At 41.5% G+C, this 111495-nt stretch overlaps 4 protein-coding genes and 10 non-coding genes across 17 annotated transcripts; 12 read left to right on the plus strand and 2 right to left on the minus strand.

Moving 5' to 3' along the window:
- Window positions 1-10096: 10096 nt before the first annotated feature.
- LOC146962802 (amphoterin-induced protein 2-like) lies at window positions 10097-12640 on the minus strand. The gene has a single exon (XM_085769505.1). It carries the CDS (start codon window positions 12546-12548, stop codon window positions 11034-11036), a length of 1515 nt encoding a protein of 504 aa, XP_085625631.1. The 5' UTR covers window positions 12549-12640; the 3' UTR covers window positions 10097-11033.
- A 26167-nt stretch (window positions 12641-38807) lies between these two features.
- On the plus strand, window positions 38808-70398 carry slc38a4 (solute carrier family 38 member 4). 4 transcript variants are annotated; one of them, XM_085769621.1, is made up of 16 exons: window positions 38808-39085; window positions 51734-51957; window positions 52066-52162; window positions 52744-52859; window positions 53750-53823; window positions 54680-54772; window positions 54867-54948; window positions 55039-55121; window positions 55707-55765; window positions 56399-56659; window positions 57586-57665; window positions 58493-58593; window positions 59162-59286; window positions 65904-66048; window positions 67044-67141; window positions 67333-70398. In XM_085769621.1, the coding sequence occupies exons 2-16, from the start codon at window positions 51833-51835 to the stop codon at window positions 67435-67437; spliced, it is 1644 nt and encodes a 547-aa protein (XP_085625747.1). In that variant the 5' UTR covers window positions 38808-39085; window positions 51734-51832; the 3' UTR covers window positions 67438-70398. The 4 variants fall into 4 exon arrangements, with proteins under 4 accessions (XP_085625747.1, XP_085625748.1, XP_085625746.1 ...); XM_085769622.1 differs by having other exon boundaries at window positions 38954-39085; window positions 51742-51957; XM_085769620.1 differs by lacking the exon at window positions 38808-39085 and adding an exon at window positions 48041-48194 and having other exon boundaries at window positions 51742-51957.
- Window positions 70399-82369: 11971 nt separating this feature from the next.
- LOC146962804 (uncharacterized) lies at window positions 82370-83666 on the plus strand. The gene is made up of 3 exons (XM_085769529.1): window positions 82370-82976; window positions 83161-83265; window positions 83470-83666. The coding sequence occupies exons 1-3, from the start codon at window positions 82586-82588 to the stop codon at window positions 83655-83657; spliced, it is 684 nt and encodes a 227-aa protein (XP_085625655.1). The 5' UTR covers window positions 82370-82585; the 3' UTR covers window positions 83658-83666.
- A 987-nt stretch (window positions 83667-84653) lies between these two features.
- LOC146962805 (uncharacterized) lies at window positions 84654-85709 on the minus strand. The gene has a single exon (XM_085769955.1). The coding sequence runs from the start codon at window positions 85707-85709 to the stop codon at window positions 84654-84656; it is 1056 nt and encodes a 351-aa protein (XP_085626081.1).
- A 2292-nt stretch (window positions 85710-88001) lies between these two features.
- Window positions 88002-88073, plus strand: trnaq-uug (transfer RNA glutamine (anticodon UUG)). The gene has a single exon. It is a non-coding gene; the product is annotated as a tRNA-Gln (tRNA).
- An 875-nt stretch (window positions 88074-88948) lies between these two features.
- On the plus strand, window positions 88949-89020 carry trnaq-uug (transfer RNA glutamine (anticodon UUG)). Its single transcript has one exon. It is a non-coding gene; the product is annotated as a tRNA-Gln (tRNA).
- Window positions 89021-89712: 692 nt separating this feature from the next.
- trnaq-uug (transfer RNA glutamine (anticodon UUG)) lies at window positions 89713-89784 on the plus strand. The gene has a single exon. It is a non-coding gene; the product is annotated as a tRNA-Gln (tRNA).
- A 726-nt stretch (window positions 89785-90510) lies between these two features.
- trnaq-uug (transfer RNA glutamine (anticodon UUG)) lies at window positions 90511-90582 on the plus strand. Its single transcript has one exon. It is a non-coding gene; the product is annotated as a tRNA-Gln (tRNA).
- Window positions 90583-91308: 726 nt separating this feature from the next.
- Window positions 91309-91380, plus strand: trnaq-uug (transfer RNA glutamine (anticodon UUG)). Its single transcript has one exon. It is a non-coding gene; the product is annotated as a tRNA-Gln (tRNA).
- Window positions 91381-92034: 654 nt separating this feature from the next.
- On the plus strand, window positions 92035-92106 carry trnaq-uug (transfer RNA glutamine (anticodon UUG)). The gene has a single exon. It is a non-coding gene; the product is annotated as a tRNA-Gln (tRNA).
- Window positions 92107-92826: 720 nt separating this feature from the next.
- Window positions 92827-92898, plus strand: trnaq-uug (transfer RNA glutamine (anticodon UUG)). Its single transcript has one exon. It is a non-coding gene; the product is annotated as a tRNA-Gln (tRNA).
- Window positions 92899-93624: 726 nt separating this feature from the next.
- On the plus strand, window positions 93625-93696 carry trnaq-uug (transfer RNA glutamine (anticodon UUG)). Its single transcript has one exon. It is a non-coding gene; the product is annotated as a tRNA-Gln (tRNA).
- Window positions 93697-94350: 654 nt separating this feature from the next.
- Window positions 94351-94422, plus strand: trnaq-uug (transfer RNA glutamine (anticodon UUG)). Its single transcript has one exon. It is a non-coding gene; the product is annotated as a tRNA-Gln (tRNA).
- Window positions 94423-95076: 654 nt separating this feature from the next.
- On the plus strand, window positions 95077-95148 carry trnaq-uug (transfer RNA glutamine (anticodon UUG)). Its single transcript has one exon. It is a non-coding gene; the product is annotated as a tRNA-Gln (tRNA).
- The last annotated feature ends 16347 nt before the right edge of the window (window positions 95149-111495 follow it).

Consider the following 111495-nt stretch of genomic DNA (forward strand, 5'->3'; position numbering starts at 1 on the left):
TAGACACTGCTCAACGGATTGCCTTCTCCGTCATTTTAAACACATCATGATTCCTTTCATTTGTGCGTTTAAATTCCATCATGTTGGTGAATTTGAACATTTATCATAGAGTAAATATTATTACATGAACTAAACTGAATTAGTCTTGCTAAACCTGTTAATTTTATTACATAACAGATGGGTTGGAATAGTCTTTGCATGGATTATAGCTTGTCATAAAAGTCTGGCAACAGACAGCATAAGACAAACATACAAAACAAATGGATCCTGTGTTTATAGCTTGTGCAATTCTTTTTTTCCCAACAGAAATAGCAAACCATTTTTTCCAAGTATCCTTGACTACACTCTTGGTATTTCCTTTCACTGCTGAACATTTTGAAGAGCCACACGTGATGTTTCTTCAGCCTTGATGGTGTTTTGTCAAAAAAGATCTGAAGATGACACTATCTGTCAACTTGACTGAGACTGCCACGCAATCGACTGCAATAATCTGCTGCCTCCATGGCCCGACAATATGTGTCTGTGTGTGTGTTGGGGGTGCGGGGGGGTTCAACCAGGAAGCCTGTGGTGAAATGAACCTACATTAATCGTGTCCTTGCAAGGCTTCATCTTACAATCTGTTAAATTCCTTTCTACCTCATTATTCTGCCATCATTAACCTTTGATTGCAAATTATTTAGCTTCGTTCATTAGCTCCAGTATGACCCTCTTCTTTTCCTCTTATAATTTCCTGGTTGTGTAATATCACCTCTTTGGAAAGAACACACACCTCATGAGATCCTCAAATTATCAATTAAATGTCACCTTTAAAAATCAATGCTCTGGAACATGAGAGAAAAAGACATCTGTAAATATCATCAAGTCTTCCTCACATGGCAGAGTCGATTGCTTTCTCTTCCCACTTCAGCTGCACAGATGTTTGTTCCTTTGATACTGGCACTCACAGGTAATGTGTTGTGTTTATCCTGCGATTCCCACTGAATTATCTCACACTGCTCTGTTTGCACCTCACAGCATCAAAATGGCACCAGATGCAAGCTGCAAATTCTTGTGCTTGCTATTGCACATTTCAATCATGCCACATAGTGCTAACTGCTTGCTTTGCTTTGAAAAGCTTGTCATCCATATAGACAATATCAGCTTATTCTGGCTCTGATCTACAGTCATAACATTAGAATTCCTCCCTAACGTATTGTGGGCTGAACACTCACCCCTCCACATCGCTCTCAACGCTGAATCACATCAACTCCTCTGTCTGCTTCCTCCACTCGCTCTGATAGTTGTTAGTTGATGAAACGTCCATTCCGCAGAGGCTGTCCTCTAAACTCCTGTTGGTCTCAAGCACTTTCTTCATTTTCACTGATCACTGACTTATGCGCAAGTGATTTGATTTGATTATGACCTTTATGCTCCTTAAAGAACATTGCTTACCTCACTGGCTCCATATTCTGGTATGTGTGTAGTATATACTGCAGAATAATGTGAAGGATAAGCATTCTGGAACCAATACTGTTCCATTAGAGACTGACCTCTAAATAAAAAACAAGCCCATAAGTTGTTTGCTCGCTCAGAGGCTTATAATAAACCATAGTTGAGTTTTGTTTTTTTGTTTTTTTGGATTTACATCAAGTGGTCACAGTAATTATGACAGCCGAGGGGGAAATGTGACATAGTATAAAGAGTGCAAAGGTTGCGACCCAAGACTTTGATGCAGGAAGAGTAAGGTTTGGTTCTCACGTGGTGTATAAGTCTGTTCATTCTGGACACAACAACTTACATTTTCCTGCATATTTCTGGTCCTCTTTTCTTCCACTGTTAGTATTCTCAGGTTGAACTGTAGCAGTAAAATCAAGTTGTAAGACTTGAAAACATGAGAACCCCCCCCCCCTCCCAAGGATGTAATAAACTCTCATATTGTACAAGTGTAACATGTTCCCCACCTCAGTGAGTCCAGCAGAAGCTTTTCACTGTTATTATAGAACTCATACGCTTGATTATATATTAGATTTTCAATTTAGCAAGAAATTGAATTTCTGACTGTAATTATTTTTCCTCTGTATTCTATAGCACATGCTATTTCATACCTCTCATAAACCTGCTGTGTTTCAGTTATAAATATACAGCATGTGTTGAATTTTTTATAACGTCAAGACTATTTCTTCACTCCAAATGGGTTTACCGTATTTTTCATGAACATTAAACAAATGCAAATGCAAATGGTGCCTTTTTAATGTATTTCTTCATGCATGTCACCGGCTTTACTCTCTGGAACCCATTACAGTGAGTCCACAGTATGGAAAAGGTGCAGCACAGGAGCTCCCATGCGTTAACAGGATAAAATTCCACTGGGGGTTGCACACGCTGCAAATGTCTCTACTCTGTAATGTGCTGTACACTGAGCTCTCCATCATATGACATTAATTTTTGATGCATGTTGTTTAACAGGATTTTACATCATTTTTACAGTATGTGCTGACACCTGAGTTTTGGTTCCACTAAGACAGCTAATAGCGTGAGAGGAGTTGGACCAGCTCTTAAAGGTAGTGCTAACTGAAGAATGGAAAGGTAGCCTATTTGTTACTGTCTGTGAGCTTTGCTTAAATGAGTCTGTGATGCAAACTGCCAGCTCATTGTGGATCCACTTAAGAGGCCGTCATTAATAAAATCATGTTAATTAAACAGTGGGAACAATTTGCTAAATGGTGCCATTGTCTTGAATGTGTTCACATTAATGTTTCTATTTAAACTACAACCCACACATCCATTACACTCCTCCAGCATTTGAATTATGGATAGGCAGGAAATGACTACATTTATATTGGGCACAGAGGAGATTAAATGCTGCTGTAGTTTTGAAACTCACTTCATATCAAGCCTTTGTAGGATTGAGGAGAATTTTACAACTTACATTATTATATTAGCTAAACTAGGGATACATCCTGCTGCTCTATCGCCTCTACTGTTATTACAAGAGGAGACTGGGAACAGACCCGGCTGCAGAAACAAATTAAAGGGGAGGCATTCAATTTTTTTCAGGGGGGCACACTTTTTTAAACTGTCTAATGTAGTCTCTCTCTCTCTCTCTCTCTCTCTCTCTCTCTCTCTCTCTCTCTCTCTCTCTCTCTCTCTATCTCTCTCACTCACTCTTTCACTCACTCACTCACTCACAGGACGGGGGCAGGACGGCTGTTTAAAGGGGCATTGCTGGAACTGTCACTATATTCTGATACATGAAATGGTCTGTGCATGAAGTATAATTCAAATGCGTTGTTCACATACCATGAAAAATGCCATTTTTAGGTGTATGTCCTATTTCATTGATGTAAGATGTACAATGCAATTCAGCGCACCAAAGTGCCCACTTGTTCCTTTCTCCAACCTGTACAATTAAAATTAAAAAAGGAAGTCGAGAGCCGGAATCAGGCTTCAAAGTAAAAGCTTCGCATTTTGAATCATGTTGGCTACAGCGCTGGTTAATTTAAAAAGAGTGAAACAAATTAAATACAAATTACTGTGTTGCTGGAAGGACCAAAACTATGTTGTTGTTGTTTTTGTTTTTTGTTTTTTTTAATTCAATAATGTTTTAAAGGTGTGCTCCAGAAATGTTGTGAATATGTAGTAGTAGTAAACCTTTATTTTACCAGGCAAGAATTGCTAAGAATACATTCTTATTAAGGCAATGGCCTGGTAGGAGGTGAAAGACCTCCTAAGGGCAAGGGAGAGGGGGAGTATACTGTAAATATACATATGAGGACAGGGACCTACAAAAGGTTAAATTGAAACAGCAGTTTAAGCAGCATTACATTTTCCTGACATTTAGTCCCCAGTGGAAATCAAGTTCAAACACCACATCCCACTCAATGGCATCTTTGAGCAAGCTGCTAGTGCTCCATCAGAACAGCCATCCCCTAATCCAAAAATGGACAAAGAATAGGGTTGTGTGTGTGTGTGGAGCTACGACTTTGTTTTATGTCGACCTGTGGTAAACATATGGTCACCCACCTGTCACTCAATGAGGCCACCCTCAATTCTAATTGTAATTCAAACTAGAAGCCTTACTAAAATGTAAACAGGTGAGTTAACACTCTTGGCTGAAAACCAGAGATCAGATCAGAGCCTACAACCCGGTGTCCCCGCTCTCGTCTCTGCGGCACTGCAGCACAAACGCGTCCAGTAACCCGACATATTTTGTTAATGACAGACGGTGTTGGCAAGCTACTTGGAAAATGTAATGAACTAAGCTACAAGTTACTCTACATAAAATTAAGCTTCAATATACTGAAGCTAATGTAGCAAGCTAAGCTACAATAAAATGACAAAAGCTTAACTACATCAAAGCTTACAAATCTTACTGCCTAAATGCCCTTCACACACACACACACACACACACACACACACACACACACACACACACACACACACACACACACACACACACACACACACACACACCTGAATGTGTCATTTTTGGGTTGCAGAGTAAGCGTCCGAACGTGTAATGGTTCTCTGAGGACTCCATTAGAAACATAAACTGGTATGGCCATGCCCATCTGCTGTGCCCCGCTGCAGCAGAGGGCATCAGCAGAAGGATACGTATGTGACGTCACATGGAAGCGCTGCATTTAAGGTTTAGAAATTTTATTTATTTATTTTTTATTTAGCCTTTATTTAACCAGGTAAAAGATCGAGATCTCATTTTCAAGGGTGACCTGGCCAAGAGGGCAGCAGCACACGTCGTCAACATTATAAAATACAAAATACATTACAATATTACATTATAATAAATAGGGCCATGTAACAGTAGAGGTTAAAACAAAAAGTGCAGGGAGCAAGGAGGTCAAGGTGACAAGGTTGGTCAGCAAAGGCACCGCTCAAATGATTTTTGTTGTCGGACCTTTAAGAAGTGACGAAATACACCAAGAGATACAAGTTCAGACAATTTCAGTTCAGCCTGGAGGTTGTTCCATGTTAATGGAGCGGCATAACTAAACGCTTTTTTCCCTAATTCAGTCCGCACTCTAGAAATGTTCAAACAATAGATATCACTGGACCAAGGCATATCGATTTTCTGTTCGACGGAGGAGTGAACAGAGGTAGGAAGGAACCATACCAAGGAGAGCCTTATAGATCATAAGCAACCAGTGAGTTTCTCTCCGGGTGCTCAGAGATGGCCACCCGGACTTCAAGTAGAGCTGACAGTGATGAGTGAGACGACCACAGCCAGTGAAAAACCTTAATGCACTGTGATATACAGTGTCCAAAGCTGCTAGGCTTTCGGACGAAGCACACATGTACAACACATCTCCATAGTCAACTACCGGTAGGAAAGTTGACGACACAAGCAATTTACGCACTCGCAGAGAGAAACACACGCGATTTCTATAAAAGAAGCCAAGCTTTAGCCTGAGTTTTTTTTACCAGGTTTTCAATGTGCAATTTAAACGAAAGCTCTGTATCTAAAAGGAAACCTAAGTATTTATACTTAGTAACAACCTCGAATGGGTTTCCTTGGGCAGTTATTACAGAGGGTAAATTTTCAGTTGAGTAAGGAGCTTTTGAGAAAACCATTATTTTTGTTTAAAACCAGTTTGAGACATTGTAGTCGGGCCTGTACAACGTTAAAAGCAGACTGTAACAGCTCAAATGCATGCACAACAGAGGACGCACAACAATAAATGACAGTGTTGTCAGCATTAAAGTGATAAGCAGCATTTGACATATTGACACAGAGATCATTTATATAAATAGAAAATAAAATAGGTCCTAGGACCGAGCCCTGGGGCACACCTTTAGTGATCTCGAGTGAAGATGATGTGACATTGGCTAACTGGACTGCCTGAGTCCTGTTAGACAGGTAATCAGCAAACCAGGTGGAAGCCTGGTTAGAAATGCCAATTTTTCTCAAGATTGTGATCAATATCTTGTGATCAACTGTGTCGAAAGCTTTAGAGAGATCGATAAAAAGGGCAACACATACTTTTTTGAGATCAAGTGCTTCAATTAAATCATTAAAAACTTTCAGGGCAGCCGTGACCGTGCTGTGTTGCTTCCTGAAGCCAGATTGGAAGTTATTTAAAGGGACAACGAGGAGTTTTGGAAAAGCGAAGCGTTTTCACACTACATTTATGAGCCTCCGCGCGCACCGTAAAATTCTTTGACCGGCACAAGACGGACTCATGTTTTCATTCATCAATAATTCAAGTCAGAGGTTCAAAGAGGTTCACATACCGTCGTAGTTCCGACCATAAACGGCGATTTGGCGGCGTTATTCTCATGACTCGCCACGAAGGAAACGCTGGTCGGCTCGCCCAGCATTTCCGCCACCACTAATAATAACAAAATAACGATAGAGACAGAACGATATAATTATCGAAAATGGGCCCATTAACAAGTGTGGGTAGCAGAGATTCATCCACATTAACGTGAGACTTTTTTATAACCGAATAGAAACTCCTCGTTGTCCCTTTAAAATACTATTAGAGTCTAAAAAATCTTTTAGTTGTTCGCTGATTATTCTTTCCAATATTTTTGCAACAATGCATAATTTTGAAATAGGCCTGTAGTTATTCACATCAGAAGGGTCACCCCCTTTTAACAGGGGAAGGACAAAGGCAGATTTCCAAACTTTTGGGAGTGTATTGGTGCTGAGACTAAGATTAAAAATGTGAGTCAAGGGCTCAGCTATATAATTTGCAGCCACCTTTAGGAAGATAGGGTCCAATTTATCAGGACCAGCTGATTTTTTAGCATCCAAGCCAGTTAGGGCTCTAGACACCTCAGAAGCTGACACAGGTTCAAAGTAAAAGGAGTTCTCTGGGGGGCTATTTACAGCCTCATCCAAAGACTCCTTCGCCACGTCAGGTTCTATTTGACTGGAATATTCCTTATCGAATTGATGACCCACAGAGACAAAATGCTCATTAAAGAAATTTAGCTTAGACAAATTATCGGTTAAATTGACAGAGCCATGGACCAAAAAATTTGGTAGTTCATTTTGCTGAACAACACCAGATGTTGACTTCACCACCTTCCAAAATTTCTTTGGGTCATTTAAGTTATTTGTAGTTTCTGTTAGATAAAACTCAGCTTTTGCCTTCTTAATTGATGCCGTACATTTATTTCGTAACTGTCGGAAGCAAAGCCAATCATTTTCAGATTTTGATTTCCGAGCTCTGGCCCATGCAGCATCGCACAGGTAATGGGTGTGGCCTGAAATTTCTTTTTGATATAAATGGCGACACCTCCTCCTTTCCTGGGCCGATCACAACGAAAAACATTATAACCACTGATAGTGATGTCCTTATCTGGAACATTTTTATTCAGCCAGGTTTCTGAGAGTACAAGAATATCAGTATCGGTTGTCTGTATCCAGATTTTAATTAAGTCCATTTTAGAGAGTAAACTCCTGACATTTATGTGGATAATCCCAAGTCCAGACCGTGCCCTGAATTCATTAGGAGTATCAAGATAATTGGGCCTGGGTTTGGCTGTATGTTACCTGACAATAAGAGCAAGAGTAAAATAAAACACTTCCTTTTAACAACTGACGTTTTAACAATAGCCTCATTATCTGGATTGGTGAGGTTAATAATTAAGGATTCTGTGAGCCTAAAATTATTTTCCAGAACTGAAAGGCACAACAGACGAATGGGACAGTTGTCATTTAAAACAGGCACATTTTGGGGCTTCAATATTTGACTGGCCGGGTCAGCCAATGACCAGCTGAGTGTTACTGTACTGAGGGGACCCAGAGGGGGGCGTGGCACATCACTGTGTACATCGCCAGAGTTATGGGGTAACGCCGCAGGTCCCCACAACCAGTGCAACAATGTCGAGAGTAAAGCAGGAAGAAGCCTCATTTTCGCCGCTGCCGCATACAAAGTTCAAGTTCGTAAAAGAGGTTTAAGAAATGCCTGGGGAAATGTAGCTTCTGTGGATGCTACCATGCCACTGATCAGTAAAGTAGCTTAACTACTGAAAAGCTATTTGATGTTGAAAACAGCAACGTTACGATCACGCTACTGAGAAATGTAGTAAAATTACTAACGCCTCTACTTGTAACATAGCTACTGCCCAACACTGATGACAGATAAGACAACACAAATATACACACCATTAAATGTATGTGATAAACACTACTCAATGGATTGCTTTCTTGCCAGCTTTGTTGAAAACAAACGCACATGCCCAGAGGAGGGTTAGCAAAACAGAGGAGAAGAGACCAGACTTGCACAGTTCCCCTTACACTGTTGGAGACTCACTCTAGTGGTCAGTGGAGGAGCTGCAGTCTTTGATTCATTCTTCAGGAATGAGAAGAAGGTTGCTCCTTCCAGTGAGGCCATTTGAGAAACACTGTACACTGTAAACTACTCCAGTTTGAACACAACACTGTGTTAAAGCCTGGTCAGTGTCCTCATCTTTGACACTGCACACATTCAGTTTGTTCAGATCACAAATGTAAAGTATCCAAGTCAACATTCTAAGGAAACTTTGTGTAATAATGGTCGACTATCCATTCCAAAAAAGAAAAAAGAAATGAATTAAATGAGGCAACAACTGGAACAATAATTACCGTCATTAAAATGTTATGATTCAATGAAGTGACCACTTGCTCTAATTTGCTAACTGGACCAGGAAAACGAGTCATTAGTTTTCTCAGCAGTGCTCAGGACAACCTGCAACACTCTGCAAATGTCAGTGTGTTGACCTGTGAAAAGCCCCTTGCTGCGGTGAGGACAGAGGGATGCTTAAATGAGTCCCAGTGGGATCCATCACCACCTGGAGTCTCTATTTAACACCTGCCAGTGGCCTGTCGCCTCTCAGAACATGAAGGTGCTGTAAAAGACTCCTTGTGTCCTCAGCTGGAAAAATACTGACCAACAAGTGTGCAAAGAAAAAAGAGCTTTTAGACAGTTTTGCTCTTTTTTTTTTTGTAACCACTGAAAAGGCTTGTAAGAGGATTTTTGAAAATGCGATTTATTGACTCACGAAGAGGTTATTCATCATCCTTAAATCCTACTGATGTAACACTAATTTTCATTTTTCAGCCTAAAAGTCTCTGTTCATTTCAGGACACAGCTATGCCTAAAAGATTTTAGCCAAACATGATGGAAATAGGAACTGAACAAGTTGAACATGATTATTAACAGTTGCTGATAAAGGAACACAGTCAGCCTCCAAAATTGAAATATTTTATTTCATACCTACAAATATCATAGGTCAGAAGTGTTAGTTTCACTGCCTCTACTTATAATGTACCCTGCATCTATCAGAACAGAAGAAATAGAAAAAGGTTGGTATTCACAGTGGTGTCATGGACATGTACAGCCAAGGAAATGATAACAAGCATCTTGGCACCCACAAAATGATTCCACACACCTATATAAATCAGACAGAGGACACAGGAATGTAGGTCGCGGTGGGCTTGGGGGAAGCTGGCATACCTCCTCCCTCTCATTTCTGTGACACTGAACCACACTGACAGGGGCTTCATCACCGAGCCCAAACTCCACTCCTGTCTGATGGTTAATTCCTCCGTGCATTAGAGCTTTGAAAGGCGGTGGGTCTGAGTGACAAGGTGGAGGGGGAGCAGGATGGCCAGTTTTAACAGGAAGAGCAGATAGACAAGTGTCCAACCTGCCCATTCCAAGTGGGCTAGTATGGACGTGAGCTCAGACTGATATCTTTATTGTTATACTGTCATTTTCTAGCATGTGTCAAATTAGGACAGTCATAAAGTAGATAGCTGCTGCCAAAAAAACTCATACCTTTGTATATTTTAAATTTAAGATATAATTTCCATGCTTTTCTACGATATAATTTTCATCAAGGGGGTCAGTCCACAGAAATTGTGAGAATCAAACATATTTCCTCGTTTACTTGTTGGGAAAGAAAATAAAAAATAACACTGTAGTATTCTTGTGTGGTTTCTAACTGGTGGCGGCGATGGTTTTCTCTCAACAAACTTTCGACCATTGTTGAGTTTACAAGACACGGTTCTGAACGGATACGTCTTTCGGGCTTTTTGGAGACTGGAGAGCTGATTAGCATACTAACTTCAGTAGAGGAAAAGACATGAGAGACAAGAGCTCTTTGTTTCCACCTGTGGAGACTGTTGGTGGGTAAATGACTGTCTGGTCTCACAACATTTCTTCCAGACTGGTAAGTAAACAGCAATTAATACTAATGTTAGCTACGAAGCAGAGCAAAACCTACAAATAGCTCCTTTAATTGTCTTGAGGTGGAGACAGAAATCTAAGAGAGATCTAAAAATCTGAGAAAATAAAGCTGAATCTATTTGAATAGATAGATACCATGACAATAAGGAAGTGAGAAATGTATGTTTGGTGTACTTTCAGTGAACTACCCTTTTAAGAGAATTCCTCCTAGGTATTTTTGTCCTACTAAACACACTAAACACAACATGGGCTACATTTGTTTATATCTCACTGTGTATTATTTTTTTTACGCTTTATAAAGGAACTTTCAAAGGGTCATATCTAAGCATCATCATCTGAGGGTAGTGTGTAGCAAACACAGTCCGATCTGGTAAACAGCAAAGTTCAAAAGCTTTAGTATATATGACTGCTGTGTTTTGATTATGATGTGCTTCTCAGTAGGAGACAGCTGGTTAAAAATAACAAGGGATGCTGCGATGGCTGTGTCCATAATGCAAATACTGTACATTAACCGTCGTTGCCTGTAGCAGCTTACCAAATCAGGTGTGAATATTCCTCTCGGCTCAATTTAAAAAGCCACCCACATTTCTATCATCTTTGTGATCTTTTGCTGTGGTAATTTCTCTACAGTGCTGATATTTCCATAACATAGAAAACAGACACCACTTTATACAGTGAAGACATAATTGAAATTTTGTCCTATGACAACCCAGGTCCTACAGTGTACAAGTACCTCACAAGAATCAGAAACAGTACACAATTTCACATCAAATGGGTTTTTTCATTATGTACTTAAGACAGTTGAAAGAAAACACTGCCTCAGACTGTACGAATGTGTAAAAGTTAATTTTCTTGCTATGCCATGTGAGCAGCATCTGTGAGGGTCTGTCCCACTGTCCTACTTCCATTCTTGAGAATTCCCTCAGTAGTAATGTGTCCTGTGTTCCTCGCTGGTGATTTTGGGCTGCCAATGTCTGAGTCCTCCGCCTGAGGCTCTAAGAAAGCCACCCTCTTTCCATTTGACCTCCGCTGTCCCGACTCCACCTCTCTGGGGTCTGAACAGAGAATGAGGGCTCGTCCTCCGCACCCTCTTGCTCCACCCCGGCTTTCTCTGCAGCTACAGGGGGTGAGGTAGAGGTACAGCAGCACCAGTATGATGCTGACCACACAGGAGGCGAGGGTGGTGAATGCAGTGTTGAAATGCTCTGCGCCACTGCGATGTGCCAAGTCACTGGCGGGGGCAGAACTCAAGTTTCCAATCACCACGTTGACCTCCACAGTCTCATAGGGTTTGTAGAGTCGCTGGCGGGCTGCTACGCACCCGTACGCACCAGAATCCTCCTGGAGTGCTCCTCTGATTTCAAGGGTACCATTGGGGAGGACTATTAAGTGATCACTGGGATCATTGGTTGATGAATTGACTACAGTCCTTGGGGTAATCCAGAACACCACCTGCCCCTCATCGGTCGACAAAGCCAATCCTGGGCAGGGTACTCTCAGCCTTTTACCAGGCTCCTCTTGGTAAGTCTGTCGCTCAAGGGGCATGTTCGATACCCTCTGCTGGGTACAGTTAAGCTCTGGTCCTGAATCACCACCACATGGGTATTCACCTCTGAAGTCCACCAGAGGACGATACTGTTTCCACATCCAGTACTCAAGCAAGGCAACTAAAGCACAGTCACAGACTAAAGGGTTTTCCTGCAAATAAACTCCACCTTGCGGGGTGACGGAGAGCAGACTCTGGACAGGCACCTCAGACAGCCTGTTGTAGGACAGATCAAGAAAGGTCAGGTTACGAGGCCCTCCAGGTTCCCCGTAAATCCCCAGGGGAAAAATTGTCAGTTTGTTCCGGGAGAGATAGAGCTTCTGCAGGCTGTGGAGATCACTGAAGGCCCCTGGATTAATCTGGATGATCTGGTTGTCAAACAGCAGCAGCTCTTTCAGTACCTCCAACCCAGAGAAGATCGAGAAGTTCAGCATTGTAAATTGGTTGGATGACAGGTCCAGGTGGAGGAGATGAGGCGTGACACTGAAGGCATTCACCTCAATTCGGCTTATGGAGTTCCGACTGAGAACCAGCGTGGTGAGTCGCTCAAACTGTTGGGGATACCAATCCGTGGGCAGGGCAGAGAGAGCATTGTGGCTCAGGTCCAGCCGTGTGGCATAGCCGGGGAGATCAAAGGGCAGCGTGGACAGATTGCGGCCACTGCAGGAAATGATATCACTGGCACAAAGGCAGTAGGGTGGGCAAGCGGCCACGTAGGGAAGGAAGCCTAGACACAAGAGGAGCAGTAAGGCTGCAGGGGCAGGGTCACAGCGGCTGCCTCCAACATGGGTCTCGCCTGAACACTGTGATGCAATGGGATGCATCCTGGTTTTCCCTTGAGGTGGGATCTCAGGTCACTGTTTCACCTGGTGTACACATGTCAGGTTTACAAGTTTCTGATGATGGAGTGATTCTATCATCTGAGGAAAAGAAACAAAGAAGACACAGGGAACATGTAAATAAATCTCCTTATGTTTTACTTATAGTATTACTTGTACAGTTAATTATTATACTAAAGAATCTCCATGTTATAAATCTACATTATGCTTGGCAATCACAGAGCTATTATACACATTTAAAACTATAAACAGTGAGAACACACAGTGACAGTATGAGTAAAACAACAATACAGAGAAAGGCATAACATGCATGCAACTAAAAATAAATAATGATCCATATTTAAATGCAACAGCAATAGCTACTGATATCATCTGCACATGACAACTGTTAGTAACGTCTGGAACAAGTGTAACTTAATCCATACATGTTAGTAATCCATACCCCCGCCCCCCCCTATTTCCCACCAATTACCGTAGGTCTGCTTTAGCTTCAGCTCATAGCACAAACTATTTTCATTCAGTTTGACCCATTTACTATCTATCTATCTATCTATCTATCTATCTATCGATCTATCTAGTGTGTAGTGAAAACTGTTCTCATAATAATTCAAAAGTGTTTAACACAGAAAAGGAAACAATAAACAATAAGCTAATATACAGTATCAGCAGACAATTTATGATTTTTGTTGATAGTAAATGTTTGAGACATTAATTAGAGCATTGTGAAATTATTAGGCTATTCAATGTGAAGATTTACTGTTGTTCAATATCAATGCGCATTTTTCGCTTTTCAGACGCTTTTCTTTGTGCAAACAAGAACGTTGCATAATACGGGAGGGGAATTGTTCGCACCTTGTGAAGTTTACAGAAGTGAAAACAGTGTAGGCTACATAATGAAATTTAAAAAAGAAAGAAAAAAAGTCAAAAACCGGTGAGTGTGGACAGATATGCTGTTGCTTCCCTCCTCTGCTCCCGCACGTTATCTGGCTGAGTCCAGAGAGCGCTGCCCGGAACCAAAACAAACCAAGCAGAGTGAAAACACACAAACACACACTCACCTCACACCCTCACCGTCCAGACCTTCGGCTCCTCCGGCTCCTCGTGCAGGCGCGGGATCGCGTCCCGTGTGTGAATCCTAAAAATCCAACAGGCAACTTCGCTCATTTGGGAGAGAAGCGCATCGCTGCCACCCCCGCGCATAATCCGCTGACAGGGAAGCCGCTGCTGATTTACTGTTCACCTGCAGGCTCGGGTTACACGGCGCGGTGGGAGGGGTCGTCCTGAGAGTACGGACCTGACCAGAAGCCACACAGCCAGTAATGTGAGTGGATGCTGCCAGAAAGGAGGAGAGGAGAGGGGGTGTAAAGAAGAGGAGGAGAGGAGGCAGCATCAGCACCACACACTCTGATCACCTGAAGTATTTTGTGATTTCCATTAATGGATTTTTTTAATCTTTCAGTTGAGATGAGTCCGAGTCCTCCACCAGAGCCGAATAAATGTACGACTACACTTTACACGTGAAAGCAAAATGATCACTACGCCTACAGCTGTTGTTTCTGTTACTTATGAAACAGCTGTGTGGCAGATGGTTTTCTTTTACTCATCTATTCATTAAAATTCTGTAGAGACATTGATCTGTGAGTGTGGGTCAACAATGCATCAGATGACAACAATGTATAAAAGCTGAGCCCTGTGGTGACAAACCTACAGGGAATTATCACCCACTCTGTTGAACTGAGTTAGATCATTTCACTATAGCTCATTATGGTTCACTCTCATCACTTACATGTTGGTGATGATGTTTTGGACTTTTTTTGGCTGTTTATGAGCACTTTTTAATTAATTTTTCATATGCTACATTTTCTAGACCCATACACATGCCTTGACCTAGTCTTGTGTAGTTAGTCCTTCTTTCACCTTATGTTCATGAGGCACTGTATGTTGTGTGATAGTGTGTTGTACTGCTCAGCCTGATGGTGAATTTTGACCCACAGGGACTAGGGCTGCACAATCAATCAAAAATATAACCAAAAATCACAATATGACCAAGTAAACTATCCAAATCACTGGAGCTACAGTTATGATAGCCAAACTGTGTCACATTATGTTGTGCACTTTTAGCACCATAAGTGTTGTGGTGCTACAGAGAGCCTACAAATGATGATGATGTTGAGATATAAAGGGATGTATAATTTAGAAATTTGATACTTTTTGGAGTATCTTTCAGCCTAATAGGGGCTAAAAGTCATGCTATCTGTGTTTCTGCTGCTTCCAGTTTGACCATTCTGTTTTTAATTGGCCCTTTGCAAGTTCCTCCAACTTTATGAAAATGCAACACTAAATCACTGCAGTGCCTCTCTCCCTTTAAGATTAAATCTTAAAGCCAGTTTTGAGCTGTCTTTACTGCGCTAAACCACAGACATCGATCACCTGACACAGAGAAACAGGGCGTTGTAATCCAGTGTTGAAGTGATATCTTGTGATAATCTTCAAATGGTCCTGTAGGTCTCACGCTGAAAGAAACACTGTGTGTGTCTGTGTGCAGAACAGTCTGTATCAATGGGTGAGTGAAAGGTTTAGATGTTGTTCTTGCTGCAAACTGAGGGCTCATCACCCCTGCAGTGATGGCCGCCCCTCGGCTTTGTGCTGTTAATAGTGGCTTTGCGAGGACGTTTTGGTTCATTAGAGATAACATCATTATAATTAAACATCTGTAACCTTCAAGACAGCTTTTTCATCTCCTCTAGTGGAGCCACAGCTTCGTTGCTCTGTTCTGTTAAGAGCTAAAATCATGTGCCAGAGAAAAGTCAACAAGACCTGATGTAGCTTACACCCCCCCCCCCCCCACTTTTTTTTTTGTAATAGAAGTGAAGCATTTTAGGATTTGCCTGTTGAGGCAGAATGCTTCCGATGGAATTAAAGCTTTGCAAAAGGTTTACATAATCCCCATTATCCCTGTGGTGTTAGAATACAAAATTTTGTCTGCTGCCTCATTTATTCACTTCAGGTCTCCACGTTTGGTGTTAATGCTCCCCATTACAATGACATGAAACTTTATTTCCTGAGACGCTCCTGTCTGAGCTTCAGAGGCTGTTAAATGCTGTGTGTGTGTGTATATGTGTATGTGTGTGGGTGTGTGGGTGTATGTGTGTGTGTTAGTTTGCAGCAGATGGTGTCTTTTAAACCACATGAAAGTATTCTCCCACCTAATCAGTTTGTCAAGGTTGTAAGCTGTGCGCTCGGAGCTCCATCAGCTGTTTTCTTTTTTTTCTTCTTTTCCACTCTTGTTGGAAGTCGTGGCTCGACACATGCGCAGCCAATTCAATACCTGGCAAATAAAGAGGAGAAAAGAAAATCAATCGAGGTCTCATTTCTAAAGATGAGTCAGTTCCATCAGCTGAAAGAGATGTGAGAATGAGGCACATTGTCTTATAATCCAGACTTCAGTCTAATCACAATGCTCTCATAATTATGAGCTTTCCACCAGGGACACTGTGACAGACAAATCGCCGTATGTTTCCATGGTGCCGACCATCAAAGGGGATGGCCTCCGGGGATTTTGCCAGAGTGTCCATCCTCGCTCCAGGATCACACAGTCACATCATTAATATGCAAGGGAAGGAATGGAGGGTCCAACATTTTCCAGTTCCCTCTTCATTTTAGATAACTTAACAATGAGCAGCAGTAATGATCAGTGCAGAATATCACATGCATGTTGCTGTTCGGAAGCTTCAGCAATCCAGCGGTGCCTGCTGGTCTTGGCAGTTCAATGAATGTAACCTTCTCCTGCATCTAATGCATCATTTAAAAGAAAACAGACACTGATTACATTAGATTAAAGGTCAGCAGGGTTCAGAGAGCAGATTTTCAGTTGACCTGGCCTTCAACAACCCAGCCCTCTGTCCTACACCAGCTCGGAGCATTTCGTTTTTTTGCAGAATGAGGAGACACCATCACCTCAGGGTGCAGTAAGCATATCCCTCAACTTTAGTTTTTATAGTTTCCGATGTTTTGGAAGTTACCTGGGGGCATAAAAGACAACTTGGTGATTCCCCACGGGTGATTTTATCATTTCATCTCCCAACTTAAAGGGATGTTTGACATCTCTCTCAGCAAGAAGGTAGCAAATATAGTTCCTTAAATGTCAGATTCTTTAGTTTTAAAAGCAGATACTGAATATCTTTCTGACATGTGTTTAAAGACGACAGTATTTTGCAATTACTCTTTTTAGCATCTCTGCCTTATTTCTGCAGTGACAGTGGAGAGAGACAGGAAAGTCAGAGGAGAGACAGGGACCAAACCAGACTCAAACTCAGCAGGGGCTCAGCATTAGTACATGGCCCTCACTACCAGGTGAGCCACTGGGAAGCCGCAGTTTTCAATGTAAGTCAAATCACAAAGACACACATCTTTTCACATGAAGTGGGATAAGAGGACAAGGTCAAAAGAAAGAGAAACACACACCACCAACTCAAATTGGGGTAACTGGGTCAAGGACTAAACGTTCAGGTGAGCTACATGTTCTAAACCTGATTGTATTTCTTCTTACATCTGGGATGTAAAACAGTGTTGCTTTTATTTACTTTATGAGGGGGTGGTCATACCATATCATCACAATCATTAGTATGAAGCCTAATTTCAGATGACATCTCTCTCTCCCTCTTGCCTGCTTTCTCTGCTCAGTGTGTCTTATTTTTAATTATTCTGTGCCTCTTTCAGTAATAACGATAGATGTAATGAAAGTCGTTTATTTGCTTTAATGGGGGTGAGGACCACTGTATTGGAAACGCTCTTCTTCTGCAGCTGAGTGGACCGTGGCTCTACTGTCTAATATAATATACCAGTATGTATGACAATTAATGAGAGAATAAATGTGAGAATGACCAAACTCACTGATGCAGAGGGATATATCATCCGAGTGCAAGAGGATTTTAACATTAAACCATTAAGCAGATCATCTTGTGTTACTTGATGACATTTCCCCTTCAAAGCTTGACACCAGCTGTGCACCGTTGTTGCTAAACCTGGGAGGAACATGGTTTCTGGCAAAATTTTAACACACACATAGATTGTAAAACTTGCATTACACACAAGCCCTGTTCGTACATTGTTTTATCTCATCCTTCTCCATCCAGCGGCTGTTCCAGTGACCCTTCAACACACTGCAATGGCGACAGAGCTGAGGAGCCACAAGGGTGGTTTTAATGGAGGGACCTGCCATAGCCTACTTGATTGAGTGCAGACATAAGCCATAATTACCACAAGAGCATACTCTAGATAGTGGGTGTGAGAGGGTGATGGGGAGGGAGATATTAGTATATTTAATGGTATGGATCCTGGGAGATCTTAAAATGACTACACCTGCTTTCACTGGTTCCTAACTTCTACATGCAACTTTAATATGTTAAAGGTCCCATAGAGTAAAGGTAGATCTATGTAGTTTGATTGAATTGGGTATTACAAAGTTCCAATGCCTCAGTCCACAGAGAAATACACACAGTTTGTATTCAGAAACTAAGCCTTAAAATCAGCTGCAAGGACTTCTGTGACTTTGTGATGTCACAACAAAGCAGTCACCACCTTCAACCATGCCACAAGCCTTGCCCACCCAGACCTGCCTATAGACCCTGCAAGATTTAGTTTCTAGAGTGTCTACCTCGAATCTGCTTTGTTTTTAATGGTTCAGTCACAACAATCACTGAACTGCTGTTACTAGAGCTCCAAAGAGAAGCCTGAGGAGATGTATAACTACACTGTGATGGTTTTGGTCCTCAAAGTACAAATATATCTTCTTATTGATCAACACTTTAAAAAAATGTCATCACAACCCTTATGAAGACCAAAACAATTTTAAAATATCATTATCATAATTGAATAATGTCCATTGCAAATAAATATCCAGAAGCCACTTAACCATAGAGATATTCTTATCTTATAACTCCAGAGGTCACCATGTTGTCAAGTTTATTTAAGATATAGTGACATTTGTCTATAAATCAATGGGTACACTGCAAAACGGGACCAGCTAATAGGTAATTCATCTCAGGGGGAAACTTCTGTTTCCAAAAATGGGCAACAAATTGGGTCAGACATTAAAAACACCTGACCTACAAGACCTGAAATCCTCGCCAACCTGACCACATGGTTAGTGACACCATAATAATAATAGGAGCAGAACAAGTGGAGCGCCTGTGCTAACTAGTTGAGTGCATTCGGGTAACGCCCACATCCTTTTCTCATTGTCATTTACAGCATGTTTTGGCTTTGCTGTCAGGTGACTGCGGCTATGGAGGTGGTGCAGGTCATACGCTATTCAATTCCCAGCTCCTCCAATCCGCATTTCCAAGTGTCCCTCGGCAACATAGCGAACCTAATTCCCCTCGATATGTTATTAGTGTGTGAGTGTCAACATGGTTTCCCCAATAAAGCGCCTTGAGTTGTCGATGACACTTGAAACTTGCACTTCCAGATTCCTTTGTGACCGCGCAAAACTGTATTCATTTTGCATTAAGTCACATTTGAATACATGTGTATATGTGTGTATGTGTGTGCGGAGTGATCATATTGAGTCCATCCTAGAACAGGCTGCTTATCTCTGGTTCAGAAAAGCAATCACACATTATCTATTGTCCATTTTTATCAGCAGTCTCTTTTTTATAGCACTTTAGCTGACACACAGTAAACACATGGATGATGTAATACCCCTTGCATATTTCCACTCTTCCACTCCAGCTGCTTACTGCCGACAGATCCTCTATGTTATGTCTGTGTTCATACACGAAACACTCCACTGATGTTCACACCAGGAGCTGCCTACCACCTCCTCTTTGTGAGTGTGTGTAAGATAATGTGTGGGTTTTAATAATGCATGTAGTACCTTGCAGGACCCTGGTGACATTAAACAACTTTTTTTGTGTTTTGAGTGTCCGAGCCCACTGCAAATGATAGATGAAACGTAATTTCCACTGCAGCACTTAAGATTTTTTTCATAATCTAACATTCAAAATACTTCACTGTATTTTTTTCACTCGTCAAAACCCTGCAAGGACACGGCTTCTTGTCTTACAAGTGACCGTTGACCCTTTTTCAGGTTAAAGGGGATGCATCATCTGAGTGAAACCTGAAGCCAGCATGTCAAACATGACCGAGACCGACCTGCCCCCCACCCATAGCCTTACTTACTGTTTGAGCCTGTGTTGACAGCGGTGACAGCAACGCATCGCGTGTCGGCTCAAAGTGAGATTTTGATAATCTGTTAGATTTCATATTCTGTACATACAGTACATAGCAAATGTTGCGGCAGTCCTGTGCTACTACGACATGCACATTATGTACAACATGTTGGTGATTGTTTTGTTTGCCACATGGAATTATTACATTTGTAGTCAAGTCTTCAATATGAACTTTGCCATTTCTTCAAGTTCAGAAGTAGTGCTTTGTGGTGACGCTTTCTTGGGGAAAGTCTTTTTGATACATAAGAAGTGAGATTATAATGAGCACTGATAATATGACTGAATGGATAGAAGAAAAGAAGAGACATCTATATGAAAATACAAAATATGTAAAAATAAAACACATTTTTAAAAAACGATGATTTCCATGTATGAAATATATACGTGTAGATAAAAACATATTGGCCTTTGTTAACATTATGTATGACACCTATTGGAAATTCGAAAAATATCATATATTGAAACATACATCTACCCCATATGTATATATGTATTCTTATGTGTGTTTGCTTCTATTGTAGGCATCCATCAATCCAAAAGTCTGAGACCACTCTCACAGAATGTGAAGACAGAAATGTTTTTTAAAATGTATATTTTTTAATAGACTGGCATATATAATTCAAATACATATTGTTGACATTTACAGTTGCAACATGACAAAACTGAATCCTAAATATTCTTATAAATATCCATTTACAAATTCTACCATGAACTTGATTTGCTTTGATGTGACAATGATATATCACCTTATAGATGACATATAACTTGTATGTATTACATTTCTGTAGGGACAAAAAGAATGCAAGAAGAAGGGCAAGAACATTACAACATTAACATTTTTTCTCGGTGACACATACACATTTTTGGACACATGTTCCACTTCTTTCTCGTCCACTGTGATTTACAGGGACTATAAAAACCCTCCACCTCACCAGACTGCTGCAGTGAAAATAACTAAATATTCCCTCGATCTTCTGGGTTAATGAAGCAGGAAAAGCAGCTGAAGAACATAATGATGTGTCTCTCTATTAGTAATTCTCGTGTCTTTGGATAAAAGTATCCAATCCTTCTGGCTGCTGGTGTGTATGTTAATATGTGGCAGATTTAGGTCTGTGTGATGGCAGATAACACTGACAGCCTCTCTCTATTTGCTGTGTGCAGTATTTCCCAGGGAATACCACACAGTGCTGGCCCTCCTGTCCAGCTCCAATTAAAGCTGAAGAAGAAGGAAAAAATCAATCTCAAGCCCCTTGTCCCTGTTTCTCATTTAAATCACCTCTTTTACATCAGCAGCTAAAAAATCCAAGAGCTTTGCTTTGAAGACCTAACCCAGCATCTTTATGCAGTGTATTAGGGAGAGGTTTTAAAGAGGTTTAATGCTTTATGTATATTATTTCTATCAGAAACATCCTTTAATACCAGAGAAACCATTAAAACTAGCACAACAGAAAAGCCTTTAAGAGTGTGAGAGAGTGAGATACAGTGGATTAATTAACTCATCACTGATCAAATGTGCAATTAAGCTTCTTCCCTTTTTTCTTCTTCTGAAGTTAAACCTCTTATAGTAAGACAGAGCCTGGGGGACGAGTGGGTGTCAGTTTCTGCACCACATTCTGTCACTACAGTGGAGAAACAGCACCCTCAGGTGGTCGTATGGGGTGTTTCTGCTCAGGCAACACTCATCTCAACATCTACACACAGCGAGCAGATGTGTCCTCATGTTTGGTGTCTTGTAAAAATGAATAATGTGCAGTTTGTTTGTTTTTTGTCATGGTCACCAGTTTTGGGATCACTCTAGTATTGTATGACTAAGAGTATGAAGCTACAGGCAGTGTTGTAAAAGGTCACATTTGACAAACCTGCTTCAAAGTTCACTTCATAAAGGTCAAAATAAAGTGATGCACATTCTTTCTTTCTTTCTTTTTTTTCTTCAGTAGAAACTCTTGCTGTCATCCACCCTGAGGCTCAGAGCAATGCCACATCTCAGATTACTTGAATTTACAACAATAAAGTCACACAGACTTTATGACAAAAGAAAAACCAATGAGTTTTATGTTTAATGTGTATGCTGTGGATTTGACTCAGCAGTCGGTTCTTGGTCTGACTCTTTTCTTCATGATTTCCTGTGATCATCATTCACCCAGATATCTCTATAGACATCTGACCAGGAAGCTTCAACTGTGTCATTTCAGTTATTGTCATTTATATAGTTATTGTTTTTCAGGCAGTGATGAAGTTTGGTTGTACTAAACACAGCGGTAATGAATCTTTTTTTTCCTGAACCTTTAAACACTGACCTCAGACATGACTGACAGTGGAGGATGTGGCTATGGTTAATTTTGTCCACTCTGATGATCAGGGTATATAGCCTATAAAAATGTTCAAAATAAAAGACTGTTCATTCATCTAACTCAAAGCTCTGCTTCAGTGTAAGTGTAAGTGTCTTCAGATCTCAAGTTAAAGGCACATATGTCTTGAAAGAAACCACAACTAGTTTAGTTGCAGGTGGGTGGCTAACAGATAAGGCCACATGGTGCTGGGTATGTTTAAGAAAACTATGAGGAAACAAGGCAGAACATTGTGAAAATGTTGAGCTAATAAAAGATAATTATACAGGTGCAGTATCTTTTCCTAAAGTTTCTATACTGTATAGTATTATGTCAAAGGTTTACCTTCTTGCTTTTTTTTTTACCAGCTGTGTGTAAAGTTTTTATTTCATTGTCCTATTATTAAAATAAATCGATGAGCTATTAAGTTAACTTTCAAGGCTTCACAGAGGTTTATTAGTAGTGCACCACCACTGCTAAATTAAGTTCCAATTTACAAGTAGCCAGCAGCTATCAACAGCAACACAGTCAGAGCCCCTGTAACAACAACATGATCAAACCTGGTCTTGATATAATCTCATTTCCTGTCTCAGAATCACATTACCACAGCCCGACTGCATCACCCAGAGGCCAAACACTTGAGACTAAATACAGTAAAGAGAGAGGGAGAGTAAATTAGTGTTTACTGTAATTCAGTGAATCAGCAGCAGCGCTCCACTGGCTGTCGGTTCTGTTCGTTGGTGTAAATGAGTTTATATTCTCTTAAGAAGAACATTTTCTTATATGAAAACTTTAAAGTCGTTTCTGTATGATGTGCGCCCTGCCTTTCTGCTGTCATTCAGTGTTTTTGTAGCTGTATGGTCTGTATGCATAGGTGTGTGTTTTGAGCCTGTTTGTCAGGATGACGATGAGTGTGTGTGTGTGTGTGTGGCCCCCCCCCCCGCCATATTGACACACGTGTGCTTGCCACGACAATTGTGGGAGGTGAAAGGGCTTTGCACGTCATACATCATGCTATCATCACTGTGCATGCAAGATCCACCACCAACCAGGCCACCACACACGCACCCACACACACACACACACACACACACACACACACACACACACACACATACACATGGGTCAACCCTGGACGCCATGGGGAAAGGTATAGCTTAGAGAAGGTTAAAGAGTTCACATTCCAGGTAGATAAGTGAAGTCTGTGTCCTTGAGTGAAATTCAAAGCTACAGTTTCAGTTGTTTCTCCAGCTTTGGATTTGGAGGTGTTAGGTTATCTTTAATATTCCACTTTACAATTAAAATTCATTAAATAAATCCAACTCTGTGAAAAGTCAGCTTTTTTCAGCCCTCCCTCCCCTTTTTTTATCCATTGACTGGACTGGACTTTACATATGGTCGGTTTAGAAGGTTAAGGGGACAACTCCAAAAATATAATGTTGACAGGAAGGTGGTGGGGCCCATGCAGGTGGCAGGCACTCAGACAGAGCGTTGGCCCCTTACTCAGCCGCTAAGAAATGTGTCATCTGCAGCTCGGGAAACAATAACATTCTCAACCAGGGAACTTCACTGGGTCCCCTCCACCCCCTTCTGACAAAAGCCCAAGGAGAAGAAGGAGGGAAAAAAAGATTCCTCTTGATAAGACATGGCCCCTTAGAAACCTCCAAAAGGCCCTCTCCATTTGTTCAGCTGCCTGATGGAAAAGTACAGAGCTCTGGCCCGCCACCCACCCACCGGCCTGTGTGGTACCATCTCACTCTCTTGAGCTGCAGCTCTGTGTGTAGAATTAGAGCAACTCAATTTGTGAAAACAACTGGCGCATGACGTTCCGTCAGACAAATCCCTGTTTGTGCAAACACTCTCACGAGGGACGACTCCTCATCATGAGTGGTGACACAGCAGGAAAAAACCCAGGGGAGGGACGCTGAGATACCACAGCCCCACGAACTGAACATTCAGGTGCTTCAGAAATCACCTTCTAAATCCAATGTAAATATACAACCTTTAGTCAAAGGCAGAGGTTTTTCAGGTTGGCGGAGCTGCCAGTCACATCTGATCAGGCCACACCTACAAAGCCCAGACCAATTCAGATCTAAACTCTTGAATCAGGTTTACGGGGGATTAAAAGGAATAGGTCAAGCTTTAGAAAACCACTTGTTTTTCTCTCTTACTGAGATGTTTGAAGATTGATGACATTCTTGCTTTTGAAGTTGCATCCAGCAGTTCATTTGTTTAGCTTAACATGAAGACTGGAAATCTTCGAAAGATTAAAGAAAAGGCTTCTTTAATCTTTAATCTTTCATGGAGGCCATGACATCACCAACACGTTGGCAAGCTATTTTGAAACTCAGAGTGAGCTACTTTGGCAGTGTCTGACCTCAGTGCTCAGAAAACACATCCACACCCTCAGTCGTTCATAACTCTAATCCTTAATAAGATGCAAAGAGGTGAGATATATAAAAATCCATCCTGAATGAGGAAATCAGCTGTAGAGGCCAAAACAGCTGTAAACATGTTTATATCTGCTGCAGTTGAACATTTTAACATGGGAGTCAATGGAAACTGACTGTTCATTAAAGGAAAGGCTTTTTTTGGTTCTTGGATGCTAACTTTTCAGCCCCAGCAGTTGAGCCCCCCCCCCCTCTGAAGAAAATAAACAAAAGAAAAAAGAAAAGATAGATTAATAAATAATAATTAATAATAATAATAATAATAATAATAATAATAATAATAATAATAATAATAATAATAATAATAATAATAATAATAATAATGAGCTGTTACGGGAACTGGATGATCCATCTTAACAGAACCAGGCTAGCAGCTAAAAGAACTGTTTAACTGTTAAGCATTTCCCATCATGCCAGCCTGAATCTTTAAAGGACAACAGCAACAAACATTATTCTCTTTAATCCTCAGCTGTGTTTCACACACTCCCATGACTCTCTGTGCACAGACTGATGTTTGACGGGCAGGAAACATCATCTGGAGCCATGGCGACCTTGAATGTCCGCACACACAAAGGACTTGACGCATTTCTGTGCATCCTTCCCATAAGTCAATACAGACACTGCACGTGAAAGGATCCACGCTGCAGGACTGTAAACTGCTGTTTGGTCAACTTAAGTGTCTCTGAACAGGACACTGGTTCTCCACTGGCTCCAGCACAGTGGGAGGGACAAATATGATTAGCTCATATGACCACTAAGGTGACTAAAGGCTACCTTTGTTAGTCACATGGGGACAAAGTTAGCTAACAGTTATTTTAAGGTTTGGAAGAGAGAGGTCTGCTCTGTGGGTCTTGTGTCAGAAGCTTGTGTTGCAAGATTTGAGTTCCTACACGTAACATTTATTTTTATATGAATGGTTATATTCACTATTGCCGATGGTGAACTCTAATGGCTATGTTATTGCTGGCAGCTATTCTTAGATAAAGGTTAGAAAGAATGCCTTATGTGAGCTATCCTGGTTAGAAAAGATTGGTGTTCATTTACAGTTGGTATGGATTCTGCAGGTTACAGTTTCAGGAGGTTGAACTGGTATGGACAGTGAGATGGTCAGCCCACTGCTATGTTGCTATGTCAGCTAATGACACTGATGACTTCTCAGGCTCTCACCCAGCACCACTGACTCCTAGAGAAAAGAGTGAATAAGACTATCTGCATTAGATTACTAGCACTGATTACTGAGAGTGAGATATTTTCGAGTGTGGCTCGTATGAAAGAGGAACTATGCAAGAATTAATTACCTTAATTAAACAGCTTTGGAGTAATTGTGATGGTTAAATAAATGACTTGTAACTTGTTACAAGGAGAATGGAGGCTCTCTGCCTTCCACCTAGCGTCTCTGTGTCGACTACACAAATATACACATCGTAACATCATATATGATAGATAAGTTATAATGTTATCCACCGCTCCATGGATTGCTTTCTCTCCAGCTTTGTTAGAAACAAATTCACATGGCCGGAAGGAGGGTTAGCAAAACAGCGGAAAAGCGACTGGACTTGCATAGTTCCCCTTCAAAGTTCCTCTCAGACATGTTTTTGACACTGTAAAAATCCTCTGTTATGATTTATAATTTGTTTGTCTACTCATTTCCTCCCCAAGAGACTCTGGATCTGGCCTTGTGCCCCATCTACCACCTGCTGGAGGTTCACTTCACTAGAGCTCTGTGGGAAGTGGACCAGTAGAACTAATTCCCATGTGGGAGTGTGCAATGTCATAGAGCAGAGATATGATTGAGAGGTCATCAATAAGATCTGAAATCAAACATAAAACCAAGGAGCTTGTGCCTGTTCGTACCAGGAATGAGACGAGGTGCAGCAGTTTGCAGCAGCTGTGGGGAGAGGATGATATCTGAATACAGTGCATTACAGTAATAATGAAGAGATGAATGAATGAAGACATTTTTATGGGTCATCAAATGATAAAAATGAAAAAAAGTCAAACTGAAAACAGACTTTTTATTTTATTTTATTCTCTCTCAGTAACTATCTGAAGGTCCTTCAGATTTACTTGGTTCTCATGTTTATGCAACTTTATATAAATGAACTACAGTCAATCCACTGTATTTTACTGTTAATACTCATGTTGGCTACTTTCATTCAGGTAGATTTTTACATGCACATCTTTTGCTTGTAATGGTGTTTATTTAATCAAATTGATATTTTGACGTACAGGATTTCTGCCCTGTCTATTTAGTTGCATTTTGAGTACTTCCGGCTCATGATCAGCCTGATTTACCCTCCACCACTCAACCAAACAACAGACAGATAACTACTAATTAACCACTGACCGATTTTATGGCTAGATATCATAGGAGAGCAAAACTGAGCAAAAACATGTGCTGTTTGGTTGACTCCTACTTCTACCATGTGCACTCCACTAAATTATAGTGAGTGCACATGGTATGGAGTGTTAGCTAAAGGCTATGCACTGATTTTTTCCCACATTTTTCTCATGTTGATAGCAACCAAAACCTAGTAAAAAGCTGAATATTATATTCATCCAGCGACTAGAATAGCAAATATGCTGATAATGCACTAATGTTTAAATATCTGTGGCATGTACGGGCTATGTTTAATTTTCTGTCAGAAAATAAATAAATTAATGCATATCAGGTTTTCATTTTCCCTCTGCATTCCTTGGACACAGGCGAAACAGATGAATATGCTACAGCAGATGGCCTGTGAATCATTGTTTCCTCTGCTGTGTTTCCACAAAGAATAATGCAAACAACAACAAGGCAGATAATATTGACCAAGCTGTGCAGTAACTGACAAAGTGCATGTGTCTCCTGTTTTCCTCAGACTCTCCGGGGACACGTGTCCACTGTGGCGGTGGTCCCTCCGACCCCAGCCGACCGTTGGCCTGTTTGGGTTTGTCGCAGCCAGACCCTGACAGCAGGAGAGGGCCAGGGGGCTCCTTTCATGAGCATGTGAATGTCAACAGAAGCCCCGGCCGTGAAAAACCTGACCCCCCAGACCCATTAGTGAGCGGGGACCAGAAAAATAGACGTCGGAAAAACACATTGCATAATATCTTATGTAACAAGCTTCAGAAATTAATAGCTGAAGCAGAGGAGCGGAAGAATTGGGAAATTATGTTGAGGCCTTGCAGTATTGTGTTGTCACCCTGGCATGAGGGGCACACAGGGGGCTCAGAGGACTCACAGACAGGAGCGCCAAAGCTGTGGCTGGACACCGTGCAAAGCTTCATGGATTTCACCATGATTCTCTTTAATCATCCTCTAAACTGTCACTTTTTAAGTCAACAGGGTCAATTTGATAATAGATATAACTAATCTATTTATATTATTGTCATTTTGAAGACTTTTAATTGTCCCCTGTGATTATCTAACATGTTCTGGGTGGAAAAATACTACTTATCTCATAGCATACACTGTAAAAAGTCAGATCTCTTATGTTTGGAAACACACTTCAACTTGAATATGAGTTTTTTTTAATTCTAGATAAGAAGTCAGTTTCCTGTTGTTGTTGTTGTTGTTGTTGGTTTCACAGTGTCAAAGGGTAAATTACATTTCTGCACTCTGAGGAACATAAATGGTTATTACTGATAATGAAGCTGCAGGTTGATGTGCCTGTGGTGCAGCACATGCATGCTTTAATTATGATCAGTTTTGACTGTTCTAAGCAGGACAACATGCAGCTTCAGCAACAACGTGAGATAACAGCATGAGCATTTCATTAGATCAAAGGATCAAGTGAAAAAGAGAGAACAAACACCAGATTAATTCTTTATCTTTCCATTTATCTTCTGGTAAAATTACTTTTATTTATTCATTCATTTTTTTAATTTTGGTTTGTTTGTTTTTTCTTTTTCTTTCTTTTCTGCTCTCTTTCTTTTTTTCCCCCCATGAATAGATTGTATTCAAAAGACAAATGCGTAAAAAACTGATTTTCTTTTCACCCATGTTCAAAACAAAGTTACAGACACAAGAGTTAACTGTTTGGTGAGTTTGAGATAAAAAGGGTCTGAGCTGACCTGCTGATGCATTTGGAGGAAAACGTCATGTGATGCTCAGAACTCTGATCCTCAACAACTTCAACTGTAAAATAATCTTTACAGACAGGGTGGGGTCTCCTACAACACTCTTTGCATTTGCCTCAGTTATTCTGATACTGGATAGAGAGGGAGAGAGATTCTGACTTGAGTAAATAAGTCACAATTTTTATATTTTTTCAAGATATTAAAATCCTGCAGGAAAGAAAAAAACATCAGTATGAACATCTGTGTCAATTCAGCACTTTTGTTTTGGGACAATACAGTTTACATAGTTCCAATACAAAGACTAAAACTGATGTCCCTGTTGTTACAGTTACTGTTTCCATCATAATAATTATCATAAAACCACAATGCACCACAGACAAGAAGGTACAAAAAATATAATACTGTAATGATTGTGAAGATGAGGAGACAATAGCAAAAGCAACGCAAAACAGATAACACACTTCACAATATTAAGCAATTACCTAAATGTACTGTCTAACTGGAGACAACAGCACAACAAGTCGCAATTACAAAATCTACAAGATACAATTAACTAGAAATGGGTTAATGATGGCAGAGTTATTTCAGTCTGGACTAAACTGGTGGAAGAATAATAACACAAACATTCCTTCATAGACAGAGTTTGACTAAAAAGGTAGTTCAGTGTTTGCCGGCCTACTTTTGGAAGTAAATCCACCCTGTCACTGTCCATTTAACATGAATACACAGGCCAACATGTCCACTGGAAATTGTACTTAATGAAGTGCATTATTTATGAGTGTCCTCTGGAGCTCCATAAGGCCACGGGTCTGCTGTAATTACCTGAGGTTTGCCCATGTTGTTGAATGCTGAAGTTTTGTTACCAACAAGTTCAAGTTAATTTAGTTTGGAGGTAAATTCCAGCTTTTATTAGTGTAAGTTAGAGACTCTGGTCTATCCTTAGACTGTTTTTGCTTTCATGGCCAGAATAACATCCATCTGGATAAACATGCATTTGGAAGAGGTGAGGGGTCTTTGTCGGGGTCTGTGGTCTTGGCCTTTGACACATGAGGATTTCTTTTATTCTAAATCAAGACGACAGATGTTGGACTGAGCAACAACACATACACTGGCTCTGAGCTTTGGCCCTTGTGTGTTGTCTCTCCATCACACTGTCAACTGCAGCAAAACACAGATGTGGTTATTATCCAGGAAACAGTGGGCGATCACAGCTGGAGCTGGAAGTTTGATTCCCTGTGCAAATTTCAGATTTTTCGAAGTTGTCCCTGTGATCATTCTGACACAGGAGCAGAAAATTATTTGCTTGGGACATTTGTGTAATTTCTGTGCCAGTTACATAATGAGGGCTTTTGTTTGATTGGTTTGCTCAATGGGAGTAACAGGTATGTTCCAGTCCAAGCATTATGTAAGCTCTATTTGTCACTATTATGTTCAAAGAAGTTAAGTTCGAGCGATCAACAGTTCAACAGTGTTTGAATAGAGCAGACAGGATGGCTGCTGCTGCTTCAGTCGCATGTTGCTATTCAGGTTTAACTCTGAGAGAAACAAGGTGAAGACCTTTTTATAAGTTCCTCTCAAATTCAGGTTTTATTGCTAAATAATTTTAAACCTGTTAATCTCCTGTTAAAGACTGTGTGTCTCACTCTTGGTCACTTTAATCCAATTTGTTAAACAAAAATGAAGTTAAGTTCAGGATTATGAGCCTTCACATGCAGAGAACGGTTCCCTGGGGATAGCTCCAAATCTGTGATGGTGATAATATGAGGTTATGGGAGCAAATCATTTTGAAGTTCTAAAGTATAAATTTATGTTTGTTTGTTTTTTCAATATCTTTTCAAAGCTTTTCATTCCGAAATTAAATTGTGAACACTGAAAGTTACAATAAAAGTAAAACAATTTAGAGAAAAGGTGGAATTCACAGTCAAAGAAATTCAGATACAGTATATTCAAAAGGTACAACGATATCTGACCTTTAGAATGTCATTAAACAGAGAACAGTGATGACTATCACTGAAGAGAATTAGGAGCAACGTAACCCACTCTCACATGGCTGGGGGCTCCTTCACTGCACCTTTCATCATGTAGGTCAAATGTAATTTCAGTAAAGACCTAATGTGGGTTCATTCCAGTCCATTATCTTTATTGCAGGAGGTTAAAGGGCTGAAGTGTGACTGACTGACATTCATGCACGTGAGGACTTTTCAAGTTACTGCTTTACTACCCTGTCGTCATCTCAGTGTAAAGGCAAAGGTTTCTCCATCTTTTTAAAGAAATGGACAGTGTGTATTTGTGTAGTGTACATAGTGCGTGTTAATGTGGCACTGAATTATACATGATAGCCCAAGCCTGGGGTTCCTTATGAAATGATGCTTCACCCCTTCAGGATTACAGAGATATTCTGGAAGTTGGATTTTGCATTTAATGAGACAAGGAAAAGATCCATTCATTCATTGAATGGATACATTTCTTTAGGCTGTATCAACTGATCAACACAGAGTTTTATTGATTTGAAAGGGTCCCTACACCTTCAAGAGCTCCCTTTGTTTAAATTATAGACTTCAAAGCAGATAATTTCAATGCTTAAACAGGACCTCATGTGTGGGTGGGGCAGCATCCCTCAATTTTAGTCATCCAGCAAACCTGACAAAAAAAAGGTAAACCAAGAGGTAAAGAGGTAAACCAATCTGGTTCATCTGGTTCATGAGTCAAAAATCAGGATTAGGAAACATCCTCCCAGTGCTCCATGTGGATATGGGGGGCTTCGCTTGTTTAATCTGGTTTAATTCTGAAAAATGATGTATGTTTTCTTGTATTGGATAAAATACAAATATATAGGGCCTACATAGCAATACATAGGCTGCATGATTTCTGACGGGTGCATTCTTGTGATTTATTCATGGATCAGAAACAGCAGTTTCATATTATAATTATATCCACAGTGAGTAAATCTGATCAGTTTCATTACATCTCTGATTAAATTCAATTAGCTCATCAAACATAATCTGGGTGACTGCAGACAGTCCAGCTTCGCCCATTTTTCAAACTCTCGTAAATCACAGACGGCAGACTGTAAATCATAAATGGCAGTAAAGGAAATGTACAGACACAATGTTTTATTGGTTAATGCTGTTATAATATGTGTTCAAAGAAAATTCTGGCATTTTACAACCTGGGCCTCACTGTTATACTTTCAGCGTTATACAACAGTTTTGAAGGAATGAATTGCTATAGGCTACTTACCAGCCATGGAGCCATGGAGCTTCAGCCATGGTTGTGTATGAAACAAGAGGTTACGACACTACTACTTCTTCAGATTGGTTGGGAGAGTGATTCAGCATGTTGCCCGGCTGGACTGGGGCTAGCTGGTTAGTATGATAGGTTCAGTAGATGAAACGAGTTTACAGGAGTGTCGCTTTCAGTTTTGGTCTCTAACTAATTTCTTCTATCATGAAAACTCATCTGTTCTAAAAGCTGTGTCAGGATGACTTACATTTCTGCATGATTCACCCACACCTGCAGGCCTCATCTGCAACAGATGGCTATCTGTTACATTTTACTGCAATCTGCGATCTGTCCTGTACCTCACCTTACCATTTGCTCTACTGTCCATGTACATTTTGCATTACCATTTGCATAAACACCACTGTTGTACATTGGTTGTTATACATTATATTATATTTTATCTTCTTTTATTTTTCGAGATTCATATTCCACCTGTACACTGTTTATGTTATGGGGAGAGACGAGCGGCTTTTCGATTCCTCTGTTGTCCTGAAATTAAGAAAATAAAAAGACTCTTAAAATGGAGGAAGATGATGAAAACATGGACCAAAGCCATACAAACATGGATCAAAACAATATAGACTGTAGACAGTTATGCCAACGAAGGTGCTGACTCATCCCCGCGACGGAACTGATGTTCTGCAAAGTCAGAACAAGCGCACACACCCAGCATCAGCGCCTGTTGCAATGGCCGTGACAGTGACTGGCAGGATTTGTAGTTTGGGGGAGGGATCTATAAATGTGATAAACACTTTTAATTGGATGCAATTAGGAACACCTTGGAGCGCAGGATGAGTCATCAACACTTGAGATTGTTTGAAGCTCAGACAGTAAATGTCACAAAAATCTTCTACCAGCATTATGAAAAAATAAAGGAACTCAAGACATGGCCCCAGTGTCCGTTCCAGGTACTGCACATACTTACTCAATATGGACCACTGTGTCCCCTGAACTGAACACAGTCACAAGATCATTACTGTTACTAATTACACCTTTGCTGCGTCATAATTAACGCCTGTGCACATCATTGTCATCATTGGTATGAGAAACATCAGTCAGGGAACAGCTGCATTGCAATGTGGCTGTTGAATTCATAGACTGTGAAGGCTGTAGTCTGGCCTACAGCAGATTTCCACTTTATGTTCCCAGCTGTAACCGTGACTACCATTACATCACAGAGTTTGGCTCCGTTACAAACAGGCCCTTGGTTTTTACAGTTGTACTGTAGCTGACCTGAGCTGAAAAATCAATATGTGTATTTAACAGTCTCTGTCTATGTAGTTTTCTTTATTGTGCAACGATTCTTAGTTGGACCACGAGTGAGCCACCTGTTCCGGCCCTCGTGCTCCAACAACCGTACTGCTGTGACATAATCAGTTTTCAAATGGAGCATCCATGTCACAGCCATTCAAATGTCTCATCATTTGAATTTAAAGTACTCCATCCCTTCATTATCATGTAATACCCATTCAAACCTAGTTTTAAGTAATTCACTCCAACTTTGCTTCTTCCTCCTGTGCCATATCTGACAATGTGCTACTGTGTGGTGCCACCATAACAATCCCTGCTTCATCTCTTGCAGGTTGTTCTATTTCAGCTAACTAGGTCGCCCGGCTTTGTCAACCAGGTCTCACACAGTTTGGACCTCGGCCTGCAGATCCAGATATGTAGCCCCCCACTCAGCCCCCCCACAGCTGCCATGTAATAATAGTCTGTGATTTACTGTTGTTCCCTGGACCTCTAGTGACAAGAACACCTTAGTCGTAACACAGAGGAACAGCCAGTATTATGGATGTTTGATACACCTTCTTGTGACCTTACATGATCTGAAGACCTACTTCCTGTACCTGTGGCCTGACACTAAACCTGATTACTCTCAATGTGGGAATGTTTAATCATTGTCAGCTGAAGGAGACCTCCTCTCATGTGAGACGCTTTACTGAGTTTCTGGGCTGTGATTCAGAACATGAGACAACTCTTGTCACGCACAATCAGAACTTCACAGACAGCATCCTCACAGCATGACAGCATGTCTGCACGGTGGAGCCAAATCAACAGGTGATCATCAACAGGGCAATCCTGGTATTGTAGCTCAGTGTGTCAGACACATTAATGACAACTGTCTTAAAAAATCTCTTTGGCAACTTTTTCTCAGTGGGTACACCCCACATTGGCACTAATTCCTTGAGCTGCAAACAATGCAGCAGACAAATGGTCAGCAACAATACAGTAAATAGGAGTGTGAAATAGTACTCTGTAGTAGTCTGAAATGAGTTACACATGGTGATCCAAAGAGCTCAACGTACTACAAATTAAGAAAGACTTCTCAATACACACGACAGAACTAAATGCAGATACATGATTCAAGTGGCACGGATGACATCAGCTGTTTCCAAGGAGCATGAAAAAGTAATGAACCTGACTTTATGACTTCTGAAGTTGCAATTAAAAAGCCCACATACTGTGTAACTTCCAATAAACAGTTTATTTGCAACTAGTTTGTCTGATGGATGTCTTACACAAAAACTTAATTGCTACTTTGGATCAATTCACCCTACTCCTACATCCACCCCACTAAACAGATGTGCTCACTGTTACATCCCAGCAAGGTTCATTACTTTACGTCCCCTGAAAACTACAGTAGTAGCTACTATTCACAGCACCTTTCTCTATTTGCTTCTGTTGTGTTTATGTTTATGTAATCGAAGATGAAGGTGTTTTTGTGAATTAATGCCTTGTTTTTAATATCAGTGCCTTCACTTTTCAGGGTCATTGTAGTTTTGCTATCGGGTGGGTGTTGAACCTGCAGCTAGGCTCTGGGCCTGCTGAAACTCAACTATCCCTTTAAGTGTCTGTTTGATTAGCTTCATCAGCCAGAGACTTGGCTTGATCGGCATGGCCAGGGAAAAAAGGAATGATTACTGTATAGTTTCACAGACATAGTGCGATCATGAAAATGTAAGCAAGTGTGAGAAGCATGCCTGGAATTAAAAAAAGAGTCATTCTGCTGTGTATTCATTTTTTCTAACTGCTGTGCCAGTGTAAGAGGAGGGTGAAAAGGTCAGCCAGAGATACAGTTTCAACCAGCACTAGCTTGCCACAACTGATATATCATGCTACTAGAGCTATAGAAATAAAATCCCTGCTTTAGTTTATTTCTGTGTACAATCACAGACCTGATGTGATCACGTGAACTCACTCTGTAGGCTTCTGTACAATGCATTTTCTTCTGTACAATCATACAGATTACGACCAACATGAATGCAGAGTATGGTTATTTTTAGACACTGGTGATTCCTAAGTGGGGTCTTGTGAGGACAATTAGGAAACTGAAAATGGTTTTCATGAGACCACACAGAAAAAAATAGCCACATAGTGCACACACAGGTTTAGACGGGTGGAGTGAAATGTGAAGTGCCCATCTATCATCTTGTGATAAGTTGGTGACATGAAGATGGAGAGAACTCAGTGAGTGTAGCTTGGGAGGTGAGTGACCTGTCAATCATCTAATTGTGCATCCTAAAGGAAATGTTGTGGGCTGGCACTTAAGAGAGAAGAAACCTTAAGGCGGATGTTGTCAGCTTCCTCTTTCCACCGAGTACAGTAGGAGGAAGAAGCAAAGAACATTAGCCTCCTTCCAGATCTACGTGTTTTTCATGTCCAATTGGTTAAACTCGGCAGTATGTTAGTCTGGTAGAAGAACATATCTGACAAGTATTTAATAACAATAATATTATTGCACAAAATGTGACAATGTGCTCTGACAGAAAAGCAGAAACAATGACAAGCAAGACTGACAATAATGTAGGAGGTGAGACAGTAAGGCCAGAGGACAGGCATGAGGAAAAGTTAGAGAGAAAACAACATACTTATACAACATACAACAACATACTTCACAATATATACAAACAATATACTTCAGTGGACAATGATAAGATTAAGAGAGCACATCACATAAACACTTGGTTTTGAGGGGGAATTCATGAGAAGCTTCTCTGACCTGACTTCATCTCCTGCAGGTTGTTGCAGGATGGTAAAACCACCATCACCTCACCTGCTTTTATGGACACTGAGTTTATTTTGTTTTGTTTTGTTGTTGTTGTTGAAGAAGAACTTAAAGGGATAGTTCACCCTAGAATGATATTTCGCTCATTATCTACTCACCCTCATGTTGACTAAGGGCTGGAAGAAGTTTCAGAGTCCTCCGTCCCTTCTCTGAGTTACAGGGGGTCTCGGCATAGCAGTGCATGTCCATATAACGGTTGCAAAGGGACACCGGAGCTCTTCGTAAAAAAACACACACAAAAAAACATCCAAATACCTCCATGATGCTCGTATGTAATGTCCGTCTTGTGCTGAAGCCCCAAATTGCGTAATTGTCCGGAAAAAAATTAAATGAGTCTATATTTTAAGCTTGTTTGTAGCGGAAGCTTCTCGAAGCTCCTCTTCCTGGTCCGTCCAAATCTCGCGTGATTCGCAGTAACCGCACTGACGCATGCTGACGCCGGCGCAAATCACGCGAGATTTGGACGGACCAGGAAGAGGAGCTTCAAGAAGCTTCCGCTACAAACAAGCTTAAAATATAGACTTATTTAATTTTTTTCGGGACAATTACGCAATTTGGGGCTTCAGCACAAGACGGACATTACATACGAGCATCATGGAGGTATTTGGATGTTTTTTTGTGTGTGTTTTTTTACGAAGAGCTCCGGTGTCCCTTTGCAACCGTTATATGGACATGCACTGCTATGCCGAGACCCCCTGTAACTCAGAGAAGCCACGGAGGAATCTGAAACTTCTTCCAGCCCTTAGTCAACATGAGGGTGAGTAGATAATGAGCGAAATATCATTCTAGGGTGAACTATCCCTTTAAAGGGACAACGAGGAGTTTTGGAAAAGCGAAGCGTTTTCACTCTACATTTATGAGCCTCCGTGTGCACTGTAAAATTCTTTGACCGGCGCAAGACGGACTCATGTTTTCATTCATCAATAATTAAAGTCAGAGGTTCAAAGAGGTTCAGTTACCGTCGTAGTTCCAACCATAAACGGCAATTCAGCTGCGTTATTCTCATTAAGGAAACGCTGGTCAGCTCGACCAGCATTTCCGCCACCACTAATAATAACAAAATAACGATAGAGACAGAACGATACATTTATCGAAAATGGGCCCATTAACAAGTGTGGGTAGCGGAGATTCATCCACATTAACGTGAGACTTTTTTATAACCGAATAGAAACTCCTCGTTGTCCCTTTAACTCTATGTGGTATTTAAGTGAGATAGTTTCTTGATGAAAGCCAGGGAGAAGAAGGAAAAAGGAGTGGCAGTTGTTCTTCTCCTTCTGTCCTTGTACCAGTAGTTTCATGGTATCAAATCACAGGGCGCCTCCTCAATGACTGGCTGCTCTGCTGCCATGTGTAGGGGAGCGCCCGCAGGTACTTCCTTCCTGCTGTTGTCAGACTTAATAATAAAGATAAGATAAGGTTAAAACCTAGGATGTGTCTGGACCGCCTGACAAAATCACCAAACACATACATGAAAGACAAAGACTGAGCTATGATTTTTTACTTTACTTGCTGTAAAATGATCGCACATAGACGTTTGACTATCTCTCTTGTTTTTAGAGAGTTTTTTCAGGCTTTTGCCTGAAGAGAGAGACAAAGAGGATGTTTCTGCAACACATGCTCCAAATTATTAGTCACAGCCTCTGTCTGGGAGAATAGAATAGACCTTTATTAAAGATCGAAAAATCAGAGATTTATATCGATCGCCCTCTCATTGATATGTAGAGTTGGTCACAGTTATTAGTACAGTGTAGCCTTGTTACAGATGACTCTCTCTCTCCTGCTCTCTCCGTTCAGTGCTTCTTGTGTTCAGTTATTCCAGTGCCTTCTTTGCTAAAAACGATAGATGTAATGAAAGTCCTTTATTTGCTGTTATAGAGGGTGAGGGGGCTAAGTGTATTGGAAGTGCTCCTCCTCTTCCCTGCAGCTCCAGAGGAGCAACGTAACTACTGTGTGAGAGGTATATGTAAAATCATCAAGTATTCCAACATTTTCCTCTTCTCTTGTGTTTAAGTTGAAGTTTTGTTCCATGAGATGATATATGTGTGGAATTAAAAACCAAAACTCATCCCAGTCTAGTTTTCCAATTTCCATCTCCAGCTCCTGGAGCTGACTCACAGACCTGGAGCACAGGTCAGCCAATCAGAAGAGAGGAGGCTCTGAGAATGTCTTCTGATTGGCTGGTTGTTTTCTGGCTTTTCTAATTAAAACATAGAAGAGTTCAGGTAAACACTCAGAAGAAAAAAATAACAAATACAACCTGCCAATTTGGAAGGTGGTAACATCACAGAGTGGCAGAACAGCTGGTTTTAAGGCTCAGTTTCTGAATTCAGGCTGTGTATTTCACTGAGGACTGAGGCTTTGATACTGTCCTTATATTAATATAGTACTTGACCTGCTTTATAATCAACTGGACCTACAGAAAGTCCACCAGTCATTGTCCACAGGTCCACGAGGGAAGCCCACACTAATCATACCTAACAATGTAATTGCAGTGAGAGGAGCTTCTATGTCCTCACGAGACCAGCCGTAGTGTAAACAAAGGATCTCTGCCAGCAAATGCATACGATCATTCAAATAAGCCTTTCCGTTTTTAACACCGCGCGGCCGCATTTAAACCAGTGTAAATATGCATACTACTGACCCGCATCTCAAGATAACGTGTGTGTGTGTGTGTGTGTGTGTGTGTGTGTGTGTGTGTGTGTGTGTGTGTGTGTGTGTGTGTGTGTGAGAGAGAGAGAGAGAGAGAGAGAGAGAGAGAGAGAGAGAGAGAGAGAGAGAGAGAGAGAGAGATGAGGAAATGATAACAATTAGACATAATAAATCTATTTAAATGGCCAATTTATGGCAAGGGGCCCGTGGCAGTTGGGGAATCTTTTGAGGGGGGGTACCTGGAAGAGAAGGGGTAATTGTAAGAAAACAAGGAGCCCCCAGCAGCGCTCGGCGATGTAACACGACGCTTCAAGAGTTGCCATCATCACATGGCAGATGGAAAATTCCACTCAGTCTCCTTGCTTGTTAAATGGGAAGGGTCTCGAACTCTTGTTTCCACTAGTGCGCCTCCTCCTCCGCACGCTGCAGCTGTCTACCGCTGAAGCATTATTAGGTAAGACCGCGACATCCACGTACGCTTTCATTACTTTTATTTATTTATTTTTGATTTCCTGCACTCCAGCGTGTGATTTGCTGGTTAATTTTGTCCACCATGTTTAATGGCCGGGGAGCGGGCAGTTTAATTCTCCTTAGGTTATTTATTTGCGGCTGCGAGCTCCTCATTTACAGGAGGGAAGAAATTAAGAGAAAGCTTCTTTGTGCGTCTTCTTTTTTGCCGCCTTGCCTCTTTTTCTTTCACGTTTCCAATAGATAAATGTGTAAACTAATCAAGGATTGAAGTTAAAGTGCAATAGCAGTGTCGGAGCTTCCTGCGGGGTGTTGTCTTGAAGCCACCAGAAGCACGAAGCTTTTTTTTTTTTTTTTCCTTTACTGTTATTATTCCTGTTGGAGAACTGGAGCTTTTACTGTTGGAGCATGATGCTGATCTTAAGTCTAGAAAAATACATGTTTCCTCTGAGGTCACCAGTTGATCATATGCACTGAAAGTACATTTTGCACAGAGCTGCTGTGTCCTGCACATTAGCTGTGCTGCTGTTTTTCCGCGTTTACAAGGAACAAACACAAAGGCGACTATTTTTGTTTCCACTGTGCATCTTTCAGCCTTTATTGTGACAGACCCTTTGTGTTTGTGTGCGTGTGTGCGCGTGGAGCTTGTAAATTAAAGGAATAAATGATGAGGATTATTTGTGCGTAATTGTGGCACAATAAGAACAAAGGTAGAATATGGATAGGGGGTTTATATAACAGCAGACAGTAGCATGCTGAGTGTGGCCTGCAGGGCTCACTGAGGAATAATAAATATGTTATGACTGCAATCACAGGCTCAAACTGCTGTCATGCCCTGCTGGAAAATATCATCCAAAATTGTTGGGTTAATTTTAACTTGATTTCCAAAAGCTTGGCCTGAGTTCAGTGATTCTTCTCCCTCTTGTCTTCATATCATCATCACCCCTGTTTATACTTTTCCTGGTGATTAATTTAATCCTTCCTGCCTTTGATCCACTAAGTGTTCACTAATCACTCTGAGGAAGAAAATCTGACGGATTTGACGGAGGTATCATCCCGTTCTTAAGGGTTTTCCTAGTTTGTGCACCCTCTTTATCACTCTGTTTGCTCTGACACTTCATCTTCATCCTTTTCTTGAGTCAGTTTTAGTTTTAAGCATCAGAAGCAACACACCCTGATCCCCATCTCTCTCCGTCTGAATCTTTCCCCCTCTCACTCACTCACGCACACACTCGCAGTACCAAACATTGAGAACAAAGAGTGGATTGAGCCAGGAGAATATCTCAGCAGAGGCATATTTCAGCAGTGAGTTCACTTTCTATCGTTGCCCTTTTGAAAGCTAAAAATACCTGGTTGCTAGCTACACGGTGACTGTGCATGTACACTTTCAAACCCTGTCCATGCACCTCACTTACATAACAGAAACAGCTCATCTACAGGTTTCCCTTAATTAAACTTTACTTAGGTCTTTGTTTGTGTCGTACAGTCATAAGAGTACCAGAGTGGGTGTGTTTTATGGCTTGAAGATGAGATATAGAGAAAATAGTAGAAAACAAGATGACAAACATGAGAAATCTGGTGCACACATCACTGTGACATAAGGGGACATCGCACAATTGAATTCACGGTGAGCAGAACTCCTCCTGTGTGCAAAATCAGGGGCGTGCTTCTTTAATGTTGCACGTGTACACATTCTGTTGAAACTCCCATCATCCTGCCTCCTCTGTAACTTTACAAGCCTGCAGGTGAGGGGGTGAAATACACACTCAAGTATGAACACCTGTCAGCAGCAGGCTGAGACTCCTTGGGCCTCATTGGCCATCAGGAAACCTGAATGACACATGTAGGTCAGACCCCGCCGGGTGGGCCCCCGCTGAGGGCGGCTGGAGGCTGGAGCGCTGCTGCTGCTGCTGCTGCTGGCTGATGTAACTTGGAACGCATATGAGCAAATGAGCTGCGAGCCAGATGCAGAGTCAGTTTCAAAGTAGTGGATATCACTGACACAAAGACACAGTGAGGCAGCGGCACAAAGGGGAGAAGCGTTTGGCAGTTGTCCAAAATGCTGTCAACACATTTCAAGTGAAATGTGAGAAGGTGGTCCACCACACAATGTGTGAATCAGCCTATTTTTAGAGTTGCATTATTCGGAAACTTTGAATGTGCAAAGAGGACACTTGTAATTGTCACAGAGTGGATGCATGATTGTTTCTTTCTTTTTTTTTCTTTTTCTTTTAGCTTTGTTCGAGTGAAGCTTATGTGGAGCGTCCCTCGTGTTGGAAGAGGTCAGAGGTCAGCTTCAGGGGTTCATTGTCTTGCTAAAGCGTGGAGGGATGTTTGCTGGTATGGTCGCAGGAGCAGTTAGCCCAGAGTCCTGACAGCTCACACTTTACTTCCAGTTGAGCTGTTTTGTATTTAAAGTTGATCCTGGTTTCCTCTGTATGTGTCAGTGTGATGGACAAAGAGTTAAGTCAGTGCAACATGCCAGAGCATGTGCTGCTGCATGTTCGAAAGAGTTTGGAATTGGGTGTAATTCACTTATTTGCTTTCTTGCAAAGGATCAACACTACTCATGTCTTTTTTATATGAATTAGTTAGCTTAATATAAAAACCTGAGTCACAGATAGATAGCTGCTGGCCATTTTTATCTAGATTTATCAAATTTGAACCCAAACTGATGTGATTTCATTCTATAATGTTTTAAAATGAAAACGGTTCATACAATGTCATGGCCGTCAGTGTAAACAGGAAGCTGATTGTCTTCTCTGCAGTTGATACGTTTGCAGAAAATACAAAAAACAATGACAGTTGCAAGACTGAAATGCAGAATTTAACTGAACAACAGTTCTGTAACACTTGTAACTCATTAACCATGTTGCATTCATCACTGGTAGCCGAGATGAGAGCCAATCAAATTGTGACTTGTTTCCAGAGGAGTAGCTCTTTATCATCCATCTGTCAAACAAAAACAGGTTCAGCAGAGTACAAAGGAGAAGTATGGAGGCCAGGTGTGGGCATAATAAGAGAAATGAGATTTACTGTATCAGCGCTGGTAGGTGGACAAACCCAGGTTAGCTGCATGCTCCTGTACCTTCATACTTAGCATCAGCTTCCATTTAGCTCACTGAAAGAAAGCACACAAGTGTGTTCTCTGAATTTAAAATAAGAACATCAAACTTTTTTGGTGAGAAGGATTTATAGGATGAATACAAACCCACTCCTGCAGCTGTGGTTGGTCTGGTATGACCAGCTGCTCATAGTGGTTAATGTTGGCCAATGTCAGATTTGGACGCAGCAACTGTAACCCAGCATTGATTCCATTCACTCTCCTCAGCTTAACTAGCATGTTTAGGGAAAGAGTGGTGCTGCCCCACTGTTCTCCAGTTGTCCTCCTTCCAAACATGTCCACAGTAACCAGTGAATAGGCCTCTTAATAATCAGAGGACAGCAGGTTCATAGTCACTGATGCAACAGACAATGAAATGAAGAGTCCTGCAAGTGGACAAACAGAAGCCTCATATGACCCATTTTGCATAATTAAATTGACCTGAAATATGAATTAATGCTTATGTAACAACAGAAATGTCTGTCAGCTTGCTGCACTTAATTTGACCTGCAGGAGATCACAGAGAGGGCCATTGTTACTAGGCGAGGTTTGAATTTTCCCCTCGACAACAAGTTAATAATTTGTTAAGGCGGATGTTTGGTTCAAAACAGTTTGCTTTGATTACAGGTCTTGCTGACAGACATGTGATATCTGGATTAGTTCTGTGTATTAGCCACTTTGTATCTGACTAATGAACTTGAATAGGTTGGATGTTCTGTACAGAGTGTTTGCCATGGTGTGTTTATGTTGGATAGAGTTCAACAGGGTGCAGACCAGGGACAGGAGAAGTTTAGCAGGTTGTCCTGTGAATGTGTTGTGTCCTGCTGAGCAAGCAGTCTGTCTCTAACCTGTGACATCTCTGTACAGGTGAGTTAACAAACTCAGACATATAGACAAAGGCTGTGTGTTCTCAGATTACACTGAGAGGGTTTTTTTTCTGCTGGACACATGGTGGAAAACATCACACACTGTATGGCTTCAACTTAGGCTCAAAAAGACTGAAATCACATCAGTTTAAAAACTGAAAATTTAATTTGAGCTCATAGGAACACGCTGACTTTCTCTGTTTAGTCAAACAGAAACTGCTGTTATGTAAATCAGCGTTTAAAATAAGAGAAGAAAAGAAAATCCTCCTGTATTACATTGTTTGTTTTTCAAGTCAAGGTAAAAAAACTTTGATCTTGCTGATTGTTGCAAAGAAAGAGGCGGCTGTCATCATCTGTACACATCATTTGACAGATCAATACCGACTGATAAGATGAACAGAATGAGCGTCCACAAACAAGGTTAGGACACAACCAGCAGTATGTACAAAAGGACAATATGACGTATACTAAGGGCCAGCTGGCTTTAAAGGTCACATGACGGAACAAGTCAGAGTTTTCGTCAATATGTTTCTAGTCTCAGGCTCTGACAGCAGATTGGCTTCAGATCAGACAGAGAATTTTACAATTTTCTTTTGAATCATGAAGGAATTTTAATGTTTCAGGAGGCAAAAGAGAAGAGTTCCAAATCATCCCAAAGTTATAGAGAACACGGTGCAGTAAAAGTCATAAGAAACTTGCTGATTAAAGGTTTAAGAATATAACATACATGCATAAAATAAACGAACAAAAGGGATTAAAATGAGCTTAGTTTCAGGTGTAGGTTGGAAACACTTACAGTACCTGCCAGGTTATAAATCATCCTGTCTTTAACATGTCGACACACACCACTATAGATTTAGGAGTCAAGTATGCGGATGGTGAATCAGAAACTGAACATCTCAGTGGTCAGACAGGTTTCTAAATGTCATGCCAGTACAAACAAACGTTGTATAGAAAAAAGTCTAGTGTATTGAAATAGATATCTACATGTTTTTTTTAACTTATGTAAGAAATGGCGTAGATGTCCTGGCTAAGTTCATAATGTTTCTAACATGTAAAATGAATGAGTGACAGGGAGGTGAGGCTGAAGGAGAGAGGAGGAGAGGGACTGTCCTCAATGTGCTACATAGTTAGAATAAAGAAGCTGTTCTGAAAGGAGGTGAGCAACACTCACATTGTTACCAGTTGAGGTTTGTTTTAATTTCTTCTAACAGACAGTGGGAGTTCACTTATTTCCTGTCTTGTTAAAAGTTGTAAAAGTAAAGGTTTAAATGCTAAATCACAAAACTTAAAAGTAAAAGGAGTCCACCAATCAGCAGTTCTGAAACTCACTCATGGAGATGTTATATCCTATTTGTTTCCTTTAGACTGTTACTTGGTAAGATTTGGTTACCTTTGGCAAAGCTAGACTAGCAGTTCCCCTGGCTTATATGTTTTTATGTTAAGCTAAGTGGCTGTTAGTTATAACTTTTATGTAGAGATGTGAAATCTGATGCAGTTGATCAGATATTGGAAAAAGTCAAACAATGAACTTATTCAGCTATTAAAGGGCCATACACAATCTAAAATGGACGACACATAACTATGTTAATACTGGGAGTCTGTGTACACTGACATGTTCACGCACACTTGTTGGTGCATACTATAAGCTCAGTCTATGCAGACACTGACAGCAACACAAAGGTGAAGAAACTATAGAAGTCTCAATGACTAATTACTCAGTTGATTAAAGGATATATTTACTCCTCTGAGTAAATGGTGGTTATTATTTAATGTAATAATAGTTATTCATACCTATAGTAATACAGGTTGAGCTACTTCCATACAGCTACATTTACTTGGCATCTTCCTCATCAGAGTTTCTTCTTCTTTGCTTCTACTGTGGTTGCAGATTGCACCTCCTGAGATATGTGTGACAGAGTGATAAATATCCACTAACTCTTTCAGTGTCATTCCTTGTCAAAATAAACTTAAAACAATGAATGCAAGTGTTTGCATATGTTCTTTAATGAGCTTTTAATGTAAATGTCCCAAGGCTTCTCGTACAAATAAAATGTTATATGATGTATGTTACATCATGTGGTAGTTCATAGAGCTGAGACATTTTACACCCAGGAGACAGAAACAGCTGATGCCTCAGACCAGAGAGACCAAAATATTACACCAAGTTCATCACATCTGTTTGTAAAATTAATTTAAAGGCTCCATAATTCACACTGCTCCTGTTTTCATGTTGATCCATAGGGACATATGAGTGGTTTTAAGAGCCATAAACCAGCCCAGTGTAGTTCCAGCAACAACAGGTTGGTGACTGTTTTGTGAGTCGTCCAGTAAAAATATAGCAGATTAAAGGTAAACACTCAGGGAAACCATGGTTGTGTCTGAAATCACTCACCCGTTCACTCCTCCCACATTCAGTAGCTGAGGACTTCTAATAGAGTACTGTATTGTGAACTCATTGCTATATTATGAGTTCATTTTATAGGACGTAATATTCATAAACACATGGATTTCAGCCTAGGGATCCTGCAAAGTACAGATGTTTTTGTCAATTCTCACATTTTGGGGAACAGAAGAGCCTTCAAAAAGTGATATTTCCATAATATGTCCCCTTAAGGCTTAGTTTCTGAATACAGGCTGTGTGCATTTCTCTGTCGACTTTCACAGTATTAATATAGAAACAAGCTTATAATCACACTACACATTAAAGTAATACATATTTTCAGCTTTTATCGCATCATAGCATAAATAATATTTAGTGAGGTATCAGACACATTACATTGACAGACACCAGCTTAATTTAGATGCCTTTAGTTTCTCGCTCACTTTGAGCACAACATTAACTGCACAACAAAGACACACTGTGTATGAAAGTGGGAGTGACGCTTCCATTTACAGAGTTAGATGTACAGGTCGGAGATGTTGTGGTCAAAGAGGGAGGTGAATAACCTTGTCCCCCATGACCTCTTGTTTGTGTCAGCCCAGTGTTATTCTCCAGCTGCAGAAACCACCGTCACACACACATCTATTTCAGACCCTTTATGAAACTGCATTATGAGACTGGAATGAGCAGAGAGAGTTACATCACCTCCTCTTTGGGCAACCATTTTACCAACTCCTGTGTCAAAACGAAGCTTAAAACACAGACACTTCCTCCCCACACTGACACATGCTTTACAAAAAAAAAGGCAGCAAAGCATCAGGAGGCAGTACAATTGGCAGAACAGTCAGATTGTCTTGGCAGGATCCCGCGGGAGGTGGATGATGTCGGAAAGATGACAAAGTTTTACCAAGAACATTTCAATAAGCGGGGAACACACATTGTAGAGTGCGGAAAGCGGGAACAAGGCTGATCAACATTTACTAGAAAGGATCAGAACAAAACTGAAAGAGTAGGAGCCGGACCGGCCCAATCCAGATCTGTCAGTAAATAAAAGACAGTTCCAGTCTATGACTGCGTTGAAGGGAGAAACTTTTTAAAATCTCTCCCTTCAGATTTCACTAGTGAATCCAAAATTCATAGAGAATACTGATTGCAAATTTTCAACAACAAAAAAAAGCATCTGTACTTTATTTCAAAGTTGATGCACAGAGAGAGATTTTGTTGAGCTCAGTCACTTCTATAGCTGGCTGTTGCTCTGCTCAGAAGTTTGTGACCCCCCAACCCCCAAAGCTAACCCCATCCCTGTTTGGTATGTTGCAGGATTGGTTAAGGGACAGCTTTCTAGTCATAGGTGATTGGCTGAGTGTGTGTGTTTGAAGCCCACACACACACACATTTCAAGGTGCCATTTAAGGAATGTCCCTGCAGCTGCTGCTCAGTGGATCATGGTGAGAAGTCCTCTGTTTGTAGCTTTCACTGCTGCTCGCTCGGCCCCGTTCTCCACACTGATCGTTTTCCACAGGATCTTGTGGCTTCTCCTCTCTTTTTTCTTGTTTGACTGATTCCAAAGAAAACCCCACATCTCCTGTGTTGGGGGGGGGGATGGGCATTGGGCTGCAAGTCAGTTGAAAAGCAGCAACCTTAACAGACTCTTTGTTTATTCAGGCTCAAACCTGTTCTTCTACGAACATGTGTTAGCACATCAGGATTTACGATTGTCATTTAGCTCAAATGTCAACTTTTCCTGGACTTTAAACAATTGTCTAATAATCGGCATAGCATGTGGACACAGTGTTGTCTGTCCGCCTTAACATTTTTTAAGTATCAAATTCCTCTTCAGCAAAAATGGTTTTATGTAAGTATCAACAATATCTATCCTTTAAATCTTGTCACGTTTTTGATTGTGCAGGCCTTTCGAGGTTTCTAATCGATAGAGTTACATAGCTGCTCAGCAAACAGCTGATGTGTGTGTGTGTACTAAGCATTACAAGTGGACAGAGGCCCATCCCCGACACAAACATGACATTGGGCACAATGACATCCTCTCAGAGCTGGGATTGGTCCCCCGGCGGCACAGCCTACCTAATAAAAAAAAAAAACACTGACACTTGCCCACCGTGCAATTTGGCGTCCGTGTGCCACTACATGTGCCACCACTCCAATGTGTCTTTGTGTGTACAAAGGAGGTGGCACAGTGACAGTAGCAGCTTAAAGCATGGGAGACATGTGCCTCACATCTGTCCACATGTGCACAGTGCAGTACCTGTGGACACTGGTGGCCATGTGGCACGTCATGTGATCAGATCTTATAGCAACCATCCCTATCTATCTATCTATCTATCTATCTATCTATCTATCTATCTATCTATCTATCTATCTATCTATCTATCTATCTATCTATCTATCTATCTATCTATCTATCTATCTATCTATCTATCTATCTATCTATCTATCTATCTATCTATCATTTCAGTTTTTTGTGCTGTTCCTGCTTTGGCCTCGTTGCAGACGTGTGTGTTTGCATCTGTGTGTATTGGTGGGGTGACAGCCATTTTCATAGGAGGGGCCTGAGTGAACTGTGTGTTTGTTCTCATTGGTTAACAGCGGCCCTCCCTCCTCCCTTTTAAAAGCCTGCATTTTCACCTGAGTTACAAAAGAGCTGCAGCTCCTCAGCCATACGTCTCTTTAAGAAGAAGAAAAAAAAGAGGAGCCAACCTTAGAACTTTTTGAAGGAACTTACTCAGTGAGTATGCTGCATATTTGCCTGAAAGTTTATGATGCATGTAAACAAGGTGAAGAACATTGAGTCACAGATTTCAAGGAAATCAGCAACACAGAAAGATGCAAATTTGGTGTTAAGCAGCGTGTTCTGCTGCAGCACTTTGAAGCAAATGCCTTTTACTCATCTCTGTAGTTCGCGACGGTGGAAGGAATTTGGCTGATGCAAGAGTTTGTTTGGGTGGAGGATGTCTGAGGTAGAGTTGGAGGTTGGAAAATGATCTGTTGGACACAGGATCTTATATTTTACTTTATAAGATTGTTTCAAGATGTTCTTTTAGTTTGAAACTTTATGCAACAGTTTTGAAAGAGCAAATTGGTGTATTTTTTCTGTTTCATTTAATGCTGAATATTTGATCCAATCAAAGAAACTGTAGGATGCTGCAGTTAAAAAGACGTACTGTATGTGAGGCTCTGTATTATTGAAATGCAACCTGAACGTATCTCTTCTTGGCTGAACACTTCTTGTCTTTAAGCAACCGTCAGCAGTTAGTGTTTTCAGATTATTTTGAGAACCTGGTAGCAACAGGAAGTGGGATTACTGATATGGTCTGTATTTTCCTGTTGTCAAATTGCACCATGTGTTCATTTGCATGGTAACTTCTGCTTTGAAATCAGTGACAGATCATTTCCTTTTCTGATTTTCTTTTTTTAATTGCCGAAAAAAGTTTTATTCTCATTTGTTTAACCCTGAAAAGACTGTGAGAGTCTGGCTGTTTGTGTGTCCTCATGTCTGTGTGGCAAATACAAACATTAATTTAACATACATGTGATGGCATCCGGGGGTGACTTCAGGACAGAGTGGGATTTAAACATTCATAACAACCTCTCACAGTGGTCTGCAGACTGTATACGCATCTTCTCTCCAGTCTCTATCATGTAACTTTCTGTGTTGTTAGCATGTAGTGTGTAGCTGTTTCTTGCCATTTCTTCTGTTCTGTGCAGATTTGTTGAAAGGCAAGTTAAATGAAAGAGCAGCATTGAACTGATCAAGATGTACTTTACACACATTGATTGTAAGTGTCTGTCTAGCTATGCAAGTCTGTTACTACACCAGGGCCAGCTCTGTGTGGAGTATGGCTCTCTGCCAAAAGCAGTGCTTTCAAAATTTGTGGTTGTAACAACAGTGGCATTACAGTCTGATATATAAAGTTAACCCAGTTAGACAGGTTAATCCTCTTGGCAGCGAGAGGTGAAAAATGTTCTCCATTTCTCTCTCGTCGCACAGCAGAGAGCGACTCAGAGAGATTAAGTGTACCAGCGTGTGTGATGCGGTTGTTAATGGTAATGTACACGTTAAATCTCTGTCGGCTCCAAAATATCTGGTTTTTAAAGCAGCCGACTTCCGAAGAGCGAGGCAGCAGCAGACCAGTCTGGTCCCGTAGGTCAAGCTGTGCTTCAACACCTCTGACATTCTCACTAACCCATATGCAAAACAAAAAGCATTGTGATGCAAAGGTCCTGCAGCCCAACACCAACCCCCGCATTAGAGACTGATGCTCAATCAACAACCATCCAAGTATCAAGTTTTTACTTTGCAGATCTTACATGTTTTCTCCAGCCAGTAACAGAGCCGATGTGAAGTTGGGTGTGTGGGCTTGCATAAAACATAGAGACTGGACGCCCGGTGAAATGGTGGATACACACTTACCAGCGTAGAAAAGGAAATGAGTGAAGCGCTAGAGCCGCAGGGCTAGCCACCTAGGACGTGAGCCTGGGTGGTGGCTAGCCCGTGGCTAGCCGTCTAGAGTGCGGGCCCAGAAGGAGCACCGGAGGTATGGGCTTGACACTCCAGAGCCTCACTCAGACTGTATTTCCTTTTCTTGTGTGGTAGTAGCAACTACTCAAAGGAGAACTTTGAAGGATGAAGTGGAGAAGGGTTCTGTGTGAACAGCAGCAGAACATGTGTCAGTCCTGAAAACTGCTGTCACGGGCCTGAGAGGAGGGGCCCAATTTGAGTCTTTAAAGGCAGAGTCTGTGGGTTTGCAACAAACAAACTTACTGACTCTGCCTTTAAAGACAACTAGCTGCATATAAAGTTCTTCAACCTTAACCAGTCGATCAGGCAGTTTTCATCATGACAAATGGCCACAGTGAACACTCAGGGCACAGGAGCACATACCTTTACATACGTTTTTTAAAAAGTAGTAGACGTCAACACTGTAGAATGCCTTGAACGACACCCTGGGTAAAACAAGTGGTGGTACTCCTAAAAACCCTGTAGGTAAGGATATCACAGCCAATGACACCACTATGGAGGAAATACTCCAAAGTATGCATGGCAATTCAGCGGGCTAGTCCTCAAACTGGCCCCACAACAGTCCACAGCGTATAGTGATATTGAGTGGTCAAGTCATTGGAAGTTACAGAGCCAAACCGTGCTGCTAAATCCATACATTCATATGTGGAGTTCCATAATGGGGTGGCACAATGTTGCAGTGGTTAGCAAGAAGGTTTGATTCCTCCTGGATGGAATTTGCTCCCAGGTCTGCACACTCGAATGTACACTGTAAATTGCCTTGTGAATGTAAATGGGACTGTGTGTGGATTGTTTATTGGCTGGTGTCCACCTGATTTAATTATGTTGTGGCCATATTGCACAGGATTGACTCAAACTAATCATAAGTGAAGTTTATAGGAAAGCAGGTGGACAGTTTGGACATGTCTTCAGTGAATAACCTGATGAAAATGAAAGCTACTGGTGTTCTCCCTGTTGTGAGTCACACCTATTTTGTTGTGGTCATGTACTTGTTGCCATGGCTGGTTGTTTGTCAGTGAGCAAGACTTGGGATCTTTCCTTCCAGCCTCAGCAATGGGCCCTTTGTGTGAGTGACAGTAACAGGCCTGTAAATAATTAGGCTGTTAGTAGCATTTATAATCCCGCAGGCTTCGCTCGCTGCCTTACATCTCCTCCTTACATAACGTGATGATGAATGCTACAGCTCCCTGTGCGGAGCTGTTGGCATGTTTTCCTTACTAGTCGTGGGTTGTGATTGAGTGGACTGGCTCCTACAGGAACAATGCAGCCTGTTGATGGCGTAAGTCAAGCAGCTTTATGAACCCTTTACATCCTTGACCTGGTTTCCAAGTTTGTTGACTTAACTCCAGCCAGCAGTCTCTACGTACGTCAAAGCAGTCAGGCACTCCAGAAGACAGAAGACGAGACGAGGCGCCACCATATACTTTGTTATATGCTGTATTTCTAAGTAAAGTAATAGTTGTAAATACCACACATCAAGTTGCTGTAAAGTGAAAGCAGCAATAATCTAGGAGGACTTCAGGGTTGGAGGTGCTGTATCAGGTGCCATGGTTGCATCACATTCCAGCTTTTTCTCTCAAGTTCACACAACAAACAGTTCCAGGAATGAGATGTTCTGGTTTGCTTGGTAGAGGGCCTCTGACCCCTGCCTGCAGGATGGAAATCACTCACAAATAAGACCTGAACCTGGCTCTGAAATGGGAACATCTTCACTGTTTCATCTCATTGTTTGTTTTTTCTTATAGGTTTCGAGGTTTGACTGATTTTGAGGGGGACACGGATCGTTTGTCCTTAGAAATTTGTACATCCAACTTTCTCTGCATCTCGTCTTGCTGCTCGTCACCATGCCAGGAGTCGCAGATCGTATGGAGCTGAGGAAAGTCTCCACGGAGGCTGACGACGACAGCAACGACAGCCTTGACGACCGCTTTACAGAGCCCATTGATTCTGAGAAGGCGACCATCAACAGGTTTTTTATTCCTTTCTCCAATTTAGTCAAGCTTTGTTTTAGTTTACATATGCTCTATATTTTGCATGTAATGCAATGCTAATGTAATTTTTTTCATGGTCCTTTCAGCCACTTTTTGGATGAAAATGATGATGCAGAGAGCCAGAAGTTCCTGTCAAATGGGATGATGAAGAAGAAGAAATATGAGGAATACCATGAGGAATATGTAAGAAGAGTCACAACACTAATGTCTGTTGGGTCTATCAGGGTTTTAAAAGGATGTTACCAAAATGAATACCGAAAACAATCAGAAAGTTTTAAAACAGGAATACAAATCATTTGTATCACATTGGTCCTTTGTCTTTTCCCATTATAATGTATGGTGTTTTTCACATGGAAAAATCTCCACCATCTGACGTCATATCCACATAATTCAAGCAGCCAAACTCAGTGGAGTGTGGCAGATGTTGGCAGATTATGGTGTAAGGCTTAACTCTCTATCCAAATTCAGGCTTTCTGGAAAATGTTGTCAGTTATGAGTCAATGTAGAAGTTATGGAAGAATGGGATCTATTCAATAAAATTTTAAAACTATTGGAAAGTCACTTGACTACTGGTATCGAGCTGAGTAGGAGAGCATGAGTGTATTTTCCTTGATTTTCGTGTTATTATAGCATACTGGTTTAGTATGTTCCTTGTTCTTGTGCATTATGATTCCAACTTTAAGTCATCAATTATCTAAGACTGACTTTATCTTAAAAATGGACTTAAATGTTTATCCTTCCTCTATCTTTTTTTGTCCGAGCAGCATCCTGGACACACCTCTTTTGGAATGTCTGTCTTTAATTTGAGCAATGCTATCATGGGCAGCGGCATCCTGGGCCTCTCCTACGCCATGGCCAACACCGGCATCGTTCTCTTTACGTAAGTAGCATGTCCGCACAACAGAGAAACCTGCAGCATGCCATAGTAACAAAACTGGAAAACAATTTGCACAAAGTACAATTCAGAAATAGTCACAGCAAAAGTTTTTTTTTATATATTAATTACAACTCAACCAGTGAAACATAGCAGACATGTTTGAACTCCTTTACCCTGTGCCCTCAGTCTCTGGCTCAGTCTGTCCCATCCACATGCATCATCAGCATTCATGGGTGACTTCCAACATCTGACACCCCACTGTCACCGTACACTCCTCAGTCCTGTCCTTACAGCCACTGTCCATGCCCCTCCTGCACGTCCACCTCATGACCCAGCACCACCACAGGAAAAAAAAAGAAAGAGAAAACATAGAAAACCTAGGCTGGATGGAGTAGGGAAATATTTCTGATGCTAATGCAAAAGAGGGCGATTAAAAATAAACTCCTGCCATCATCTGCCAGTGAAGGTAGCACACATCTCTCCTGAAACACCACCAGCACAGAAAACTCTTTGTCCTGCAGCTTAAGATCACAATGAGCAGGGGAAACCTATTTCAGGAAGTCATCAACGTAACATGGCGGCCCTGTGCCTGCAGTATTTCCATGAAGGGACATAGTATGTTATCTGAAGAATGCAGCAGATGAGATGTACTGACGTAGCATTGAGATAACACTGACTGCACCAGTCATGCCTCAGTGTTCAGAAATGTCCCACTTTTCTCCACCTGCTAGGGCCGAAGCAAAAACCTCAAAGTTTCCCTTCCCTCTGTTTCATTCCCCTGAAGCAAAAACCAAAGTTGACCGTGGCGTGCACGCAAGGTTTCTCTGTATCACTGTAGTTGTGATGTCCCCTTCTGCGGATCATCCCTGACCATTGTTTTCTGTCCTTTGCAGAGTCCTCCTCATCGCCGTGGCGATCCTCTCCTTGTATTCTGTACATCTGCTTCTTATGACAGCAAAAGAAGGAGGTTAGTGTTTCACTTCATGCCGACAACACACTAGAAGAGTTTTTAGTCTCACACTAGAAGGTTTTGTAAAGACTGAGGATCTAGATTTGATAGAAAAATGACTGAATTTGGACTTTTATTTATGATTTCCTGTTTTATTTTGAAATTTTCCTTTCCTTCCTTGCGCATTTAATGCTGACACACCAAACACTTTACCTTCTTGGTCCTCTGTGGAATTTGGTGCTGGAGAAAGTGTCACTGAACGTCACTGTTTGCATGAGCCAAGACTAAAAATGTACATTTTAAAATAAAAGATTTCGATGCATCAAGATGAACAAACAACTGAATGAAGACTGCTTTAATCAAACCATACTGATAATGCTGTAAAGCTAGAAAATTAACTCATTCCGACATTTTAGATTTGTGCTCAACCTCCCCCCAAATGGCCAATGAGGAATTTCATTCTGAAACAGTAGCTCCGTACAAGATGAATCTGAGCACAAGCTTTTTTTTTATTGTGTCAACCCATGACAGGAGGTCACAAGGAGACAACGCTTCATATTAAAGTGTTGGAAACCAAACAAAAGGATGCACAACCCTCCTTGAAATCAAATTTGGTAGAACTACTGTACATTTCTTGGTTCAACTACATTATAGTGGACATGGAACAACACTAATTAAAGGTGTGACCCTTTTATAGACAATATAAACACACAGAGAAGGGATTATACTTAATTATGTAAGTATTTAATTAAAAATAACTATTTAATTTATGAACTGATTATTCTCACTCTCCTTTGATGGTATTATTGAACTGGTGTTTTTGTTGTGGTGCCTGAATTGTATTTTTCATGGCCAACTCTGTGTGTTCTTGCAGGATCTCTCATCTATGAAAAGCTTGGGGAGAGAGCGTTTGGTTGGCCGGGGAAGTTCGCAGCCTTTGTATCAATAATCATGCAAAACATTGGAGGTAGGCAGAAACTCAGTGTGTTCATGTGTACAGATGTAGAGTGAGTGTCCGGTCTCAGAGAATCCTCAGTGTCTCCCCTGTTGTCGTCCTGCAGCCATGTCCAGCTACCTCTTTATCGTGAAGTACGAGCTGCCTGAAGTGATCAGGGCCTTCCTGGGTTTAGAAGAAAACTCTGGGTGAGTGTTTTTGAAGATATTGTGTAGCATTGTGTTTATTACATGTGTACGTCACCTCCTCAGATTGTAACCTGTGTGCTCTCTTTGCAGTGAATGGTACATGAATGGAAACTACCTGGTGGTGTTTGTGTCCATCGGCATCATTCTGCCTTTGTCTCTCCTTAAAAATCTGGGTAAGGATTTTATATGTGTGTGACTTCTCTAAACTAATGATAACTACAACAGAGGACGCTCAGATACTACCACTCAGAGGCTCTGATGTTCACTTACAGAGTGTGTCTGTGCTCTCGCAGCTGTCTCAGCTGTGCCACACCAGAAGTAATGTAACACTAGCCGAGCCCTTAGTCAGCTCTGGCAATTAGGAGTTACAGTAACGTTACCCTCCCATTAAACCTGCACTCTGCTCCCTCACTCACGCGTAATTTACGAGTCAGCCGACCAGATTATGTAATTAAGACGATCAGATATGAATGAGCAAATAATATGAAAGACATGTCTGAGCTAAATTTAATCATAAAGGTGAGAACAGCTGTGACGGTTCTGTGCTTCATGTGCAGAAGATCTGTCTTCACCAGTGTAAGCTTTAGTCACTGATACAGTCAGACTTTAAAGGAGCAGTACATGACCCATATTCTCATGTGGCAGACACAACAGAGCAGCAAACAATAGCATAGCTTCATATGATTAACTGGTACTGATGTCATTGCTGTAGTTTGTGTGTGTTTTCTTATCAGTTACTCATGTTTTGTCATTTTCAGGGTACCTGGGATACACCAGTGGTTTTTCCCTTTCGTGCATGGTCTTCTTCCTAGGTGTGGTAAGTTCAGCCTCATAGAGCATGACAGTATGAAATACTAGTAATGTAAGCAATCCGGGCACAGAGACTCTGGTCACTCTGGTCAACAGCTAATAAGATGTGTCAACATTTTTTTTAATTAAAGGTTTCATATTTTACTCTTTTCTTATGTTTTTAAAACAAGTGTTGATCCATAGAAAACATATCTGTGGGTTTTAGAACCAAAAAACAAAATCCAGTACAGATGTGGAAGATTTCAGGTAAACGATCAGAAACCAAAGGTTGTTGCAAGGTTGTTGTTGTGACATCACAAAGTCACAGGGAGTCCTGCCGGCTGTTTTAAGGATTAGTTTCTTAATATAGGCAGTGTGCATTTCTCCGTGCACTGATATTTTCACAGTATCAATAGAGAACCTAGAACCTTGAACTGCTTTATAATCAAATGACAAACTAACATCTTTCTTACCTCGATACTATACAGACCTTTAAGCATGAAGTACCAACGATTGGAAATAATACAAATACTCTGAAGCTTACTCCTACTTTCCGTTCAAAACATATGAAGACAAGAAGTAGATTGAATAATCAAAAAAGAATTGAACATTTAACTTTTAGAGAAGACCTGAATGTGACCATGATGTTGTTATTTTCCAGATGATCTACAAAAAGTCCCAGCTGCCGTGCCCTCTTCCCTTCTTCTACCAACACTCGTCTAATCTCAGTGCGAACGGATCGGACATGTCGGGGTTGTACATGATACAAAACCACTCAGCACAAATGGATTTTTCCCGAGCCGACGTTACAGCGGCCGTGCCGGGCAGCCACGACGCCCACCACTCCACCAGTGTCCACGTTGAGCCTCACCCCGACGACGAGGAGATGTGCACACCCAAATACTTCGTCTTCAACTCACAGGTACGGAGCAGTCTGTAGTGGCTGCTGCTGCTGACCCAAAACATCGGTCCAATGCATGGAGTTCAGCACCATGTGCAAACATGTCAGGCAGGGTGTGACCTAGTGATTTATCAAAGGGTGTGTTTCGCGCACAAAACAAGCGTGAAATTAAAAGAGAACAAAACAGAATATTCATCCATGGGAATTGTTGAGGTTTGTACAAATGCACGGACACGCAGGAATGCTTTTTACAACCTTCACGCCCATATCCACGCAGAATACATTTGGCTAAGGTTGGGTCTGTTTGGGTGTGTTCTGTGCTCAGGGATTTGTGCGGGCCTGTGTGATCATAATCAGGACAGGAATGCTTTACGTGGTTCTAGTTGTTTTAGCTCGATCTAACTTGACTTGACTAAAGATTTTCAGCTGATCTTTTGGTGCTTCTGTGGAGTTGTACATCAGAGTAGAAACAGTTTAATTGATTCTGTCCAACAGTAGTTTATCTAATCCCAGATGAGAAATACTCAGTTCTGCTGACTAATCAGCACCTCAGACTCATTTCTTAAAAGTTGCACGACAGTATTGAAGAGTACAGCTGATAGTAGCCCACATGCTCATCAGTGAATATTCTGCTTTTAGTCTTATTACCCAGGTCTCTATTGTGTGTGCTACTGTCAATCTCATGCTTGGTGTGGCATGTGAACTGTCATGACAGTCAACAAGTTCCAACCAGAACCAAGACTGAAGATGAGAGTGATGACACATGTTATGACACATGTCCAACTCTTTGCTCTGATACAACTTGTAGATGTTCTGAGAAGAGTCATATTATGTCATTTGAGATGCATATTTCTGGCCAACATCATAGTCACATAGCCTGAAACAGGTTTGTGTAGTGATTGTCTTTTCCTGATGGGTTTCTGTCCATTCTCCCTTCCCCTCCACAGACAGCCTACACTGTGCCTATCCTGGCCTTTGCCTTCGTCTGCCACCCTGAAGTCCTGCCCATCTACAGTGAGCTGAAGGAGTAAGTGCCTTTATTCTCCTCAAACCATAAGGGTCAGTTCACCCACATGATTGATATTGATCTCCACTGATCCAGGCACATTTGGAGATATCTGTCTTTGAAAACCCCAGCATGTGGAGTGGACTTGCATTACAAGAATCTGAGAAAAAAACTCGGCTCATCGACCTCACTATCAGTTTTCACCGGGAATGAATATAATTTGAGAATTCATTGACGTTTTTGTTTACTATATATAAAGCCATGCTTATTAAGTAATATACTATTTCAATGTAGTACGTGTGGTGGAGTTTAGATCACTGCAGCTTAATAAAGGACATGCAAAGAGATGAAACACAAACAAATTCAGAAAATCACCATCATCTGTTTTGACAACGGATGAGCTATAAATACGCACAATGTAACCAAACACAGGAATCTGATTCAAGTAGCACAGATGTTCAATACCTTAGAATTTGAAAGTTAAAAAACATTGAATAACACGTGCATCCCAGCTGGGTTCTTTCTTTTTTTGCGTGTGTCTTAGAAACGCCTCCATTGTCGTCTTTTCTACTTGCAGCAGGTTTCTGGTTTGGTTGATTTGGTTGTGAGTGATGTGAGGTCACTGGGAACAAGTTGATAATTAAAAAAGTCTCCTGTGGGATTGGGTGCAGCCAGGTGTTGCACAATGAATGCATAATTCAGCCAGGTATGAACGGGTTGTGGCCAACCGAGACTTGGTGAAAAGACTCACTGTATATATTTATCCACATTACACAAATTCTAATTTTGAGTATGAGCCCAAAACCTTCTAGCTCTAAAAGTGTGTGTCTGTGTGTTGTTTTTTCCAGTCGCAGCAGGAAAAAGATGCAGAACGTTTCCAACCTGTCCATCTTGGCCATGCTCATCATGTACATGCTGTCAGCGCTGTTCGGCTACCTCACCTTTTATGGTAAGAAGATGCACACGATCAGTAACAGTCGACTCTGATCAGAGGAGAACAAAGACGGGCGGTCGGAACATCAGTCTGATGTGCATCTGTACGGATTTGACCCAATAATAGTGATTTCATTATAAAACCACGTGATCAGTCTCTTCTTCCTACGCTGAGAAAGAAAGCAGAGCGAGCAAGAAAGTCATTAATTACAACCAGCATGTCAGTCAGTGACTCCTGGCAGCAAGTGGCAGCCTGCCCGTTGTCAGCTTGTTTCCTAGTGAAGATGCCTGCAACAATAAAACAATGTTGCCAGGACATGAATATGTTGGTATCCATGCTCCAAATATAATATGGGTCACACCACATTCAAGTATGCAAAACCAATCATTCTGAACCAACCTGCCCGCTATCTGTACATCAACATCTTCTCACATCAGAAATATGAATAGATATAAATCACAAATATGACACTAACACTGGACCAAATGCCAAGTTACAAGACTAGCACTTTCCACCTCATCGGTTATCTGCTCCCAAATTGTTTGAATCCACTCATGTGTTTTTTGTTCCTCCTCCAACACAGATAACGTGGAGGCGGAGCTGCTCCACACCTTCACCAAGGTCTATAAGTTTGACACCATGTTGCTGCTGGTGCGTCTGGCTGTCCTCACTGCCGTCACTCTGACTGTCCCCATTGTGCTGTTTCCTGTAAGTACATCACACATGAACGCACTGTGAGTGAGTCTCTGCAGGAAAGAATACACATGTAGCAATAGCTGAGTTTGGAAAACAGGAAACTTTGCTTATTGCAAAAAACACCATGAGCAGGGAGTTTTTTTTTTCTGCTGCTGTTGCACCAATGTCAGTTTACTTTTTTCTCCTTCCATCCCTCTCAGCATCGTTAAATGGAGCCTTGTCTGAGAGCTGATATAATTTGATTTACGTCAGAGTGCAAAAACGCAGACAAACATACACCGCCCTTGTAATTTTAAAATATCTGGCTGCTGCCCTTCACCAAGCAGCTACTTGTAAAACCATTTCCATTCATCCGTTCGAACACTGCCACTGCCACTGACGCTGCCGCTGCGTGTCGTTCTGCATACAGACTCTGTTTTATGTTCGGTGCAGAGTCAGCCCCATTTTTTTTGTCATTTTTTTGGAAGCAGCTGTTTTTTCCTGGCACTTTGGTGAAAAAGAACACACTGTTCAGTTTGGCACTTTCCTTGTATCTTCATCTCAAGTCCCAAATCACACAGGCTGAGTCGTAAACAACCACACCTCTTAATTACACCAACACACACACACAGAGTTTCAACAATTCAGCCAGTCCTAACTTTTTGTGCCCATTCCCCAGTTTCTCACAACACGAGACCAAAGGTTACAACGTCTGTGTCCACCAGTGAAAACGTCGTCTCAGTCACATTCACTCACACATACGTACACACACACACTTCTCACTTCCCTCCCCATATATGGTCATGGACTAATTTTAGCTTGGCCCTTATCTGACACAAGGAGAAGAAAAATTGCCACAGGCCAGAGGAAAGTTTCTTGCCCCACTTTAGCTTCCTTTAATACACACACGCATACACACACAGAACACACAGAAACTTGGTTTATTGAAAAGACAAATAGCTGCTTATCTCAAGTTGTTTCTGAAGTGGCTGTAGTTTCAGTCAGCAGCCACCAGAGGGCAGCAGGTTCATTGCTATTGAGTCAAAGGAAAGTGCTGACAGAGAAGCAGAGAATGATGCAGCAATGGCTGCATGTCATGGTTACACAGTGACACATTCACACATTTATACTGCAATCATATAACGCCCCATATGTTCAAGTGAAACCAAATTTTGTCATATTTTAACTATTTAGTTGATACTTTTGTTCTGACACATGATGTCCCTGCTCTCAACCCATCACTCTCCCTCTCTCACACACACACACACACACACACACACATACACCCACACACTCTCACTCACCCCTCCTTTAGCAGACACTGCTGTTTTTTCTGTCGCAGGGAATGTGAGAGAGGATCCCCCTCTCTCTGCAGTGGAAGTTTACAGGCTGAGAGAGGACAGTGGAAAAACCCTCACCCTGACCACTAGCTTCACTGAGAGAGGGGTGGGGTGTGCTGGTAGTGGAGGGAGGCAGAAACCCAAACCTCTGTCAGCGGTACACAGCGCTGTCAATGTGAGGTTGTGGTGATGGACAATGCCTAGAAATCTGCAGTTAGATATAAGGTAGTAAGTAGAATCTAATGATTGCCTGCTGATAGCCCATTATTAGTTTATTATAGAACTCTACTCTATCTTTTATTTCATAATTAATTCTGGCAGCAGCATCTCATTCAGTCAGTCAGTACACAGTTGTGGTTTTCCTTCACATGATGATCATGTGTCAGATCATGATCAAACAACAAACTCTGATTTCTGATCATGTCTTTTCTGGTTAACCGCAAACATGCAATTACATCCATGTGCGTGTTTTGTTCTTGCTGTGTGGCACAAACCATCAGTTCTTCTCCACCAGTGTATACTATGTCTCTCAATCCTCGCAATCACAATCACCATATATCTCCAGAATAAGAGTGATGAGGCTGTGAAATAAGAATTAGTGAGAGTGGAAGAAAGGGACTATGAAAACAAAGGAGATAAAAATTTGATAAGGAAGCCTGACATGTGATGTAGCAAACCAGCTGCAGTGAACTGTAGCTTAGTGGAAGGAGCGAGACAGTAACACAGATGTTAGGAGTTCACATCCCATAGAAGCAACATAAGCATTATGGCTCATTGTTAAAATATTTCAAGCAAATTTATTCTGTGAACTGGTTTTGACCTGCTTAGATTCCTGTGAACAGGCGTAGTCCCAGCCTGCTTTACATGTACAAGTTTGGTGATAAGCAGCAGCTGCAGAGAGATAGTAATATGAACAGAATGGGTGGCTCTGCTGATGGCAAGAAAAATAAAGTCAATCTGTGCACGATTCTCTGATCAGAAATTTGCATTCGTGCAGACCTGGGGATTTTTAATTAAACAACCATCACCACTCCTGCAGTTAATTAATCCTTTGTTGCTGCAGCATGGTCGAAGGATTGACTAACCTGGATGCATGTGAGGTATCAGATCAAAAGAACGACTTAGTCACACATTGCTCTGCCAAGTTTCCATTTGACATTTGAGAATCTTGCCTTGAATCCTCCTGACCTTCATTTTGCAAGAAAATGCTGCCGACCTTCAGCCAGAGATTAACATTAGCTTTGTCTGTGACTGTCCTTGGCTCCAGTCGGGAGGTACTCTATGAGAAAGGAGAGAGATGTGTGTGTGGGAGTGTGCGTTTTGGAGACGCATGTTTAGATGTCAAAGAGTATATATGTGTGCGGGGCGGTGTGCAGTCACGTGAAGGATGGATGCTAACAGGCCAGATCACACAGGGCTTTGGCTGGATCCAGTACATAATGAAAGGGCTTTATGTGGAGTCAGACATGCCCCAGTTCTCAGGCTGCGGCTGCAGATTGAAGCCATGGGAGGGAACTGCAAATTAACAGCGCCAACATCACCTTTATGTGTTACTGTCGTGTAGTAAAATATCAGCAGACCTGTCTCTAGTGCTGCCTGTGTAGCACTAGCTTCAGGAATTGTCCCAAAAGCCAAATGTTACCAGTTGGTTTGTCCATCCTTTAATGCTAATTTTTGTTAGGCCATGTCTTTTTATCCAGTTGTTATAAAGGTTTTGATGCCTTTTATGGTTGGTTTAAGCACATTAAGTTAGCTTCAACCTGTGTAGTTAGCTAAACTTGTGTAGTTCACTTAAACCTGTGAAGTTAGCAACTACGCAGATTGTCATTTGGACAATGGGAAGTTTTGCTGGTTTTGCAAGTCTTCAAAACTAACTGATAATTAAAAACTGTTCTCACGAAACGCTAATAATAACCAGGGGTGCAAACTTATCACCTTTCGGCGAAATTCGCCGTTTTGGATCCCAAATTGGTCATTTGTGTGATTCGTGTAAATCCGCAAAAAAAAAAAAATTGAGAGGGGGGGGGGTCCGGCGAGGCGAGCCGAGCCGAGCCGAGCCAATGCACCTGTCTCTTTAAGGCGCGTGCACCTTATCTGGATGACAACGAGTGGTGGCAGCGCTCCTCTTCTGTCCAGCAATACACACCTGAAGCTTCACTTTTAATACAGACTAACTAACGCGACTTTTTGAGCACGGCGAGTGAAAGAGTCGGAGCAAGAAGATGCGCCAGCAGCGTTGTATAGGTCTGCTCTGCTGTATGGGACCGCGTGTGTGTGATGATCGCGATCACGGCCAATTAGCGATTAGCGCGTTTAGCATTTATTAGCGCTGCAGCGCGACCTGAGCAGCAGCAGCAGCAGGAGGAGGAGGAGGAGGAGGAGGTGGACTGACTGTGGCAGGACCTCTGCCTCTGTTTCACTTTATGTTGCTGGTAAATAATGTGGTTGTAAAAGTAGTAGGCTAAAGTTAAATTATTTAGTATGCACTAATTAAAGGGGCAGAGCTTTAAGAGACATTTTAGCTTTTATATTTTATAAGATATATTTTTTGTAAGAACCACAATTAATAAATATAGGTTGTATATTTCAGTGAATATCTAATTGTTCTTAGCATTTGTTAGATAACTTTATTTGCCCAATAAATTAAAACATGTTGGAACTATCAATGTCTCCTCCCTTGCCGCCAGAATCTCACCTACTTTTAACCTCAGACTGTCACTATAATGTATCAGATGTCAGACTGCCTCATTCTTTAAGTTTTAACCTGAATATACAAGACATGATTGATTTTCCCAACGATCAAAGTATACGAAACCGAACCGAAAACCATGACCACAAAACCGTGAACCGAACCGTTTGCTTGAACATCTTTTAAATACATATTGCCGCTTAATATGTTTCATGTAACCTATGGCATTTTTAAGCTTCATGTGTGTTATTGGACAGAAAGAGCAGCGCTGCCTTGGAGCATAGCCTACGTAGCCTACAGAAAACACATTTACATCAATAAATAAATGTTTCACAATGAACCAATCAGTCTGTATTAAATTTTATTTAGTTTGAAGGCAAGGTTTGCAAGGTTCATCTGATGGACATCGAGGGACAGATTCTCTAAGTTTTGCACAGCTTTTACTCATGCTAAACCTGCAAAGGCTGAAGACCCCCTTCACATATTTCAAAACCAAACACAGAGAGACAGATTGTGCAGGTTTAACAGGAGCAAAAGCTGTGCAAACCTGAGTAAATCTGGACCCTAGTCTCGTGCTAAAATTGACTGTAAATTCACCTTTAAAGTTGTTTTTTTTAAAAATTTCCCCGGGGGAGCATGCCCCCGGACTCCCCTAGGGGGTCGGTATCTTGTCACCTTTTTTACCCCTGATGAGTTTGCACCCCTGAATAACTCTCTCAAGTGGCATAATAGTTTCTCTTTTACTTCATTATGTGAAGTAGCCTACAGATATTTTGTCAGAGAACAGAGAGAAGTTAGAGGAGGTCCATGTACCTGTTGCCTGTGGAACTGAACTGTTACGTAGAAGCCTATTTGTTTTGGTTGGGGTAAAGAAAAGCTTGTTCATTTTATTTTTGAAAAAGGCCCAGTTTGGCTCTCTGGTTTCATGTGATGGTTCATTGCCCATGCAGTCAAAAACACTGTGTTACAGCTTTCCTGTTGATATTTTAACTTGGAAAGGGACTTTTACCCTGCTGCATGTACTTTCAGTTCACATTCGACATCTGTAACAACTAAAACATGCGGTCATGAAACGGAAAAAAACAGGGTTTTATGTAGAAATGACAGGATCAAGAGAGAGAGGTTGACGTTTAACAGGTGTGACACATGTCTGCTGCTTTGTCTACAATATGCATATGCACAACTTGGCACAAAGTAAACAGTAAGGCCCAGCATGGTTTGTTATTATCTGTTCCAAGCTCAGACTAGTTCATATGGCAAACCAAGCCCTAAACTTCTGGTTTGTTGCTAACCGGCCCATTCCAGATCCAACTGCCTACAACTAGTTTGTCCACTTTGTGTGTGTGTGTGTGTGTGTGTGTGCAAATATCACACGGTAAACTACAAAGGTCTTGCGCCAGGTAGCAGCCAGGTGCTGAATAGTTTGGAGCCTCTGAGAGAAATGCAGCATCCAGGCTCTAGTTTTTGGCCTAATTATGCAACAGTTGGTGGGAGAAAGAGAGAGGGATGGAGATGGGGATAGGGGGAGGAATTGTGGAATTTCAGGAGAGATGCGCTTAAATTATCGTCATTATTATCTCTCACATGAAATGAGTTTTGGCCCAAGTGGTGACACATTTTTGGCAGTGGACATTAAAGGTCAGCGTCATCCTGGTGCCTCCTGACAGTGGTGATGGAGGTCACTTGGTTCAATCTGACAGCGCAGAAAATCCAGTTAATGTGATTTTTTTTCCTCCACTGTGCCATGCTAAATGGATATAAATCTTGTACTTAAGTCAGACTTGAAAGGATACGAAGAAGGCATGTGGTGTTCTGCCAGCAGCAGCTCTTAAATAGGAAAAAGCTGCACACCCTCATCCTCCTCAGGTAAACTAAATAAAAAAAAAGCTACATCTACTGAAACTCCTGTTGCATCTGGGTTTTTTTCCATACGCTACCGCAACTATAATTAAAATCTGTTGTCATGGCGATCCTTACTGCCCCTTAATGTTGGAGTAGTAAATCAAAAGCGGAGGGGAAAAAAAAGTCTACTACAAGTGACAATAGCAGCTTTGCGTAAAGACACACCTCCCCCCCTGCAGGCGAGTCCGCCCTCCTCTCACTACCGGCTGATGCAATCCAATGGTTCCATTGCGCTCCAGGAGATAATCCCCTGCCTTTTTGAATGGGCGCTCTAAGCACCGCCCCCCTATAACCTTTCCCCCTGTGGCCTGCGAGCAGCCGGTGCCTCAGGTTTCACCTGATACCCACAACCTTTCACCCAGTGGAGGCTTGAACAGGCCGTCTGTGGCTCAGCAGCACCAGGCGTCTTAGCTTGGATCCCCTCTTTTGCTCAGTTTCCCTAGCTCCCTCTCTCCTCTCTCAAGCACACACACACACAGTCTAACAATAACACACTTGACACACTTCAGTTAGCAGCCAAGTGCGGGAATCAGCCTCAGGCATAGACCTGCAGACACACAAACTAGACTAGTGATGTTGATTTGTTGCTTCCTGTATGGATGTTGACATGTTTCATTATATTACAATGAATTAACTGCTAGAATTAAATGCAACATTAAACCAAACTGATCCATTTGTGGTCACATGTTAAGTGGGAAAGCTTTGATTGTTTCTTCCAGATCCGCTCCTCCATCACCACCTTGTTGTTCAGCGGCAGAGAGTTCAGCTGGACTCGCCACTTACTGATCGCCGCCGCCATCCTGGCTTTCAACAACATGCTGGTCATCTTCGTCCCAACCATCAGAGACATCTTCGGCTTCATCGGTGAGTCATGGTGCTGAAGACCAATACGAACAGGAGGTGACTTGATGATTTCACGTGTGAGATTCACAACCAGTGTGAAGATTTGGTTCAAACACAGAACTCTTGTGGGGAAGCATGGGTTAATAAAACAGGGCAAGATGCAGTGGAGGCCCGATTAGCACCTCCAGTTCAGGGTTTGTTCCATTAAGTAAATACGATGGAAGTGCAGGAGCTTAAAGTGTTGGCTTGTGTCAGCTGTACAGTCGCGTGAGCTGTTTGTGACCACTGGACCTAAACACTCACTTCACGTCGTTGTACCAACACACAAACACAGTGATCACAAATGTAAGGGGAGGCCTGTTTAATGTTCAGACTGAGACAGATGACAGCTCAGCATGTTCAGGTAAAACAAAGATCCACTAGATCTATATCAGATTAGAATAGTCCCAACTGATCATAGATGTGGAGTCAGGGAAATGAAGCACTGTACCAAATAAGATTAAGATCGAATAAAGATACCAGTGGGGCATAAAATGTTCATTTTCACTAGGATGCAAAACACAGCATGAGGTCTTTGTATATAGCTGCAACTGTGAAAATGAAATTTAACAAAAGAAAAAAACAATCGTACCAATAATAAATCAAAGTTTAATCTACTTCTAAGATGCATGTATGTGTTTGGATTGCTAATGGGGCTTTATATTTATAGTGAGATATGTTTGGACAATGTGATGACTGTGTCAAGCAGCAAAGTCAAGTTACACAGTAGGCAAGAATTAACTTGCAGTGCAGTAGAGTGCGTTGTTTCATAACAATATATATCGAAAGAATTAAAAAGACAAGTACTGCAAGTTGGGTAGCTCAATCTAGTATTTACGATAAAAGTGCAACAACTAAATTGAAAATGTGCAATAGTTCACAGAATGTAAGTTTAGTGATGTAGTGAGACTGAGACTGGTGGGCCCAGGTGTTTGTGTGATTACACTAATTATTCTTCTCCTTGGTTTTTGTTGCAGGTGCCTCTGCGGCCACCATGCTCATCTTTATCCTACCTGCTGCCTTTTACATCCGCCTGGTTAAAACTGTGCCGTTCCGCTCGCCGCAGAAGATCGGGGTGAGTGTGCAGAAACACACACATAATCTGCAGTGTTCTCACTGTATCATTTTTCTCCATCTATCCCCCTCGAAATGTGACTTCTCAGAAATTTCAGTACACCCCAGCTGTGCATCACCGCGCACTCAACCACATGTTAACCCCCCTCCCACCTTTTCCCTCTGTCTCTTTTTCCTTTTCCCTCTCATCAGGCGACCGTCTTCCTGATCGTGGGAATCATATTCATGATTGGCAGCTTGTCACTCATCGCCCTCGACTGGTTGCACAACCCCCCGGGCTCCAACGGCGGTCACTAAGCTTCCCTCCTCAGATTCACAGTAAAGAGAGCAGCAACCACCACCACCAACCACCACCACCCCAGCTAGTATCTTCTCCCTTCCTCTGGTCCCATTCATCACACATCAATCATAAAACCTCAACATAAGGACATGATGTGCTGCACTGGGTTAAGACATCTTCAGTTTTCCCCACAGAAAATCACTGGAGGAATTTTTTTTTAGCTCTTCTTTTTTTTTTAATAGTTGCTGTAAAGTTCTGGATGTGACACATCACAAATGAGAGAATCAAAACCCAGAGAGGGGGGAAAACACTCTGGTTTAATGTGCCACGAAGACAGCCTGAAATCATCACCGTCATTTTCATGATGGCCGTCATGATTACAAGTGTTTCCAGCGATGAAGAGACAGAACAAACACATACTGTGTAGCCCTTACCCGATCTGTGAACTGCAACATTTGCAGGGCTGGAAAGACAATGCGAGTCCCTCTGTCCCCCTGTGCACTTGAAGGAGACATGTGGAGTGTGTCGTCCTCCGTGAAACAAAGAGCACCTCTAGCATTATATCTCAGACACATGCATGAGCGCATATGTGTTCTTTTCTACACTACTACTCGTGGAAAAAATACCCCAAAATGAATCAATCAACAGTTAATCAGTGGCTTAATTCAATCATGTAGAACTTGTATCCATGGAGTTTTGGTTTAATTTGCTGCTGTGTCTCATGTTAACAATCAGAAGCTTTGCCAAAGTCTACATGCACATACAGTTTTAGTGGATCGGGTTCTGAGCTCCACACTCTCGAGGATCTTCCTTGCCGGCTGTTTGCATCCTGTCTGTGTACACGAAGCGAGGTGACGCTTTCAGTATTACTGTCACAGAGGGATCTGAACACGCAGAGCATGAATGTACATAATTAAGTGTATCTACTGAAGAAAATTAGTGTTGTACATATCTTACTTGACCTCGTACTGCTCTTTGCCATTCAGGTTGTATGACGTTGAATGATCAATTCAACATACAGTATACACCTGCTGGAGTAATAAAAGGCACTTGAAAGGACTGTGTAAAGCATGTGCAGTTTGGAAAAATACAATTGGACAAATCTAAAATGAATCAAATTCAATCCCAACAGAGCCAAACTGGAAACGGTTCAGTTTTAAAATCTAATCAATGGCAAGGTTTTTTAAAATACTTTAAACCTGTGCTAAGCTTCCTCATCAGTGTCAATTGAAAACCCTCTCACTCTCTAAAATGTCATTTAAATGTATTTTAGGAATGGCCTTTTTTTCTAACATGATAATGTACTATTCAGCTTTAAAAATAGTTCAGAATAGTTTGATATTTTGGGAAATGTCATGTCTGTATGCTAAATATGAAACAGCTAGCAGACGATTAGCTTGGTGGAAAGACTTGGAGCATAACAGGTATCTAACATTTTTACACTGAAGCTTTGGTATAAGTTAGACTAACAATATAGTATTTCAATTACTAAGTTTCAGTTACTAAGCTCTAGAGGTGCTGAGTTTAACACTGCCAAGCTAGGTTAACTGTTTTTTTCTTTATTTTTATGCTAGTCAACTGTCTCCTGGCACGGGCCACATATTTAATATGCAGACATATGATGGGTACCAGTTTTCTCATCTACATCTTGACAACAAGGTTTAGGTTTTCTTTTCTCAAAAATATCAAAGTATTCTTGTGATTTGGAAGAGGCTGGATAGTAAAGAGTTGATTACTACTTATTTTAGCTTATTTACTCTGTTGTTGTAGCTACACGCGTACCCAAAATTAAACTTTTTAAAATTTCAAAATATCTTTTCTCTTAAATTTTAATCAGTTAAAAGATTGTTAAAATTTTAAAGAATTTTATTTATGCCTTTTGCTCTTACTATAATTGGCTTTAGACCTGGTGCCTTCGATAGAATCATAACCCAGATTTTGTTCGTTTCACATGTTTTCCGATGCCGTTGCGTGTCACAAACACGTCCAGCCAAAGCGGACAACATTTATAGATCTTTTGTGGATCTATGTTCATGGGACAAATAGATATTTCAAATGAAATAGTGTATTATGTGCATGTTTTTTGGATTACAAACATGGTCTTTTTGGACAATTGTATATGCTTTGTAAATAATCTTTATTTTATGGTACACTGACACTCATTGTCTGTGAGTGGGTTGTTGGGATTCTGCCTTACAAGTCTTCTTCAGTGTTTGTTTTAGTATATATATAAATATCTATAACTTGTATTAGACATGTTTTTCTTGCTGTATGACAGTAGTTTTTTTTTTTGTTTTTTGAAGCTTGTATATTTGTAGAAAATTGTGTCTCAATATATCCATTTTCATCTTCTAATGTTGTCATATCAGGATGAATTAATCAACGGCCTACTTCATAACAGTTTATAACATGGTTTCCCAATGACTCCCATTGAGCAACACTGGGATGAAAGTACAAACACCAGTAAGCAGTATCGATGTTGAATGTGTTTTTCAAAAAAAAAAAAACAGTCCTGTAAGGCAAAAAGAAGCAAGAAGAGATTATCTCAAGTATTTCATACCCACACTACAGGAAGGTTCTTACAGGACAGAACATCTTAACAAGTTGTTGTCAGAGCCGACTGTGTTTTCTGTTATTTCTTGAATGGCATGTAATAGCATGTGTATGCTAACGTGCAGCTGTATACCTCTAGGACAGGATAACAAAATGCACAGGAACCTTCCCTGTTTGCCAGTTCTGAAGCTCTACCAGCACGACCGCACACAGTTTAAGTTCTCACCTTACTGTGGCTTACAATGTATTTCACTGCTGTCATAAAAAAAACCCTCTTCAAACTCAGTTTTGGTGAGGGTTTACTTCCATAATGTTACTTGAACTGAAGCTTTCCACGGTCTGATAAAGTCAGCACCAAAGGGTCTACATGGCCCATTCTGAACCCGCTATGAATGTTCAATAAAGACTTGTTCTCAGTTTGAAAATCTGGTGTAGTCTTATTAAAAATGATTTCACAAATGCGCTGCTGTAACTCAAATAGCCTCCTGCCATCACTGGCTTGTTCAGCTCACCAGCAGCCCCGTGTTAGAGATTTGTCTCCTCCTCAGGTCGGATTTCATCTTTTGAAAAAGGCTCTTTATAAAGAGAGACCAGAGGCGGCAGGTTTTTAACAGGATGCTCCCAACACCACACCTCTATGCCCCCTTTAGTATCTCAGGTGTTCAATCTGGATGATTTTTTTCATCTTAACTGTTGAACATATTCAGATCTCTTTTGCATGATTGAGCCAAGCTGTACAATGCTGTTGTATATTGTGCTGGCCTGGATGAGAAGTTGTCTTTGTGTCGGATTTGTAGGTCCCCAGCCAACAAGTTGTACCCAACCACCTGCCTTATTTTTCTATGGACCCTCAGCCGTGGAGAAGCACTGGCTCATTGTTTCCTGCTGTTCACAGTGTGCCTGCTTCCTGTGGATCAGGCTGAACATTCGGATTTGTAATTTTACCCAAACTAAGGGGATGTTGTTTTTTGTCTGTTTGTTTTTTAAAAATCAGTGATGCTGTTTCATTATGATGACCAATAAAATGTGAAATAAAACATTTTGTGTTTTTTCTTCTTTATAGATGGTGCAAGTAGAAAGAAATCCAGGCAACCTCTAACCATGCTAATGGATAGTAGAACAGAAGTAGAGTAGAACAGAATTGTGAATGTGTGTTAATGTTAAGACATTTAAAAAGATGGAGCTCTTTTACTTTGTCATTCCAGGGCTTACATAATGTTTCTGTCCAGACTGGCATCTCAGGACGTAATGACCAAAGCTATATTTCTGGCATAACAATCAGATGATATTAGGCCTCCAGAAATAAAATAGATCCTCCTGTTCCTGTCTAGCTAGCATCTACTGCTGATATGTAACACCAGCTTGTCATGTTTCCAGACCGTTAGAATGAGGGGAGAGAGAAATGAATTAGGTAACCTTTGCATTTCTCTCCAAATACATATCTTCAGGCCAAAAATCAAGCTGGGAGACATTACATAGTGTGTGAGTTTTGCTTTGTAGAAATATCATCAGCATAGTGTGATATTTCATTTATAAAACAATAAATCTGATATTTTGTCACACAGAAACATATGTTACCTCAAGAACACTGTGGATAAGAAATTGGGGGTTAACCCTTTGTGTTTTATCAAATATTACAGCCCTGGAAAAACAAATGAAAAGTAAAATGAGCCATCGTGACATTTGTGTTTGTTCTATTGAGTGAGTAGCTTCCAGATGCAGGGTTGTGCTTCTTGACTGTTTTGTTTTGTGGCTCATTTCTATGTCTACTATGTTTTCCTTTAGCTGGAACCACAACTGGAACTCTTTCACTCAAAAAAGCAAAAAACTTTTCTACACCACTTTCATCATTCAACTTATATGTTTTCTGAATTTAGATATCTGAGATATATATACACAATACCATTATGTACAAAGATATACATTTATGTGAATTTATACTAGACATATGTTGTCAGTTATATGCTACATGTTGATATTGTATGCAGTAGGGTCCAAAGGTCTTAGAACACTTTCTCACAGTGAAAAGACACCAATAAGTGCCTAAAGTTTACTGTGCTTTAGAGACATTATTTCCTACCTTGTATTACATTTGTGCCCTTCAGGCCCATGGGTTCAGCTCTCTGCTCTCTTCATGTAAATAATAATGTTAAAACACAGATGGCTGATGTACAGTACATTAACCCTGCCTACAAATGAAGTAGTAATGTGCACACAGTTTTCACTGGAATTCATATCCAAGTAAAGAGATCACACCAGTCTGACAAATGTTGAATTGACTGAAATCTCACAATGTGTTATTGTAGCCTATGTGCTGTTTCATGACTCCCCTGATGTGCATACAATCAGGAGTCTGGACTGACCACTGAACAGCAGCAAACAGAGGACGTCAATTTATGTCAGTTCATGTCCGTTTAATATATTCTTGTTTCAGCTTTTCGGGAAATGAGCTTGAACGCAAAGGTGAACTGTGTGGCAGAGGTTATAAAAGGGATTGAGATGAACAGCTGAGGCTGCAGGTGTGAGTTTGTTATTGATTTCTGAGAAAGGCAGAGAGAGAGAGAGAGAGAGAGAGAGAGAGAGAGAGAGAGAGAGAGAGCAGCATCACCAGATCAGGATCCAGGTCACATTCTACCACATGGTTCTGTTGTAAATCTGATTACACAACACCTTGAGCGCCGACCTCTGGATGATAACCTGCTGTATCCTCCTTTGACCTGGCTGTGCTGGTAGTGCTCTTTTCACACTCAGGGCATCTTTAACACATGCCCATCCAACCTTGGGAATTTCTATATTTAGCTGTCTGTAGCACACATTTATCACCCAATCAGCCATGTGCCAATCAGCCAAATGATATCCCCAGTAACAAAGTCTCAAGGATGCAATTCACAGTCATTCCCTCTGGTGTTTGTTGATGTGCTGTGTTTGCCGTGGCAGATGGGAGGCTCCAGGTGTGCGACTGAGAAACTATATTCACCGGCCACAATGACCTGCTAAAGACAAGCACAACACAGGATGCAGGATGTGTTCAACCCAAGTGTGACTCAGTGTACAAACAAAGCACATTGTGACTGCAGCTGTTTAAGCTTAATCATCAGTGTAAAAGAATAATGGCTTTTCCTACATGGTGTAAAGAGCCGGTGATGTCAGGAAGACATTCACAGGCAGAACTTACTAAGAGTTCACAAGACACTGAATGAAAGCACCGACCTAATGACGACGTCTGTACAACCCACCTTTACTCCTGCACTCCTGTTCCTCCTCTTCTTCTCTTTAAATTTTTCATGATTCCCCCATCTCTTCTATTTTCTTCTCAGCCGGACGTTCATCCCTCTTCTTTCTCCCTTCACTAAATTCCCTCTCTTCTCCCTCTTCTTCCCCCTCCCCTTTTTTTCCCCTAACCCCCTTCCCTCACCCCATCTGCTTTTTATGAGGATTAACTGTACTGTTCTGTACAGTGCGGTAAATTCCAGGAATACGATCACTGTTAATAACTTACTATCTGTGTGGGAAAAATCCTCAGTAGCGCCAATCCACAGAGATTTTCAGTCAAAGCAACCACACAGATGGTTTTCTCTGAAAAACTCTTAAGGCGAACTCAGATTGGCCTGATTCATGTTGCCAAACGAGTATGGTGGACACTGAACGAGCAGCATAAATAAACAGTGAGTGAAGTACAAAGCTAATTTTGGCAGTAGTTTGGTGCTGAGGTGACCTACAGTGCGTCTGTTAGGACCTATAGTCTGGTGAGTGCTGTGAGAATGAATCGCAACACTCCTATGAAGTACTAATGGTCAAGGCTTGGTGAGGTTTAAGAGAAAGGGGTGCTTCAGAGTCAGTTCAGAAAGGAGATGTTGCATTATATCTGTGCCCGAAAATAGATCTGGGACCACTTATTCATCATTCATGTCAGAAAATTATGACGTAAAAATGGTCAGAAGAAAAACCGCTTTCTTCGAGATCTGTCTCCCATCGTCGATCTGATATGAAGCTATCAGATAAAAGTGGACAGCAATTCTATTGTGTTGTAAGCAATCACAACCACACCCACGTAGGAGACAGGAAGTGTGTACCGGGTTATCTATGGTATTTCCTTGACCTTAGACGATCTTTGTTGTCATGGTTACAATATTGTAACAATCATGGATGGAATGTAAAATGCTGTAAGGGAATCAAACACTGCTGTCTTGTGTCATATTCATACATCCACTGCAACCTCCTCCTGACGTGGACTTAAAGGACAATTCCGGGCAAATTCAACCTGGGGCTCTCGTTTCCTAATATTTTTTTATTTTTTTATATTATTTAGGTCTAAAAGAAGGATTCTGATGATTTTCTTTTTAATGGCTCCTGTTCTGCAGTAGTTCTATCCATCTCTGTCCCTGCATCGCCACAGCAGAGTATAACGGGAGCAGACCGATCTTACACTGTTTAGGCTGTTTACATCCCACAAAACCGTTTTTTTCCCCCACAGACAATATCAGATTGCTTCAAACATACACCATGGGGTTTGTTTACTTCAAGCAAGCGGACATGTTTGTAAACAGAGCTAATACGAAGTCTCGTGCAAACTTGCGAAGCCTCGCGTGAGAGTCAAGTTGATGGCTAACTATGTTTACAGGTCGTCTGAAGCTCTCGTTTGTTTTTTCAACAAAGGAATATCAACTCAGAGCCACAACGTCTTCGTAGCAGTGAGACTAAGTCTGGATGTTGTTTATTCTGCCTGTAAAATATACTGAGCACATCAACTTGACTCTCACGCACGACTTTGCGAGACTTTGTATTACAGCTCTGTTTACAAACATGTCGGCTTTCTTGAAGAAAACAAACCCCTTGGTGTATGTTTGAATAGCCATCTGACGTTTTCTGTGGCAAAAAAAAAGCGGTTTTGTGGGATGTAAACAGCCTAAACAGCGTAAGATCGGTCTGCTCCCATCATACGCTGCTGTGGCGATGCAGGGACAGACAGAACTACTGCAGGACAGGAGACATTAAAAAAGACAATCTTTGGATTCCTTCTTTTAGAACTAAAATATTAGGAAACTAGAGCCCCTGGTTGAATTTGCCTGGAATTGTCCTTTAAGGGCAGGATTTTTATACAGCACCACACCTTTCATGTTTTGCCTAGCAACAGCATGATAACCTGCTACACAGAAACACCAAGGGCTCTTTGGTGATAATTCTCTGTGGACTTTTCATCACAACAGTCACATTTCATTTCACATAAAGCATTTGTTGTTAATGTAAAATGATTGATTACTACAGCTAATGGTCAGACTGTGTGCACCAGCCAGCATTGATCTGTTTTCAGCCAGTGCTGCAGACAGAGGTCATATGACAGCATATTAAGTAAAGTATAGTCACATTATCTAGGTCCTGGGCTCCAATACTGTATACTGTATACTGTACGCTCTGGCTCTGCCCCCCTGCCCCTGCTCAGTTTGGACATATAAGAATACCTGCAGAATGAAGCGCCTGACACCCAGATCTGGTGCTGACTTCATTTGGCTTTTTTTCACTAACTCTACACTAACTGCTTCAGATATTTGAGCTCCTCGTCGTGTCTCTAAGAGTGAGGTGAGTCAGGTGCTAATTTTAGCTTCTCGTGTTTGCAACCTGAGCTCTTAGGAGACAACCCGAACCACAGATGATATATCATCTGTCCTGTGGAAAAAACACCCACTCCACATGTACAGTAAAACCTGAAGAAGAAGAAATGGAGGACTACTGTCACATCCAATCAAAACTAAATGAAAGCAGAGACATAATAATAATCCTGAGGGTCATGAATATGAATATGCTCCAGACATTGTCCTTGTGAGAGTCGTGACAGCATAGGTGATTAAGGATATCTTTAGTGGATTCCAGCGCTCACCGCTGTGGCTGTTGTGTAACATTCAATCTCCATTACAGCTGAGTGGAGTCAAAGGCAGCGCTGCTCTCTCAGAGTGAGAGCATCAGCTAAATGCTCATAAATGTCACCAACACTGAGTGACTTTAGAAAATAACATGGGATGAATTGGATTTACAATTTACAGGAAATTATTTTGAGTGTGTGTTTGTGTGTACATGTGAGTGTTCCTAATAGACTGGTGCTGTGTTTGAAATGTGTCTGGTTCAACATTACATAAGCTATGGCTGCAGGTTGGTGGCTGGTGGCTCCTCTGAGAGCAGCATCCCGCATCCATTAAAAGGGTCACATGTGGTGGACGTCACACGCACCGTCACACATACTGAGGCACGCCCACCCACCCACCCACCCTCACATACACAGACACACAGTCAGCATTGACACATACAACATATGTTGTGGTTACAGTAAGCACAGACTGATTAACATGCTGTGACCATGTGACTTCCAGGATCCTATCAGCTTTCAGAGCACACACTGTACATACCCCCATATTACTCATTACTATTATGAAGACATTACTATCTTGCTTGTCCATTGTCTATATTTATTCATTTATTAATTCATTTATTTCTTTACATAATTTGTTCAGTTCATGTCTGTTCTGTAATTCTGCACCCCTTGGTAAAATAAGGCTGTATATCCAAAAAACATAATATTAAAATATGAATTGTGTAATGTTTTTAGAAGAAAAAAAACACATCATACAACACAATTATATATGAACAACAGTACAAATGACATATATTGACATATTTATCTTTACGTATGTTTGTATACAAATTGTACCATGGTTATTGCATGTATAATACAAATGTATCTTCATATATCCTGAGGATGCATCTATGTGATAATAATCACATCCAAGATAATATATATGGCAACTCTTGAGGACATACAAATATAATAGATATATAAGATATATATAAAAAAAATCAGTATGGGTTATCATTGCTATGACATTTTACGTGTGTTTGCTGTATATTGTATCTTTTTTCTTTTCTTTTTATACTTTTTTTGGTGTATTTGTACAACAGTAAACAGCCTTTCAGTTGTGTTACACACTGAGTACAGGGGAGGATTCGGGTCACCTCCTCTCAGGTACATGGCAGTCCCTCAGACTCCCTGAGTGTCAGGGATCAGACCCACGCTGTTTGATTTGGCGTGTTTTTACTGGAAGGTGCTGTGGGACTCACCAGCGGTGGCAAAGATGGCGACACAGTGATAGAAACCACATTCTGGTGTGAGAGGGCAGCGGTGCCAGGCGAGGACACACACACCCCAACACACTCACACAAAGAGGGTGGTCTTGATTCTGACCTCTTGAGATTTTTTTGGAAGAACTCAGCAAATGATATAAGAGTGTAACCGCGCAGCGGGTCAGGGGTGTGTCACAACAACAAGGATTCAAACTTCCAGCATTCCTCTGAATTGACGCTCAGTGGAGTCTGACCGGAGAGAGAAACTTCCTCTGACGATATGAGGAGAAAATAATCACTATAAATTAGCTTGGAGAGTAAGAAAAAAATAGAATTAAAACCTGATATTGCACCGTGAGGCCGATTTCTGCGTAATTCCATGTACAGAAACGATGTTGCATTAAACTCCCTCAGCCTGTGGATTTCCTGCTGCAGACACCCGGGCCTGAGATCAAATCCAAACAAGGATCTTCTCTGCTTTCATTCTCCTACTGTGGTGAAAAATAAATCCATTTTATTTGCAGAGAGGACTGTGGGGGGGCACAAAGCTGTGACACTGAATATTCTGTATCTACAGTTCCCGCTCACCTCTCAGCTCCTTTCATCACCCTTTCCAAGAAAATGCTACAACTCTGTGCTCCAGCCCTGCAGTTTCTATGACCATGTAAAACATACCCTAACCCGAACACAGAGTGATGACATTCTCTTCCTAAACATTTACCCTTTATTGTCTTTAATATAAAGACAAATCGTGCTCAGGTACAATGTTTTCATTTTAATATTTCACGTCTGTAAATAACTGAACCATTCAATTATCTTAAAATAGCTTCATTTCCACATCAACAAAACTTACTGGTGATGCATCTGGCTGGTCAGTTCTGTTCTCCATTTGCATCAGCTTGGTTTTATAATTAGTAGACAACTGTGCAGATTACAGAATGACACCTACCAAACTACTTATATTTGGTGTGAGAATAACAAATATTATGTTGGCCTGTCGTGAAACCTTCAATATATCTGACATGAAACCTGGCAATGCAACATTTTCTTACTAGTGGTGCACCCCAAGGGTCAATACTGTTCTCCCTGCTCCCCCAAGTCACACAATTAATAGTCATTGTAAATATTTCCATTTTTATACAGATGATATAAAACTATATTATTATTATTAACTGATGTTGCTTATCGTGTGATTTTTGCTCAAATGCCACTATATGCCTAGCATTTGTGGTTTTAAACGAAATGTCTCATCAACTTTTACATTAATTGTCATGAAAATTTACAAAACAAACAAAAACTATTTACTTTGGTTTATGACCAAAATACCAGTCAAGCTAGTGACTTGGGCCGAGAGCTGTAGGAAATCTAAGCTAAGGTGGTGAACACATCAAGCTGTACCTGTAAAACATGGCAATGTCATTGTGAACATGTTAGCATGCTAACATTAGCTTCCAGGTCAAAGTACAGAGCTGTGAGCTTGATTGTAGACACTGAAAGATCAAAACAAAACACCCCCGATATTAGATTTTGTCAAAATATTTCATCTGTTCATCTTTTCTGTTGATGTAGACGACTTATGTCAAGAAAAGTCAAAGACACAGTATATAAATACTGTGAAATAAACTCTTGTTGGGTCAAGCAATAGCATTTGAAGACTATTATTTTATGGTTTTATTCTACTCACTACTGTATGTGTACTTCCTGCAGATAAGATAAGACCTGCAGTGTTAGAAGATTTGTGACTCACCACCATAGAAAGTTTACATTCCACAGTGACAGCCCAACAATGCCAGATCATCGTGTTCTAGAAATCAACGTGGTGGGGGAGATAGCTCAGTTCAAAGGTCACTGCAGGGGGATTTTTGCCTTTGACTGGCTCCGCATTATATGAGGAAATACCATAAATTCCGACTTGTAACGTAGCTAACAATACAATGACGGGGTCATACATATAATCTGTAGTGATTCATCGTCTGTCTGCAGTAGTCATCTTTTCTATTATTATTTTGTGTTCTTGTTGTTTTGTGTTCTTGTTTTCTTCACCTTCATTTTTTCTACTGAATTGGAGTAAAAAAGATCTCACCAGCTCGAACCCCTCCTCGCTGATGTCGATTGGCGTCACACGAAATTCCAGATGAGGGTGAAGCAGGGAATGTCTACAACTGAATTCCATGTCCTGTTTTGACGTTTGTTTTAACACATTGTCTCCTCTCAGGGACGTGCACATGGTTGTAATTTGTCACATCAGACACCATATATATTTTTAACCTAATTCAAAGTCTGTTTTGCTTTCTGATACCCAATGAAACAAAACAAAAAAAACCACGGAAGCAAATTTACAACATCTAAGTGTGAATAGTGTGAATAGTGTGCATCGTGCCGTTACCCAGACAGCATGCTAGATTTTTTTTCTCCTAAGATTCAGATACTTACCTTGTTAAGGTAGTGAATGTTTTTGAATAATTATAGGTTTTGCCCTTTTTTAAAGTCATAGTTATAATGATGGCACTGTTTGGTGACTGAGACATTATCACTATCCTTCTGTTAATGTCAGAAATCTCAATTAAGTAATGAATAAGAAATATGTCGAGCAGCAGCAGAAAAGCAGCTCAACTCTTCACCTTGTTGTAGGGTGTGTCACTGCATTGTGTCACTGGGTGTGGTCACGTTAACTGTTCACTTTTGGTCAACCAAGAAACAGAGTGATGGTAAATTGAATTAGAATTAAATCTGTCCATTCATTAATTCATTTTTGTTCTAAAAACTCAGCCAAAACATAACTTTGGAAGATAAATACACAGTCTTTAACTTAGTTTCTCAATCAAAATAATAAAAGATTACACAGGGTAACATTATGAAATAGTGTGGGATCATGGCAGTTTGTCTAAATCATTGTTAGCCCACACACCTCCTAGTTTGGATCCCATTGGTGTCCTTGGCTCAGGAAATCAAACAGAGCTGGTGGTTATTAATGTTAAAAACACTAAATAAAGCCAGTGGACAGAGACATCACAGTGAAGAGCTAGGAGCTGAGATTGTTTCTCTGATGACTTATGAACCAGGCGTTCAACAGGTTCTTACCTGCCCTGAATTATCTAAACAGGTCTCCTCTTCACAACTCAGGGATTAAAAACAGCAGAAACACCCATGAAACAGTTTCACTTAAAAAAAAAAAAAAAAGAGGACGGATTAACCAGTGCTCTCCAGTGGACATGGTGAATTGGGAATTGAAAATGTAAAATCACAACTCAACACAATAACATTTGTGGTCTGTTTTAATGTGGCTTAATGTGACCTTTCCAGAAAATGTTTATTTTTGAGTTCCCCAAAGATCGGCATGTTTGATTTGCTTTTCAAATACAGTGCTTGTTTCTGCCACTGCACTCACGGTGCACCACATATGTACACTATACTCTCAAAGTTGTCCCATGCAGTCCAGCTCCAGAGGCTCCATTTTCAAGACATGGTCTTATGAAGTTACTTCAGACATGGCTGGATAACTTAGAAATGTGTGGCGCCGAGAGAACAAACGCTACATTAAACCTGATGAAACAAAAACAATATCTGAAAATTCCAAAATGGGGGGGATTTTGTCAGAACATACAGTTGTCATTTAAAAAGGCTTAGTTGTGTTATTTTCATGAAAGAGGCACTCACTCACAGCCAGGAGAAAATATGTCAGGTATTGTACAAGCAGGGTCAATAGTCTCAGACAGGGTCAGGGAGGAATTCATAATGTAAATCCACGCAGCGACCAACCCTCTGATGATACTTTATTGAAACAAAAAGAACCTCTGGGACCACAGAAAAGCTACCACTTAATTGTGAATGGCAGTAGAGTCAGTAATACAGTTCTGAAGTAGTGTTTGTTCAGGTGGAGCTGCTGTTCTCTCTTACCCTCCATGTGTTTTTGGATGTCCCTGTTTCAGGTGCTGTGTTTCCTTCAGGTGATTTAATCCTCTCATAACCTGGCATGACTGTGCAGAATTTGTCAGAGACGGTGAGCTGATGTGAGAGATTGTGTGAGAAAAGGATAAATGAAAACACTGGCAGGAGAACAATGCACACTACTGTTTTCATATTTCGTAATATCTTGAATGAGCTTAATGTTTATTTAAATGACATTGTATTGTATGGTAGCGAAGTGAACTTTAACATATCTGTGTTGTAAGTCAAACTAGTACAGTTGTTCTCCTATGGTGCCAGCTCAAGTTTTGTTTATCGCAAAATATGAAACAAGATACATCACTTCCTCTTAACCAAAAAAAAAAAAACCCACCAGCCACCAAGCGCACACAAATCTGCTGTATGAAAGCTGCTGTGGAGCCATCACCTCTTCATTTGTTTGATTTTTTTGGTTTGTTTTTTGCGATGTCATCATGCGTCATGGTTATACACTGTAAACATAGGTGTGTGATGGTGGTGTATGCAAACACAGAGAAATAAGATGGAGCATGTGCTGTCTCGAGTGTCCTTTTCCCCTTAGCAAAACAAAACACCTGTAAAACTGAACCTGCTTTGTGGTTTAAAGAGCAGAACTACAATAACATGTCCGTAGATAGTATGAAAACTAAATAAAAACTATGAACAATGCAAAACTAAAAATAAACTGAATTGCAGATCAAATTATCTCTGCTTTATTTTTCTTACAGATGGCTAAAGTTGCAGGAAGAAAAGGCCACAGCTATTTCCAGTATGACCTACAGATCTCACAAATTTGAATGTTCATTTTTGGAGCTCTCACAGAAGCTTCTACAAATCAAGGCTTTCCTCCTGATACCTGAAGAACTAAATTTAAGACTACAACTAAGACTTAAATGAAACTGAAATAAAAAAGCAAAATTAAATAGAAATAAAAACTAATGAAAATTTTAAAACTATATAAACCTTGATTAAGATCTTGCCAGACTGTTAGTAGAAAGCAAAGCTTATCTCTGTGTTTGTTGTTCATACAAAGTCTGATCTCAAGGCAGCCTGTCATCACCGGTTGAGTTTCAGTTACTAACACAACATTGTGCAGATGCAATATCCCGAATATGTTGGACACAAGCATCTTTCAGTATCCCATAGTGCATTGTGTCACAGTTTGTAGTGTAATGTAACAGAACCATGGAATGCCATGTGATCATATTGTACTTACGTATTTGCATGCAGATAGTCCTCAGTCGCAGGTAAACATTGAAGTTGAAAGAGGACAGTGTGTGACCCACAACAGGATGTAAACAATGGACAGCAGAACTGTGGTCCACTGTTAGGGCTTTCACACCGGCAGGGCTCCAGCACGGTTCTGGTTCCCGAACGTGATTTTGAACCGGCCGGCGCGTTCAGACTGAAAAAAGAACTGGTTCGGTGCCTGAAAAGTCGGTTCGCAGTGGAACCAAAAATAGTTGGTTCGTCCTAGCGAACCGTGACATCATAAGTGGGCGTGTCGAGCGAGAGCAGGAGAGAAACACACGGAAAACAAACAAACAAGCACGAGGAGGACAGACAGCGGTGGTGATCATGGAAAAGAAAAATTCCCCGTGGTCAAAGACGGAAACCAAGTGTTTGGTGGCGATCTGGGCTTCTCCTGAATTCCAGGAAAAACTTGAGAGCTCCACAAGGAAGGGAAAACTTTATAAGGAACTGTCAGACGAGATGGCCAAGGCTGGGTTCACCCGTACGCCTGACCAAATCATAAATAAACTAAAAAAACTAAAGAAGGATTACAGGGACACGAGGAAAGACATGAACAAAAGTGGAGCTGGACGTGGCGACACAAGCGATCATTATGAGCTGCTGGACAGCGTCATGGGTCACAGACCAGCCAACGAGGTGACAGGGGCACTTGATTCCGCCACAGCCAGCACAACAATTGCGGAGTCCACGTCGTCCAAAGGCTCACACGATAGCGGTAGGTTGACCACACATGAATATGAATATGAATAAGAATCATTGCAGTTATACTAATTGTCGTGGAGATTATTGCAGTATTGCACAGATGAAGACTTGGCAATAGAGGATATTGTCGAAATAATATAACAACATGCAGTGTGTCAAAAAGGCTAATGACTCATCTGATTTAATATCACCTTCAGAATTATCTGACACCACCACCAACAGTGAGCCCTCCACCAGCAGACATGACACCAGTGCTGCTTCTGAGGAAATCCCTGACCAGAGTCAAACAAAGAAAAAAGGAAGTAGGTATTTGGGGCTAGATTTCAGTGATAATAATAATGATTATTTATAAAGATTGTCATGGATTTTAATGTAAAACACCCCTGGTTATATATGAAGTAACATATAGTTCAGGTGCATATTCAATCCGTCTTGTCGTCCTGACCTCAGGCGCCATCACGGAAAATGATTTCTGCATTGCTTAATACACATTTTCTGTTACCCAGGAAAAAGGAAGAGAGAGGTCAACCAGGACATCCTTGGTTACCTGAAGGAGTCAGATGAGAGGGCGGAGGCGAGGGAGGAGAGGATGATGCAGCAGATGCAGCAGAGCACCACTTCTCTGTTGGGGTTGGTGGAAAGGATGGTCTCTGCCATAGAGGGTGTCAGCAACCCAAACCAGGAACAAGAGTGAAACTCACATTTGCACTTTACTTTCACTGTTCAGTTTGTAGCGATGTTTTTGTTTACAGTTTCAACTTGAACGTTTAAAGTTCACATTTCCTTACTAGAAAGTGTACAGTTTACATTTGTGTGTGCCTTAATATGATGCAAAGATGGTGTCAATATATGTTTATATATTTATGTTTAAAATGAATATTTTACCTGACAGGCAGCTGCACCATCTGTCACACTATATTATTTGAATTATTGTATTTATTATTGTAAGAAAGACATGACACTTTTACTTTTTAAAGCAGAACTTTGCTGTTTGTGTTTACTTACATTTTGTTGTTGAAACAAAGGCAATGTATGAAAAAGGACCTTTTGTTAATAAAATAATTTATTAACATTAATGCCACATCTCTCTCAACATAAAAAGCAGTACACCAACATCTACACCAATGTTGTGAGATTATGGTCTCTGTTGGATCCAGTCAGCTGTTGACATATTCATGATAAGTGAGTACAAAAAATATTGCAGCAACGACTACAGTATGTGCAGACAACTGCATCATAACTAATAAATAAACCTGGTGAGAACTGATTAATGTTAACAAATTAATAGTCTCTCAAAGTAAGTCACTCATGTCAACTTGTGTCATTTCCTTTTTTGACATCAAAATGTGGCCTCATGTTCAGGTCAGGTAAGAATATTCAAGAAATACAATAGAAAAGAAATAATGTACAGATTAATCATTATCATATTTTCATTTCACATACTGTATATTGGTTATTTTTCACTTGTGTTCAGGCAATGAAATCAAGAATGAAGTTATCTGCTAGGCATTTTCAACTGTGACTCCTGTCTTCCTCTGAAGTGTCATTTGACACATCAGCAGCACGTTGGATGATGCTTCTGAGGAAAACTGGAGTCACAGTTAAAACTGTCAAGCAGGTAACATCATTCTTGATTTCATTGTCTGAACACAAAGCAATGAAACACTGTACAGCATAATCCATCCATCAGTTATGAGTTGAAATATTCGAGCAGTGCAGCTCTCACATCAGCTCCTTCCTGGTGATGTTCCTGTAACATGCGAACAGGTGGCTGCACATTCTCCATCACTGGAGGGCCTTCCAGGTAACGGTCGCCATGCTCTTCACAAATGTTGTGCAAAACACAACATGCTAGGACCATCTTCTTGGTGAGGTCGACATGGCAGTCATTCCTCTTCAGGAGACACCTCCATCTGCCTTTCAGTTTCCCAAAGGTAGTCTCCACAATTGCTCTGGCACTGCTGAGCCTGGCGTTGTAATGGTGCTGCTCCTGGGTCAGTCGGCCCGTGTCAGAAAAGGGCTTCATCAGCCATGTTTTCAGTGGGTAGGCAGGGTCTCCAATAATGTAGTTACCTACATCACGTCCAGCAATGCTGACAGTGTGTTGTTGAAAGAACTGACCATTATTAGCAATTTCCCAGAAATGGGACTGTCGTAGGACACGTGCATCATGTACACTGCCAGGGAAGCCTACACAAACGTCCCAGAACAGACCCTTGCCGTCAACAATGCCTTGCAAGATGATGGAGTGCCATCCTTTTCTATTGTGGTAGTCACGTGGAAACATTTCTGGGGCTATAATGGGGATGTGGCTGCCATCTATTGCTCCAACACACTGGGGTGCCCCCCACCTGTTATCAAAGAATGTAGCCATCTCCATCAGCTTTCTGGCATCAGGGGTCTTGATGTGGACAGGTAGCAGCACCTTGATAGCAGCATGGCAGAAATCCTGCACACAATGGCACACTGTTGACATACCAACGCCAAAAAGGTGACTCACACTCCTGTACTCGCTGTTGGTGGCCAGTCTCCACAGGGCGATGGCAATCCGTTTGTTGACGGGAATGGACAGGCGGTAGTTCGTCGTCTTCCTTTCCAGGACGGGGCTCAGAAGACGGCAGATGTAATTAAAAGACTCCCGTGACAGCCTGAAGTTCCTGATGAACGCTTCGTTGTTGAAGCCAGGAACAATACTATCCCACCATTCCTGTGAACGGGGATATGCCCACACCCTCTGTCTTGTCATGGCGTTTATGATTGCCTGTAGAGTTAAAAGATCCATTAGAATTATGTATTCTTCCCGTGTTCTGTTAAGTACGGTGCTGGATCACAGTTAGCCAGGCTACGTTAGCTGCGTCTGTTACCGTTACGACCGTTATAACATATATTGTTTTTACATACCATTCGCCTTATCCGTGACCGTCTTCTACGTCTTGTCATTATCAGTTGCTGCATGGTTTTGAGTTGTATGCGAGCAAACAGCTGCAGTAGTAACACAAACGCTCGTAAAAAGTCAACACGATCAGCCATCTTGCCGTTGCTAGGGCCGCTCTGGCCGTTGCTGTGTTTACTTCCGCCTGTGTGACGCGGAATGACGTCCTCCCACTTTGGTTCCACTTAAAAAACAAAAACTGGTGTGAAAGCGGGCTGGTTCGCCAGACAGCACCAAGGTTCGAACCAAACCAGTGCTAGAACCAGAACCGTGCTGGAGCCCTGCAGTGTGAAAGCCCTATGTTTGTACAGGGCCTCTATTTATCATTTTTGTCATTATCATGACATTCTGCAGAAGACAACAAACACACTGTATACAGGTTTAGGAGTGTCTGCAAAAGTTGGAAACATTTTGGGAGCCCTAAAATTGTATTTTTTGAAAATGGGTCCTAACCAATATGTATGTCCCGCTGTATTCTATACTGGTTAGCCCATAGTTCCGTGGTGAAAAGGTGAGCACTCTGAGCTCTGAATCCAACAGACCTAGTTAAAATCTTAGTGAGGCCTAGTTTTGATCTGATGTAGAGGTAGAACAACTTGCTTATTGAGAGTTGGGTTTCACGCCACTGTATATATACCATGTAAGAAAATATACCTTGACAAAAAGCATCTTGTGGAATTGTCTACCTTCCTCTCATCTCTACAGTTGTAACAGTTGTAAATGTTCCTTTAAGAACGTAAGCGTGGCGGCGCCGGTACGTCATTGAGCGTCGCGCCGCGTTGTTTTGTTTTCAGTTGAGAAGAAGGCTGGACGCCATTAGCTTACTGAGCTGCCGGTTTCTCCCTATGGTTTCTCCTTTTTCTTCTTCTTAACTCAGCTAACAGTGAGTAAAGTGAGACCGCTTCTTTGTCCTTGTATGACAGCGGTCCCCAACCTTTTTATCTCCGGTCCGGTCACCGGTGGAAAATTTTACCGCGGGGGGGGGGGGGGGGGGGGGGGGGGGTGTTTGCGGCGGTCGTTCTCTTGGGGGGGGTAGCGTACGTTCTCCTGTTTACATTACATGTAGGCCTACTGTATTACTGTATAAACAGGACTACACGTTCACATAGCCTAGTTTCCTCTTACGTTTACGTTCTTTGTTACAACTCACCATAATATAGTATCACTATAATAATGTCAGTCATCCGGGGGTGATGCTCCGTCTGTCATCTCGGTTCCTGTCTACTCTGTCATCTCGTTTTGCTGCTGAAGCTGCAGAAAACTCCGTTTCACAAACATAATGTTTGTAGCCTAATGGAAGCAGGTTTTCCGTGCTTTTCTGCTTAAATCCAGAACGCAGGGAGATAAGTTTTCTGTGAAGTGATGAAGCGGCAGAGAGCCGGCCGGGTCCCGCACACACATTGCGGAGCTTGGAGCATGTGAATCACCTGTTGCAATGAACCCGTAATTTAAACAGGACTCGTGCTTTTTCTTTTAGAACAGCTTTCTTCTTGTTGGAAGGCGTCGGGTCTTCTGTCGTCTCATTATTGAGTTTTTCCCGGCCCGGCGACGTGTGTTTTTCACTCTTTTACGTTTGTGCCTGCCTGTCAATTGCCTGCGCAGCACTGGGAAGATGCACAAACGGAAGTGGCAACATTTTCAAAATAAAACGACCGGAAGTGTGAAATAGACGAAACAAACGATTTTATTTTTTTTTCATTTTCATTTCATCTTTCTGCGGCCCGGTACCAACCACCGGGCCACGGACCGGTACCGGTCCGTGGCCCGGTGGTTGGGGACCACTGATGTATGATAGTATGAAGTGTTCGGCTCAATAAAAGGGCAAGAGTGAAGTCCCAAGTGAACTATTTTTGTGGACATTACTGTTTTTCCTGCTCACACGACCGACTCTCACTCACGAACTGTTACACAGTGTCAGGGACTTGTCTGCAGCTCTTTCTAATGTAACTCACCTCGTGACTTGTTTGCAAAACTGACTTGTCAATAAGTAGCAAAACCCTTCTTCTTGTTGTCCAGGAGCAGGCTTTGCAAGGTAATGCAGATTCACCTGTCACCAACAAGGACCTCCTCTGGGTTTGACAAGGATTTCCAATGTCTTGTACATGTGGTTCCATGGTGTAATGGTTAGCACTCTGGACTTTGAATCCAGTGATCCGAGTTCGAGTCTCGGTGGAACCTAACATAATCCGTATTTATGTATAGGCATCCTCTCACCTGACAAAGGAGAGTAGCTGGTTTCTGTTTGATAGACAAAATCATGTGCTTTCAACACCACCCAACCCTCCAATTCTAAGGACAAGTTTGAAGGGATAGGGATGGAGCTCTCCTTTGCATGGCAGTTTGCGGATTATGAGACAACAAGACCACAGTCAGGATGAGTAACCATGTACCGGTTACAGTGGTGACCAGCACTGGGACCTCGCATGAGAATGTTCTGGCTTAGTTTCTGTTTACCATCCTTATGGCAGTCTTTAAATACAACTCTAAATTAGAGCTGGGCGTTGAGGCAAAAAAATGTGATCACTTCATCCACGGTTGTCACATAGACCAAGACTAACTGAGGAACAACTTGCCAATCGATTGTTGGGTTTCATTCCACTGTATATAACTTGTAAGAAAATATACCTTGACAAAAAGCATCTTGTTGAATTGTCTACCTTCCTCTCATCTCCACAGTGTCAGGAACTTGTGTGCAGCTATTTCTCATGTAACTCACCTTGTGACTTGTTTGCAAAACTGACTTGTCAATAAGTAGCAAAACCCATTCGCTTTCTCTTTCTTCTTGTTATCCAGGAGCAGGCTTTGCAAGGCAATGCAGATGTGACAGTGGTGGTCCTGTCACTATGCCTCTAATTGATCATGTGCCCTGGCTACTTGGCCAAGGGGATGTCCCTTTGGGTGACTGGCAAGCGCGCGTGACTCTTACCCGGGAGGTGTGGGTTCAATCCCCGCCCGGGCCCTCTTCACCTTGCCACACAGATTCACCTGTCACCAACAATTTGCACCAGGCCCTCCTCTGGGTTTGCCAAGGATTTCCAATGTCTTGCGCATGTGGTTCCATGGTGTAATGGTTAGCACTCTGGACTTTGAATCCAGTGATCCGAGTTCGAGTCTCGGTGGAACCTAACATGATCTGGATTTATGTATAGGGCATCCCCACAACTAAGGTCCACCTGACAAAAGAGGGTATCTGATTGCTATTTGATAGACAAAATCAGGTGCTTTCAACACCATCCAATTCTAAGGACAAGCTTGAAGGGATAGTGATGGAGCTCTCCTTTGCATGGCGGATTATGAGACAAGAAGACCACAGTCAGGATGAGTAACCATCTCTCGGGTATACTAGTGACAAGTACTGGGGCCTCGAATGAGAATGTTCTGGCTTAGTTTCTGTTTATCCTTATGGCAGTCTTTAAATACAACTCTAAATTACAGCTGGGCGTTAAGGCAAAAAATGTGATCACTTCATCCAAGGTTGTCACATAGACCAAGACTAACTGGGGAACAACTTGCCAATCGATAGTTGGGTTTCACACCACTGTATATAAGTTGTAAGAAAATATACCTTGACAAAAAGCATCTTGTGGAATTGTCTACCTTCCTCTCATCTCTACAGTGTCAGGAACTTGTGTGCAGCCATTTCTCATGTAACTCACCTCGTGACTTGTTTGCGAAACTGACTTGTCAATAAGTAGCAAAACCCTTTCCCTTTCTTCTTGTTGTCCAGGAGCAGGCTTTGGAAGGCAATGCAGATTCACCTGTCACCAACAAGGCCCTCCTCTGGGTTTGCCAAGGATTTCCAATGTCTTGTACATGTGGTTCCATGGTGTAATGGTTAGCACTCTGGACTTTGAATCCAGTGATCCGAGTTCGAGTCTCGGTGGAACCTAACATAATGTGGATTTATGTATAGGACATCCCCTCACCTAAGGTCAACCTGACAAAAGAGGCTATCTGATTGGATAGACAAAATCAGGTGCATTTAACACCACCCAGCCCTCCCATTTTACTGTGAAGACAAGTTTGAAGGGATGGTGATGGAGCTCTCCTTTGCATGGCAGTTTGCGGATTATGTGACAAGAAGACCACAGTCAGGGTGAGTAACCATCTCTCGGGTATAGTTGTGACAAGCACTGGGGCCTTGCATGAGAATCTTCTGCCTTAGTTTCTGTTTACCATTCTTATGGCAGTCTTTAAATACAACTCTAAATTAGAGCTGGGCATTAAGGCAAAAAATGTGATCACTTCATCCAAGGTTGTCACATAGCCCAAGACTAACTGGGGAACAACTTGCTAATCAATAGTTGGGTTTCACACCACTGTATATAACTTGTAGGAAAATATACCTTGATAAAAAAAGCATCTTGTGGAATTGTCTACCTTCCTATCATCTCCACAGTGTCAGGAACTTGTGTGCAGCTATTTCTCATGTAACTCACCTTGTGACTTGTTTGCAAAACTGACTTGTCAATAAGTAGCAAAACCCATTCGCTTTCTCTTTCTTCTTGTTATCCAGGAGCAGGCTTTGCAAGGCAATGCAGATTCACCTGTCACCAACAAGTTGCACCAGGTCCTCCTCTGGGTTTGCCAAGGATTTCCAATGTCTTGCACATGTGGTTCCATGGTGTAATGGTTAGCACTCTGGACTTTGAATCCAGTGATCCGAGTTCGAGTCTCGGTGGAACCTAACATAATGTGGATTTATGTATAAGGCATCCCCTCACCTAAGGTCAACCTGACAAAAGAGGCTATATGATTGGATAGACAAAATCAGGTGCACTTAACACCACCCAGCCCTCCCATTTTACTGTGAAGACAAGTTTGAAGGGATGGTGATGGAGCTCTCCTTTGCATGGCAGTTTGCGGATTATGTGACAAGAAGACCACAGTCAGGGTGAGTAACCATCTCTCGGGTATAGTAGTGACAAGCACTGGGGCCTTGCATGAGAATCTTCTGCCTTAGTTTCTGTTTACCATTCTTATGGCAGTCTTTAAATACAACTCTAAATTAGAGCTGGGCATTAAGGCAAAAAATGTGATCACTTCATCCAAGGTTGTCACATAGACCAAGACTAACTGGGGAACAACTTGCTAATCAATAGTTGGGTTTCACACCACTGTATATAACTTGTAGGAAAATATACCTTGATAAAAAAAGCATCTTGTGGAATTGTCTACCTTCCTATCATCTCCACAGTGTCAGGAACTTGTGTGCAGCTATTTCTCATGTAACTCACCTTGTGACTTGTTTGCAAAACTGACTTGTCAATAAGTAGCAAAACCCATTCGCTTTCTCTTTCTTCTTGTTATCCAGGAGCAGGCTTTGCAAGGCAATGCAGATTCACCTGTCACCAACAAGTTGCACCAGGTCCTCCTCTGGGTTTGCCAAGGATTTCCAATGTCTTGCGCATGTGGTTCCATGGTGTAATGGTTAGCACTCTGGACTTTGAATCCAGTGATCCGAGTTCGAGTCTCGGTGGAACCTAACATGATCTGGATTTATGTATAGGGCATCCCCACAACTAAGGTCCACCTGACAAAAGAGGGTATCTGATTGCTATTTGATAGACAAAATCAGGTGCTTTCAACACCACCCAACCATCCAATTCTAAGGACAAGCTTGAAGGGATAGTGATGGAGCTCTCCTTTGCATGGCGGATAATGAGACAAGAAGACCACAGTCAGGATGAGTAACCATGTACCGGTTACAGTGGTGACCAGCACTGGGGCCTCGCATGAGAATGTTCTGGCTTAGTTTATGTTTACGATCCTTATGGCAGTCTTTAAATACAACTCTAAATTAGAGCTGGGCGTTGAGGCAAAAAATGTGATCACTTCATCCAAGGTTGTCACATAGACCAAGACTAACTGGAGAACAACTTGCCAATCGATAGTTGGGTTTCACTCCACTGTACTGTATATAACTTGTAAGAAAATATACCTTGAACTTGTGTGCCGCTATTTCTTATGTAACTCACTTCGTGACTTGTTTGCAAAACTGACTTGTCAATAAGTAGCAAAACCCTTTCCCTTTCTTCTTGTTGTCCAGGAGCAGGCTTTGCAAGGCAATGCAGATTCACCTGTCACCAACAAGGCCCTCCTCTGGGTTTGACAAGGATTTCCAATGTCTTGTACTTGTGGTTTCATGGTGTAATGGTTAGCACTCTGGACTTTGAATCCAGTGATCTGAGTTCGAGTCTCGGTGGAACCTACCATAATCTGGATTTATGTATAGGGCATCCCCACAACTGAGGTCCACCTAACAAAAGAGGATATCTGATTGGTACTACATAGACACAATTAGGTGCTTTTAACACCACCCAACCATCCAATTCTAAGGACAAGTTTGAAGGGATAGTGATGGAGCTCTCCTTTGCATGGCGGATTATGAGACAAGAAGACCACAGTCAGGATGAGTAACCATCTCTCGGGTATACTAGTGACAAGTACTGGGGCCTCGAATGAGAATGTTCTGGCTTAGTTTCTGTTTACCATTCTTATGGCAGTCTTTAAATACAACTCTAAATTAGAGCTGGGCATTAAGGCAAAAAATGTGATCACTTCATCCAAGGTTGTCACATAGACCAAGACTAACTGGGGAACAACTTGCTAATCAATAGTTGGGTTTCACACCACTGTATATAACTTGTAGGAAAATATACCTTGATAAAAAAAGCATCTTGTGGAATTGTCTACCTTCCTATCATCTCCACAGTGTCAGGAACTTGTGTGCAGCTATTTCTCATGTAACTCACCTTGTGACTTGTTTGCAAAACTGACTTGTCAATAAGTAGCAAAACCCATTCGCTTTCTCTTTCTTCTTGTTATCCAGGAGCAGGCTTTGCAAGGCAATGCAGATTCACTTGTCACCAACAATTTGCACCAGGTCCTCCTCTGGGTTTGCCAAGGATTTCCAATGTCATGCACATGTGGTTCCATGGTGTAATGGTTAGCACTCTGGACTTTGAATCCAGTGATCCGAGTTCGAGTCTCGGTGGAACCTAACATAATGTGGATTTATGTATAAGGCATCCCCTCACCTAAGGTCAACCTGACAAAAGAGGCTATATGATTGGATAGACAAAATCAGGTGCATTTAACACCACCCAGCCCTCCCATTTTACTGTGAAGACAAGTTTGAAGGGATGGTGATGGAGCTCTCCTTTGCATGGCAGTTTGCGGATTATGTGACAAGAAGACCACAGTCAGGGTGAGTAACCATCTCTCGGGTATAGTAGTGACAAGCACTGGGGCCTTGCATGAGAATCTTCTGCCTTAGTTTCTGTTTACCATTCTTATGGCAGTCTTTAAATACAACTCTAAATTAGAGCTGGGCATTAAGGCAAAAAATGTGATCACTTCATCCAAGGTTGTCACATAGACCAAGACTAACTGGGGAACAACTTGCTAATCAATAGTTGGGTTTCACACCACTGTATATAACTTGTAGGAAAATATACCTTGATAAAAAAAGCATCTTGTGGAATTGTCTACCTTCCTATCATCTCCACAGTGTCAGGAACTTGTGTGCAGCTATTTCTCATGTAACTCACCTTGTGACTTGTTTGCAAAACTGACTTGTCAATAAGTAGCAAAACCCATTCGCTTTCTCTTTCTTCTTGTTATCCAGGAGCAGGCTTTGCAAGGCAATGCAGATTCACCTGTCACCAACAAGTTGCACCAGGTCCTCCTCTGGGTTTGCCAAGGATTTCCAATGTCTTGCGCATGTGGTTCCATGGTGTAATGGTTAGCACTCTGGACTTTGAATCCAGTGATCCGAGTTCGAGTCTTGGTGGAACCTAACATGATCTGGAGTTATGTATAGGGCATCCCCACAACTAAGGTCCACCTGACAAAAGAGGGTATCTGATTGCTATTTGATAGACAAAATCAGGTGCTTTCAACACCACCCAACCATCCAATTCTAAGGACAAGCTTGAAGGGATAGTGATGGAGCTCTCCTTTGCATGGCGGATAATGAGACAAGAAGACCACAGTCAGGATGAGTAACCATGTACCGGTTACAGTGGTGACCAGCACTGGGGCCTCGCATGAGAATGTTCTGGCTTAGTTTATGTTTACGATCCTTATGGCAGTCTTTAAATACAACTCTAAATTAGAGCTGGGCGTTGAGGCAAAAAATGTGATCACTTCATCCAAGGTTGTCACATAGACCAAGACTAACTGGAGAACAACTTGCCAATCGATAGTTGGGTTTCACTCCACTGTACTGTATATAACTTGTAAGAAAATATACCTTGAACTTGTGTGCCGCTATTTCTTATGTAACTCACTTCGTGACTTGTTTGCAAAACTGACTTGTCAATAAGTAGCAAAACCCTTTCCCTTTCTTCTTGTTGTCCAGGAGCAGGCTTTGCAAGGCAATGCAGATTCACCTGTCACCAACAAGGCCCTCCTCTGGGTTTGACAAGGATTTCCAATGTCTTGTACTTGTGGTTCCATGGTGTAATGGTTAGCACTCTGGACTTTGAATCCAGTGATCTGAGTTCGAGTCTCGGTGGAACCTACCATAATCTGGATTTATGTATAGGGCATCCCCACAACTGAGGTCCACCTAACAAAAGAGGATATCTGATTGGTACTACATAGACAAAATTAGGTGCTTTTAACACCACCCAACCATCCAATTCTAAGGACAAGTTTGAAGGGATAGGGATGGAGCTCTCCTTTGCATTGCGGTTTGCGGATTATGTGACAAGAAGACCACAGTCAGGATAAGTAACCATGTCCCGGTTACAGAGGTGACCAGCACTGGGGCCTCGCATGACAATGTTCTAGCTTAGTTCCTGTTTACCATCCTTATGGCAGTCTTTAAATACAATCTAAATAAGAGCTGGGAGTTAAGGCAAAAAATGTGATCACTTCATCCAAGGTTGTCACATAGACCAAGACTAACTGGGGAACAACTTGCTGGTCGATAGTTGGGTTTCACTCCACTGTATATACCATGTAAGAAAATATACCTTGACAAAAAGCATCTTGTTGAATTGTCTACCTTCTTCTCATCTCCACAGTGTCAGGAACTTGTGTGCAGCTATTTCTCATGTAACTCACCTCATGACTTGTTTGCAAAACTGACTTGTCAATAAGTAGCAAAACCCATTCCCTTTCTACTCGGTGGAACCTGACATAACAAGGATTTCCAATTCCTTTTACATGTGGTTCCATGGTGTTATGGTTAGCACTCTGGACTTTGAATCCAGTGATCCGAGTTCAAGTCTCGGTGGAACCTAACATAATGTGGATTTATATATAGGCATCCTCTCACCTGAGGTCCACCTGACAAAAGAGGGTATCTGATTGCTATTTGGTGGACACACCCTCCAATTCTAAGGACAAGTTTGCAGGGATAGTGATGGAGCTCTCCTTTGCATGGCAGTTTGCGGATTATGAGACAAGAAGACCACAGTCAGGATGAGGACCTCTGCTGTTCCCTAGCCTAGTGTTGCACTTTGTATAAGAGAGTTCAACATGTGAAGATCTAACCTCCATCTGAGCGCCTATCAGATCAGCTGTATAGTAGTGGCAGTGTGTGTGTTTTATAACAGCAAGAAAAGTAAAAAAAAAAAAAAAAAAACATTGTCATCATCCTTTCAATCGTTAGAGGATTGCATTGACGATCGGCACACGCCCAGTCATAGACACAGATCTTATCAGTTAACTGTTAGTTAACGAGTCTCGGATATCGGTCAGTAAAAAAATTCAAAATGTGCATCTCTATTCCCTGCACTCAGAATGGACCTGCGCCAGGTTCTGAAACGTGCTCCCATTAAGCTGGCCTGCTCTCCCTGCCTTTCCTCCCACCTGAAGCTGCCTTCATCAACTCTCGTTAACATTTCCATGTTTTGCATATTCTATGCTATAAAACTGTTTTCTTGTCTGTATACAACATCTATTGCACGTCTGCCCGTCCTGGGTGAGGGATCCCTCCTCTGTTGCTCACCCTGAGGTTTCTCCAATTTTTCCCTGTTAAAAGGGTTTTCTATGGAGTTTTTCCTCAGTGGATGTGAGGGTCTAAGAGCAGAGGGTGTTGTTATGATGCCATGTAAAGCCCTTTGAGACAAACTGTTTGTAAAAATGGGCTATGAGAATCTTCCAATTGATGTGTTTACATGACGCATTTTTATTCTGATCAGCCTTTATTCCGAATATCTCTGTCCATGTAAACATACTGAGTGTATTCTTGCTTGGATTAGCCAGCTGCTCACGTGAGGACTATGTTTTCAGGTGAATTGAACACCATGCACCTCTCACATTCTTCAGGACATTTTTGAAAGGATTGGAAGGGAGCTCTCCTTCACGTGTTGGTTTGTGGATTATGTGACAAGATGATCACAGTCAGGCTGGTAAACCAGAGGCCTATACTACGAAGCAGGATTTGAGCTTAGCGAGGTAACATCAGCGGTGACGTCTCTCAGTCCCAGTCCCAGAGCTGAACAGCCAGGTACCAGAGAGAGAGGTGAAGAGTGAAGCCGGGTAACTGGAAGATACCCTGGATATGTTGAACCTGCTTTGTAGTATAGGCCCCAGGTCTCAGGTGCAGTGGCAACATGGAGAAGAGGTCTACAGATATCCTGATTCCATCATGACCAAGACTGGCCGCAATGTCATTCAGCATTACATCACAGTTTTAAGTGGTTCCATGGTGTAATATTTAGCACTCTAGCCCCTGAATCCTGTGATCCAGTGATGAGTGCTTGTATGCAAAGTTTACTTCTTAATAAGTATTAATTAATATCCATATCATTTCCACCTCTTGTCCAGGAACAGCTTCTTGTGTGACCTGGCATTTACCTGTCACCAAGTCCTCCTAGGATTTTGTCAGTGGTCTTTATTATGGTGTAATGGTGAGCACTCTGGACTTTGAATCCAGCGATCCGAGTTCAAATCTCAGTGGAACCTACATCAAAGGTCTGCAAACAGGGGTCTAAAGGAAGATGAATCCAGAGATAACTAGACAAGTGTGGAAGGCAATTCTGAATTCATCACAGTCAACCTTGTTTGATTGCACTGCTGTGTCAGCTGTTCTTTTCAATCTATGATCTGTTTTTTCAGACCTGTCTTGAGTTAAAATCTTTATCTTGGTTCCCTCTTTTGCGATCTAATTATATAAGTGTCACAGCCATTTCTGACAAGTGCTGCTTGGGTTTCTTTGAATGAGGCTAGTTTCCTGTTGCAAGTTGCAAGTTCTTTGTCATCTGTTTTTAATGCTAAAATGTAAAATACAGTTAGTGCATGATGGTGCATTCTGCATTCCACAAGCATCAGCAATTCCTGAAGACCAGAAGAGCTCAGAAGGGTTAAAATGCTTGACCAAAAGTTAATCTTTCATTAAAATACCATTCTCTTGAATCTGACTTATTCTGTAAATGCGGTTATGTATACAAAGGAATGCCTAAACCTGTGAGCTTCTGCGTATTGGCAGCATTTTTACCTAGAGGCCTGTTTGGGTGCAAACAGTGGAGTTCTGTGCACTTTTTAAAATGTGCAGAGTGGGTTATTATTCTCACAAAATCAAGTGATAAAAATGGTAAAATATCTTCTACTTATACTGTTGTTTCAGCCCAGAGGCTGCAGGAGGGTAATTCCACTAAAATGAAGTGATTTATTCTAATCTTTCAGGAGACACCGACAATACCTAACAGCACCAAATTTGTTTCCCAGGGAAAAGTAGAGTCTGTTTTTATTCTGACTAACTTTATAAGATCGATTTATGTAATCATTTTCATCAAGGTCCCAAGCCCATGTTATGCAACAGCAAGGTAGTTTAAGTAATACAGTACAGATGAAGGTAACAGGGAGAATATTTAGAGTTGAGTTAAGCTCATATCTCACACATGATTAAGACAAGCAAAGTAAATAATCTTTTGGTTCAGTCAATAAAGGGATACGTAAATCAATGGGGGACAAATTTGTCTCGTGTTACATCTCTCTGTATGACTGAAGATTACATAAAAAGATACAGACCACAGGCTTTACAGTGAATGCAGCCACGTGACTGTTGGTGCTTTAGGCTCTTTGTCTACACACTGAGGGGAAGTTAACAACAGGTTGGATTGTTAAGCTGCAGAATGATGCATGTATGGATTTACATGCACTTACTTATCACTATAAGGCAGGATGAAAGAAACATGCATTCTTTAAGGTCCAAGGTAAATGTCCATGTGTAGTGTGATTATAAAGCAGCTTTTGGTTCTATATTAGCCTCAGTCCACAGAGAAATACACACAGCCTGTATTCAGAAACTACTAAAACCAGCTGTCAGGACTTCCTGTCACTTTGTGATGTCAGAACAAAGCAGTCACTGCAATAATCCACATCCAAGCCTGGACCCACCATCCAACTTTGCATGATGTGTTTTCTCTGATACAAATTTTCCACCAAAATCAGTACATAGATTGTTTCTTAAACAGGTCAGTCCTCTATTAAAAACCACTGCAACACAAGTTTACATTTCTGTTCTCACTGATGACATAACTGCAGGGAACAATGTCATTACACAAATTACAGAGCACACATGTGAATTGCTTTGATTAATGATTCTGTCATTTTAAAACTTATCTCTGGCCATTTCAACAGGAAAAGTGACATTTAGTAAATTCACCCATGTGAAACCACATCAATACCAATCAGAGCTGGAGCCAGTAAATATCTGTGTCTACTGCAGAGTGATCTGTTAAAGGAGTCATCACCTGGTTTTTTATGTATCCAATCCCCCTGTAATTGCTTTGAATCAGTTCTTAAAACTTATTGGAAACATTTTTTTTTTTTAAATGCAAACATAGAGCTTGTTCTGACACTTTTTCATATGGCAACTTTCTCTCGTGAGAGTAGGCGCGAGGTTTTGACTGGTCCGGATGTTCATTGTATTAATATGTAATGAGGCGCGCATTGATTGGACGCAGGGAGGACAGAGCCAGAATGGTGGCTGGCCCTGTGGGCTACATGCAGGCTGTATTGGAAACCGCATACCTATGCTGCTCTGTCATGTACCGTAACCATGTTATAACTTCATAAAATAAAACAAAATTGTATCGGTTCATTGTAAAACATGTATTTATTGATGCAAATGTGGTGATTTCTGTACGTAGGCTACAGAGCCCCGGTGCAAAGCTGCTGCTGCTCTGTGTGAAGCTTCACTTTTCATTCAAACAAACTAATACGACTGCCACAATTGTTAGATTTCATCAGTGAGACAAACGTTTATCACCTAAAAAGAATTTAATCAGTCGGCGGTAAACCTCTACAAACCTGCGGGTAAGTTAATTAACGACCGTTTCCTCCGCGGGCATGACAACGTAGTTTGACCGGTTAACGAGCAGCTGCAGGCGGGTTGCTGACGAGTCACTCTCCGCTCCTCTGCCTCGCTGAGGCTTCACTTCTCCCAACGCGAAGCAAACTTCTAAGCCGTCATTTGGATAAACTAACCGCACATTGGGGATCTAAACCCTTACTTTCTCGCATGAATAAATATTAAAACTTAATAAATTAACGACCCTTTCCTCCGGCGGCACGATGACGTTGTTATCGGCCGGCTAAACGAGCACTGCAGACGGGTTGAGGAGTCACTCCTCCTCCGCTCCTCTGGTGCTGGCTGCAGCTGGCTGCACCTCACTTCTCCCAACGCGGAGCTAACTTCTAAACAGCCGTCATTCGGATAAACTAACCGCACATTGGGGATCTAAACCCTTACTTTCTCGCATGAAAAAATATTAAAACTTAATAAATTAACGATAGTTTCTTTCGGCGGCATGACGATGTCGTTCGGCCAGGTAAACGAGCGCTGCAGGCGGGTTGAGGAGTCACTCCTCCGCTCCTCTGGTGCTGGCTGCAGCTGGCTGCACCTCACTTCTCCCAACGCGGAGAAAACTTTAAACAGCCGTCATTTGGATAAACTAACCGCACATTGGGGATCTAAACCCTTACTTTCTCGCATGAAAAATTATTAAAACTTAATAAAGTGACGAAATAACAGCGCTACAGTGGGAAATAAAACAACCCGTAATGGCGGCGCGGCAGAAGTCGGGGTGGTGGAAGAGAGGTGTGTTTATGAAAGCAGGCGCCACGGTGACGTCACCGTAGGCGCAGAATCAAAATCTCGTAATGTTGAGGTGTGCAGCCTCATGAGCTGCTCTGGCTTAAACAAAGAGCCCAAACGAAAAAACTCAGCCACTTTCAAACCCCAGGTTTTCAGGCAAGTTTCCACTGAGGTCCAACACCAGTATACATGTTTTAACAAGGAAAAATGCGATTTCCGGGTGATGACTCCTTTAATGCCAATTGAACAATTTTCTCTTGCAGACAAAACGCCAATGTTGACAAATCTTAGTGGGTTTTTGTGGTTTGTGTGTTTTACCTAAAAAAAACCTTCTATATTTTTACTGGATCACTCAGAAAACAGAGGCTTGGAGCCTCCTCTCCTCTGATTGGTTCACTGAACCTGAGAGAGGAGATGTAAAACTACACTGACATAGGTTGCTCTTAAAACCATAAATATATCTTCCTATGGATCAACCCATCAAGTAAAAACATGAAACATTTAATGAAACATTATTATGCAAATAGAGTCTGGATTACAAAAAATTTGACACAACATTATTAAGATAGAAATTGAAATGACTGTTATATTTTCAATTACATTTATGGTGATTTATGGTTCATTCTACAACATAATATGACAATAGATCCTAAAAGTCACTAAAACGGAAATTAAAAACCCAATAATCACTTTGTCCCATAGTTTTCATAATGAATATCACTTATGATAAAACATTTGTGTCTATAAGATCTCAAATTAATGGGGCGGTGCGTGGCGCAGTGGTTAAGGCGGCCGCCCCATGTAGAGGCTACAGTCCTCAATGCAGGCGTGCCCGGTTCGAATCCCGCGTCGGGTAGACCTTTCCTGCATGTCATTCCCCCTTTCCTGTCTATCTCACCATGTGTTATCAAATATTTTTTTTAAAAAAAGGCAAAAACGCCAAAAAATATACTTAAAAAAAAAGAAAAGATCTCTAATTAATATATGTCAATTGTATTTTTTTGTTGGTGGACTGGGGATCATGAGTCCTCTTTGTTTTCACCTATAAAATGCAACGCGTGGGGCGGTGCGTGGCGCAGTGGGTAGAGCGTGGCGCAGTGGGTAGAGCGGCCGCCCCATGTAGAGGCTACAGTCCTCGCCGCAGGCGTCCCCGGTTCGAATCCCGCGTCGGGCAGACCTTTCCTGCGTGTCATTCCCCCTCTCTCTGCCTCCCCATTTCCTGTCTATCTCTACTGTCATCACTATCAAAAAAAGCCGAAAAATATACTTTAAAAAAAAAATGTAACGCGTTGCACTGCAGGATTTATAGCAGAAGGAAGTGGTGTATGAAAACTGAGTACACTTTACCATACACTATATATATAGTGTACACATTTTCCACTCAGGATTAGATATAGAAGATATTCAGCTCTTCTGATTGAAAACAATTGATTCAATGTAGGTCTTTCTCCTAGCCTGGCTCTCGCCAGACCCTTGTAGTTCCGCAAAGCTACGCCAGAGGCGCTACGCTCAGCTTCGCACAAGGGTCTGGACTCGAGGCCAATGCAAACTTCTTCCCCGGAGCAAAAAATAATGAACCAATCAGGATCGCCGGGCGGGACTTTCTGAGGTGTGACGTAGCGCTGAAGCGACTGTTTGAGTCAAACAACAATGGCGGCTCGCAGTGAGTGGCTGAAGTAGCACGTCATTCAAGATAACGGACAAGTGGTTTATCCAATCACATACAAGATTTTTTTACAAGGCCCCGCCTTCTGAAATGAATCGCCTATGGAGCAGTCCCAGACCCTTGTGCGGAGCTCAGCGTAGCTTTGCGGAACTACAAGGGTCTGGCGAGAGCCAGGCTATCTTTCTCCTGCTTTGACAGTACAATCCCAAATATGACTGCTTCGGTCAACCTGGGGCATGGTGCATTTAGTCAAATCTGGATCAAAGAACAACATGTTTTACGGGGTACCTCAAGTCAGCAGATAGTCTTCAGTACTAAAAAAACAATAAGAGATCTGATGTGCAACCAAACACAGAACCCTGATGAATAGTGAATCAGTCCGTGGTTCACAAAAACAAAGTTTTCACCCACTGGTTTGTATAGAGAGGTGAATGGATAAAGCAGGTGCTTCAGGTTTTGATGGCTTTGTGTTAGATTCCCTGTCCTGTGTGTTACATAACTGTGCCACACTCTGCAGAGCTCCTCAGCAACACAGTTCTACTATCTCACTGAGGAACTGTCTCAGCACTCTGGCCTACTGCCTCCCTTATACGCTCTTAAATGTTTCACGGCCAAACAAGAGAGAGCAAAACTATGAGGAAACCACCAACGGATCGGTGTATTATTTTCACATCATGCAGGTGCAAAAGATGTTATCCTCATTGTTCTGGTAACCGATATGTGATCTAACCTGGCATACAAGTCTGGTGAGATCTGTGTTGCTAGTGTTGGTAAAGGTGCAGTCTATTTCATTTCCCCCCATGCCATAACAAGGCAAGGCAAATCTATTTGTGTAGCCCATTTTTACAAATTTCTCTCGAAGGGTTTTACACAGCATCGTAACAACATCCTCTGCCCTTAGGACCCGCACATCCACTGAGGAAAAACTGCAAGAAAACCCTTAACAGAGAAAAAAAACAGGAGAAACCTCACAGTGAGCGACAGTCATGATTTGACAGTATTCAGCTCTGCATTGTCACACTGAGACAGCATTTATATAAATCCCCTCCAGTGTTTAGTGAGACGAGTTTCCTATACTACTAAGGGTTTTAAATAGGGTTAACAAATGTATTAGTAAATACCTTTTATTTATGTATCTATATTCTTAAACATATTTGGCAGTCATTTCACTTTGCATTTAAAACATTGCATTCTCCAATATTTCTGCTGCTGCGAAAAGATACAAATTTAATCAATACATTAGGCTTTATTGGCTTATTGCTTTTCTTTCTTTCTTTCTTTCTTTCTTTCTTTCTATAGTTATCTGTGATTGATTGATTATGTGTAGAAATGCATCATGTGTTTTAATATTCATAATGTTAACAATAAAGTTCCATTTCCTTAAAGAATAGTGGGTTATGTATGTGAATGTGTGTGTGCATGCAGCTGTGTGGCTGTGGGTGCGTCTGGCGTGGCCTCATTAGAGAAAGAGTCGCCGGTCGGTTTGAGGCTGCTCCGATCGGTCACATGGGTGTCAGATGAGGGTTACAGAGAGTCAGTGGCACTGAATGCAGAATCTCTGTGCGTTCACACCTGAATAAAACCAGGTCAGATCAGATGAGAAATGATGGATGAAAACTCAAGAGCATTGTGGTAACTGCACCACTCAGACTTATGTATCATAATTCACACATATCACTAAGCCCCATTTGTCACAGTGTGATGTTACGGCTACATCTCCTTTTCTTTGTTATTAGCCATTAGCAATGCCATGCCAACTGTGTTTGTGTGGTTTTGTTCACTGTGGGAAGTCAAATAGCAGAAATGTGCATCAGAGCGACCAAGATGAAAAGAAAATCACGGACAGCAACATTTAAGCCTTTGTTTGGTACCAGAGCCTGTAATTGCAGGTCATTATTTTATCTGTATGCTAATGACTTTACTCAGGCTTAGAAGTGTTTTAAGAAGCATCTGATGTGGTGAAAGTAGTATGATGTTTGTTGTGGGAATAGTTATGTGCATTCTCTTAATGAACTGGGCTTTAGAGAATCACTCCCACCTCCCAGACAGATTCTTTGTTTTTCACCCCCCAGTAAAAAGTGGGGAATTCCATCCATGGAGCCACAGCTCTGAGTGAACTTGTTCCAGACTCCGTCCTCAAATTCAGAACTGATCCTTAGCATCAAAAACATTACATAACACAACTTCAGTGACGGTTAAGTCAACATGGAGGAGCACTGGTTAGCGTCCACACTAGAAATCAATCAGTCATATGTACTGTCACACTGCACTGTTAAATACCTGCACTCATAGTAACTCACATCCACAACAAAGTGTGTTCACTCAGCACAGTTAGAAAGTCATTTCCAAGAATAGCTTTGCTGCACTGTGAGATCTGGGCCATGAAACACACACTGAAGATTCTGTTGCGTAAGCGCAGCTACGTGTCAAGACATCAATGATCTTTTTAAATCAAATCAAAATCACTTCATTTTTCCGTTAGGAACTTCGTTGCAGAGAGGGGCCGTGCAGGTGCAGATACACAACACAATGACAACAACTTCAACAGCACATCACATGACACTCGCAACATAAACACTCATGTTCACACAGCAGACAGGCGCAACAAGCACAGCACAACAAGTAAGTAACAACAAGTAAGCCTTCTAATGAATACTGCATAAAAAGTTAAAAACAAGTTAAAATTTAATTAAGCTTTGTAATCAGCTGTTAGTAAGGACAAAGCGCGCTTATGTGAGTGATCTGTATTTGCATCCTGATGGTAAAAGACTGTAGTGACTGTGCAGTGTGTGCGTGTGCGTGGTGTCTGTTGCAGACTGGGTGCTTTTCCTCTTGACTCATGTATTGTTGATGTTGATAAGTTATTCTTGTTCCTGGTCCACAACTTTATTGCGGATTTTGATTTTGTTCAGACTGTTAGAGTGGGAGATGCACACGCTTGTCATGTTTTTGCAGATTTTTGTGGGTCTTTGTGCAATTTTTGTCTCCTTTGGTGCTGAAACATTTCACAGTGTAACTCTGAAATAAGACTTGATACACAAGCTGAAGCTGGGATGGGAGGTGGCTAGCTTATGTCAAGATCATGATAATAAACGACTTTTCATGCAATCTTTATGAAAGTTTATCTAGAGTTGTTGCATGCCTATGTTGTTTCCCTGGGTCAGTGTAATACTACTACTGTCTTCATCTTGACCTCAGATAAAAATATAAATAACCTATTTGATTTATAATGGGTTTTTAGACTGAGCTCATGTGAAAATAAAACTGTCAAAACTGTCTTTTTAAAGACATATTATGACAATTACAGTGTTGAGCCACTAACTGTATACAATAATACTAATGATCATAGAAAAGTAGAAGTTCAAAAAGCAAAAAAGCTACTAAACAATTATGTTCCATGAGCATGATGGGAAATAATCTAAAAGGAATCTAGTCTTGTAAATAATGACCCGGAGAGATCCACACTCTACACAATTTTATAGTGTGATAATAAAATAACTGAGACTTATGACATAATTGACTTTAGATGTGAGAGAATGTCACAAAATAATTATTAGACTAATAATAAATACAATTTTAAAGAGAACAGTGTCACCAAAGCTCCACTGGTAACATCGCAAGTGTCATTTCCTCCATTTCTGAATCTTATCACCGGTGCAACACCTTCTGTCAAGTTATTTTAGGCGTTTGTTTTTTTCTCACCATGCTCAATTCTTACACCAAGATGTCATCTTGAAACCTCTTCCCTCTAACTCAGACACTTGACTGTTTTGATGTGAAACTGTTCAGTGAGCGTTTTCACATGTGGCCTTTCACTTCGACATCTCAGCTCTTCATTTCATCAGATACTTTTCATTATTGCATCAGTTTTCTTTCCAGGGTTCTGGTGTTTATGTTATTTATCATGAGTGGACTCTGTGATACATTCATTGTGCTCGTAGTGATAGGAGGTCGCTCATACAGGCCAGCAGAATTTAAGAATGACATAAATGGACAACATGTAGTCACGTGGAGATTCTTGATGTAACAACAACACTGACTTACGGTAGATGACACTTGGTCTCAAAGCTACACCCCTTCCTGGCATCAGGACCCTGTGTACGTCCTCACTTTCTGCTGCAGACAGGAAACTGTCAGAGCGAAAGTATTTCATTCAGCTTCCTGTGTTGTTGGTACACTCAAACCCGTTCAGGAACTCAGAGGTTATCGTGAAAGGACTGGGCTTTGTTTCTTATCTATCTAGAGTAGAGAAATAACTTTTTGAAATCAGGTTCTTTATTCTTTTTTGTCTCTCCTACAATGATCTATGTGAACCAACATTTATGAAGTTGAATTTCAAAATCAAAACATGATAAATAGGATGACAATATCTCATTGCTAGAATCATTACCCCCGCTTTATCTCTAACCAACCCCCCCCCCATCTTATATGGCACAATCGTGTTTTCACAAAACACACATGCATGACCATTCAGGTACACAGTGAATGCATGAGCTGGTGTAACCAGGAAGTAGAATGTCTAATCTTGTCTACCCTGCACAGGATGAAATGCAAAAGACACTTTGAATGAGGATCAGCTAAAGCAGTTGCAGTATTGACATGTTGAATTAAACTGAGCAGTCAATCAGTAACACATGTAATTCATTATCCATGGTGAGTCCCAGCCGAGAAGTCGTATGCCACATCGTTCTCTCTGTTTTTATACAGATACACCATCATTTTAATGATAATTATCATTATTATATTATTATTCTTTTATAATAGCTGTACATAAAACAGTAAAGGTTTTTGTTTTGTTTTATTACTAAGTAAGTAAACCTTACATGAATTTTAACTTTTACAGTTTATGAGTGGGGAGCAGCGACCTATTATGTGATTAGACATTTTGCAGCAGGCCTTCCACTTCCCCATGGGCTGTCCTGACAGCTTTGGTGTGAATCAGCTTCTCTAGCGATGCTGGCATATTGGCTTCCCTGTCACTGCCTATCTATCAACCAGATGTGAGTCAAATTAAATAACTATAATTATTAATACATGCTATATCAGCCTGCTGGCGAGTGGCGAACAACAAACTGTGAAAGAGCTCCCTGAGTGACACCTCTGCAGCCTCTCCTTCCTCTGTCCTGACCCAGACTGTTTAACCTCAGTGATTCCTCTGTGACTAATGGAGACATTTCGTTGGGAGATGTGCAGTTGGCTTTGTATAAATGATCTCTCACGTTTTCCTGCCATTCATGTTGATTTCCCCCGTTCTTTTCCATACTTCTGCAATCGTTTTTTTTTTATTTGCCCCCAAACCTGTCTGCATAGCGTCAAGAGATCCACATTCTCGTAGCAACAGCGACACAGCAATATAACGTTGTCTCATTGGTCAATGAGAAGCTCATTCCACACAGGCAGAGTCAGCAGCGGCAGTCTGCACTGTTTTTATTCAAATAAAAATTGCCAAACATGGATTTTCAAAAATACGGGACAAAGTGTGTTCCTTATCAGTTCAATACGGGACACGTCTTTTAGTTTCCAAATATGGGACGATTCCGTATTTTAAGGCACGGTTGGCAACCCAAGTGGTGGTCCAAGTACCGTAAGTGGGGCTTGATGACTGCTCTGTTATGTGACATCACAAAGTCACAGAAATCCTGACGGCTGGTTTCAAGGCTCAGTTTCTGAATACAGTCTGTATGCATTTAGGCTTTGATACTTTCACAGTATTACTATAGAACTAGAGATGCTTATATAGACACCTATGTGGACCTTTAATGTTCAACCACAGACTTTGTTGTTATTATGTAGTATGCCTGAAAACGACTATACTACAAATTTAATCTACACTATAAGCATTAATATTACTATTGTATTATTTATTCATTTCATACAAAAACATAAGCAACATCAGACAGAGATGTAGGTTACATCCTGACATGAATGTGAGCAGTCAGCTAAAACATTAGTAATGATAAGGCCTGCAGGCTAAATGAAAGCTAATGACAGTCACAAGTCCGTCAGTGGGACAGTGAGTGTGTGTGTCTGGCTTTGTGTCTACTGCTGCTGAATAAACTAATGTCAGTGCAACAGATTCTTTTCAGTAACGAGTCTCATTCTGGAGAGAAGTTGTATATTGTGTGTTTCATTGTGTGAGTGTGTGTATGTGTGTGTAGATATCCTCCTAATCCTCTCAGTCGCTGCAGCCCCACTAATACCAGTGCCCTAACTTTACCCTGCGCTGTGAACTGATTTACCTCTACATGCCCTTTTCTCATTTTTTTTCTCTCTCTCCCTGCTGTTAGTGTGAGGCGTTCGGGCTCAAATCATGTTTGAAGAGCTACACTATCACACACAAATACACAAACACACATGTCCTGGCCCACAAAGCTAAACAGCTGGAGCTTTGTGAGTAGTGAAATTGAGATAAGCAACTTCACAGTTAACCTCATTGTCAGGTCAGAAGCACTCATAAGATGCTGAAGTAGAAAGCCAAGTCCCAGTTATGAGCTAAACTCAAAAAACACTCATGTATTGTGTTGCATTACCTACAAAGCAGTAAAAATGCTGCATCACTTGAAACACATTAAAGAAGGGCAACAGCAAAAAGGTTTTCACAATTTGCCTGTTAAATTTCCCTGTTAAAAGGGTTTTCTATGGAGTTTTTCCTCAGTCCATGTGAGGGTCTAAGGGCAGAGGATGTTGTTATGATGCTATGTGAAGCCCTTTGAGACAAACTGTTTGTAAAAACGGGCTATACAAATAAAATTGCCTTGCCTTGCCTTGCCTGTGAGCTAAAAGCAAAAGAATGCTAAATGCAACATAGAAGAATGGAAATAATTGAAGCATGTAACTTCAAAATGCACACTAGTGGCATAACAGTAGTGCATTTTGCATGTTTTCTAGAGGGTTATTGTAAGTCAAGAAATCCAGTGTGACCTCTAACACATTTCTCTATCTGTGTGTTTCATTCTTTGCCTCTCGTTGTGAGATAGCGACCATCCCACAGCAGCCCGGGCCAGGCAGCCGAGGTGGACGGGGAGTCAGTGGGTTCACAGGGCTGACCGAGGTCCATCCCGGGTGGAAAGTTTTTGGAGTGGGAGACGAGCGGCCTGCCCTCCCCTCCGGGGCCCCTAAGGCTAACGTGATCCCCCCATTTGTGCTCCTGTCATAAAGAATGCGCCCGCTAAACCACTTTCCCACCACTAAGAGGATTACAAAGGTAATGCTGCCGAATCAAGAGATGCTCCGGCACATCTAGACATTGGAAAGCTGAATTTAATAACTCATGTAGAAAGCTGGGGTGAGATTTTATCCTGTGGATAAAAACTGGGAACCCTATTTGGATGTTTGGCGTGGAGCTGCGGGCTACAGATGTATCCTGGAGTTAATTTAAAGGAAGTGAGGGAAACGTTTTTCCTGAAATTTCCGGGTTTTTGAGATTGGTCTTTGCTTTCTTAACCTTTAGTAGAAGAGAAAAGATGTGATCCCTCACTGGCCTCCCACTCTGAATGTTAGCATCAGTTGCTGTCCACTCACCAGAGGAAATGTTGTGAGTGCAGCACCAAACAGCATGCTAACCAGCTAGCCCCGGTGAATCTTCTCACTTTCTGCTAGCGACTACTTGTAGCCTCCAATCTGCCACGAAGATGTAGCGCTGATCAGAAACAACATCCAGGTTTTGTAGTTTCTATTCTCTTAAACCTCTGTCCGTTACTTTCCATTTTTGTCCACTTATCATTTCTCTCGTTCTGTGGTGCATATTTTGATTAAGCGGAAACATTTTTCGTTGACCAGCAAATGGCCCGTTTTAGCATTCCAGAAATCTGTCCACGAATCTTTCTTGGTACTCTGTGTTTCAGAGGCGGCAAACTCTAGTTTTAGTCTGTTGGGTTGTGATTTCCACTAAGTACAGCCCAGGAACCATCAGGGTGGAGTTGTCACTACCGAGTATATCATTGGGCAATGTCCTTTAAGTTCTTCTTCATTGCTTTCTGTTGATAGAAATTGAAAATACTAATCTTAATTATGTTTCAAAACAGAAAATTTTTGTGTTTTTATTAGTTTAGAATAACCCTTTCATACTGTATCTACAGCAGGAGCAGGTTCTCATCATGGCCTCAGGGTGTTGGGCTCCATGTTCCATCTTTCTAACACCAGTCCTGAATGGACAAACTAAACACTGGCTTTAGACAGAACCAGGTCCACTGTAGGTTCCCCTACGTGTTTTGAGGGGGAGGGTGAAGGGACAGTCTTTCACTTGGTTGCAACCTGCAGCCTCACCGCTGGATGCCAATAAGTCTCACATACTGGTCCTTTAAAACACATAAAATACACACTAAAAGGTTTGTGATTTGATTGTAGCTACACAACTTGAATGTTTGGTAAGTTATTTAGAAAAAACTAATGTGAAGCACCAATTTTATTACGTAAATTAAGTTACATACAACCAGAGATAAAAGATATGGTGATAAAAGTTTTGGTATGTTATGACTGAAGATACAGACTTTTTTTCTCTCTAATGTGCTTTACACTTTAATTTGATATTGAAGCTAGCATTGGGATGGGTTTGGCATGGGAACCTCTACAGACAATTAAACAGTCATTTAAGGCCAATAACCAAGCTGTGAAGAGACCCCAGTGATGGTTGTTGGGTCCTCTGAGTTTTCCCACTGTGTTAGGAGGTCGTGTTTAGCTAAGGAGTGTTTACGTAGTGACCTTGATCCCGTCACAGGCCTCACGTCCGATCAGGATCAACTATGCCTCTGTGTGTGTGCGTGTGTGTGTGCATGTGTGTGTGTGTGTGTGTGTGTGTGAGCGACATGACAAGGTTTCCAAAAGATAACTCATTTCCTCTTTGGCGACATGTTTGCTTTTCAGTCTGATGGCCACTAGCCTCCTTTGTATCGCCAAAGTCAAATGGCGGCTGCATTCACGCACCCACTGCCCATTTAAAAAGAGTACAACTGCACAACACATGAACACAAAGCTGCTTCTGTTTTATTTAGAGTGAATTCTAAAGGTATTAATTCTCATTTCTTTTCCTAGTTGCACATCCTGACTATAACAAATTCTCCCTCTAACTTTACCCCATACTTTTCTCTCATAGTGGAAACAAAGCAGTTACCTCTGACACATTTGACCCCTGTAGATCTTTGCATTAACTTTTTGTTCACACCTGGAGCCAGTGGAGAGAAACCCGACGACCTCTGTTTTCCTAATAAAGCATGTACAATCATGAGATCCCCCTCCAGGGAAAGAAAAGACAAAGCTGTCCGTCTATATTGTAATAAAGATCCTCCTAAGAGGTCAACTGTTCCAAGAACGCGCACAGTGGGGACCGGGTGAGTAAGTTTGAGGAGCAAGAAAATCCCTGGTCTAAAGTCATGGAAAATGAAAAGTTAATAGGTGTGTGGGCTGGGGAAGGGGAAGGGGAGGGTGTGGTGTTAGTGATCTGGCCTGGCCTGGACACAGGAGGGGAGCAGGGGTTTGGTGGGAGACTGGCACAGTTACATATGATGTACTGAGAGCTTTTCATTCAGTCCGTGGGCAGTGGGTTTACATAAGAGACGGACAGGTTACGATGAGGTACAGCGATCGGGTGCACAGTTAGATTCCAGTCCAATCATCTCCCAACTCTGGCTCCTTATTCACTGTGAAGATGTAAGAGCATTCTCAGATTGCATTTATAGAAACCCCTTTCAACCTGCAACAAAAACTTGTGAAAATCTAAATTTGGTATTTTGAGTCGAGACTTGTTGACGTCATACACACAGAAATATGGCAGGCATGTTTGATTAATGATGATAAACTTTTGATTAATGGTGCAAATTCACTGATTGCATCACTGTTTGTTTCAGTCTGCAGGGAACACAAACACTGGAAACAGCAAC

The sequence above is a fragment of the Trachurus japonicus genome, chromosome 23 (assembly GCF_045865225.1).
Source record: "Trachurus japonicus isolate A0001 chromosome 23, Traja_1.0".
NCBI classification, from domain to species: Eukaryota; Metazoa; Chordata; class Actinopteri; order Carangiformes; family Carangidae; genus Trachurus; species Trachurus japonicus.

Coding starts and splice junctions, on each gene's coding strand:
- LOC146962802 (XM_085769505.1), bottom strand. CDS start 12,548: ATGCATCCCATTGCATCACAGTGTTCAGGCGAGACCCATGTTGGAGGC.
- slc38a4 (XM_085769621.1), top strand. CDS start 51,833: ATGCCAGGAGTCGCAGATCGTATGGAGCTGAGGAAAGTCTCCACGGAG. Junction 52,163..52,743: donor AGGAATACCATGAGGAATAT/GTAAGAAGAGTC, acceptor TTGTCCGAGCAG/CATCCTGGACACACCTCTTT. Junction 56,660..57,585: donor ACTTCGTCTTCAACTCACAG/GTACGGAGCAGT, acceptor TCCCCTCCACAG/ACAGCCTACACTGTGCCTAT.
- LOC146962804 (XM_085769529.1), top strand. CDS start 82,586: ATGGAAAAGAAAAATTCCCCGTGGTCAAAGACGGAAACCAAGTGTTTG. Junction 82,977..83,160: donor CAAAGGCTCACACGATAGCG/GTAGGTTGACCA, acceptor TATCACCTTCAG/AATTATCTGACACCACCACC. Junction 83,266..83,469: donor TCAAACAAAGAAAAAAGGAA/GTAGGTATTTGG, acceptor TCTGTTACCCAG/GAAAAAGGAAGAGAGAGGTC.
- LOC146962805 (XM_085769955.1), bottom strand. CDS start 85,709: ATGACAAGACAGAGGGTGTGGGCATATCCCCGTTCACAGGAATGGTGG.